Below are 123,149 nucleotides of genomic sequence, written 5' to 3'. Positions count from 1 at the left end.
GCTCACAAGATTAGTCGGTTAGATTACAATATCTAACCCTCGATACCCAAACGCGTAATATAACGCGTAATATAGGATCCATTCTCTTTTCTCTCACTGTGTTGTGTGACAACAAACACTACCTATGCAAAAACAGTGTGTTGGAGTTAATCCCTCCGCCATCTTGGATTCTTTTTTTCCCTTTGTGTAAAACGCCATATTGAAAACCGTTATTTTTGAATCAGATGCAAAATACACATACATGAATCTACGAGATATCTAACCCTAACCCCAAAACCCTAACCCCCGCTAACCCTTACCCCTCGCGCACCTACGCCATATGAATAACTAATTAATCAGAGTGACTCGGACCCAAGCCTCTACGGAATGGCCATACAGACGAACTAAACTACTATTTACAACACGATTGAGTACATATAATAAATGTCCTTGATTTAGTACCGCTATGTAACGCAATACAATGGAGCCTTTTCGCTCCATGAAAGGGTCCGAAACACTAATCATATAAAATGCGCATAGGATTTGTACCGTTGGAGCGCGTTTAGTCAGAGCTGTTAAACAAGGATCAAGGTGGCCATACAAATCTTTTAAAGGCTTCAAACTACCACGAACAACGAATTAGACCTTCTTGAAAACCGGTCTCAAACGACATGCTAAGAAACAGTGCTCGTGTTTGTCCTTAAGAACGATAGAATACGTGACAAATACGTACGAAAAATACTCCTACTTATTCAAGACATATCAAATTCTATCTACCCTTATTTTTTATGAAAGACAAAAAGAAATGGCCCAACCTTTGCGGAATGTTAAGTCAAAATCAGCCGATTTCTGCCGCTTTAACCGCGATATTGAAAATAATTCTACCACAATGCGATGTAATCGGAGTGCGCACACGGCCTGCTCTAATTGTATAAAACCTCTACTTTAATATTTTTGGAAAATTAAGAATACAACATCTGCCATTTTATATAACAATAAAATGCATCGTTAAGGAACATTATACCATAACTGTTGTGATACGTTATTTCGTTAAATCTTCTCCGAAGTATTTGAAAGCTATTCTGGTCACTTCCGCGTCGACAATGATGATTGCAGTACTAGTGTATGTCAAAAAAGGTGAACAACCAAGTGTCAATTTATCGATCCCAAATTACCTTGTTTTTAAATAGCTTGATTATTTGAAAGAATTTCTCAAAAGATCGCCTTCTCACCTGCTCTCTTGACCAAGTCTTTCGGTGCGATCTATCAGATCAAACAAATCATGGTCCTTGGACGTTACCAATATCTCAATGGCATAAGTAATGAGAATATTGAACTGCACGATTGGCTTGATATCCTTGGTCGTGCTGATCGATTAAATTACCTTTAGACACCAAGAAGTTAACTTGAAATTAGCACTTTTCCTTAAGTAATCGATGGTGGATCATATATTTCAAAATACCTTTCATCAGTTATCGACACGGTACACTGCCTTACAATGAGTGATAGTAAAGGTCAATCGGTGCGGAGACAACTGTCGGTAATTATCGTCACGTAATCTTGGTTTTGTCACGGAAGAGGAAATTATTTTCACTAGAAGACTTGTGATGTAAATACAAGTACTCATCTAGCTTTTAGCCATCCCGCGAGCTATAATAGCTGAGATGGAGTTAGTCATATTTACGTATTACATCTCATTTCTTTGTGTTATTCAAAATTCAGGTGAGTGACTGTCATAAAAGGATTTTATCTCACGTTTATATGATTATGGTAAGCACACGTAAAAATTGCAGCAGATGAGCAAACGAGTCATTCGTCGATCGAACATAGTTGTTAGAGCTCCAAAAAAAGCGAAAAAAGTCGCTCTTCGCGTGTGATGCGATCGCATATTCATTGCTATACGATTTTATTTACTAATCTAAATAAGCAAATCATCGCAATACTTAACGAACGGTCAGCAACTAGCTGAACACGAAAACTAATAGTATCGAGTGGCATTTTAATCCAAACTAAATGGAGTTCGTAAGGGTTATGCTTCATAAGTGACCTTGAACCGTTTTAAGGAATTGACTTTAATAGAACCTTAAACCTGGTTCATCGTCGTTTCGCCCGGATTATCCAAAATTTTACGAATGATCAGACACCAAAAATTAATGTATCAGCGCCGTAAATGGTCTTGGTTTGTCGGTTCTACGGTATCCAGTGCAACAAAAGGTATCTAAGAAGATGTTTTTCATCATGCCTATTTCTGAATGCTACAAGTTTGTAAAATAAAGAGTTCCTTCTGAAACGGTGGGTAAAAAATCCTGCGGATTTCATAAACAGTACTTTCTTGTTTCAGCAAATGTTTTCATCTACATCCATTGTTCTTGTTATGCTTCTTGAATCACAACGATTGTCAGCAGTAAAAAAGAGCGAGAAAACGGGTACCCCAGCTTGTTAAATATGCTATTCTAAACAAATTGACGAAGCTCTGATAATTTAATCGCGTAAAGACATAAGAAGCTGCAATTTTCTTTTTTATACTTTGGTTCAAATGTGGAACATCTAGACAACATTCACTTTCATATTAACTAAGCGCCTGGAGGTCAATTAACATAAACATTTCGTGGTTATCACTCAAGCATCTTTCATTCTTGTAGATGTTATGCAAAGCTGCATTGTAGCTAAACGATGATCGTGAACGTTGCTGTTGTCACATGACGTTAAGAAGGATTGCTACTAATACAGAAAAACATTTATTCACCCCAAAACAAGATCCCTATAAAGAAATCTTGAAGTCCAATGAGCGTCGCCGAACGGGAATCGAAAAAAAAGGACTGGACGTTTGGACTTGAACTATTGGACCATTTTATGGATTATCTTTCAGACCATTTATTTTCATTAGTTATTATTAGGGATGGGTGGGTTGGTATATTTCTGTATTTTTTCATGCGAATGCAAAACAGTTATCGTTAGTTAGAATGTAAGTATAAGATGTGAAACATCGTTAGTGAACATATCGCCGGAACGAAAAGGAAATCTGTTATTTGCGAAACGAGAATCGTTTACTTAATCACTTATGTGGATTAAATGAATGCGTCGACTATGTGAAATTTGAAAAATTATTTGGCGCTGTGGCTGTGTTGTTTTAAGGTTTTCACCAATGTACGCAGTCGATGAATAATTCAAATGCGACACAGGACACTTTCCCTGAAGCGTCGTGCATTCTCCATCAGCAGGAGATATAAACACAGGAATATCCAATATCAAAAAGCTCTGATGATGCGATGAAGTTGCACAAAACAATTTTGATTAGTAATGGACAATTATTTCGCGTCTGTCAGTGTTGAGGGAGACTGAGCAGAGATAATTACGATTTCTGGGTGGCTTCATTTCTTACGCACTGATAAATTTTCTATGTAGTTATCAATCTCAACAAAAAGTCATTTGCCTAAGAATATATATTTTACCGAACTTCAGAATCGTTGAGTTGGACTTTGCAACCAGCTAATCCAAAATTGGCAACAAAAGGAGAAGACGAGTCACTCAAGTGGAGGTTCAATCTAACTGCTGATGAACAGACCAAGAGTCAGACATTCTATTTTATCAAGTGGAAAAAATTTAATCAAACAAGTTCAGATTATGATCAGATTGCTACCATGATCTATGTAAGTTTTTTGGGGGCACCTACTTTCGATGAACCCAGAGCCCCAAATATCATGATTGATAGAAAATATCAAGCCACATTACTCATCAACAATGTCCAGACAGAAGATGAAGGAACATACAAGATTGAGTACAGTCTACAATTCGATGGGACTCTTCTTGCTGATCACGAAGTAAATGTTACAGTTTTAGGTAAGCTACAAGCTAGCAAATATCTTCTTAGACACTACTTTTCAGGTAAATATTAAGGGTGATTTAGTTTTATTCACTGAATTGATAATGTAAATTGGCCGCCTGAAAAACTGTATAGAATAGTCAACCTTCCATATGTTTAAAAGCGTGCCAGGAAAGCTGGTTCGGGTTATATGAGGTAGAGACCTAGGCAACAGTAAACTTCTCAGGTCTATTAAACACAAAGCGCACATAGTCTTTTTTTTATGGTCTGACTTGTCTCACTTGGCATTCGAGTTCTTCTTTTTTGAAACGCTCTTGTGAGACAAATTTCCTCTTTTTTAGATGGGGCTCCAATAAGTTAAAAAAAAGACGAGAAATGCTGTTTCAAAGCACATTTATGGAAAGAATAAAAGAGGTAAGTTTCTAAATAAACTGTGGTGCTGCGTCGGTGGGGAGTAATGGGTAATTTGGTTTTATCAATTATGTTCATAATGTAAATTGGCCACCCTAAAGAGTTTAAAAGTCGAATTTTCGAGCGTCAGCCCTCCGTCATTCGCTCTGACGAAAAGCTAACGCTCGAAACGTCAGCTTTAAACACTTTCGGTGGCCAATTTACTTTATTACCTTAGTAGATAACCCAATTTTATTTATGGAAAGGTTTACAATAGGGTTTGACTTCGTTTATCAGACCTATTTTTCTTTACAAGCGTCTAAACATGTCTGAACATGACAGAGATTCGAGAATGAAATTTCTTTTGAATACATTCTAGTGATTATGATCGAAATCGGGTGGAACGAAAACGCTGTGTTGCTTAGCGTATTATAAGGTAGTAAATATGACTTTCTTTGGTGACACAGGAAATTGGCTGTAATTGAGAAATAAACTGAATTACTTAATTTAATTACTTAATTTAAACCGTATTACTTTGAAGAACCTCCTCAGATTGTAACTGCTAGCAAGAAACATGATGTTTGCGAGGGTTCTATGGTTACTTTGAGTTGCAACGCAACTGGTAAACCACCACCCAATATTACTTGGACAAGAGTATGGGAAAATGGTGCTGACAGTAAAGAATCACTGTCCGTGGATGGTTATCTTGTCATACACAACATCACAAGAACCTCCAGTGGGACATACCGCTGTACAGCTTTCAATGGAGTTGGGGATCCTGTTAATCAGACAATGGAGGTGATTGTAGGAAGTAAGTTCATATTCTTATATGTTCTCATTTGTGAAAATCTCTTTAAGGAAGAGATTCTTCATTTATTCGCATCGTTATTCAATCGTGTGATTTCCCTTTTAAAATCAATATTATGATTAAGGTAAAGCTTTTTTCTGGGAAACCACTTTTGATTAATATCTACTACTCTGTTGTCAACACACATCTTATCAAGGATTCTTCATACGATTACAAAATAAAGCAGTTGCCATCAATGATGCTCCTTTACGTGAATCTATCACTCCACAAAATCTAAATTTGCGTTCAATATAATTCTGTGAACTTGTAAAAAATGAATACACGTCTATTCTTGCATGAACATCTATTTGAAAATGAGCTACTCATTAATTTCTAAATAGCTTTGGTATCTGAGCAACACCAGTACTTTACGCGAAGTGGATCCATAGGTGTACTTTTTCTTACAGCCACCTATTCTTAGTATATACCTGTAGAAGGCAATTAAATTTTAGAAGCAGTCTTCTTACCAGCTGAAATCTGTTAGCAAACCCCACAACGGGTAATCATTTAACAAAAGCATGAAATGCAATGGAGGATAATTTAGCTGGCACTATTCAAGTTCTCCTCATTGATTACTCGTGCCTTTTTTTTTCTATCAGATTGTAAGTCTATAGTTTTTCTAATTTCACTGTTTTCTACTAATTTTTTGTTTGCTTTCCTAACGATCTCAATGAACTCTTATGGCCAAGAAATATGAAGGGCAAATGAAATCTGTACAGCTCCATTGTATGAAAGACCTTAGGTAATCAGTTTTATACATGTAGAGTATTGTTTGAATATAACATGGCGGTAAATGCAAGTGCCTTGTACTTTAAACAACTTCCCATTCTTCAACCTTTGCGGGAGCCTTGTTTGCAACAAATTTCTAGTTTATTGCTTTTAGTACTGTTTTGGGCCACCAAGATCAACAGAGAACAACAGCTTTTACATGTATTATACCAGACATGTACAAGTGGAGCATGTCAAGCAGTAAGGAATGTTAATTTGCTTTTAATCAATTGGAAACAGAGAGTTCTTTTACAATTATTTGGAAAAGTTGTGAAAATTTGGATCATCCTCGGTGTAAAAACCTGACGAGGTTCTCTTTGTTTCATGAGGTATCGTTTTGCTGTACGCTATTGTTTGTAAAGTTTTGTTGTCTTTGTTTTACGTCACTCGTGAGCTTCACAGGTTTTTACACCGAGGGTGAGCCGAAAATTTACCGGAGTATTGTTTACAATAAGAATTACGAATTATGTATCTCATAAAATAGTCTCTCACAATTTACCCGTTGTGCATGTGATCGTTTCATGAATATGACAGATTTTCATCACATTAACTATTTTTATCTTTGAAAGCATAGGTACCTTTCAATCATAACAATATAGATAAATTGGCCTTTTTAAGACATGGTGAAATTTATGAGAAAGGAAAAATTATCTGTTGTAGTATGTTCCAGTCAAGGTGTCCTGTGTAGAATAAAGTTTTAAATACATTGAAAATATGACTTCATGAATAAGGTTTTAAATGAATACATGTGTGAAACCTCTTTACAAGGATAAAAAGGAGATGCCATTTATGAATTTTCAAGCATTAAGAGGAACGGACAAAAAAATTAAACCTACTGCATATCTCCCTGCTGAGATTTTAATCATTGGCTGGTACGCACACACACATACGCACGCACACACACTCACACACACACACACACACACACACACACACACATAGACAGATAAAAATAGGTCCGCAAAGCTTACATGCGTCTGGCCCGGGAATATGTCCTACGTACTTACACTAATGTGAATGGTTGATATATGTATTTCAATTTGTATACTTGAGGAGAGTTCTTTAGAGAGTAGGTTCGATAGTATTAATTCAAGCGCGCCGGGTCCCGATAAAAGTTCTCTGTAAGGGAAGTTCACAGTGAGTTAAGCAGGTTTTTTTTTTTCAGAAATAACAGTATTCTTTGCCAAATTCAACTGTTTGCCAGTCATACCTTAACGTAAACATAACGTGTTAATACGTTATGGTGAACTAACTGTAAACTAACTATCAAGAAACATTACTTTGAATTCCTCGCTGATTCAGTTAACAGCAGTAATTTTGAAAATGAACTAGGTACCAGGACTCATAACAGCTTGATAGTTGCTTGCAGTATGATCCAAAGGATTTCGGTCAAAATTTAACATGAAGATAATGTGCTAACCTCAAATAACATGCAATGAAATTTAAAACTTGGAGTGTACCTAATAGGTAAAGCAGTGCTGCCCAAATGTTATGTATCTTATTAGAACATAAACAATTACAATCCAGCAATGAAACTACAAGTTTATTTGGCTATTCAACAATTACAGATATAGTTCTCCTTAACCCTTTTTGTTTGGTTGGAAACAATTTATTGGTTCATTTATCACTAAAGGTTTTCCTTTGAGGCTTTCTCAATATGGTTATTGAGCTGTAACAAGAGACTCTGAGGGTGAGAGAACACATCCTCCATACATGGGCCTCTTCCCATGATAATCTTTTTCAACCTACTTTTAGCTCGTAGTCAAGCTGCGAGGCTATTTTAGGAAAGACACCTGATTGGTCAATTGTAATGACGCAATGACCGTTTTGCTGTTCTGTTTTGAGAAAATGGTGTCTGTAGTAGACATCAAGTTTGTCGATGAATCTGAAAACTATGATTATGAAGAGAGTGGGAAAAAATTGCCGTCCACTTAGAGAAAACTGGTCCATGCTGTACATAGCTCAAACCGATGAAAGCGATATCGAATCAAAAGGAAGTAGGGATGCGAGCTCTTTTGGGGAAGATGTTGAAATTTCGAGCTTCGAAAATGAGAGCGAGGATAGCGCGAGTGCGAGCGCGAGCTCAGGTGAAAGCTTTGCCTCTGTTGACGAAGACGACGAAAGCGACGAAGAGTAAAAGCCATCAAAGACGGAAAAGAAAAGTAAAATTGCATCGAACAGTTCAACACCAGAAACGCAGTTATGCGCTGAGAACGATGTTATCCTACACAGATTCGGTTGAGCTGCAATTTACCGAATGGAAAAGGTGCGAAGAAATACTGTTAATCACAAAAAGGGAACCATGAAAGTAACAGATGCACACAGAGAAAATTTAAAGAAGGTGCTTGAAATTATTCAGAAAATGAGACGAGACACAACGAAAAGCTTGCCACGAGAAGTCAGCGTCCATTTAAATGAAGGTGGACTCCATTTTATGAAGGAAGAAATGATCGAATTTGTTCGCAAGGCAAATAATCACACTCGAAAGTTTAGTGTTAGCCGGTTTTTCAGACAAAATCTATCTTCCTTTTTGAACGCCGTTTTCGCCAGTGTTTATGGTAGCGAGGAACTGTTTGACAGTTTTGTAAGCTCGCTGAAATCCATTGGGGTTTCTGGTTACGATCAGGCCATCGTTGGAGCAGTGTCTCAAGAACTTTTAAAAGAGCTGTGTCGAACACGTGTGAAATCCTTTATGCAAGGCTTGAGAGAACAGGACCTGGAAATTGACAAGAAGGTGTGTGAAGCTGACAGTCGTCTACGAGATAAGTTGAGAGGATATGTCATAACAAGTAAAAGAAAATAGAGTGCGTTGTAAACAGTATTTCAAATACATGTAACATAGTCTGTTGATTCGTAAAATCATGACATCAGCAGCCTGAGTTTAATTAACACTGTCCATGTCTTTATTTAGTGTCACAAGATATCGTCACTGCCGCATCCTCTCTTGCACAGTTTCATTAATACCAGGAAAAATATTTTCATTATAATGATCAGATTGCATTAAATGTCTGACTTATACATTGACGTGGTAGTGAATACCATAGCTCTATTTTTAATTAACCTATCAAAACACTTGCAGTTGATTAAATACAAGGCAACATAAACTCATCTTGTGCAACTATTCAATTGACAGACACATTAAATGATTTAATGATCTATTTGGAAGTGAATATCATAGCCCTACTTTCAAAACAACCTTTCAAAAACTGCGTGAAAATTATCTTGAAAGGGTTCATAATATTTGTAGGTTTTCATTAAATTGCTATAAAGGCTCCATGCCTTATCTTGGAAACTGCCGATTTAGTGTAATGGAGATGTTTGGCGCAGTTCGAGTTTTTTTTGTGTGTTTTTTTTTCTTTTGGAGTGTTTTATGATTTTTAGATAATCTGGCAAAGTCTCAGCGTTATGCAAAGGTTTAAAGCATGATGTCAGGAGGTTAAGATCTTTTCTCTCCTTATTTGGACGCCATTTAAAAATAAAAAAAAAAGGAAAAATAAACGCCATTCTAGACGACGCATCGAACGAAACTTTCCTAAATGAAGAGGTTGCTGGGGTACTAGGACTGCAAGAGCCTTTCGAAAAAGTTCAAGTTCATGTTCTCAACGACACCATCGAAACTTTTCAGTCCATGCCATTACAAATTGAAATCGAAAGTGTAGTTGGCAGGTTGTGAAAGGAAGTCGGGGTAAAAACATATCCTCAGAAAGTCACAGGTAGTTACCGAGCTGTGAACTGGAACAAACATCAAGATAAATGGCCTCACCTGACCCAGTGCAGTTTTCCCAAGCTCCGAAAATGATGGACTTGTCGATCTTTTGATTGGCATTGATAACGCTGAACTCCATTATTCACATGTTGATCTCCGAGGAAAACTTGGTGGACCTATCTCGCGCCTCGGACCCCTTGGGTGGAGTTGTATAGGTGCGCCTGACGAAAGCGACACCGCGAGGACACGATCCCACGTTATTCGTTCCTTGTTCACTAGAGAGCCAATTTGGAGCGAGAGAAAAGAGTCCTGTTGTGATGTCGACAACAGCTTAAAGAGATTCTGGGAAATTGAGAAGTCTGGCACAGACTGCGATGACAGACTCGTACTCACCGAAGAAGAAAGACTAGCTTTAAGCAAAGTGAAAGATTCCCTAAAGTACAAAAATGGAAAGTATCGTGTAGTCATTCCTTGGAAAGAAAACAAACCCGCTCTCCCTGACACTAAACCTAGGGCACTGTCTCGTCTACGAAGCACCGAAAGAAATTTGAAGAACAGCCGTGTCGCCGAAGAATATCAAGCAACCATCCAGGCCTATGTTGGTAAAGGATATTTACGAAAGGTTCCCTCAAACGAACAGCTGACAGCTAACGTATGGTATATGCCACATTTTCCGGTCGTGAGAATGAATAAATCGACAACAAAAGTACGAATCGTATTTGACTGTGCTGCCAAATGTAGTTGTACTTCTTTAAATGACATGATTCATCCTGGGCAGAAATTACTGCAAGATATTTTTAAAGTCCTCGTCTCTTTCCGTCGGAACCCTGTTGGCATCGCCTGTGACATCAAAGAAATGTACCTTCAGAGAGAGATTGAGGAGCAGGACACATCCCACTTCCGACTGTTGTGGAGAGATCTTGACCCTAACCGAGAGCCAGATGTATTCGAGTTTAACCGTACAGTTTTTGGGAAGAATTCAGCCCCTATGGAGTCGCAGTTCGTCGCGCAGGGAAACGCTCGAAGAAACCAAGACCGTTATCCCCTTTCCGCTGAGACCGTCCTTAAGTCAACTTATATGGACGATTCTATTGACAGCGTTGAAAACGATGGTAAAGGAGTGGAGCTATACCGTCAATTGAAGGCATTATGCGGAGTCGCCGGCATGCAAGCCAGGAAATGGATCTCTAATTCACCGAAAGTTATTGGGGCGATTCCATCAGAAGAACGCACCACAGAGATTATGATTAACAGCGGTCAAGACCCGATAGCGAAGACACTGGGAATTTCGTGGAACAGTACTTAAGACGTGTTTACCGTTACCGCTTCTCCGGTTTCCCCGGAATTTCAGACAACAAAGCGAAACGTCCTGCGTAAAGTAGCAACGATTTTTAACCCATTGGGATTCGTATGCCCGTAAGTCATTGTGGCAAAGATTCTACTTCAGGAATTGTGAATGCGAGGTTACGACTGGGACGACGAAGTTCAAGATGAACTAGCCGACAAAATCGGGACTTGGTTCGAGCAATTGAAAAGTCTGCACGAGGTGACGATTCCTCGGTGTCTGCGAAGTCCAGAGCCTGTTAAGTGGAAGCACATTGTGACTTTTGTCTATGCTTCTCAACAAGCTTATGGTGCAGTAGTCTATATCCACTGCGGATACGATAACGATAATGTAACCAGTCGCCTGATGGCAGCAAAGAGTAAAGTAGCGCCACTGAGCTCGATGACAGTACCCAGACTGGAACTCATGGGTGCGGTTTTGGGTTTGCGCTTAGCACAGTTGTTGCTGACAGCCTTAGAAGTACCAATGCAAAGCGTGACGTTTTACTCTGACAGTACAGATGTTCTATGGTGGATTCGAGGACGCGGCAAGGACTTCCGATCGTTCGTAGCCAACCGAATTGGTGAAATACAGATGTTTACTGAGCCGTCGCAGTGGCAGTATGTCTCTACCAAAGAGAATCCAGCCGATTTATGTACAAGAGGGGTCACGCCTTCAGAATTAGCCAAATGTTCCTTGTGGTGGAATGGTCCTGACTGGCTGACATATGATTTCAGTAAGTGGTCGAAGATGAAAGTCCCGGACAGACCTAGTGAAATGCCAGAGATGAGAAACTCGAAAAGGAAAGAAGACATGAATGCCTATGCAACCCTCATGACGTATAATTTTCAGAAAGGAACCGCAGCGAAACAGAGAAACACGCTAAAAGAGTGGAGACTAGATCCGAAACGGTTTTCCAGTTGGACACGTTTTGTTCGAGTACACGCGAGAGTGAGAAGAGTGCTACAAAACATGTGCAACAGAGACAATAGGAATGAAAGTGTGGAACTGTTGACCGAAGAATTAAAGGATGCTGAAGGAGAAATAGTGCGCTTGGCACAACGCAACGCTTTCTGTGACGAGTACAGAGCTTTGAGCTCAGGAAAGCCGATACCAAAGAAAAGCCAGTTGATAAAGCTTAACCCGTGTATCGACGACGATGGAGTTAACCACAGTGATGGCCGATTAAAGTTCGTAGGTTTTCTTCCATATGATACCAGATTTCCAATCATTGTACCTCGTGGACACTGGGTGACGAAACTTATTGTGAAGCACTATCATGAGAGAGGAAATCATGCTGCTGGAGTAAACTTCACTCTGCCAGTTGAGTGAGAGATTTTGAATTATCGCCGCACGCGAGGAGATTCGCGAGTGGGATCGTGAATGTAACGAATGTAAAAGAAGACGAAACAAGCCAGTTTGTCAGATTATGACCCCCACTTCCGCAAATGAGGCTCCGTTTCAGCCTCAGACCCTTCGCCCAAACAGCCGTCGATTTTGCAGGTCCTTTCTATGCTGTTCAAGGACTCTGAGGCCGTTGAAACCACTACTTTGCATCCGCGTCAACGATTGCGAAAGGTTCAAGACATTATTTCACGAGTGTGGAGGAGATGGCTGAAGGAAGTTGTTCCAGCCCTTAAAAGTCGACCAAAGTGGACTTCAGAGTGTTGAGACCTAAAAGTTGAGGATGTAGTCCTTGTAATCCAGCCCGATACCCCAAGAGGACTTTGGCCATTAGGACGGATTGTTGAAGTGTATCCTGGACGAGATACCCACACCCGTGTAGCTGAAGTTGCGTGTGGTGTCAAGACTGTCATGAGACCGATTAACAAACTGGTTCCGCTTGGAATTAACTGTTAATTGCTTAGTTGGAAACACACTAGGACTACCTCCCATTTTGGGGAGGGGGAATGTTAAGAAGACGTTAACGAACTTGTGCGCGTGCGACTCGCATGCGCGTGCTTTGGGACTACGTAGGCTAATAATATCGTAAGCAAATCACGCAGACCTTTTAATTTTGACGTGCGCGATTTTTTTAGAGGGAGTTGAAAAGTTTTTAGTTTATCGAGTAGCAGTTTTTGTTTAATGGTCGTTGTCGTTTACCGTGAGTCTGCAGTTTACCGTGTGGGAATTAAAGTGTTTGTTTAGTATTCCCGTTTCGCTTCCGAACATCCGCTGTGAAAAATGTTAAGTTCAAAAATGCTCTCAACGACAACAATGACCCGTAGTTAGCCCTGCTGGACCAAAGAAACACACCAAAAGAGTTTATGGAAAGTATACCGTTGCAAGGGTTGGTGTCTAGAGGCACGAGAACCTTACTTCTTACAGACTCTAAAAAGCTTTACCCAGAAATTCCAGAAATGTGAATGCAAAGATAAAATTGAAAAGGCTAGAGGCCAAGTGGTACTACGCAAGCACAACCCACACCCTACCAGAATAAGATAATTATTTTCCCATGTTTATTTCCTATAAAAGGAGAGCGCCTCGCTGGCAGCACACGACCTTTCACGCTCCATGTTTTCCCTCTATGTTTTAGAGAGATTTATTAATATTTTAAGTTTTAAATCTAGTCTAAACCCAAAAACATGGCTTTGACGTATTCAAGATCAGTACTTCAACAATTATCGTCATTTTCCCCGGCTTTATTGAGTCCACTCCTGTGGCGTCGCTTCACTGAGCACGGTATCACTCGCATAAAATCCACACGTCGGGGTTGCCGTAGCGGTCGCAGAAAGCGAGGCAACAGTGTATCGTGCCTAGGAAGTGCAAGACAATTCCGTGCCAACGTCTCTCCAACTCCAAATGAAGATGATTCGATGGGTTCTGACCAAATTGCTGCACTGGACCACGAATCTAGTAATTTGCATAACCGCTCCTCGAGCTTATTAAATATTTAATGTAACACCTTTCAAACCAACAAAACAAACAACCCTTCCGTTCCGCCGGTGTTGCCCGAGAACGGAACGAACACTTCAAACTCTCGGACTGACGACAATACGTTTCCAGTCATCACGGATCGTCCCATTGAATCGCGTAGCGTGTTTGGTATGAGCTTGATGCTTGCAAACACAATGTCTCTGGCGCCCAAGATCGACGAAGTTCGTTCTACCATCTTGGACTACAAACCAAGTTTAGGATTTATTACCGAAACGTGGCTGAGGGACACCATCAGTGGAAACCACCTCCCCATTCCCGGTTACTCGTTTATTTCTAGAAACCGCACCACGGACATTCACGGAGGGATTGTGCTCTATATAGTGGACACGGTCAGGTATAGATCTCTTGATCACTTACAAGACCCTAAGTACGAAGTTCTTTGGGCGTGGTTAAGACCAAAAAGACTCCCGCGCGGGACACCCTGCGTTATCACGGCCACGATATACCATCCGTTCTTCAACGACAGCGCCAGAGACACTGCTTTGTTGGACTATCTATCAGCATCCTTAACTACTGTTTAGGGAGAATTCCCAGGTTGCGGGATTCTACTCTGCGGCGATTTCAATCGGCTAAAGTTTAATCGTTTAGCTGCACAATTCGGACTGCGGCAATTGGTCAACAAGCCCACTAGGGGTGATCAGATCCTGGACTTGGTTTTCACCAACCAACGAGAATTGTACGACATAAATTCCGTTCAGATTTTACCGCAGTTTGGTTTATCGGATCACAATGTTGTCTTCGTGCACCAAACAACTCGTGCTCCAAGGAAGGCCCAAGTAGAAGAACCCTTTCTAAGCGGGACACTCGGGCCAGTCGCACGTCCGAGCCTGGGCGTTTCCTCGTGTCTATCGACTGGTCAGTGGTTAACGAAGCATCTAACTGCGAGGCTAAAATGGCGCTGTTTACGGATTTCATCAAAATTGGTCTCGACCACTTAATGCCGGTTAGACATGTCAGACTTCACCTGAAGGATCCCCCGTGAGTTACTGAGCGGTTCAAGAACCTCATTAAGCTCCGTCAACACGCCTTCCACAATGGAGACATGGATCAATACCGGCGATATCGAAATGGCATCAACCGCACGCGTAAGTCACTTCGCAGTAAATACTATGCAAGCAAAGTGAATAATTTAAAGAACATCAAGCCCTCGCAGTGGTGGAGCGCAATTAAACGAATCGCCGGTATGAATCCTGCGTCATCTTCTGAAAGTCTCCTTTCCAACCTTCAGCTCGGGGACAGTTTCGATCGCCTAAGTGACGTTGAACTAGCTAACGCCATCAACGCTGTGTTCTTAGAACCCATGAAGCATTACCAGCCCCTATACGCTGTCCCTAGTGTAGTGGAGGACTCCGATATGCCTTTAATTACGGAAATTGATGTCCTACACGCTCTAATCAATCTAAACCCGAGGAAGCAGCTGGACCTGACGACATCGGTAACTGGCTATTGAGGGAATGTGCAGTGATTCTCGCACAGCCTATTACATCTATACTGACCGCGAGCTTTAGAGAACAAAGGCTTCCCGCCTCTTGGAAGCTTGCGGACGTGGTGCCTCTCCCTAAACAAAAACCCGTAGTTGGTGCCACTAAGCACCTGCGTCCTATCTCCTTGACGCCCGCTATCTCTAAGGTTGCGGAAGATTTTGTGGTACTCAGATACGTCAGTCCAGCGGTGTTGCAGATCATAGACCCGAACCAATATGGCGGTATTCCAAGATCCTCCACCTTGTACGCTCTGATTTCCATGGTACATAACTGGTCACAAGCCACTGATGCCACAGGTGCAGCTGTTAGAGTGGTATTTTTCGACTATCGTAAGGCTTTTGATCTTATTGATCACAATTTGCTGGCCAGAAAGATCAAAGCCTTGGACATGCCACGGTAGGTTCGCGTGTGGGTGCTGGATTTTCTGTCAGACAGGAAACAACGTGTCAGGTTGTCATCAGACTGCAGGTCAGAGTGGGGCTCAGTCCCCGCCGGGGTGCCACAGGGGACCAAGCTTGGTCCCTGGTTGTTCTTATTAATGATCAACGATCTTGAAGTCGACGCGCTCACTTGGAAGTATGTAGACGACACAACTATCGCCCAAACGATACCGCGAGGTTTGACCAGTGATGTACAAAGCGCAGTTTCCGCTGTTGAGGCGTGGTCGATCGAAAATAGGATGGAACTGAACGCGGATAAATGCAAGGAGATGCGCATTGACTTTAAAAGGAACACTCACAATTTTCCACCAATTATGATTAATGGCGAGGAACTATCAGTATCAAACAGTGTAAAAATCCTAGGAGTCACTATTAGCTCAGATTTAAAATGGAACGAACATATCTCAGAGTGCATTAAGAAAGCGAACAAGCGCCTTTACTTTATTGTTCTTCTAAAGCGCGCAAACGTTCCTCTGAGCGACATTATAAATTTTTATTGCACCGTGATAAGATCTGTTTTAGAGTACTGTGCGCCAGTTTTCCATCACGCGCTCCCACAGTATCTTAGTGACGACATTGAACGAGTGCAAAAGAGAGCGCTCTCCATCATTTGTCCTTATGCGTCATATTTCGAATGTTTGGCCAGGTTCGACTTAGTAACCTTGCACGCGAGACGCGTGGCTCTGTGTAGCAAGCTTTTCGAGTCTATCACGTCGTGCCCGGATCACAAACTCGTGCCTGTCTTACCTCCTAAGAGAGAACACAGATATAATCTAAGACAGTCCAGGGCTTATGCCATGCCCCGTACACATGCAAATCGTTTTAAGAACACTTTTATTCCAAGTATGTGTACATAAATTCTTTTTTTTAGACTAATTTGTACATATTCATATATAGAAAGTTTTTCGCATTTCTGGTTTTATTATAATTTCAATTGTATTTATTCCTAGTTCTAAGTAATTGTAACGCAATTCAGTCTACGGACTGCCATGTTCGATATTCTAATAAACTCTCTATCTATCTATCTATCTATCTATCTCCGATAAAAGTCTTAATTTAAGGTGTATAAAAAATCAGAGTAGCAGGATTTGCCATCTGTGGATATTTGGTGTCTAATAACAAAATTTCCAAATTAAAATCATTTCTCAATTTAATTACAGATTCTCCATCTGTGGACAGTGTAGTTATCTCTCCAAATACTGCAATTGAAGGTTTCCCATATAACCTGAGTTGTGAGGCATCTGGGGTTCCTCTGCCAATTGTTTCTTGGATCAAAGTTATTAATGATGAGCACTATGCTGGGATCCTATTAAATTTCACCAGCATTTGCAGAAATGATGCTGGAAAGTACACATGTGAAGCAAGTAATAGATGTGGAAAAAACTCTAAGACCGAGGCTATCAATGTGTTGTGTAAGTACTGTGTTTGTATGCTTGGTAAATTTCCCCCTTTTTTTTTTTTTGGCTGACTACCCGTAACAACATTAAAGGACAGCTAGTAAATCAGGTTACATCAACTGTAAACTGTATCTTCTAGATCACCGATCAAGACAATTCAACAGAGTGAAAATATTACAAAAGGACCGGATAACCAATCTCTACCTGTCATTGGATTTTGCTCCAATGTTTGATTTTGTGGACTTAACCATTAATTTTTACCATTCCACAAACTGAGGAGTAGTAATCTGGGCGATTGATTGTGAACCTCAGTTAAGTAGTGATTCTTCCTTTTATCCAGAACAAGTTTACCGGGTATTCTAGGCTGAGGTTAGCGATTGAATTTTCAATGACGGATAAGTGACCATTTAGTTATTGTAAGAGCGAATGCTTGAATTGACCGAGTGACAATCGAAAAATGTCGCACATGATCGAAAAATTGAAAACTTTTATATTTTACCCAGAGATACCTATTAGTGAACTTAGAAACGTGGAAAGATTTTTTTCCCAGACTTGCTTCTTTCTCCTAGAAAATTCACCAAAACTGAAACGAGCGTCGGTAGCCGTAAAACAGCGGAAATCAATGCCCCAAGTAGAGGCAAATGAACTTTGCTCATGAAAAGGGCAAAAGAAAGCAGGCTCGTATCATTCTGAAAAATTTGTATAGGAGGGATTGAGATTTGGGTTAACGGGACAATTTCACTTCATTTTAAGTTCAGCGGGAACGCTTTTAAATCACCAATATTTCAAAATCAAAATATCGCATTTCGTAGCAAATTTGCAACTATCATTTCCTCCATGAGGTATAACTCAGAATCGTTTCAGATTAAGTCCATATTAAGTAAAGTGTTGTTTTCGAATGTATAACAATTAGTTTGGGGCTTCTCATTTCCGCGCGGAAAAACCAGGCCGAACTTTGTGAAAATCGCAACATCGTCATTTACGTCACGACACAATTCAATTAGGCTCCTCGCAGTTAAATCCGGAACTCCAAGCACATTTTAAAAGTTAGCATCGTGTTCGATCAGGAAATCAGTGCAGTAAGCTAGCCTTGCGTAGCTAACCACGGCAGATTGGTTTTTATCTCTTCTCTCGTTTTAAAAATCCTCCTCCATTTCCCATGGCGGAATTGTTTACAATAACACGTTCCGTAAGCTAGCGGAGGGCGTCTGTTTTTGTTTCCGTATTCAAGCACCTCTGAAACGCAGAGATACGACTGTAGGAGAACTCACCCCCACCCCTTTGAAAACCCCTATGGTAATTATTTTTAAGGGAAAATCATTCGATTTAGTTGCGAGTGGGAAAAGACACTGTGGCACGGTTTTTCTCGGCGATTATCCAAGAGATGACATCGTTAGGTGGAGGGATACTGAAAGTATTACGCTCGAAGAAAAAATGGTGCATGGAACAATTCAAAGCTTCAACATCGCCTCCCCTCCGGAATTTTTAAAAGTTTTGAAGGTTGGTTCCAGCTCCCCTGGGCCAAAATCATGTTCAAATGTCCTGCCCAGGTGCTAGATCTTAGTGGTTCGCAATGGGGTTAACTGCTAGACGTAAAACGGCGAAAATTAGCCGTTAGGCGTAAAAACTGATAAATTTTCACCGTGAGTCCTAAATACTGTAACCATAAAAAAATTAGCATTAGCCGTATAAAATGGCCAAAAAGTGTAACCGTTGGCCGTGAAAGCCATCTTTTCATTGAAACCCTCATTTCAATGTCACATCTTTTGTAAAAGGTACGATCAGCGATTGATTTGACTATTCAAGCTCCAAAACCTAGACCTTATAGACTCTATTTTCTGAGCTATTCGCTTTAAGTACCTCCATATTGAAACTTGAAACCACAAATATTACCCTGGAAATACTTGATACTTCCAATTCAAATTCCCTACCCCACCCAGGTAAGGATCAAAGGACGACAGTCAAAAGCCTGTGGGTTGCCCCGGATGTTGAAGCTGCGATTTGTCAGTATACAACGTCACTGATACCGACAACCTCGTTCCCAGGGCCTTTTCACTTAGTTAGGGGTGGAGCTGGGGGTGGGGCCACCCCCAACTGAGCGAAAAGGCCCTGGGAAAGAGGTTGTGATACCGATTGAGCATTTTTTGAACGTCAAAATCTAAAAAAGGAATGTCAATTAGTAAGCTAAGCAAAAACTAATTCGATTGAGTCAACAACCACACCTAAAAAAAAGCAAACACACAAACTAAAGATTATGTGTGACTCTTTCTCTACAATGAACTTTTAGCAGAAAAACTCGAACACGAGGTAAAAAGTTGCAAGGACATATATTTCTCAAACTAAATAGCTCCGTGAGAAAATATGCCATTGACGGAAATACCTCGAGCTTGAAGGCTCTAACAACTTACTACATGGCTCGAAAGTCTTGAGGTTAATGCAAGCTTTCTGATTAGTTCTTACTCGGTCTGGACCTTGCCATACGGACTACTTCCACGGAAGTGATCTTAAGCCGTATATTTTTCTTCGTGAAAGCCGAAAAAATAAAATTAATGAGGTTTTCCCGAATGCCATGATAAAACCCTTAGTAACATTGCTTGCTTGAGCTGTACTGTGAAATATTGGCCCCCGATCGTTTTTCTACGGGCCTCGCTACGCTCGCTTCGTACTTCCAGGATTTTGGGCCAATAATGCTCTGAACGGCCCTCGCACTTGGTTAAAAAGAAATTATTCTCTGCAGCAACTGCTTATTTGTCTTCCTTTGCACAGCCTCTGTAATTAAGAAGGCTGACACATTATATCTCTGCAAGCAAACCAGAAATTAAAAAAAATCCGGAACAATGTGCCGCGCCACTTTGGCAGTTTGATTAGACCAGCGCTTTGCGACATTTGGAAATCTTCCTCGAAATGATAATTTTTTAACAACAAAAACCTGTAGCAAGGGTCAGCAAGAAAATTTTTGTCAAAAATGCATTATTAATTCTGTGATAAGGCCTGCGCATTTTTCCTTCAGCGCGGCTGGATAACTTTTCTAGAATGCGCGGCATTTTTGTGACCCTCTCCTTCATCTAACGCCTAAAAAACAGTGAAGCCCGGAACAGGTGATCTAGTCTGATCGTTGGAAGGTGTGTTAAGAATTTGCGCTCGATCTAAAATTAAATCTATTTCGGCCTCAACATCGGTTATGCTGACAGTCCTGAGGTATTCAGAAATGACTTACGGCACGACATTAACTGGAATAGTATTAGCTATAGTGTCAAAAGAAATACCTTTTTCTTGACTTAGTTGTTTTAATTTGCGAACAGTCTCCAACCCAACCAATTTTCGTGAGTTTTGTAACTAAAAATTTTAATTTTCGTGCTTAACTCAGCTAAGATTCTTTGTTTGCAGTAGTGATTTCAAATGGCGCGTTGTTAGTTATACATTCATCCTCAGGTGTAGCCCACCCTATCTATTTTATTCTGTTTCCAGCCATACTTGGTATTCTTCTCATATTTCAATTATTTTGTATTTTGTCTCTGTTTCGCCTTTACTCTGACTTCTGATCCTTTCCCTAATTTTTTTTCTATAGCCACTTGTTGTTTTGTCTTCTGCCTATTGGCTCTTCTAGGCAATGTCATTATTACATTCAACTCTACGTATGATGCACGATCCTCGCAGTAGACAGTGCTATTTATGCAATAGCGAAAATCATACCTGAAAAAAGTATCTCAGAGGTCAGTGGTTCGAATCCCGTACAAGCCTGTTTTTTTTTTTTTTTTTTTTTTTTTTTCAGGTCTGAACTTGGCTATTGCATAATTAGCGCTCTCTACTGCGAGGATCGTGCATCATACTTATCTAATACCGCAGTTCAAAATATATGAACTTCATATATTCATTGTATCACATTCAACTCTGCATGAGATCCCAGCTGCGAAGTCAACAAGTTTCACAGCAATGACTACCTGATAGGAAAAATTATCGCACAAAAAGGTTGGTTAATTAACAACTATTCACGGAAGTGGAGGTGGTTAGTGATGGGTATTTACCGAGCCGCGAAGCGCCTCGGTAAATATCCACCGCTAACCACCGACACTGAGGTGAATAGTTGTTTTAGTGTATACTAAAACAGTGAGATAATACACACCACCAGAAATTGATTTTAATTCATACATTCCATTCAACTTTGATTTTCAAGCGAACAACTGAGGTTACGCTAGATTAATTTGCATTTGTAAACAAAACCTTTCTCATTGATTTTTATCGATAAACTCCGGGTTAAAAACTTAAACCACTACCTTTAGACACGGCCAAACCAAATTCCGTCGCTTTCTTTGTGTTTTCAGGGAGTGCCTTGTCGTTAATTTGACTGATTTCTTCGCTTGTCACGAGTGCAAACCGGACGCCATTTTTTCCCGAGTTGATCGGAGGTAAATAGCAAACGATATTCGGAGTTTGACTAGCCAATCAGAGCACACCTTCGACGCTATCCACTGTTTTAGTATATACTAAAAAGCGTTATTCATGGATATTCGTGGCCGTAAAATTACAAGATGGAAACACGATTGAAATAATTTCAGCCATGCGTGACAAATGCTTGAGTGTGTCACATCTTTACATAGATTGCTTTCCAGCGTCAACGTCTTCAACAAAGAATATTTGACCTGCCGTTATAGATGATTGAATTGTCCTCTTTGAAGTCGACAATGAAGCTCAAGTTTACCCTAGAACTTTGTTAAAAACTTACAGGTGTTCGAATACTCAAAGAAAAGCGGACGCCCTCCGCTAGCTAACGAAATATGTTCCAATTTTCACAAAGTTCAGCCTGGTTTTTCCGCGCGGAAAAGAAAAACCCCAAACTAATTTTTATATCCTCGAAAACAACACTATTTCCACTTACCATGAGCTTAACCTGAACCGATTCTGAGTTATACCGCATGGGGAAAAGGATAATTGAAAATTTGTTGGGAAATGCGATATTTGGATTTTGAAATATTGGTGATTTTTACAAGCGTTCCCTGAGCTAAAAATTCAGTGAAATGGTCCCGTTTTAGACTTAAGCCATACCTCAATCTCTCCGAAACAAATTTGTAAAATTGATACGAGCTTGCTTTCTTTCGCGCTTCTCGCAAGCAAAGTTGATTTGCCTCTACTAGGGGCACTGATTTCCGCAGTTTTACGGCTACTGGCGCTGGTTTCAGTTTTCGTGATTTTTCTAGGATATAGAAGCAAGTCTGGGGATAAAAACCTTACTAAGTTTTTAAGTTCACAATAAGGCATCTCTAACTGAAATATGCGGATAATCAATTTTCGATCGATGTGCCACCAATCACGCGGTCTTGCAAAACAATCGCTCTTAAGTGCCACAGCCTAGATTTAAAGAATCGATTCAGAATTTAAAATTATGTGCTTTGCCACACTGTTAGCGATTGAATTAAAGCACACAGGAAAAAATAGGCTCCTTAAGGAATTTACAGATCCCCAAATTGAAGTGGGTCTTAGTTTTTTTCATAATCACAAAAAAAAAACGCTTTATCACCAAAAATAATTCCTCATTGGAGTTATAGATAAAATTATCCAATATACAGGGAGTGATAAAAGTTGTTGCAAATTCATTTATGAAAATCTTTTTTGAAAAGATTTACAGAGCCCTCAAGGGTTAAAAACATTCGTAAGTTGAAGGCCTTGTACAGAATGTAGTTGTTACAGAATGTGTTTACGATCAGTGACATTCAAACAATGTAATTCTTTTCCAGAAACGAGTTTTAAAGACTTTTCCATACAACCAGATAACCACTAAAACACTTAGGAAAAAGCAATGTCTGGAAAAATGAAATGTTTGTGGAATATCAATAGTACAATTTTGTTCTGGATGTTAGATCACAGACATTAACTGATCTCTCTAAACTTGAGTGCAATGTTACACTAACCATGAACTTAGATCACCTAGCTAACAAACATTTTAACACATACAACAGTCTTGTAGCCATTAAAAATATATATCTTACTAACTAAGCGCGAGGGCTGTACTGGGAGAATATCGGCCCGAGGTCTTGACAGTACGGACCGAGCGCAGCAAGGTCCGTAAAAAAAAGAGCGAGGGCCGATATTCTTCAAGTACGGTCCCGAGCAAACTTGGTTAATAAGAGATTTATTATACGACTGAAGTTCAAAGGGACACAAATGTCGTATCATTCGGGACCATTCGGGACAGTGCCCGGTCCAATACTGAGAGAATATTGACCGCAATAGAGCATTTTGATTGGTTGATTTTAGTTATTGGCCCTCTGACTGCCCGAGTCATGGAATAAATATTGTTATATCTCTTATAGCAAGTTCACTGGCCTTCACGTTTCCTGATGACTTTGAAGAGTTTTTGGAATTTAAAATGTCCCCAAAGTGAGGAACAGTTTTGTGACCTTGAGATACTGGGAAGAAGTTTGAACTTTATAAGGGGCTATCAATGTGGTCATGGACATACAGACAACTTTGAATTGTTTCAGAATCCTTATTTCCAATCAATGTATAGATGCATGATAAAAAGCTTTCGTATATTCAACATCTGCTCTTTAAGGCCAAAACATGTTTCACTGCAGGTAACTATAGAAAGTCAAGTTTGCAAGTACATATGCCATGGCAACATAAAGATATCCTTTGATTAATTGTATAAGCTAGGAAAGAGACATGAAGTTGACATTTGGCTATTGATGGTTAGTGGTGTAAAATCTTTTTTATGTCCCCATACCTTCTAAACTAACCAGTACGTTTCACTTTCATAATAACAAAATATTAGTAGTCTTTCAATTTTTGTTGTTAACTTACAACAGGCTTCAAAATATAAAAAGTTAAGTTTCCTCCAGGTCTATACATGACAAACATTCTAAGAGCGTAACAACATCCATTGTATTGACTCATGATGTTAAAATATAGTCGGAAGTAGCTCTCAATATGTGAATGTCAATTTGAAATAATCCAGAGACAACGACGGCTTTTAGGCCCATACAGCCACTAAACTTTGGAAACTTGGAGCAATTCAAACCAAAGGCCAGCATACTGCATACTCGAAAAGAAATTTTTAAGCAACTTCATTCCACAGGATGTGGTTGATGTTTATTTTTTATTTTCAATCTAACGTTTGCGATTCTGTTCTTTTGTACCATTTATTTCACAAAGATCAGTCAATGGAAAATATCAATTGTAATCCACGGAACATGCTAGTGGACAATACTATGAGATGCAATGAATATATGAGGTTCATATATTTTATCTACTGCGAGGATCGCACATCATACGTGGACAATACTATGTTGATCAATGAAAAATTAAAGTCCTGTACAATACCCAGATCAGTCGTCAGATTGGAGTTTTAAAATTGAGTCTGAAAGTAATGTCTGCGATTATGGAAGTGCCTATAGGAAGGTTAAGTGAAAACTATAAATGCCAACCCATTTGTGGTGATTACTCACAATAACAAATTAGTGTCAACACAATTGTAATGTGATTATCTTTATCGTACCTGATGTAATACTTACAATCACATCGGAGATGGAAGAAAGGTCAAGAAAAACTGGCCTTGCTATCAACACCGCAAAGACCAAAGTCATGAAGATTAACTCAGGTTCAAGGAGGAAGATCAGAGTGAATCACGCCGATATCGAAGAGGTAGAATCGTTTACATACCTTGGGAGCGTAGTAGACACATGTGGGGGAACTGAAGCAGACGTTGCAAACAGGATTAATAAAGCAAGAGGAGCCTTCCACTCCCTTAAGAAGATCTGGAGCTCTGGCAGCATATCTACATCAACTAAGCTGAAAATCTTCAACTCTAATGTAAACGCTGTGCTTTTATACGAGGCAGAGACGTGGAGGATGACAGTCAAAACGGCAAGAAAGTTACAATCATATGTCAATCATTGTTTGCGTCGAATCCTGAAGATACATTGGACAGACAAGATCACAAACGAGGAGCTCTGGGAGTGGACAGGTCAAATACCGATGGTCAAGCATGTGAGGAAGAGAAAATGGATGTGGGTAGGCCACACGCTGAGAAGACCCTCAAACAGCATTACGAGGCAAGCCCTGAGTTGGAATCCACAGGGAAAACGAAAGAGGGGCCGCCCCAAGAATACCCGGAGGAGAGATACGGAAAAAGAGATGAAGGTCCTCGGGAAGAACTGGAAGGAGCTGCAACAGGTGGCAGAAAAGAGGCGTCAGTGGCGGCAGTCTGTCGATGGCCCATGCTCCAACCTGGAGCCAGGGGCTTAACTAACTAACTAACTAACCAACAATACCCAGATCAGTCGCCAGATTAGAGTTTTAAAATTGAATCTGAAAGTAATGTCTGCGATTATGGAAGTGCCTATAGGAAGGCTAAGTGAAAACTATAAATGCCAACCCATTTGTGGTGATTACTCACAGTAACAAATTAGTGTTACTTTTTTAGGGGAAAAACTAGAAAATTTGAGGAACACAATTGAAATGTGATTATCTACATCGTACCTGATGTAATACTTACAATCACATCGAAAAAAAATTATGAGAAAAAAGACTTCTTGGATCATTTCTAATTATATATGGGAAAACTAACTTTAAACTTCTTACTGAGTTATATCAGATTATTCTGTCAAAACCAAGCATGAAGTTTAAAATCACCCGACAGAAATTCTTCTTCAAGTCTAAATAAGCTGTTTGACTAAGTCACTGTTTTTTTTCTTTTTTAACCTTGGAGGAACGTGTATTTATCATCCTCAAAAGTCTTTGGAAAGGTTCTTGAAAATCTGGTTTTGAGCTATAAACTGAACTTAACCATAATTATAACATTTATTTACTTTAAATCCTATGAGAGGCACAACAGATATGAGTTTTTCCTGATCATTTTCAAAAGAAAAGAGGACCAATATCACAATGGAGCATCATACATCATGAGTGACACATAACCAGTTGACATTATTGCCTAATAAAGTTTATGAAATTGGAAAACATGCACACTTAACTTGGTGATTGAGCTACATCAGAAATAGCCACTTTGCAAGATAAAATATGCAGAATTTAAATAAATAAACAGTTTAACTTTGTAAGAATACATTTTCATTATGCTCTTAAAATAGTTTAAACGAACTTAGAATTATAGTAGATTTGGAGTTAGACGGAAATATATTTTTTTTGCTGTTGCTGTTAAGTAACAGGATATAAGGCGATGAATTATTTTCTCATGAATGTTATAGTGACCTTTTCATATTCCTCTCCCAGACAAACCAGAGATTACCCAGTTCAAAACATCTGCTGCCCACTACACAGCATGTCAGAATGGTGTTACAAGCCTTAACTGTGCAGCTGATGCTAATCCACCTGTGACGTCATACCAGCTGTTTGAGAATGGCATTGCTATATTGGACAAAAGCACTTCAGGAATGTGGAGCAGGAACATGTCAGCTAAGGGAGTGTTCATTTACAAATGTGTGGCCAACAACAAGTATGGAACAGGAAGTAGTGGAACGATTCCTGTTCATGTGTACGGTGAGTGACTATTCCATGTTCTGAGGTGTGTAGGATAACATAATCTGTTTATGTTATCAAAATAACTTAGCAAATGAGCACCGTGGTAGCTAATTTATAAAATCTATTTCAAATGGAGCCTTATTTTAGGGTTTGTTTACTTAATGGAGAGGAAAACTTGTTTGCAAGAGCTACTAAGAAAGTGTTAAGTGAAAGATGTAAATGATAACCTCTCAGAATCACTATCGAAGTTTATTACAGTTTGGGGATCAGCCCAAATGCGAAATCAGGCTATAACTGAGTCATTTGTAAAAACTGCCCGTATTTAAATCTAATGGTTCCCTGTTTTTGGAAACCAATTGTAATTCGCGACTCTTTGGCTTTTTAATACTTGCAAAGGTACTGCGAGCACTTTTCCTTTGCGTTTTTTATTTTTTTAATAACAAGTGACAGGAAGGGAGTTCTTCATTTTTAGTGGTATAACCGTAGAGGCTATGAAATCAATGTATTTTCGAGAAGTTCAATTGACTCGTGAGGCATTATTGGACTATTTTGGATCAACAAATGTGATGCTTCTTAGTTGCCATCAGTTGTTGTAATTGTCATTGTTATTTTTTTTATGGATGTACACAACGTAATTGCCTACTGTTTCAGTAACGTTTCATATTGCTAGAACGCATGTACTCTACCCGCAAGAATAAACTACTTTTGCCTTGTCAAGGCAGGATATAACATTTCCCCAAAAATGCATGTGTCCTTTGAAATCTTTACTTAACTGAATCTGGCTTCACGTGAATCTACCATAATTAATTAGTGATGGAATTTACCAGCCTTAGAGCGAACATTTTAAACTGCATTTTTAGTCGGGCGACCGACTATAGGTTTACCATCGGGTTTTTCCACAAAACTCCGCCACGTGCAATGGAGAATACCGCAGACACGTAACAATAAAGGCCCAACCTTTTTTCCACGCTTTCAAAGATGGGTGACGCTATATCGAAGGCGTTCGTCGAGGGTCGAACACACAAGTTCATAGTACAGTGTTTAAACTTGAAATACGTCGTGTAAGCTGTAGCTCTTGTTCCCCACGAAAAGTTCAAACCCGAAGTGTGTAAAATCGTACTGAACAAAGGATGAAGATATACAAAAACGAATGAAAATGTTTTCAGTATGTTTGAGCTATTTACAAGGTTATCAATGCGCCAATAAACCTAACAGTAACGTTTGAATTTTGGACTGTAACTTCAACTCTTAAGAGTAAATTTTGAGGGAGATTCTCCTTGCAGCGTTGAGTCAATTTTTCACTTACGTAACGCGAAAAACTTGTCAACACTTAAGCGTCAAATAATTCGTGAAATAACGGGAATTTCAGGAATTGTACACAGCCTAGCTTAGTCTTAACCCAGCCCCACACTGGGAAGAATATTCTCCACCATCAATTTACGTCACTAATCCGCAACGATGTTGTGAAATTAATAAGGGCAGACAAAGTAGCTGGAGAGAGTCTGAGAAATCTACTTTGATGCAACTTGCGTGGAAGTACAGGCCACAACTGTCGCATCCCAGCCAATCTTCTCCACCGTCGTCATGGCACACTATGCAGACGTTGATATTTCTCCTACAGCGGACGAAACAAGTATTTCATTATCATTCACTTAAGTAAGTCTTCTTTCTTATTGGGTCAGGTCTCAAACTTTGACTCTTAACTCTATATCAGGATCAAACCCAATGCTTGGCAAGATTAAATGATATGCAGTTTGGAAACAAGCTGTGACTTAGGTTACTTACTCGTGGATGTCATCGTAACAACAGACGTTATTAGTGCACGTTGGGTTGCTATGTCGAGCATCTACGGAGGACTCTTCGCAAAAACATCTAGCAAACTTAAAGAAACGATCGAAAACAACAATCAATCATTAGGAAAAATGATTGAAGAATATGCAATATTCTGTTAAATTCCTTTTAAGGCAGAAATAATTCAGAGGTTACTGAGGTATATTTAATCGAATGCACTTTCTTCCTAGTTACCTTGCGAGGGTAAATATTTCGTACCTTAACACCTCATGATTTAATGAGAATAGTGACTTCTGTATTAAACTTAAAAACTAAATGTCGCGTGTGGGTGCAGAGCGTGAGACAAATGAGAACTCCGCACTTGTACCCATACTTCTGTTTTAAGTGCACCAGCTCGATGCAAGGCCAAGATAGAGAAAGCCAGCCCGTTTTGGCGTCAGCGACCTCACTACAAATATAATGACAGGCAACTAAAGGGTTACTTTATTCTCAAAGTGACTGCCGTTTCAAATTGAAGGAACAGCTTTTTTCACTTACGACTTTGTAATTTTACACTTGTTACTGAAAGTAGACATTGCATGCCTAATATGTTCGCTCTTCTGTTGGCAGAACAGGGAAGGTCAATAAGTCATGTCTACGGTACTTAGTCGCTACTACATAAATAGGGTTTACTGACTGCGAGGAACGCTTTCGTATATTTTATGAAACCGCAGTACACATGTAAGATTTTCATTTATTCAAATTTATTGGCGGGTTTAATACGAACCAACATAATGACCTGCTCCTAGTTGGCTTGTTAGCTCAGTCTGTAGAGCAATGCACCAGTATCGCAGAGGTCATAGGTTCAAATCCCGTACGAACCTAAGATTTTTTCAGGCCCTATTTCCACCTACTAGATAAGTAGGGTTTATTACTGCGAAGAACGCTTCTATACATTTTATGAAAGCGCAGTAAACATATATTATTTTCATATATTTACTGAGTCGTCGCCATCATAACGCATTCTAGTGGCTTAGTCAAAAATTGTCTTCGGTTTTTAAATGTCATCCTTTCGCGGGATTTCGCAATACTCGTACTCGCGGGTTTCATAATTTGCCCGCTGACCAAAATTACTGTTTACTCTTACCCTCGACGAACGCCTTCGATATAGCGTCACCCTTCAAAGATGGCGGATATGTCGAATGTGTTAACAATTTGTGTCATCTTTTCTACGCTCAAACATACAGACCCACACACCGTTCGCGGTAGACTCACTCTAAAAGATGGCGTGTGTAATGAGCGTATATTTAGAACCGGTCGTTTCGTGAACTTAAAATAGCAAGAGAATCAAACGATTTAGTGAAGTTCTCTTTAGATCAAACCAGAAATCAAATGAGTTATCACTGAACAGAAAATGTGGACTGAGTGACAGGAGAACATTTGTTGATAAATACAAGGTGCCTTGGGATCAAACTCTGGGAAACGACAACAAAGATGCAGTGTCGGACTTTCGTCAGGTTGAGGATAAACGTAATTGCTATATTTATGTGACCTTTATCGTGATTATTAAGCTTACATTTGTTATGTTTTTGCTCAAACAGAGTATATTATCCGCTGTTATTTTTCTGTTCGTTCCATTAGTTATGTCGCTTTTGTGCGAATATTAAATTCACTTTTTTGTTATGCAGGAATGTTTGTTTGGTACCAAACAACGCTGTGTCAGATGAATGTGATGATGTATAATTTGGACAGAGTAGCGCCATGCATAGAACAAAAGTGTGACGAATCAGCGTTGTGTGCAAAACAAAATGATGTTGCAAAAGAAATAAATATGCAAAAGAATTCAGATCTCATCATGCGGTGTTTGTTAATCGTTGTCAGGGGGATATCAACAGTGGTGAGTACCATGTGCGAACACGATTCGATCGTGAGCATAGCAGAATGCCAGTAAAAAAAACTACAAAAGCTTTCGCGTAAAAAAAAAATAAATACAGAAACTTATGTGCGGGGGAATTCTTAAAAACATTCCTATCTCATCAAAAATGTGTTGGTACGTCAAAATTAATGCAGACTCAGAAAAAGGAGCAGTAATGACAGTATCCACTTTGTACAAAAGATGAGAAAGAAATGGCATTCTAAACAGTCAACTCTGAATTGAAAATTGCTGAGTTGTAGAGACTCTTTGAGCAAATATCTATCTTTGTATAGCTGTAATACCTTAACAAGTGTGTACAAGAATGGGAGCCGCAGAGGTCATGTGCCATTTCAACTTTGTTGATATATCCAAAATAAAAAAACCTACTTGACCGCCTGGAGTCGATTATTTGATGTGGCCTTTCACTTGAGAAGAGAAGCACAATATATTGCGCTTAGTAAGCAAATGTAATGAATTTGCGACTGAGAACTTGTTATTTTAGTGGTTCCAATTTCTTGATCTCAGGATTTCCAGGAAAACAGCATTGTAACGAAGAGGCACAGCGGGTTTCATGAATTTTGTTTCCCCAAGAAAAATGTTTACAACGTAATATTCTATTGTTTTGTTCGTCTAGTATTTACGCGCATGTCAGTATTTGTCCACTGTTCATCAGTTCCTTGGTTCTTATTTCTTTATTTCACTGATTAAAATTCATTGATTACCAAACACCCGAGATTGTCGTGCGCATTTTTCCGACAACCTTTCTGCAAACAGCTGTATTTGTAGTGCATGCTATGATTTATAGGGGGATTCTCAAAAAGTGTTTCATCTGGCAAATTCATGCAAGAAGAGCACTTTGAGATATGAGTTATATCTTGCAAATGATTCAATGATCAATAACATTCCATTTGAATTACTTTTATAAAAACATCCAAAATGTTTTGGTGAAAGGTTCACACTTGGCATCTGATCAAATTGGGAAATTGGCTGGGCATATTCAAAATGTGGTCGTACTGTGTCCAATGACCAACAATTATCAAGAGTATTATTACGGTAGTATGAAATGAACAGGTATGAAAACGATCTGCTATCCTTCACATCGATGAGACAGCTTTTATTTCCAGTATGGTATTTGTTAGTCTCTTACCGTGCAAGATAGCAGTTATCTAAACTAGGCACATTTGTTTTGTACCAGATGTGTTTTATATATATAAAGAAAATCTCATTAATGAATAGTTTACGCGTTATTGACCAAGTGTAGGGTCAAGATGGCTGGATATTGGCAAGTTCTCTTTTTGGCGTTTTTATGGACCGAGACAAAGTTGAGGTCGATGAAAACGCAAAAAAGTGAACGAGGTAATTGAAGGATTTATAAATGAGCAAAAAGGTTTCGCTTTAATAAGAATCAAGAATGCCTTGTTTATTCCCAGAGCCGGGAAACAAAGCCAACTGTGTTAACAGCAGAATAAATCCATGAGGGTCGTTTAGTGTGTTTTCTATATTTTGACCGTCTTCTGCCCCCTTTTGCGACTTTATCACCGACATTCTTCAAAAGTTACGAACTTTTTGAGTCCGCTCCATATAACTTTTTTTTTTTGTGTGGGATCAAAGCGAGCAATCCTGAGCCGGCATGATGCGACTATCTTGCCCGCTCGGGATTCCCTTGAGAACACAGGATCTCCTTCATATTGTCCACGGTGCTGCCAGCTACTACATAATAAATGATAATTTTTGGTTCTGGATCCTTAGTTCCTCCATCCATACAAGAAATAGACAATCAGACAATAATCGAGGGGAACGATGTGACTCTAACATGTCAGGCATCTGGAGACCGTCCACTAGATGTGTTTTGGATCAAACCTGATGGTCAACGCATTACCACAAATGTCTTGACGATTACAAACATTACAAGAGGTCAAGCCGGGGAATACAGATGTGAGGCCACTAATAATTGTAAAAATGTTTCAAGGACAGCAAGTGTTGACGTGCAATGTGAGTATTTATACTGTACATTAAAGTCAACATATACTAAAACTCACCCATCTTCTTACAAGTTTGTCTCCCTTGAGTCATAAAAAGAAATATGATTTCAAAGAAGCAGTTATGTCTTGTTTCAAAATGGCTTCAAGGATTTTTTTCGTATATTAAAAGGGAAAACTCTGCATAGCTCTATCATTCTTACTCGTGAATACAAATGAAAATATGTCTTTAGAACTTTACGCCTCATTAAGAAAGGAAATCTCTTAAAAATGGTATTCAAGGAATATCGTGCCTTTTGAAACACTCTTACGCTTGCTTAAAACTGATTAATCTATACATTTTAATTGGGAGATTGCTTTCTACTTAAAGACAAAAGTTATGATGTTGGGTAACAAGGATTGACTGTTGTACCTGGATTTACCTCTCGTTAATATGTTAAGAGTGCAGATGCTTATTTCGGTCAGGTTGTCTTATGAAGCAAGCATTTGTTGTGCAATGGAGTTAAGCCCGCACATGTGGCGGTATTTTTGAAAATAGGCATAGCCACGAAAATAAGGAGCAGGAATCCATGTGTATAACGGCAAATCCCAGACTTTAAAAAGTTTAAAAGAAATGCGAGGCTTCAAATTGAAAATGAATGCTCTTTGTAATTGAATTTTCCTTATTGTATTCATGATTTCCTCGACATAAACGCAATAGAAAGAAAATTAAGTTGTGAAGAGCGCTAAAAATGCTTCTGAGTTTGGCAGAACACTTAATAAAAGTAAGATGCTGATTGATTTAAGTAAGCTAGTGCAAGCTGCCTGTTAATCTTGATAATCAACATAATCGTAACAAAATTTGCGCGATACTTTCTTTATTTGTAGAATTTGCAACAGCACTCGAGAGCACCTATAGTGTAGCTGAAACGTTATTGGGATAATAGAATCATATTTAACAACAACAAACATATGAAACATATGTGTGAACTGCGGTTATGAGACGTATATGAGAACGATCCTTCGCAGTAAAGCACTATTTGAGCAATAGTGAAAATCAGACCTGAAAAAAATTTCAGGCCTGTACGGGATTCGAACCACTGACCTCTGCGATACTAGTGCAGCGCTCTACCAATTGAGCTAACAAGCCAACTGGGAGCAGGCCATCAAATTAATTCGATATAAACCCGTAGATGATAAATCAAACAACAACAAACATATGAAACATATGTGTGAACTGCGGTTATGAGACGTATATGAGAACGATCCTTCGCAGTAAAGCACTATTTTTTTTCAGGTCTGATTTTCACTATTGCTCAAATAGTGCTTTACTGCGAAGGATCGTTCTCATATAAGAATCATATTTCTTTGTTACGGTAACAATGCGAACTGCCTTATATTCTAAACACACCCTAATTAGCAAATTAGATATTTAGGAAAGCAATACAATAGCGAGTTTTCAAAGACAACTCTTAAGTTGGGTAAAGACGAGGTAGGGGCAATGTACTCATCACCGATCTGAACCTGATCAAGATTTGGTTGATGTCAAAGTTCAAAACTAATAACAACCAGTTCAGCTTTATCAGTACCGCGGATTAATACGTGAACATATACACCTTATTCGATGCTTTGATATAAATTATGAGCAATAAGCAAAATGTCCGCTTGTTAATGGTTGAAACAACGAATATGTCATTATTATTCCCTCTTAAGTTTTTCATTTTGGTTTGCGAAAGACATCCTGGGGCCTTATCTGTGCATCGTATCGATCGTATAGGGAGAGAGCGAAGAACGAAAACAACACGAACGAAACCATTTAAGAGTTCGGCTCTGTGTCTGTCGCGCTTTAAAGTTCGTTTCTTTAGAAGGAGCAAAGTTGGATTGTTCGGTTCGACCATTCTGTTGCTCCGTATTTTTACTCCGTATTTTTACAAACTTTTGGTTAAAGAATTCTAAAACGCAAGTAAACAAACGAATTTGTAACGAAGTTTTGACCATTTCATGAGAAACAACGAAACTTAATTCAACTTACTTACGGACAGACAGTTCACCGCAAAAATGAGAGGAGCTCTCTCCTCAAAACTGTTTGCAAAGTTATTTCTATTCCCAATTACCTTTCATCTTACACGAAACATATAAGATCATGCAAAGTATGCAGGGTGTCATGTTCCGACTCAAAAGATCTTTATGAGCAAAAGGCTCTCTACCCTCTACAATGGAAGGAGTGACAAAACAAAGAGACAAAACGAAAACATAAAGAAAAAGTATCCCCTCTATTTCTCTAAGGACTCCTTCCGGATTTGATGAGATTTGAGGCATAAAATGCTTGCTATCTTCAAATACAAATTACGTGATTAATGTGGCTTTGCGAAACTATTTTTCAAGGAGGGGGGATGAGTTTCTCAAGGTGAATTATTGTTAGATCGAACCGCTTTTCTGTACTTTTTGTGCATCAAGGCTCTTCATGCTCTCCTTTAGCTTCAGAAAGCACAGACGTTTACCTTACAGCGACAATAGAGGAGAGCTGTAGCAGACGTGAAGAAGTTGCTGCGAAATTTCCAGAAATGGTAAGATATATAATTGATCCGTTAATGGAGTTTATCGAATACTGCAAAGAGATTTATCATAAAAGTGAAAATTAATCACTCTTTATCTTGAATGAAATCATAATATTTCTGCTGAGATATGACATTTTTAATAACGTCCCTCAGTAATGTAACAATCATTGAAATATATATGTTTTCTTCACGTGTCTTTCTAGGCTTGTCAAATTGCCTTTCGGTTTGGCTGCTCATCTGCCAACACTGTGAACACCAGGTAAGGAACACTTTTTTTTCTACACTGAACCAACAGCAGATGCAAATCTGTGTTCTTGGAGGGGGAAGCTTAATTTAGCAAATTCCATCGTTTAAACTGGTTTATTCCTCTAACAAGTCTTAATGAATGCAAATAATCGACATTTGAAGAAAATTTTGCTTAACGTACAGCAATAGATTAACACAGTATTACATGAAATCACTTATGTTTAGCTTGGTTTATAATATCAAAAATATTTCAAAATATTTCAACACCTTAGAGTCACCAAAGGACGAGATGTTCAAATAAGTATTATAACATAACTATAGCAAAGCGCGCTCACTGATCGGTTAATTCAGCATCTACTATTTGCCCATGGGCGTATGCTGCTGACGTGAGCAAATGCTAAGACTATTTTTCCGCGCGCGCGCTTGTTTTTTTCTGATCACGTAGGATTTGTTAAATAAAAGGGAATTCTTGTTACAATGTGTTAATGTTATGTTATAAAACAAATGGTAAACACCACCGCGTACAATATTGAGTTATAGATATGTAACGCCTTCCCAGTCGTTTTGTGTTACGTGACGCATCCCGTCATTCCTAGTTTTTCATACGGGACCTTAAGATAAGCTCCCTCGTGGAGAAAAACAGAAAAAACCTTTATGCTAGGACGGGTATTTTGTGGTTTCGTTAAGGAGCTAGTCAAGCTTCACTTGAAATCCCTTCATAGGCATGTTCCATGACAGTCTTGGACAGTCATCCGGATAGTTTAGTGAGTATCATCTCAAACTAACGTTGTAATTGACCGTGGTTAAAAATAAACACCGGACTTGATTGTTAGACGTATTGGCGCATACCCTTGGTTTTCACGCGGCCCGTTGCACAAGCAAAGCGGCCGCTATAGGATGCACTTGTGAGGTTTGCTAAGCACTCAAGAAGCTAGAGTCGCCGACTATCGCTTCGCACGACTCTTACGCTTCTTTCGTGCTTAGCTACCTCCCGCGTGCATCCACAACTAAATAATGGACGCTGTGTTGTTTACCATTTGTTAAACGGTACTCATCGCTTCCCCTTTATCTAGGTGTGGCAGTGTTGTTCTCGACTTCATGATGAGGTTCAATCAAAGTGTAACCGTCAGTCATCTTTTGACCCTGCTATCAGATACTGCAAGGCAAGACAATTTCGGAGTTTTTAAAGTCGATCCGGACTCAATTAAACAAATTTTCATACCCACAGACGGCTTGGAAAGCACAGCGAAGGGTAAATATTACAAAGAAATTGTGTACAAGCACTCTTCGGAAAACGGACATTTTGTAATTGTATTTCGTGGATCATTTTAAGCAAACAACTCATTTCCGTGAGTGATATATTTCTAGGTTGTTATTGTCGTTGTTTTTTTTTTGTTTAATTAACCAAAACATTGTTTTAAAAAATTTCTGTAGTAAAGTAGCGCCTTAGTTTTCCCCAATACCCAGCCAAATCAGAATTGACGTTTTCTCGGTCACAACTTTAACCCATGTAATGAGAGCAATATGTCAACCAGGATCAATTTAAATATTTTATGAATGTACCTTCATTAAGCTTTATAAAACGAATCATTTTAGGTCCTGAAGAATGTAAATGCCGATCTAACAACGTCTTGTTTGCCATAATTGGAGTTCTAGCTTTCATAATCCTTCTTCTAGTGATTTACATAATCCGGCTACACAGGAAAGGTAAGTAACAACTCATTCATTACCTATGTTAGGAGTTATTATTAAACAAGAGACAAAATAAAATTTTTGACCCAGATCCACATCAATTGTCTTTTTCCCTTTTGTTCTTTTTCAGGCGCTGTTGGGAAACAGAGGTAAGAATTTGCTGCCGCTTGCGTACTGCGTCAGAGTAATGCACCAGATATCGTATTATGTTAACACAAAATTTCACTTAAAACTGACGAAATGCTTTGCTGTTTGTAAATATTTTTATCCCTTATCAATTGTAGGACTTATGAAGATGAGAGAGGCGTTTACGACGTAAGTTACAGCTAAGGGATTTAGGCCATGTGTTCTATTACTTTTTTGACATAACTATCAAATTTTATGACATAGCGATGAAATGCGGGCTCTATATATGTAACCTAATAAAGCATCCGATCAGACGATGCGTTCTATAATCATTTATGTTCTAGGATGAAATAGAGGAGGAAGCTAAACCCGATAGTGTCTTTGTCCTGGGATCATGTCCTTTACCAAACTACTCGATGAGTTTGTCCCACGTGGGTTCGTTCTATAGATCACTAGAGGGCCTGCACCCGGTTGACTTTCTAAATAATTGTTTTTGCGCCCTTTACGCCGTCTTATTTTTTCGATACAATTTCGGTCACTACAGCGACGTGCGGTAAGAGGTTGGCGAAAAAACAGAATTTGTTTGTCCTCTAACATTTTCGGCAGTAGCTCGACGCACTAACCATTTCTCACGGTACGACCTCCTCACTTCGGCCTAACAAGTTAATGTAGTGTTGAGTTCAAGGCAAAGACGTGAATTAATTGCTATCAAGGTATCATTGCTAGGAGGACGTAAAAGTTGTTGTTTTAATGTTTTAGATCTATATGGAACGGCTAGGAAACGTTTGAAGTTTTTTAACTCACCTGTTTCGCTATAGCTTTGTAACAAGAACGCGACTCCGGCTTGGCGAGTTACCCATACCTTGAGACGTTTACATGCTCATCTCACCCATCATGTAAACATGATCAACATTTTATCATATGACCCATCCGGCCCCGCTTGCGCAGTCCAATAGAAAAACATGAAAGCTGACGTGTGCAGGGCCAAACGGGTTGACGTAAGCCAGTTCGAAGAAAGCCGCCGCTTTATTGTAAAAGCTTAAAATAAAAGAGAAATATGAAAAAAAGTCGCGTTTTCAAAGAACGGGGAGTTTGTTTTTCTGACTTAAAAGAAATTAAGGAAAAGCTTTCAGTATAAAACTATTTTTTGTGCTCGAGTGGCTGCGTGTGCCCGCCTTTTGCATTCTACTTAGACTGGAATTTTCAACACTTCATGGTCATATGATAAAATACTTTTTGACCGAGTTTGGCTCAAGGTCATGAGATATCAAAGTTTCAATTGAAGGCAACGGCTTATCCACTAGTGTGTATTACAAACCCACAGGCTCGCATAGTTACTTGTTGTATTCATCTTCGCATCCATCTCATGTTAAGAATTCCATTCCTTTTCTCAGTTTCTAAGACTTCGTCATCTTTGTAGTGATGACTCTGATTTTTCCCGCAAATCAGAGTCAATGTGCCAGTTTTTCAAAAAAAGTGGTCACCCTGTTTCTGTCGTTCAAGTGGGTCACCACCGCACCCAACTTATAGATCGACAGTCAGCACTACAATCGTCACAGAAGGAAGATTCCGACCGCATTCCATTCACTCTCACATTTCACCCTCACAACCACACAGTTAAATCCATTTTTCTTAAAAACTTGAAATTACTTCAAAACGATCCAGAGACCGACACTATCTTTTCGCAACCTCCACTTATTTCATTCAAACGCGACAAAAACATAGGCAGTTTTTTGGTCATAAGTTCATGACAAACTAATGACCAACCCGGCACTTTTAAATGTGCTCGCTCACGATACAAAATTTGTCCCTTCATTCACAACGCTGAGAAAATATCGGGACTCAAGCGATCCATTAACATCACCGATCACTTCACGTGCACCTCCGCCAACGTAATCTATTGTATAACTTGTACTTATTGCAAAAAGTTACAAATCGGCGAAACAGGAAGACGACTAGGTGACCGATTCCGAGAACACCTTCGCGACGTAGAAAAGAATGACAAGGATGCATCCAAACCAGTCGCTACTGAAACACTTTAATTTGCCTAATCATTCTAAACAACATATGGCAATCTGCGGTCCTTCCTTACGTTTAGGCAACACGGAAAGCCGCAAAACACTTGAACAAAAGTTAAGAGTAAATGCCAGTAAAAATCAGAGAAATCGCGGGTTTTAGTCCCATACATATGACAGCAATGTCCGTTTGTTAAAATTCTCGCTTGTATAGGAGAAATCTACTTAAAACGGTTTACAATAGTTTCTTGAACAAAACCTTTGAGATTGTCATAATTCGTGGCGCTGTCGAGTCAGTTCATCGTAAGTTTTGAATTAGTTTCACACTAATCCTATTCGTCTGATGCTTCTGCAATTGATTGGCAGCACAACCAACTCATAACCTTTCCTTAAAAATAAAATATGATTTTTTTTTCAAGTGCACCTACAGCTACCCTGAAATAGATTCGTTGGTACTTCAAAGAAACGTGCCAAAAATACCCGCGGTACGCAATGAAATCGACCAGGAAATCTCCTGAGCCATGTTCAAGGATAGCTTCAACTTTCTACCGTTTTATTTTCCGGGGATCTTTTCTATCTGTACAACAAGACATTCCTGAAGTAAGCCAATTTTCAATATCCGCCATTTTGAAGTAATTAACACTTCACATGGTTGCAGTTAAAAGTTTCCAATGTGAAGCTCCTCTAAATTGTTAAGCGAAGCAAAATCACTGGAATAAGTTAAATATGCATCAGAGCAAAAGGTAGAGGTACACGTAACAGAAATGCGTCGAGAAACGTTTACAAAATCTGCTGTGACTCACCTCTTGACCTAGTCGTGTTTGGCTCGTCATGACATGTTAGTTTGTTTCGTGCTAAATTCTGCTTTCTCCTTTTCACAAGCGACCTTTGCTAAGTAAGTCGGCTTCATGTTGGTGACGTTTCCTATCAGAACACTTTTCGGTGTTGCGCTGGTGGACATCAAAACACCTGATACATTGCAACAATCGAGGACCGTTGAACTCGGCTCGATCACCTGTCTGATCTGTCACGCAATTGAATAACAGGCATCATCAAAGCCGTGACTGCACTCTTTTTAATGTTGGGAGAAGTAATTTTTAAAAGACCCACATATTAATTGCGTGCAAAGAATGAACACAATTATTTTAAACATAGTGACATTCTAAACTTGAATGTGATAGTCCCAAAGATTTGCTTTTTGCTTGACCTGCTCAGGTAGGGCTACCTATCTCTCCACAAGCAACAAGAATATCACGTAATGAGCAACATATTGCCAATTATTTATAGACGTGGACACGTAGTTAGGATTTTTGGCAGTTTGAATTTGAACAAAAATAAATCACCATAAAGCAACTTCCTTTCCATCTAAACCCATTTATTTTCTTACTTTTGCAGTGTACCATAAAAGCCCACACTTAACGTCAATTTTACTACCGTGTCTTTTCCATTTTTCGAACATTCTTGGAGGCGTGGCTCTTGATCTGACAATAGTGAGGTCATGTAATATTATAAACTGGAAATGAATTATAGCTCGCCTAGGGAGAATTAATTGCTTGATACTATTAGCGTTTGAATAATATTCAACTGCTTGACATGCTTAAACTAATAACGTTTGAATAGCTTATATAAACCAGCCAAATTCGTTTTGATTCTATATAAGAAAAGCAAATCGAATAAAAAAGGAAAATTGACTGCCAAGCATTGTATTTTGCACGGATGACAATTTTCCGTGTTCTCGCCAGTGAAATACACTTCATCCGTGTTCCAACTTCCCATCTACAAGATCCGAACACGGGTGAAAGTGGACGCGGCCGGGTACAAAACTCTGTCCAAACCGTTCAACCATTCCGCGTAGGGGTAATGGCCCCTTTGGGGTACAAAATTCTATCAAAATAAACAGAAATGCGAATAAATAGACTCTTCTGATCAAGCGCCATGGCTTGCACTGGTTTCCAGCACTTTCCAGTACCTAACGTTTGAACGCTGTTTGAATAAGTTTCAATACTGCTGTCCTTTTATCAGTTGATATTAACGTAGATTATGGTGTAAACGATATTCACTCCTTGGTGGTCGTTTACTGACAGTAAATTACCATGCAATACGATAACCTAAAAACACCCTTAGTGTAAAATAGATTAGATTCTCACGGAGACTTTTTCATCGAAACAATTAAAGCTTCTCTTCATCAGAAAATAAGGAAGAGATATTATGGAAGTATTGTTTAGCAGATCGCCTTAATTCTTTTTTGGCACGCGCGCAAATAATTTTTTCAGAACCTCACTTATTTGTTCCTTTGGAATTTCATAAAAGATTGCTATAATAACCCTTGCCATGACAAGAGCATGGCCATCGTTTGTTCTATAGTGTCTGGGAATTTTTTTAACACTATTGACGCTTGAACAGGCAAAGTGTGGTACTACGAAAACATCAGAGAGTACTCCTTGCTAAGATAAGCTCAATTGCCATGTCACATCCAATAATCTTCAACTGTTTTTTTATGGCCTGTAATATTCCTGTTGCAAGATACGAGGGGGAGTCCCTGACAAGATTGATTTTCCCATCTTGGATCAGGTCCACATTCTCTCGACCATCAATGAAAACGTACAAGCCATGCTTATAGTTTATAGTTTTAATGACGCAATCTTATAAGACAATTTTCTGAAAAGTTCTCAGAGAAAATTGGAATTGACAGCTCCAAAATTCATACTTCACAGTGTCACGCTAGCAGACGAAAAGAACTGTTACTGGAGTAGGATACGTACGATTACGTTCAGATAAACCTTGCAGACATAACTAAATGAATAAAACTTGGACACATCCTGCTTTTTAAAATATTAATAAGGTTTAAATCAGCGAACTTCTTCATGCCAGTGATACTGATCTTTAGACAAGCGTAAGTAAGTAAGTAAGTAAGTTTATTTATTGACGTTGAACACAGAAGAGCTTACGACAAAGCTCATAAGAACGTGCACGTGCTAAATACCAAAAAATATGTTATAACATGTAATAAAATGAATAAAAATCGTAATCTTTACAATTTATGATTTATGACCCATCCCTTCCAACCCGAAAATGCGCAGTAAGAAATCCCCAACAACTATAACTACTATGATGTATAATTCATCATTAATTAACAGTCCCTTCAAACCCAATTTATATATAAAATATGTAATACTGAAGAGATCCCCAACTACTATAACTATTATAATGTTCAATTAAATATCGGTAGCTGTCATCAAACATGCGTGCCGACAGTCTGCCGACGGATACATTATAGACACAGGTTGCTTCACACGCTACATAGTTTAAATTATTTATTATTTGATCAGTGTTTGTCATGGAAAAGCCGGAGTTTTCGTAGATTGTACATTCTGAGAAGTAAAACTAATAACTGAAATGCCCATAAAGTAGATTTGCAACCGAAACCGAAGGTATCAACAAAACGCAACTTTTTGGTACAGTAGTCACCAAATATCTTGTGTAAACAAACTGACAACAAGCAAAACTCTGCCAGAGTCTACCACCAATTTAATTTTATTGATAAGAAAAAAAAAACCAAGTCTTATCTTAAGTTAGCCAGTTTATCATGTTTTAACTTCAAATGTACTTTTCAACATGCGATAAATTGTTTCTTGATGGTCAAGTTAGTTATGGCGGCTGCAGCAAATCTCGAAAATAAGCAAACTTGAAACAAGGGTTACTGCAAAACCAAAAATTATCCCAAAACATAATTGAAAGTATATCTGAGAACGTCTATTCTTAAACTGTATCTGTAATATAGTTATTGGGTTCTTCTTTGCGTACCAACAAGCGTTTTTGGCAGTTGTTTTAGGGTACCATAGAGCTATTGAAAAATAGCCGCAGGGTGTTATCGAGAAAAAAAATTATAAAATATTTATAACGAGAACATATCTGTTTTTCATGTCATCAATGAATTTTTCAAGGCCCTAACTATAATGCCATTGCAAAGAAGAATTCAAAGATAATTTTGGACTTACTCTGGCAAGCCATGAATATGACAGAATTTCGATATTTTCAATATCAAAATTTGGCTCGATCCGCACTCGACCGTTTTTATTTAATTACTCTCAAAAAAAAAAAAAAAAAAAAAAGGTTTAGAAAAAAGCTAACCCTGTTTTGGTTATTTTGGTACAAGGGTCTATCAGTATAGAAAGTATGAGCGAAATCGATTTTTTTGGCTGTGTCCGCGATTTTGATGATCATATCTGATTTTCACTGACAGTGCCTCTTAATCTTTCAAATCGGCACCCCTTACTCCCACAGGTATCAACGAACGCTTTTCATTCCACTAATTTATTCGTGTTTTTCTCGTTGCCATGTTCCCACCAATGGCGTACCTCCGCTTCTATATTTAAACCCACATACAACCCACAATTCCTCCACTCGCTCTGACGAAGGGCGAACGCTCGAAACGTCAGCTTTTTTATTCGTTATGGTGGCCAATTTACAATTTCAACTGACTTGATATAACCAAATTACCTTGTTACCCCCACCGACGCAGCACCACAGTTTCTTTGGAAACTTTTAGCCGTTATTCATTTGTCATCAGGCACAGACCGAGCGCGGCGAGTACGCCATGACCTCGAGCCAAATATTTTTTCGACCGGTCCTCCCAATCAGTCAATAAGTAGATATTATTACATCACTCCCAGCGCACGTGGGCAAGATGAAGCGAATCCTGTGTTCTGATTGGCTACCCGAGCGGGCAAGATGGGCCCTTCTTGCCCGCTCGGGATTGCCCCTATTGATCCCGCGCTTGGAAAAGCTTGAATTAGAACTACGTTCGCAATTCCTGGACAATGTCGGCGATAGAAACGCAAAAAGCGGCAGAAGATAGTCAAAACAACGAAAACAGAAACGATTCTTGCAAGTTTGTTGTACTACAAATACAGTTGGCTTTCTTTCCCGGCCCTCGAACTTAGTTCTTGATATAGCGAAATCTTTTTGCAAAATAATAAATACATACATACATACATACATACATACTTACATACTTTATTGCATAGCTCCCCCCTGGGGGCTCTTCCGCCATACATGAATATAAGATATTAAGTCGTAAAAACGTCATAATAAGATAACATGATATTAAAAAAAAAAAAAAAAAAAAAAAAAATTAGCTTATATTTCAATACTAAAGTCACATGTTACGAATTAAGAATATTCTTAAAAATTTTCTTTTTAAAACCACTTAGGCTATCTGTGTCTCTGATAAATTTGGGTAAAAAATTATAACTTTTAGCCCCACGGAAGGCAAAAGCCCTTTGCCCAGCCGCGATCCTGCACTTGGGCAACGTAAGCTCGCTCTTCTGTCTGGTATCTCTTTGGTGAATTTCGGAACGTTGTTTAAATCGTTCACAGAGATAGTTAGGAGTCAAGTTGTTGATGCATTTATAAACCATGACTAAGTCATTAAAAAGTAGTTTTTTCTTTACGTTGAGCCATTTAAGAGACTTCAGTGCCTCTGTGATGTGATCGTACTTTTTCAAGCCAGTCACGATCCTGCAAGCGTAGTTCTGGACTAACTGAAGTTTTTTGATATTCTTATTACTTGTGTTGCTCCAAACTGTCGAACAATAAAAAAGTTTGCAAAAGACGAAAGCGTTTATGAGGTATATCAGAGTGCTTCGATCCAGTAAATGTTTTATCCTATTGACTCTCGTTAATTTAAACATACAGTCAGATACCGTTTTTGTGATGTGCTCATTAAAATTAAGATGGCAATCAATGTGCACTCCCAGGTCCTTAACTACGGTCACAGGCTTGATTTCAGTTCCCAATATTGTGGCACTTGGAAGAGTGGCAGGTAAAGTTCTCATTAGTTGGGGGACGCCCACATAGAGAAGTTTTGTTTTATCAGGGTTTACGAGCAGCGAATTTCTACAACACCAACTCAATATTTCTTCTAAATCTTCGTTTACAGCAGAGATAACGTCTTGAAGTTTGTTTGAGGGGAACCCGAGGAAAATTTTTGTGTCATCCACATAGCCCAGGGGTTTGCAGTGTTTTGGAACTCGAAAGAGATCGTTTACATATAATGTAAACAATACTGGGCCCAGGATGGATCCTTGCGGTACTCCGACTGTTAAGGGTAGAGGGCTGGACAAGGTATCCTGAATCTTTACAACTTGTTGACGTTGTGTCAAATAACTCTCGAACCAGGTACAAGCTATTTCCGATAAACCAACGTTGCGAAGTTTTCGCAACATCAAGTCATGTCGAATGCTATCAAAAGCTTTGGACATATCCAAGAGAACTATAACCGACATCTTTCTGTGATCCATGTTATTTAGTAGTTCGTCTGTGAAATTAAGTAATGAGGTCTCGGCTGAGTGAAATTTTTTGTTTCCGCTTTGCATTTGATATATTATATTGTTTGAGTCAAGGAAGTTGACTAGTTGCGAGTGAGCTGCTCTTTCGTATACTTTAGATAAAATGGGTAGTAGTGAAATTGGTCTTGTGTTGGCAGGTTCCTCACTGTCGCCTGATTTAATGATTGGAACGATTTCTGCTTTCTTCCATTGTAGTGGAAAACTGCCCAGAGAAAAGGAGTCATTTATAAGACTAGTTATGATGGGAGCAATAACTGGTGAACTATCTTTCAGAATTTTTGCATTTACTTTGTCGTAACCGGGAGCTTTGTTAGACGGTATACTCATAATAATCTTCTGCACATCGCCCGTAGTGATGGAACGGAACATAAACAAGGTATTTTGACCAGAGCTGCGAATGGATTCACACGGATGAATTCCCTCAGTGTCTTGGGAGTTGAGATTATGTTCTTCAGCAAGGTCCGTGGCTTTCAAAGCTGTCACTTTTCCCACGTTAGCATAAAATTCATTGAATTTATTTGCCAGAAGGAGTGGATTTTCAACAGCGGCTAATGGAGCATTTTTCTTGGGAAGACAACGGTTAAGAATTTTCCAAATCGAGTTGGAGTTTCCATTCGATTTTGAGATTTCAGAACGAACATGTTCTTTTTCGGCAAGCTTGATTTCATGTTTGACCTCCTGACGGAAAAAGCGATAAGCATTCCAGTGCAATTTGTCGTTGGTTTTCATCGCCTTTTTATGCCACATATCACGCGTGTTCATTAGTCCTTTGATCTCTGGTGTAATGAATGGATTAGGCCTTGAATTTATCCTGATACGTTTAATTGGGGCGTGCTCGTCTAAGACCTGAAGAAAAAGGCAGTTAAAGGCGTTAACTTGATCATCAGGATCTTCAAAAAGCTTAACGATATGAAAGGGAACATTTGCCAAATCGTCAATAAAGCCATTACGATCGTAATTTTTATATGTTCTCGTGGTTACATATATTTTCCGTGGCCTTGGTGTCTTAAACTTGAGTGTTAAGCTAACCAAACTATGATCACTAATTGCAGACTGTATCACTTCGCAAGCGTAGATAATATTTTCGTTTGTAGTCAGAGCAACATCGATGAGTGATTCAGAATTTTCGGTTACTCTTGTTGCGGTTTTGACGAGTTGAGTTAGGCCAAAAGTCGAGCAAAAGTTGATCAGTGCGCGGCCCCCAGTGTAGTACACAGCGGTTAAAATGAAATCGGTTTTATTCACGTACCTAAGAGAACTCACTAAATAATTAAACACATGCTGTATATATGCAGGTCTCGAGGGTATTACATCACATCATCACGCCTCGCATTACATCGCGCATATTTCATGCTCGTTGGCATCCTATACACTACATTCCCTCCTTTCCTAAATGTTCAACATACAAATCGAAGTCTTTAAATTAAACCAGTCGCTCGATAAAAGGACAAGAAGTTGAAGATATTCAGTTCATATCATATTCAGTTCATATGGCTTTATAACGATCGGGCGGTCTTACAGTCCGGGTCGACCTCCGAACAGGCCTTCCCACTCCGGTATTTTCATTGTCTGGGAAATGCCTAGGTTGTTCTTGAGAATCTTCAGACGTTCCAGGAATCTCTTTTGGCACCGGTACGACTGTCGTCTCTGAAATTTTGCTTGCCCCTGGGTCATCCACTCGTACTGCAGAACCTGCCTGTACCACTTGGTCTTCGTTGCCATTGGATACATCTCCGTGCTCGTTATACTTCTTTACAAACACAGTGTTTCTTTTCAGTTCAATGCCAGTCTCGTTCCTGAGCGTTACCTCTGACCCCGTCTTATAAACAACCTTAAAGGGATCAGGGTTAAAGTTGGTAGACAGCTTGTTGGTTTTCTCTGCTTTCACAAGAACCGTGTCGCCAACACTTATGCTTTTGGGCGTGGCACCCCTCTTAAGGTCAGCGTAAGCTTTTCCCTTTAATTTACATGACCAATCTCGCTCTTGCACTTCCTCGCCTGGCACACCAACTGTCTCTCTCTTTAGCTCCGGCAGCTTGGATCTCATTTCGCGACCAAACATCATATAACAGGGTGTAGTCCCTGTCGTCGTTTGCGGAGTGGATCTGTACGCCGTCAACCATACCAGCAACTCAGTTCTCCAGTTCCTTCCTTCCAAATGTGCGATCTGTATGCATTTCAGTAACGAGCGATTCTGGCGTTCCACCTCTCCATTGGCTTGTGGCCACAATGGAGTCGTTTTCCGGTGTTCGATACCATTCGTACGTAAAAAGGCTTCAAACTCTTCAGACACGAATTGGGGGCCATTATCTGTCCTTAGCGAGAATGGAAAACCGAATCTTGCAAACATGGGTGCAAGTGCTTCGATGACCTTGGAACTTGTCGTAGACTTCATGATAGCAACCTCTAGGAATCGACTATAGTAATCGACCACCACCAAAATACTCTCTCCTGTGGGTAGGGGTCCTAGTAGATCTGCTCCACAGTCCTGCCAAGGGGCACTTGGAGGAAAAACGCGAGACATCGGCTCTGGGGGGTCAAATCCAGAGGTGACCTGGCAGCCATGACAAATTCTACAAAACTTCTCAACGTCTTTGTCCATTCTTGGCCACCAAACTTTACTGCGGAGACGATACTTCGTTTTGACTATACCCTGGTGCCCTTCGTGTGCTAACCGCACCATCCTGTCGCGCAAGAGCCTGGGAACCACAATCCTTGTGCCTCGAAGCAAGAGTTCACCATACAGACATAATTCGTCCTTGACCTGTGCATACGAGGGAAGTATACACTGGTCCCAGTTCCCTGTCTTAACACATTTCTTCACCTGGGTCAATTCCTCGTCATCATAGGAAGCTTCCTCAATCTCTCTAGGTGATAGAGCAACGGGTACACAGTCCTCAACAATTGCTCTAACATAGTCATACTCCTCTCCATGGTCCACGTGATCCGAATTCAAGCGAGACAACGCGTCTGCTATATTAGTCTTTCCTGAGCGGTACACTACTTTAAAATCGTACCCTTGTAGCCTTAAGACCCATCTCTCTATCCTGGCGCAAGGTCTCGAAGTACTGGAGTAGATACGCTCCAGAGGCTTGTGGTCGGTCTCCAACTCGAAGTCCTGTCCAGAAACATACATGTTAAACCGTTCACATGCCCAAACCAAGGCCAGCGCTTCCTTCTCCGTTTGGCTGTAGCGCCGTTCGACGTCAGTTAAGCTCCTTGATGCGTATGAGACAACTCTCCACATGCCTCTCTGCTGCTGGGTGAGAACTGCCCCTAAGCCAACTGGGGATGCATCAGCAATGATTCGCGTTCTGCAGCCAACCTTAAAATAAGCCAGTGTCTCCGCCTGGGTGATTAGACGCTTTAGTTCCTCAAAAGCTGCTTGTTGCTCATTTCCCCAGTGAAACACTACGCCCTTCCTGGTCAACTCTTGAATAGGTTTCGCTACGGACGCTACGTCTGGCATGAACTTCGAAGAATACTGGACAATACCCATAAACGATCGTACTTCGCTTGCGTCTTTGGGAGGTCTTGCATCTCTAATAGCGGCTATTTTCTCTTCGCATGGATTTATACCGTCACTAGTCAACTCATGGCCAAAGAACGTAAGCTTCGACAACCTAAACTGGCACTTGTCTCCGTTCACCGTCAACCCCACTTCACTCAGCCTATCCAACACAGCAAAAAGACGCTTGTCGTGTTCCTCCACGTCACCTCCATGAACAATAAGATCGTCCGCAATGTTGGCAACCCCAGCACAACCCCTTAACACGTCTCTGATGATTTGCTGATACTTTTCTGGTGCCGATGTCACCCCAAACATCAACCGCTTGTACCGATACAGCCCTCGGTGCGTGACGAAAGTAGTAATGTGACGACTTTCCTCGCTGAGCAGGATCTGGTGAAAACCCCACTTGAGATCAATCTTGCTAAACATAGTACTTCCATTCAAGTCATGTAACAGCTCCTCGACGGTTGGAATTGGATGCCGCTCCCTGACGATTGCTTCATTCGCTCGGCGCATGTCAACACAGACCCTCACGTCACCGTCACCTTTGGGAACAACCACCAATGGCGATATCCATCCTGACGGCCCTTCCGGCACTTCCTCTATGATATCCAGCCTCAAAAGTTCATCAAGCTTTGCATCAACCTTCTCTCGCAACCCAAAAGGAATCCTACGTACATGCTGCGCTACAGGCTTCACTGACTCATCAACATGCAGTTTTAATTCGTAACCCTTCAAAAGACCAACACCACTAAATAACTCCTTGTATTTTCCTCTAATGCTGTCGTCTGGTCGTCCTCCGTCAACACTGTTTGCCTGAAAAGGACCAACACGTAGCAGGTTTAGCACCTCGGCAGTTTCGCGCCCCAACAGCGTACGACCATCGCCTTCAACCACTATAAATTCAGCATTACTTCCGTCTTTAAACTCACACCCAGCGTGCGTGACATCTGCTGTAAAAGTTCCTAGGGTCGATAACGGTTCTACGCCACCATAAGCAAAAATTTCTTTCGCAGACTTCCGAGATTCACACTTGATCCCCTTCTGCTTTAGTAATTCCCAGGTCCGCTGTCCCATAACATTACATGAAGCTCCCGAATCAATAAGAACATCTGGTACGTACACACCACCGATGATCAGCGTTACCAACGCACTTCTTTCGTCCCTGTGGTCATCCAACTGTTCCACTGAAAAGGCATAATCGGGTCTTGACTGACGAGCTGGTGTTGCAAAATCTTTTTTGTCCTCTTCTCGGGAGGCGGGTCCGCGAGTCACTAGATTTGCCTCTTGCCCCAGTCTTCCGCGTCCACGTCCACCCCGACCAAATCCACCTCTGCTATTCCTCGTTCCTTTGGATCCCGACTGGGCGCCGCCTCGCTGATGGAATTGGGGGCATTTGACTTTGAAATGGCCTATCGTACCGCACTTCCCGCAAGTCTGACCTCGTGCCGGGCACCTCCAATCCTGACTAAAGTGTCCTTCCCGTCCGCAACTAAAGCACGTCTTCAATTTTCTGGGATTCTTGTTTCCATCCACTTTTCCTCTCACTGCATTGACCCGGTCTACCTGGTCCGTGTTGAATTGTTTCAGTTGTCTATCAACTGCTTCTTGGGATCTCGCAACCCGCAACAAATCAACCAAAGTAACAGTCCCTTCCTTTTCCAGGAACTTCCGGCGCAAGTGGCTGGAGTAACACTTGTCTATGAGTTGATCCCGAATGTAGTCGTCCTCGTTGACGCCAAACTCACAAGTCGCTGCTCGCTGACGCAATCTGCACACAAACTGGTCCACAGTTTCTCCACTCTCCTGCGAAATTTGTCTAAACAAATGTCTCTCAAAAGGAACGTTTGACTTGGGAACAAAATAATTGTCAAGTACATGAAGTGTTGCCTGAAAACTCACATCCTCGCCATCACCGGCTAATGTGAAATAAATTTCTTGAACGTCCATACCAGCAACGTGCAACAGAAGAGCTCGCTTTTGAGCGTCGTTCGAAACACCTTTTCCTGTCACGTACAAATCGAACGCTCGCTTCCATCTCTTCCACCGCTGACTTAAATTGTGTGCCTCTCCCTTCGGATTAAATGGTTCCAATCCACTGACATCTAAAGCAACTGTAGCCATTCCAGAACCATTAACAGAACTGCCAACAGCACCTCTTGTCGTTTCGTCTGATCCACCGTGTCCCGGCATCTCTGAAATAAATCCCTGGCGAAATCACTTACGAATTCTCGGACGAAACTCCTGAAACCTTGGACAAAACCTCGAAATCCTTGAAGTCCTCTAAATCTTCACAATTCTCGAAATCCTCGTCGCCAATGTAGTACACAGCGGTTAAAATGAAATCGGTTTTATTCACGTACCTAAGAGAACTCACTAAATAATTAAACACATGCTGTATATATGCAGGTCTCGAGGGTATTACATCACATCATCACGCCTCGCATTACATCGCGCATATTTCATGCTCGTTGGCATCCTATACACTACACCCAGGATCAGTTGTTCCAAGAACATTACAATTAAGATCTCCAAGGATTAGCACATTTAAGCCATGTAGCAGAGAGTCAACAAAAGTCTTACTTAAGTCTTCTAAGAAATCTATTGAGGCATCCGGTGGTCTGTAAACTGTGCAGAGAAGAAAAGATTTAAATTTCTTATACTGTACATTCATCCAAAGCTGTTGAAAATTCGATTCAGACGTTGAGGACCATTTTTCAATCACCGAGGCCTTATAAATATTTTTAATGTAAACAAGTAATCCGCCACCTCTCGTGCGTAGCCCTCGATCTTGCCTGAACGTCGTATATCCTGGAATAAGAATATCCGCGTCATGTATTGTAGAGTCCAACCACGACTCAGAAATAGTAAAAAGGTCATACTTGTTATTGATAATCATGTCTTTAAGAAGGTGAAAATTTTCGCGAGACGCCACAGAGCGTACATTAAGATGGGCGACGGACATGAGATGTTTTCGATTCTTCGTTGCTTGATTTCTGGTCGATTTGTTGCCTTGGTTTGTAGTTTCATTGCTGCCTGCTTTTCCTCGTATGGAGGGCCCAGGTTGCGGGTGAATCTCGCCAGACAAGAGGATGAGATTTAACCGCCTCCTGGTTAGCTCAATTGGTTAGAGCGCCGGATTGTGTTGTGCGGGAGGTCGAGGGTTCGAGCCCCGGCCGGACCAATACTCATGGTCTTAAAATAACTGAGGAGAATTTGCTACCTTTCTATAACATCAATGAAATGGTTAGGTATTCTAGTCTTCTCGGATAAGGACGAATAAATGGAGGTCCCGTCTCCTGCAGGGTTAGGGGTAGGAGACGTTAATTTCCCACACACGAGATTACTGTGTGATGGATGTCCTCCCCTGGGGTGGGATGTGTGGGGGAAAAGGTGAGGTCGTTACATGGACTAAAGCGGCTGCCAGAGGCGCCTGATAATGCTGACGTCCGATCTCAACCTTAGTAACACTGTAGACCTCAGCAATTCAGCCTATGCTGCTATTAAGGTATCGAATCATTCACTTTCACTTTCACTTTTCACTTTCACGCAAAGACGCCTCGAGCGTCAGGCATCGCCATGGTCGTTTGGCCATGTTTAGACCATTTGCAAATGGGAGACCTTCGCTGTTTACACCGCGACGAAGTTCGACGAAAGATAGTACAACGATTTGAATCAAAGGTGATATCTTTGCTGGTGCTGTCGAGGAGACGCGAGAAAAGAAATAGGATAATGAAGATAATGACAAAAGTCGAGGGACGGACGCAAACTTGACCGACCACCATCATGGCTACGATAATAAATCCGTTATTAACCAAGCTTGTTTGGTCAAGATGGCTGGATATCTGCCTCGTTCTTTTCTCGCATTTTTATGGCCCTCGACTTCGTCTCGGTTCATAAAAATGCGAATAAAGAACTCGGCCAGTATCCAGCCATCTTGACCTCACGCTTTGTTAATGACGCATATATATATGGATAGGCGAGATACCCCACCTGGGCGGGTTACCATTACTGGGGTCCTCCACCTCCATTGAAAATGGGTAAACTATTTTTTTATGGCCAGGTACGACTTTTTATTGAGATTGATAACAAATTTATATGCGAATACCTTAACGAGTACATGCATGGTTTAATAGAATGAAACAGGATTACAAGATATTGCACTAGGACAGCTCAATTCAGGAAAACTCACACAGCCTCCTGCAGAATACATAGATCTCAGAGAAGCTAGCAGAGATAACAGAAAATCACACAGTGCCGCTCCAGGTGCCGGTTACGCACCTTTTTATCCCTCAACACGCTCCTGGGAAGTTCCAAGACATCACGTGACCATAGAAAAGGTCATTGGTAAAGGTGCTTTTGGACAGGTTGCCAGGGGAACAGTATTAGGACTTCGAGGGAGGCCTGAGACGACCACAGTGGCTATTAAGATGCTTAAATGTGAGTTCTTGTATTGTAAATTGAATTACAGTCTTGCCTTACAGTCATCCAGGAAATGTTGCCATGTTACCGTAATTTTTTGGCTATTTGCCATTTTATAACTAGTGTTTTCATTTAGGTTTCTCGTATACTGTATAATTCCCATTAACCAAAACTCTATTCTTTTTTTTTAAACTCTAGCTAACGCTGCTGAATCAGAAAAGAGAGATCTGATGAAAGAACTTGAAACAATGAAGCAGCTGAAACCACATCCTTACGTCATTAAACTTCTGGGTTGTGTTACGGAATCTGGTATGCTTTGGTTATGTGGGTCGGACTTCACAATTTCCTTTTGATTTACGTTGTAAGACTGCCTCTACTTTTTTCAAATTTATATTGACGCTCCAGGACTTATCGGTAGACTAAGACCGAATATTTGCCTCTGAACTGACCATTCTGTTATAGAAGCGAAAATGCTTTTTTTAAGGGAATATATGGTCTGTTCCCTCTTATGAGGCAGTCCAGCTTTTCTTTTTAAAACTATATCTTTTTTTTTGCGATTCCTTCAAAAGTATTTAACCATGATTGGACTATGCATCTATTTCATTTGTTATTCAGGTTTTCTAAAGAGTAATTTGTCATATTGTTTGTTTAATTTCTTCAGAGCCACCGTTGGTTTTGATTGAATATGTGCCTTTTGGGGATCTGCTGGGTTACCTGAGAAAGAGCCGTGGATTAAATGACACATACTTCAAAGACCCAAATATCAAACCACAAACAAATCTGACGTCACAGCAGCTAATGAAGTTTGCCTGGCAAATTGCAGATGGAATGAGCTATTTGTCCTCAAAATCTGTATGTTAATTAAAACACGAAGGAAGAAACTTAATTCTAAAACATTTTTGTAAGGTGTATCGCGATGTGAAGCTGTGTCCTTTATAGAATTTTATGTCTTTACAAGATCACGCCCGTAATATGCAAACATTTTCTTACCGTTTCGTAAAGGTTTTAATTTGCTTTGGGAGAACCCTACCTATCTTAATGCCATCATCTAAGTTTTATCCCAATGTTCAAATAGCGATATTTGTGCATCGTTCCTAGGCACCCCATCAAATGGAAATTTCTAGGTTTCTTTAGTGTAGGCAAAGGAAGAGACGGGAATGGAAAGGATTCCTTAAGATATTCATAACAAATATCCATTTTAATGTCAAGGAATAAAAGGAATTAATACGACATTTCAAAAGTTTGTTGTCGGTCGCAAAAACTGCTTTACTACAGAATTCTATTTCCATTAAAATCTTAGTATATATTTGATAGAAATTTCTTTTTTTCCTATCTGCTATTTCATTTCAGTTCTTTTCATCCGCATTCACTAGTTTTCGTTGACGCATCAACTCTTTCTTAGATCATCCATCGAGACCTTGCAGCCCGTAATGTGTTGGTTGGACAAAAGGAGACGTGCAAAGTGACAGACTTTGGAATGGCCAGAGATGTGCAGGAGGAAAATATTTATGAACGAAAGACTAAGGTAATCAAGAACGAGGGGAGATGGGGGCCGTACTACATATCATATCGTACTACATATCGTTCCATCTAATGACCTTTCATAATCATTGTTGCGGTATAGCTGATATATTCCTGGTTTCGATCATGGAATCCTTGGGTGGGACTCTAACGAAAACGTAAACAAGTATAGCTTGAAATAAAAATACCTTTGGCTGGTCGCTTTCTATACTTTTTGAGCTATTCACAAAGTGGGGTTATGGGGCTCCCACGCTCGGGAAGCGCGCGTGGGGCAGAGCCGCATACCCATGGATTATAGTCAACCTCTTTTTTATGGTCAACCTTTTTTTGTACGTACGTAATTGCCCTCTGTCATGTATCCTATCACGAAAGTACAATATGATCAAATTTGAAAATATGGCGTCAGCGCGGTCGACCCTCAAATTTTTCAGGTCAGATTTTTCGTTCATTTGCGATCGAGTTAGACCTTGTGGAGCTCAAAATGTAAAGTAACATTGCTATAGAATACTCTGCTTGGAAAATAATGGATAATAAGGTCTTAAAGGTGACAGAATAAGCTCTTGAGTCAACGACACTACGATTCTCAAGGCGATGCCATTTATGGACGTAAAGTGAAAACGGAACTTTCGGACTTCAAGCAGGGCCTAGCGATAATTTGACGATTCGATGGCCCAGTAAATATTATGTTCGAGTAACAACGTGTTCAAAAAGTATTGTTTAATAAAAGATTTTGCGTCAAATCGAAGTTTTTTCAGAATTTTCAACACAACGCTGCTCAATTTCTGGCCTTGAAGGCAAGCAAACAACGATCTAAGCATGATGAATTTTACCGCGTGGGATTTGTACACGTAAGAAATTCGTACGTTTTTCGCTTATAACAGCAAATCAAAAACTGTTTTGAATAAATCTGTCGTCCCGAAATATTTCTTGATAGATTCCATGGAACTTGAGATCTCTTCACTCACGGACAAATTCGCAAAATGTAATATGCACCTATCGCTTTTTTCGTCGGAAATAAGTTCTTTAATTAGTCTTCTTTCACTGGAGCTTGTTTTTCAGAAAAGATGATTTTTAAAAATTTACTGCGGATTGTGTTTGCTTTCTTGGTTTCTCCAAAATTTTGACTTATCACAGGCACGTGTTACACGTAAGTGTCAATGGGTTTAATCTAGACAGAATGAATTTTTGGCTAAAAATTTTTAATATATGTAAAGAAATTTTATTGCAAGATTTTCACCTATTGGGAGCTCCGCTTTTAGGCTTTGCTAAATCTATTTATTATTTGAAATATTTAGGGCCGTCTTCCCGTGAAATGGACTGCTTATGAGGCCTTGTTGTACGGAAAATATACCACCAAAAGTGACGTGTAAGTATATCTGATAATTACCAATGGCGATTTTCCAACAAGATTTATCAATTTTAATCAGGACATGAATTTTATGCTTTGTGAAAGAATATATCTTAATTGTCTTACATATATACTATTAATGTTTTCAGTCTCTTGATATATATTCGTTTGATTTGTCTTTCCGCAGATGGAGTTATGGAGTTGTGCTTTACGAGATTTTCACCATAGGTATTCTCGAATGGGATCATTATCAAGCTGGAAACAGACCCTTATATAAAACTGCCATGACATTTCATTCAAAACCCCCTTATGTAAATTGTCATCGTTACATAGCGACAATATAGAGGTACAAATATAAAACCCCTAGATGTCAGGTACGGTTCTAACCTTGCCTAGATGTCAGGTACGGTTCTAACCGTGTCCAGATGTTGATATTGTTCGTTGTTTCTTACATCCATGGGTTTTAATCAATGTGTCTTACATGACTGGCTGTAGCCAGATGTTGCTACTTATCTTAGTATCTTACGGTCAGGGGTCTGTGTTGATCGTAACTCTTTACATACAGTGTGTATTCTGTGCCCAGATGTTGATATTGAACTTAAAATGTCCCATCCCTGTTAAACCTGTGCCCAGTTGTTTATTGCGATGGTAAAATGTTACATCTGGGGGTCTGCGCGCAGATGTTGATATCGATCGTCGATCGTGAAGGTTAGAACCTTACCTGGCATCCAGGGGTTTTATATTTTATGATAATGTAGAGCTGACTGATAGTCTGAAGATTCTTAGTGTCATTTTAGGTGAACGAATAACATTTAAGCCCTATATACAAGTACAAATTAAGAAGGCATGTGATAAGGCAGCTGCCATACGTAAGCTGCGTAAGTTTATACCACAAGATGTTATGATTCGCCTTTACAAAGCATATGTACTACCCCACTTAAAGTGTTGTAGCCCACTCATGCTAGGAATAAGTAATGGACTCAAAAACAAGTTAGAGGACACTTATTGCTAAATCCTAAGGACTATCCTAGGGTATTCAAGCTCACTGTTTTATGATTTTCTTCTTAATTTAGCTGAATTACAAAACTTAGAGACACGGAGGCAATTCCAGTCATTAGTTATTTTATATAAATGTTTAACAGGACAGGGACCGGAATATCTTAGTAACTTTTTTAACGTTTTAAATGTAAATTACAACCTAAAGGGGGTCTGGCACACGCCTTAAGCTACCATCGTTCAACTTAGAATACATGCACAAGTCATGGTCATATTTAACTACTAAACTTTGGAATGGTTTGCCTACTAGAGTTAGGGAGTGTCCGGACTTGGTTGCCTTTAGGCGCGCGTTGCATTCGTTTATGGCGAGGCTTTAACTCGATTTTTAACAACTTTCGCTTATTAATTACATAGTACTTACAAATTAGATAATATATAGCTTTTCAATATTTTTATCTTTTGATATTAGTTCTTATTAGCTCATTATTTGTAATTAGTTTTTACGTTCATGTTTTAAACGAGCTATTAGCTCTTAGGTGATACGTGGGTAAATAAAGTATCATTATTATTATTATTATTATTATCATTGTTATTATTATTATATTTGTACCTCTATATTGTCGCTATGTAACGATGCCGATTTACATAAGGGGGTTTTGAATAAAGTGTCATGATAGTTTTATATAAGGGTCTGTTCCCAGCTATTGATAATGATCCCTAGAATGGAAGTTTATGAGGCTCTGTGGATGTTTATCCCTGTTTACTATATATATGTTATTGACCAGCATAGGTCGGTCCGTATTGGGAATAACTGTGCACGAGGTCTTGGATACCGCCCGAAGCCATAGACCTCGGGCGGTACTCAAGACAGAGGGCACAGTTTTTCCCAATACGGACCGACCTGTGCTGGTCAATAACATTTTTATTTTTTTCTAACACATAAAAAAGTGCTTTCTAAAAGAACCCGAATGATTTAGGTTACAATTACGAGTTTAATCACGGGAAAATCCTCCATAAATTTAACATTTTGTTAGTGAGTGGATGATAAAGAAAACTGACGTTATTCAAATTAAAGAGAAAGCTTTCACCGAAACATTTTTATTTGTAAAGGTAACTTAAAAGGCTTCCGAGTAAACTTTGTAACATTATTTGATGAGTAACTGTCACGATGTGACACCTGTCAATTGAAGAGGAAAAAAGCGTCGACTTTTGAAGAAACAACAGTACTGGTATGACAAACACACACGGGTTAAATGACCGTGCGACGATTTTCTTGTACAAAAAAAGCACACTAATATCTTACGGAAAGTACAGTTCATTTCCAACGACAATTAATCTTCGAAGATTTACCTCTGTTCCGTTTTAAAATGTCACGGAAAAATCAAATTGTGAATGAATACAAAATTGTGATTTGGAATTGTAATTCTGCATATTTGTTTTCTGCAATGGTGTGTGTAAATCGGTTTTTCTTCCAGCGAAAAGCTGAAGTCAGTGAGACTCTTTCCAGCTAGACACAAGGGGAATAATGCGACTTTTATTCATCGAATTCCTTCGGTTACTGCTGTGTAATTTACGCTAGAAATGTCCAAATTCAAGAGACTTGTAAAGAATAGGCGGAAGTGTATTTATAGGTGGTTTGCACGTTACGTCATGGCCGCCATGTTGGTGGACGTAAACAATGGATATCTCACTAGCTTCTTTTGTTCGTCCACCAGCATTTGTTCCTCAGATATTAACGAATGAGAGTCACGCTAATTAACGTAATTGTTAACGGCAACTACGTCTCGTTTTAACTTTTTGAGTTACTTTTTGTGAAGGATTATTGAATAACAAATTGTTTTAAAGCCGCGTTTCAATCGTTTTAAAAACAAATGTAGTACCACAAAATTTATTTCGAAATCAACTTTTGCTGAAAAACCAAAGTGATTTGATAGCGAGAGAAAACAAAGAATTAATATTATTTATCGCCAAAAGGTCGTGACCAAGGTCTTTTCCTCAAATATTCTGCCCAGCCAGCAAAATGAGATGTACTAATTTTGTGAAAAATTGCAGGTCGTTGTTTTGTTACAATTATATTTCGACGGTCTTGTCATAGTTATGGTTTTGTGGTTCTTCTAGGTGGCTCACCTTACCCAAGCTGGAAGAAAAATTGCAAACTTACTTCAGGAGGGATACAGGATGCCCAAACCACAACACGTCGATGAAAAGTTGTAAGTTTCTTTTTTAACTCGTTCTCTCTCAGCGCAGAAGAAAACGTTTATTAAATCTTAAACAGATCATTTGAAAATACCAGGTATCAGATCATGATGAAATGCTGGAAAAATGACCCGGATGTAAGACCAACATTCGCTGATTTAAAAAATCAGCTTAAGGACATGGAAACCCAACATAAGGTGAGAATTGTGATCAACACAAAAGTTTGTTTTTACGCAAGAGTGACTGGCTTGGGTTTTCAACCTACACAGCATTTACCCGGATGGCTTAGTAATATGTACTCATCTCTTTACTTTTTAGAAAGTGTTCCACAAAAAAAATAAATAAATAAATAAATAAAAACAAAAGCAAAAAAAAAAAAGAAAACAGCAAAGGAGCAAACTAAAATGTTCCAATCACAAACGATACTTTATGGTTATTATTTTAGAGGTCATAAGATATGTATGAAGGCGATCTTTGCAATAATGAACACTACTTATGTACTGTGAAAATAATGTCTGAAAAAAAATTCGGGCCGTACGGGATTTGAACCCATGACCTCTGTTCAATACTGCCAGGATCACTTTCATACATTTCTTAAAACCGCAGCATACACACATGAATTTCATATATTCAAACTCATTGATTCATCACTTGAGGAACCCTATTTTTAAATGACGCTGGTTATTATAATTTTAATTTTTTTTCTTTGCAGAGGCTGATCAACATGAATATGCACGATAAGCAGTTGTATGCAAATGTCGAGGATTTTTTCGTGTAGTTGGATCACGTCCAAGGTGTGATCGGCCAACGACTTGATCACTTTACCGCAACAAGTTTCAGGGACTAATCATCTTTGCCATAAACTATTGCGTTGTGCTTTTTATATTCTTAAACGGTGAACCACTATTATATGCTTTCAGTCGCTTAACCGATAGAGTATACTCTCGTATAAGCATTTGTGAACGGTTTATTGCAAGCAAAATTCTGAAAGGAAGGACAGCGTATTATGACATCCGACGACGCGCTTTGATATATTTGTATTGTAACCGTACCTTCCAAGAAAGAATCTTATTTACCAGATAGATTGGATCTCGCTCTGAAGGCCATTGTTGTGTAAATGCTTTAGTTAATTTTTAAGGAACAGTTTATCGCGAAGCCATCCTGTCAGGAGGAAAGCTATCGTGCTTATATTATTGCTTTCCCTAAGCTTGTATTTGCTTGCTATACTGAGCTACTCGAAATATTTTTACACTGAAAGTATAAGTGAAATGAGTAGATTTCTTTATAAAACCGCGACTATATTTGGCACGTTACTTGTGCATAGCAGTATGTTATTTGGCCAAAAAGCCCAATATTTTTCGCATACCAGATACTACTTCTCTTCTGGTCCTAGGTAAGAGTTTAAGCCTTATTTTCTAAGAAACGATGTTAATTTCATATTTTAGCAATATTTTTATTATAAGAAAGTGTTGAAAAGTTGGGAGTTGACCCTGTCTGCATGATGATACTATACAGAAGTTTACCCCTGGAAGTTTCGGTTGAAATGCGCAATAGAGCGGAAAGTTTGATGATTAAAGTGAGGAGCCATATTTCATTTTGTACTGAGAAGGCACTCGTATTGTGCGATTTTAGAAACAATTGTGTTCAGGTACTGAGATATATGCAAAGTAGCAATATTATGACTCATACCGTAGCATGCGTATAAGGCACAGGGATCATCGTAGAGCCAAAAATCTAAAAGTGGCGATTTCATCCTTACTTGGTAAACCCCTTGACCGTAACAAGTAGTTCGTTTTACATCCTGAGCAAGAATTGAAAACCTGTTGCTGCATTTTTTTTTTATTCTGGTTCTTTATCATTCGTTGAGTGGTGGAGAACCCGGCGATGGAGGGGCTATTGATAAAATTCGTTGCTGCTGAGCAGTCTTTTGTAAAGTTACTTATGATCAGTTCTGCCAAAAAAGTACACTTTCGCTGACAAAAAATTAGAAATTCATAATTTTAAAGCAGAGAGAAACTCTAGAGGCATGAAAAAAAAAAAGGACTATAATGAAGAATTATATTTTTCCTGGGTTAATTGAATTGAAGAAGGATATCCATAATGGAGTATGATTATTGACTTTGAAGATCAGTATTAACAGATTAAAAGACGATTAACAGGATTCATTCGAAATCTTTCTTCCTTTCTGTTGATAAGAAACAAAAAAAAATTATAAAAATGACATCATTTTCATGTGGCTCACCGTATCCACGAATGAATGGTAGTGATAATGAGAATTTACTTCAGGCGGAATACAAAATCTTAGAGTCTTTAACTCAGCTGCTCAACAGACGTCAAAGCCGCCGTCGACTTGTAGAATCATGATTTAAAATCGTAATTTCCTGAGCCTTTTTCCATAGACATTTGAGAATGAGGAGAGAGTCATTCGACAACTTTCTAGCGCTACGTTCAATTACGAAATATGATGAGGGGAAGGGTATCTGGTGTTCGTGGACAATAAATCTTGGAAAGATAGTTTAAATTCCTCTTCGATTATTTATCGAGTTAGCCAGCAACTGCAGAGTCCGTATAGATTCCGTAATAACGTGTAAAATAACGAAATCCTTTTACGTGCGTTTGATATCGCCAATCAGCCGCTGACACGTCGCTCGCCTTTCGCGCCACTCTATCAGGTCGATGAAGGAAAGACAAAGCCTTCACTGTTCTCAACGTTGTTTTTCAAAACATTCGGAAACTCGTATGGCTCACGACAGAAAAACTAGTACGAAAGAACAGTCGAAGGATACTTACCTGGCTTTGGTAAAGGCATTTCTAGCGGCTGAGAACAAAAATCGACATCTGGAAGATTTGCCACAGGCCGATTTTTGCCGCGTAACAGAAAAGACTTCTTCTGTCGGAGGAAAACGTCAATAACTGAGAAATTTTCAATTCATTTTGTATAATGATTCAACGCATTCTTTCATCATGAGCCTAGTCGTGGACACACTCTAGGGCTTTTTTGCAGATTGTGGATCCTACTTTTTTTCAGTCATCAATAAAGTCGACTTTTCTTATTGGTAAAGGTTTACCTTGTTCATATTATGAACAAAATAATAAATGGTTGCTTGAAGATGTGGAATTTCTCTTCTGTTGTTCAACTCTCACTCGTTCGCTGCGCTCAAATTCGAGGTCGGAGTTGAACGAGCGAAGAGAAATTCCATATCTACGCGCGCTACACATTATTCCCTCTATCGTTTGTTGTTTAAGATTCATGAGTTCCGTGATGTGATACGAAGAGATACACATTATTTATTTAAATGTGAATAAATAAAAAAAAAGGGTGTCATCAATTTTAATGAATTACAGAATCATTTAACTGGACGGTACAACCAGCCAATTCAACATTGGTAACAAAAGGAGTGGACATGTCACTTACATGGAAGTTAACTCGGAAGTTACTTGTAATGAACAGACTAAGAGTCAGACATTTTATTTCATTAGATGGACAAAGTCTAAAGGGACAAGCTCAAATTATGATCTGATTAGCGGAATAGCCTTCGTAAAAGTTACTGGGTCTAGTGGTTAGCTGAACCCGGAGCCCCACATATTAAACACGAAGGCGCGCTATGAAAGGAGAGGTCCCGTAGGTTCCTGGTAGACGAACAAAAGGAGCTAATGAGATGTTTACTTCCACGAGCATGGTGGCAATGATGCAACGTGCGAACCACCTTCTTCGATTTCAGTTATACCGCCACAAATAAAGACAGTTTCCATTCGAGAAAGGAAATACAAAACTCAAAAATTCTTGTATCGTGATGAAAACATAAAACAATTTTGAGGAATGCGCCCGCTTTTCATAGGCTTTGGACTAGCTTTAGCTCAAGCTGACTTGACTCTTAGAGTTCTACATCACACGACGGTTGATTGACAAATGGTCCAGAGGTACCTGAGGCAACTCTCCTTTTATAGCGCGCCTTCGTGTTTAAGATTGACCGTAATGATCAAGCCACGTTACTCATCAATAACGTCAGGACAGAGATGAAGGAACATACAAGATTGAGTACATTGTACAACTTAATGGGACTATTCTTGCTAGTCATGAAGTAAATGTCGCAGTTTTAGGTACAAGTTTAGGATGTTTATTCTTATAGAGGACTTAATAGTTTTTGGGGATAGATATCATATGGCATGAAAAATAATCAGAACCAGTTCGAATAGTTTCATAGCCATGACGGGAGGTCGTGGCTCATAATTGACATGATGCACCCCATATCGTGTATTTGAATCAGTTCTGTACGGCATTCAGTCATCTTCCTGTCACATTGGGCAAAAGTTGGACTAACAATGAACCACTGTTACAGTGAATTTTGCAGAATAGTCTTGTTCGAAATGTTTGAAAGCGAGCCATGAAAGTCTGGCTAGTGCATATTAGGTAGAGGCCTCCTTGGAAACCTCTCGGAGAATCAGTTGAAAAAAAAGGGCTCATACTTTCATTCCCTGCGGAAGGTTCCTATTGCAAATGTTTCCATTGAATTTTTGAGATGTGGCTGCATAAAAATACAGTTTTAAGAAGCACTTTTTGGGGAAGTTTAACAATAGGTCTCGACATCGTTAACCAGACCTATTTTTCTTTGTTTCAAAATTTCTGAACATGACGTATTGAATTTGGTATATTTAAAGACAGAACGCAGTGAAGGATTTAGGATAAAATTCTTTTGAACACATTCCAATGATTGTGTAATCAGGTGAAAAATATTCTTTGTTGCTCAGTCGTATTAACAGAAAGTTTATGACTTTCTTTGAGGACACAGCTACTTAATTCAAAACCATATTATCTTAACGGAACACTCTGAGATTGTGAATGCGAGCAACGATCAGGATGTTTGCGAGGGCTCTTTGGTTACTTTGGGTTGTCATACACCATATGCAATACCCAAAATGTCCGTGAGGTAAAGGGTTCTAATTTATTCAAAAAAGATAAAAACGAGGACGGTCGGGCCTCGAAACAAAATGGCGTCGTTATCATCTCTGCCAGTAGTTTACGACCCTTGCTTTCAAAGCGAAGAAGATGTGCCAGGATCCTCTTTAAACGGACGGAAACCACTTCAGTTGAAGAATTCTGAATTGAAATTGTGGTTGAAATGCCGCGGGGACTCGTGCAAAGGTTTACACACGAAAGCTTTGCTTGTGAAACGGTAAGTTTTTGTAACGCGACTCCGCGAATTTTCCTTCGCACAGCACCACGCAAACACAAAACCTTGGGCCTGTATTATATCTTAGTATTGTATGAAATATCAGTTTTGAAGAACACCTGTCTATCAAGACCATTAATCATTGCTTTATTGTAGTTTATTCAACCGTAAGTTTTTTTATAATTTAAGACTAATGCGATTCCGCGAAGTTTTCCCAATCGTTCAGTTAAACATATAAGTAAAACTCCCAACTTAGTAATGTGAATGTGATGACTAGCTTTTAAAAACCGTAGTTTATCAATTAACTAGTTGTTATATAGATCGCGTAAATTTATTTGTTCACATTTACTCTTCAGAGTTGACGAATACATCAGTAGAGGCCTCGAAGGTCTTATCTATGATCCTGATGAAAACAATGCTTACACAAAGAGGAAAATGCACAGTCTTTCTTCGCAGAGTAGTTATCCGAAGGCTTCTTCTTCAGACTCTACATTGCCTGAACCAAGAAAGATAGCTTTTCCAAACACGGGATGGAACACGTCTTTAGAGTAAGCTCCCTTTTTTACACGAGCCGAAGTTGATCGCCACATTAAAAAGTCTGGTAAAAGGGTTGCGTCACTGAACCACTCAGTTCCTACGGGAATGCAGAGAGCAATAACATATCTGGTAGACGAGTATCTGCACAATATTGAAACAAACAGTGATCAGAGATACTTTTTCTTTAAAGCAAAATGTCATCATAGCTTTAAAGTAAATGAGGCGCCCCATGAGCTCAAACTTGTATTGTGTATTGTGTCTGGGGAAGTAGTATATACATATTGTGGCCCAACCTGTGCCATTGGAAAATCTGGTTTGTGTAACCACATGCTGGCTTTAATGTTAAAAGTCTGCAAGTATTCACTGTATGGGTGCTCAGATGTTAAATCTTTTAGATATGAAGATGATGAAAAACCCACGCCCATCTGCACTTCCACACTACAGCAATGGAACAGGCCTAGGGATCAAGGGGTACAATCCCTACCTGTCATGGATGTGACAGTATCTAAAATGCACTTTGACGATGGAAATAGAACGTCCAGGAATTTCTTCACGGCTATATGAAGCAAGGAAAAATGATAGAAATTTTGATACAGATTTGATACTTTTATTGCATCCCTTAAGAAAATTGATCCAAAACTTGGCCTTGTGCAAGTAGGAAGTACACCAGTACCTGATGTTGAGACTCAATATGGAATGTGCCCTAGAGGTTCTTATGGGTCGTACCAGCTTGGATACACAGAATCCAACTTTAAAGTTTGGGTGAACATCGATTCAATTGATAGAAGAGATATTGATATGAAAAGAGATTTTGTTATGTACCCTTCATTCCCTGTGAAGGATTTTAATTAACACTATGATTTGCCAATACTATCTGATTTGACTGACATAGAATTGACCAAGCTTAACAGTCTAAAGGTAATTTATTTTTACTGGTGCTAACATGTATGAAATTATTTTCAAAATCAAATGATGATTACTGTCATCAGACCTTTCAGAAACTCACAAGGGTATTAAATTTTTACAACAGGTAGATGATACGAAGACACAAAGAATTGAAGAACAAACAAGAACACAGAGTGAATCTCAGACATGGAAAGATGAAAGAAAATTCAGGATCACAGCGTCAGATTTCCATAGAGTAAAAATTAGGAAAAGAAATCATGGAAAGCTATCACAGGATATGCTATCTCTAAAATCATTTAGCACTGAAAGCACAAAACATGGTTTGAAATATGAAAGCACTACTTTAAGAGAGTATGGTAGGTACATGGAAAGATCTGGAAAGCCATTAAAAGTTCTATGTAGTGGTCTATGTGTATCCAAAAAGCACTTCATATTGGGAGGTACACCTGATGCCAGAATAGTTGATCCAGGTTGTAGAGAACAGTTTGGAATAGCTGAAGTTAAGTGTCCACATTCAAAATTTTCTGTGAACCCTTTAGAGGCTTCCTCAGATCCTAGCTTCTGTTTAGAAGATGTAGGGGGTATCTTGACATTAAAAACAAACCATGCATATTACGACCAAGTGCAGGGTCAAATGGGTTTGACTGGAGCATCCTGGTGCAACTTCATAGTTTATACCAGAAAGGGGTTAGCTATTACAAGAATTGCATTTGATGAGCAACACTGGAGTACATTAAGGGAAAAATTATGTCAATATTACTTTAAATATTTTCTCCCATTAGTAGCAAAGTCATAGATATGGGTATGTGTGGTTTCATATTGGCCTGATCAAACCAAGTATAGCTACAATCAGTCCAAAGTGAAATATTGTGATTGAAAATCATTCTTTAAATCCTTTGTGTAAGAACAGTTTTCAAATAGTAGAAAAACACCATTACCATGAAATGGTTTGACAACTTGTCAAGTTTTGCATATGACAGTGTTAACTCACATTTCCCCTAAAAATCATATTATTTTGATCCTAATAAATGTTTGCTATTCCAGAAAAATATGCTTCAGTGTTGGACTGATAATTAATATGATTATTATGTCTGCATCTCTAAATAATTCAAAACAGAATATCACCCTTTTTCACTGTTATGAATCTTGTCTGTCATATTCACAACTTTTGACCTAAGTGTACAACCATACATTAAATTCTACAGATGTTAATAAAATATGAACACCATAATAGTTCCATAATCTTGTATGTACTAATAAATGGATTTTGAAGATTGCATAAAAATGCACAAACTGACCACATCTGATTGACTTTGCCAAATAAATTAATAGGAGTTACCCTATCCCAAGTGTGGAAATTCTTATTTTGTTTATGGCTCTTTCCACATGCACTCTTAAAGATGCAATTGTGTGTCAACAGTGTCATTTGCACTAAACTGCACCTGGTCTCCTAAAAATGGTGTCATGTTCAATGAAACCCCTGGTTGAAGGAGTTCTTGAATAAGGAATCCCTTATATGCCATCACAGAGTCGCCAACATCAAACATTTGCTCTAAGAATCCACTTCGCTCAACAATTTCTCTATCCGAAATTCTTCCTGTATAAAGTGAACTGATAAAACTTATGCTCCCACCAGGTGTAATGCCCATAAGACCTTTCAGGGTTGTGTGGTTTTTATAGGAGCTATAAAGCTGACTGTTAAGTAAAAGACTCGAGGGCATTTGACATTTAATCTCCGTACAGTCTATGATGACTCTTGTATTTGGATATTTATTTTTAAAATCTTCTGGCATATGTTGATCAACTTGTTCTCTTGAAGGCCAAATACAGATCTTACTAGACGAGGTATATGAAAGAAATCCGAGAAACTATTATTCGTGATACAGTAGACTGGTGGATTCCATACAAATGGGATAGATGGTCTTCTGGGAATCCCTGCCTAAGTCTACAGAGGGTTAGAAAGAATTCTTCTTTGGGATCAAGTGATCTTGGCTTACCAGGCTTAGCCCCACTGTAATTATTGTCTACATGCGATGCATTCTTGTACTTTATGTTTTCACCATTTTTACCAGGCTGTAAAAATTCCAAATAGCTCTCAAAGATTTCAGCATTTGGGAAGCCTGTATAGAATAACATTGCAGCGTTATCGTTCAAAAACTTGTTTACACTAAAAACTCTTTCATTTTTTCTTTCGCTTTTTTGGCATTTCTCAATCATACTTTTGAGTTCATCGTTCAGGGCATAACATTCCTCTGCTTTCTTCTTTAGCTGATCATTAAGAGCAGCTACGTTTTCTTTATGCTTATTAATCATAATTTCATTGCATCTGATCTGATCTTGTAATTCAGTTACAGTTTCGTTTAATGATTTCGTGTTGTCCAACAGTTTTATTATTAAATTCAGCGAGAGTTTAATATTCGTTTGACAGGCAAACTCTTTTGTTTTGGGTTCAATACAAGTCGGTTCCGTGTTACTATTTGAGAGTGATGGACGTGGTCTCTTTGGACTCAATACGCGCCGTTCTTTGGGAGCCTTTCGCTTTCGTGGTGAATCCTGTTTCCACTGAAAAATCGAAGGACAGCATCTTGCTTCAGCTTTCTCAGACCGGCAAGGGTTTTCGTGAAGTCACTCGCTTTGAAATGTCTTCTACACACCTTGGTATGACGGTCGTCGATCACAAAATTATTGGAAATTGAAAATGAGATATCTTCTCACCATTAATCACGTATGTCTTCGTAGTACACAAAGGGGCACAACAATTTAAAACCATGTTACGAGTAGTTAGCAAGGGGACAGCGTAAAAAGATCAAATAACAACAAAGATGGCTGGCCCGACCGTCCTCGTTTTGATGTTTTTAAATAAATTAGAACCCATTACCTCACGGACATTTTGTGTCATTAGTTACGTCAGCAAAAGTTTCAATTGCACGCACAGGTGTAAAAGCTTTTAATGGAGTTGGGGATACTGCTAATCAGACAGTGGAGGTGATTGTCAAATGTAAGTCAATTTTCTTTAAGTGTACCTATATTGCTCAATAATATTCACACAAGATTTTTTTGAAACGTTCTGCAGGTAGAGATCCTCAATTCAATGGCGCTGTTATCCTCCTAACAAAGTCGTGAAATTTTGCCTTGTTTCTCAGTTATTTGATAGAACGAGAGGTTTTTGAACGATGAGGTAAAGCACCCAAAGAAACAATGACGGAAACTGAGAGCACTGTTCTAGATGGAATACACTTTTCCAGCAAAATAATTTAACGTAACTGTATGGAAAAGAACATTTCATATTTGTTATAAACAGTAGGATGCAACTTATGTCTGTGTGACGCGTGAGTAACGATAAAGAGATAAAAAGATGACCTGTAGCTTGGGTATCGGAAATTAAATTCAGGTGTGTTGAAAAGAGTACATTAGGGAGAGGGGCGAATTAATACTCTCCAATAGAAATTAAGTACCTGAGTTGACTTGAAGCTAACTCGGCCAGAAAGGAAATGGGAACAAACAAACTCTTTACTTCTTGACTTACTGTGGGTTTGAATTTATTCTTAGATTGTCTATCTGTAAGCAAAGCTTTCTGGTCTTCAGACACTGTAATTGAAGGTGACGCACATAACATGAGTTGTGAGGCAACTGGGGATCCAACGCCAAATGTTACTTCGATCACAGTTAGAAATAATCAGCGCAGTGATGGGAACTTACTGAACTTCACTAACATTGACAGAAGTGATGCTGGAGATTACAAAATATGTAGCAAACAATAGATGTGGAGTCAAAACTAAGACAGCACCTATCAGTGTATTCTGTGAGTATTAAACCAAAGTTGCTTTGGCAAACTGAAATGTAACGCCTCTTTACCAGACAATAAGAAACATAGTTCTTATTCAGCGATTGAGATGCCTTCATCGAAGAATCTTGACCGAGGTCGCCAGTACAGACCTACGAAGCTCTGATAATAACGTGGTTATTATATGGCCAAACGAGAGAGCTACAGTTTCCTTGCGTGGGCTCGGCTTTATACTTCTGTCACAGGTCTCCTGTTTACACAGTATAAAAATCACTTCGCAAATTTCATCTTTGTATATAATACGCAAAGCCGCTCTTTTCAAAGTTCAATGATTAGTTCGGCAATCAATTCTTATTCAGAGCTTTGCGATCTTGGACTGATCACAACAAAGGTTACAACTACTTTGGGCCTTTTTGCTCGAGGGCTCCTCTTCCGTATTTAAAATTGCCAACATTATTACACTCTCGTTGCCTGCTGCCTAGTCCGGTGCCAGTTACTGTTTTGAGTCCATTCAGGATTATTAAGGGGAACCACACAGATTTCACAATTGCTCTAAATAGATTAAGATGGGAGAATCTAGATAACGGTCAAGACCGATTTTAGTTGATCGATTTCTTTAATTTGACTGTTTCTTGTCCTCTTGAGAAACGGCCATATAACGAATAACTGTGAGTAAATATAAAAGGTCATGATAAAAGTTTACTTTATCGTTACTTCCTTGGAACGTAGAACTTGAGAAATTTGTGGTCAGTGATTTTGGAATCGACCACAAATTTTTACTTTGTAAACTAAATCAAAAGGGGTCCTCTTATAGAGGTTTCTATAATCTATTTGAATTTAGACACTGGGAAATTATTGAAGTGACGATACATAAGCAAGCCTGCATCCTAATGCCGCGGTACCTATACAAACCTGTTCACATAATCATTTTACGAATGAAATACCCTGTCATGCTGTACGCTGAACCTCCTCAGCTCGCTAACTGTTCGTTAGGATCTCTTTACATAGTTGAAGAGTTTTAAACGTGATTGGCATCTAAAATCGGAAGTTTTTCTTATCTTGAACACAATTACATGAAATATGCGTCGATCTATCGATCGATCAAAGTTCCCACAAAGTCTGAGTGGACATATAAGTGGCGTGGTATGACGTAGCTTTTATACTTGACACCGTTGTTGATAATTGTTCTTATTGGTACCAGTAGGGGTAATACTCCGCATATGTACATTCCGCCCTGAAGCGAATGATTTTCGAGCATAGTGTCTGATCTTGTGTTATTAAGTAAGGCATGGCAGTGATAATCTGTGATGGATAAAATTAACGCAATCGCCATTTTCTGACAGGTGACGCCTTCGAAAAAATGTGCTGAACAGCCGCAAAATAGTTATCTATTTAATTTCAGATCAACCCTCAAATGTCAGCTTGAAGACAAATGTAAAAAACAAAGTTTGTGCAGGAACTGCTGTGAGCTTTGAATGCAGTGCTGTTGCCAAGCCACTAGTCCACACTTATTTGTTGTACGAGAATAATGTCATTAGATACAATGAAATATATGAAGTTCATATATTTCATTGGCCTGCTCCCAGTTGGCTTGTTAGCTCAATTGGTAGAGCGCTGCACTAGTATCGCAGAGGTCAGTGGTTCGAATCCCGTACAGGCCTGATTTTTTTCAGGTCTGATTTTCGCTATTGCTTAGATAGCGCAATCTACTGCGAGGATCGTGCATCATACGTAATAATGTCATTGTTTCAAATATGGGAAATTTAGGAACCGTGGTTAGGGAAATGGAAAATGCTGGCGAGTATGCCTTCAGGTGTGAGGCTAATAATTCTATTCAAGGACTTTCAAGAAGTAGGAATATTATGTTCACTTTTACTGGTAAGTAGTAGATGCCAAACAATTTTGTCTATCGCACTACAAATATAGTGCAAGAGTTGGCGCTTATTCGACTATGCTGCCGTGAGTCATGAATTGAGAGCTTCTCTAAAGGAAGTCTTTGGTATGTTGTTTAATCTCCTCTTCTTTTTAAATCATCCCTTTTTTTGTCACCTCAACCTTCCCTTTTCCGTCGTTATTTCTCCCATTTTGCTGTAATGAGGGTAGAATCTCCAAAATCGAACTGACCAAATTGAAAATTATCAGAAAAACTTTATATTCTACAGTTAAAAGATAGACCTTTGTGTGACACAGATCACTGCACAGCTTTTTAAAATAGTTGGTCTCGTTTGGTGCTTTTACATACATTTCAGGATCCCTTACTTGTCTTTTGCTGAACATAAAACTTCTTATTATTTTTCTTTTTACCTCACGCTCTGACTGAGGTCATACCATAAGGTCTAGATATGGAAGAAAATTCAATTACTCTATTTTGATCTTTTGGAAAATAAATTTATGCATTCAATCACATGTTTTTTAGTTTGGGGCGAGTGAAATTTGTAGTCTTTAAAAGTTATTAGTAATAATTTGTCACAAATTACATAAGAAAAAATTATGTGACAATTTGTAAACAATATACATAGAAAAAATTGACTCTGATTTCCTCTTAGTCGCGTTTATTCTCTTCTTCATGTGTATTATTACACGTACTTACATAATACAGTCTATTTTCCACACGTGACTAACGTTTTGGATCTTACACGCTTGCAAAAGCATGGCGACCCTCTCACAGCATTTCCTCTACTTGAATGCAAAGTTGCCATCCAAAGTCGGGAAAGAATTTAAAGAAAGCTTATTGACTGACTACGATAAAAATATTGAAGGTTTGTTATTTACTATCGCTGACTCGCAGACTAACAACCCATACCAAAAGCTGCCGTAAAACGGCAGACTCCTATAATTACGTTTGAACGAATGGCATCGACTCAGTCCTCGCTCTGGAAAGAGTCCACAAACCGGTAATGACGACAGCAACTACGGAAGCAGCCAAATACCAGTAAAAATTTGACAACAACAACAGCAAGGAGAAAAATCAATTTCAAATAGCTTAAAATACTTTTTCCTTTTCTTCATAGAGGAGTCAGTGGAAAGTACACCCACCACGCCATCAGCAACAACGTGTACAGGTAGATTAGCTCTCCTTCATTTGCGTTTTTTTTCTTCCAGATGATGTAACTATATCATATCGTTGATCTGAGAAGGTTTGAGGAGCTTTTCCTTGATGCTAGGCAAAGGTACACTTCGTAGTGAATTAGGCAGCGATCAAGAAAAGAAAAGCCAAATTCAACTCAGTGCAGATCTCACTGCAGATCTCATTTGAAATAGAAGAAGCGTTTCAAAAATCTTAGCTGAAGATCTGAAGCCGGAATCCTGAACACAGAAATGCAAGAGAAGTCGGGCGCTACTTTAGGTGACTTTGTACATGAAATGTGTCTCACGTGGTCGTGGCTAATGTGAGATGCATGGAACACGCAGTCCTTCGAGTGCTCTCTTTGGATCATTCAGTACAGCACATTGAATTTTGATAGGTCATTGAGAGATGGCACAGTATACCATAGATCAAAAAAGAAAATGACTGATTGAGGGAATGTTACGATTGTCCGTTTCCTTTTCTTTAAGTTCTCTTCCTTCGTTTATTTTCTCTCATTCGCTTATGCTCGCTAAGGCCCATGGTATCGTGTGAGCCTTTATGATTACGCCATCGCGGTCAAAGTGCAGTTGGCCTTCAGTCGTTTAAGAAGTAATAAGTCGTAAGTCTAGGTCAATAAGTCAATTTCGCATTTCCCGATCAAGGAGCCTCACTGTGTGGGTCAGATATGTAAGTGATTTCGTTTCTTTGTTATATAAATGTATTTCTCATCGATTTAGTACGTTGCGCGTTTCTATTTTAGCTGAAATTAATTGTTATCGTTTTCCCTCGTGCAGGTGTAGATTAGTAGCCTGTTTCTTAGCGCCTAATATGACTATCCGATACAATGAAATATATGAAGTTTATATATTTTGAACTGCGGTGTTAGATACATACGGTGAACGATCCTCGCAGTAGATAGCGCTATTTAAGCAATAGCGAAAATCAGACCTGAAAAAAATCAGGCCTGTACGGGATTCGAACCACTGACCTCTGCGATACTAGTGCAGCGCTCTAACCAATTGAGCTAACAAGCCAACTGGGAGCAGGCCGTTAAGTTGATTCGTAATAAACCCGTGAAAGTGATAAATTTGAATCTTTGACTCCGTAAAATACATCCCTCTCGACCCGCGACACCTCTTGTCAAACTCGATAGTCGCTACCGTAACAGAAACTGTCTCTATTTTCTCCTAGTTCCCAACAAGGGCCAGTGTCCACGTGATGACGCCATTCTAAAAGCCATAATCGGGTCACTTGTTTTCATAATCATTGTTTTAACTGTTTGTATCGTTTGGCTATATAGAAAAGGTATAGTAAGTTGTTTATTTGGTTTTTTTCTGTGCGTGTTTGCGGATTAAATATCATTACGTATTCTTAAATATTAATCCTTGTATCTCATTGTTTATAGGCACCACAACAAACCAAAGGTAGGAGTATTCCCGATGCATCTAAGGTTACATTACTAACAAAAGATCTTATGATTACTTTTTTGAGAAATTTAAGTGTACGTTGTTTAATATAGTCTAAAAACTAAAAATTGACGGCAAGGTCTATCTTTCTTTACCCTTACAGAAGACTTGAACATAAAAGCAGTGTCTACGACGTAAGTTTGCAGAGAAGCAAGTCTATTTTCCTTATGAAATTGCAGCGAGCACTAAATAACTTTAACCCTACAACCTCTAACCCCAACTTCAACTTGTGTTACAATTTTAGCTTACATCTATATTTACACCTACCTTGTATGCTAGCACCCATCATTGTGCCGTTGAAACTCTAACTTTAAGTAAACCTGAACAAAGGCTAGTTGTCACATACTAACTAGGGAATAAAAGAGACAGTGTGGATTGTAAATGGCTTCATTGCAAAGGTAATTCTGATCTTTTGTACATCAATCGAAGCTAGCCCTGTAAACACGTTCTTCAAATTTTGGTTCACCTTTCGGTTTTGGCGATTTCAAAGTTTAACTTATCCTTTGGCATGTACATTATTATCTGTACTTATCCCATGCTTATTGCTCAATGGTTCAACTGTCATTAAAATTCAACTGTCATTAAAATTTTATTTCTATTCTTAAAACGAGGATGAAAGTAATCCTGGGATGGACTGTTTCGGTCGTAACGGCTGACTTTTTTCCACCTTAACAGAAGTCATCATTAGATTCAAGAGACCAAGTTTGACTGCTGTAATTACCTTTGCTAAGGTTGACGACAGGTCTATTAATAATACATTAAAAAGAGTCCTTCTTACGACAGCCCTTACCTTGACAATCAGACAACACGAACTGACAACTGTTACTCCCAAGATCAAAGAATTTTTTGCTTAACATTTTTTTGTTTTGTTAGAATGAAATGGCAATGAAAAATATCGAGCAAAGTCTCGCTAATTCAAGCACATTCAATCAGCCCGGGGCAGAATACATGGATCTGAAAGAAACAAGCGCTGACAAAATAAAATCACATAGTGCCGATCAAGGTGCAGATTACACGGCTCTCGATCCGTCAACACGTTCCTGGGAAGTAAAAAGGGATCACGTGGCTATAGAAAAAATAGTAGGCAAAGGCGCTTTTGGTCAAGTTGCAAAGGGAACGGTCACGGAACTTCGAGGGAGGCCTGGGACTACTATAGTAGCTATAAAAATGCTCAAAGGTAAATTCTAATTCTTGGATCCAGAGTTTAAAGAGAGCTTGGAGTAACCTTTTTGCATTGTTGTGTAACGTATTTCGCTACAAGGAGTTTGATTTACCTCACAATCCTGTCACTCAGTCATGACTCATCACCTCGCGGGTTTTTTTAGAACCAACATAATTATCAGCTCCCACTTGGCTCTTTAGCTCAGTTGGCAGAGTACTGCACCGGTATCGCAGAGGTCACGAGTTCGAATCCCGTATTGGCCTAAATTTTTTTCAGGATCATCACTGCGAATATCGCCGTCATTCTAATTTCTTTAGCCGAAGTTCAAACATATGATATCATATATTCAAAAACGTTGAATCCTGCCATTATAGCTATCATAATGTTTACGTTTTATATTGTGGACTAGTTTAAAATTCAACCAAAATTTTTCTATCGGTTTGTTGAGCATAAGTGCCCTAAAATAGCTAGTTGGTGATCCTCTGCAAACACCATTCAGGGGAAGGTATATATGCGACACATGATAAAGCCTCTCGCTGTTATAAATTTTTAGCTCAAATTTTTTTCATTTCCAGCTAACGCTGCTGAATCAGATAAGAGGGATTTGGTTAATGAACTCGAGACAATGAAGCATCTGAGGCCGCATCCTCACGTTATTAAACTTGTGGGATGTGTTACAGTATCCGGTGAGCTACTTTAGCTGTTGTTATATGCTGTTGAGGAATGGGTCTGTTCTCTTGTTTGTCGCGTGGGAAAGAATATTCAAGAATGCAAGGGAAAGCCCCTCCTAACCCCCTCCACAAATTTTTTTAACAAATTACAATATACAAGGGTTGATTTGTAATCATTCTCAACCCTTGTAATTTAAATAGGTTGACTGGTTTTTCTATTTTTTTTTCTTACAAAAATTAAACAGAGGGTCAAATTAAACATGATGATGATGATGATGACGACTTTATTTAAACTCGGATGAAAATGAGGCTTGTTAGACCTCTAGCAATAGAGATGCTAATATACCGAGGAAAAATATAGACTATAAATTACAGAGTTTAAAAATAATATAAGCCTAAATATAAATGATGATATAAAATTACAAATTACTTAGTTTTCTTATCTCATTCCTGAAAGGACCAAATTCGGCCATTAATCTAAGCTTATCAGGTAATGCATTCCAAGCCTTAGCAGCAATGTAAGAAGTCAATTTAAGGCCGTAAGTTGTGGTCCTAGCTGCAGGGAAAACAAGTTTGTTTTTGCCCCTAAGATGCCGAAGGTGACGTCTCTCGAAAATAACCTCTCAGCCGCAACTCAAAGCTCTCTGTTGTCAATTGGAAGCACTCAGTTTAACTGCCTCATGATTTTCTCTTTAAGATGAGGTGAGCGTGGTGGACACGCTCGAGATGGCTTTTTTATATAATATAGCGCGCAAACTCATTATTTTAATTTCCTTTTGAGATATAACGGTCAAAATCTCTATGGACGCACGGCTATGCTACAATGAGACAATCTGTGCATATTAATCTTGTTTCAAAATTCCTTTCCAGTTTAGTAACGTGTTTCCATCCTTTCAAAATGGTTTACGTTTTGGAGCTTAAATTATAAGTGAAATGACTATGAAATGCCCTCTCTTTGGAGACCATTTAATTTTAGTGCTTCATCATCTCTTTAGAGCCACTGCTGGTGCTTATCGAATACGTACCCTATGGGGATCTACTGGGTTACCTAAGAAAGAGCCGTGGATTAAATGACACTTACTACAAAGACCCAGATATCAAACCACATACAACTCTGACGTCACAGCAGCTGATGAAGTTTTCCTGGCAAATAGCTGATGGCATGAGTTACTTGTCCTCAAAATCTGTAAGCTAAATCACTTTCCGAAGTGTTGAGGTACGCATAGCTATTTCAAAATGGAAAAAAAAACAGAGGAAAGGAATATTTATTCCAAGAAAAGCAGAGCCTTACTTTTATTGCCCATCCGATGCGACACACGCTAAGCTTACTCGTTACTTCCTGACGTGATATCTCGGAAAAGATATTTTTAATCTTTCTTAATTAAACCTTGCCAGTTTTGTTATTATTCAAGTTAGGTTTTCATTTTAGTTCTGTGTTGATTTTAATCCTCAGATAATTCACCGAGACCTTGCGGCCCGTAATGTTTTAGTTGGAGCGAGAGAGACGTGTAAAGTGACAGACTTTGGAATGGCCAGAGATGTCCAGGAGGAAAATATTTACGAAAAAAAGAGCAAGGTTATCAAGAATTCTACATAATTTCTGCATCGTTGTGGTGTAGCTGACACATCCGTCGTTCCGTTGGTGCTACCCTTAGATTGAACCTTAATTAAATGTTATGTATAGGAGTATTACATCAACAATCACTGTCTTTGATTTGTTGCTTTTTATAATTTCTGAGCTGTATCACAAAGCGACGTTTGATAAATTTAGGGTCGTCTTCCAGTGAAGTGGACAGCTTATGAGGCCTTGTTGTATGGAAAGTATACCACCAAAAGTGATGTGTACGTATTCCTGATCGTTACCCATATTTATAGTTATTACCTAATATATTATACTAAATTTGATATGAACATGAATTCTAGCCATTGCATTAAGTTTGTCTTTTGTCACCTTCGCTTCTTACGTTTGATTTTTTTGCATGCAGATGGAGTTATGGAGTTGTCCTTTATGAGATCTTTACCATAGGTAACATCCGATGGACTTATACTAGACTCTTTGAAATTTATTTGAATTTAACTATGTATCCTGTTCAGTGAGACAAATGTAATGAGATCTGCAATGCAATATTATACATTATCCAGTGACTCAGGTCGGTGTTACAGTGAAGGTCGTTGTTTCGTCACATTTATATCTTATGGTTCCTCCAGGGGGTTCACCTTATCCAAGAATGGACGGAAGAAAAATTGCAAACTTGCTTCAAGAAGGATATAAGATGCCTAAACCACAACACGTCGATGAAGAATTGTAAGTTTCCCGTTTTTCAAATTGTTCTCTTTCATTGCATAAGGAAACGTTCTTTCAATCTCAAACAGATCCTTTAAAAAATACCAGGTACCAGGTCATGATGAAATGCTGGAAAAATGACCCGGACGCAAGACCAACATTCATTGAATTGACAATTCAGCTTAAGGACATGGAAGCCCTGCACAAGGTAAGAATTACAATCAACACGAAAGTTTCTTTACCTGTATGTGTGCTTGGCTTAGGCTCAGCTACATCTGGTTTCAACTTAACAGCATTTCATCTAGATGGCTTAATAATATGCACTCATAGTAGTACACGGCGCCTCGCTCGGCCGAGACACTCGGATCCAGACCTCTACGGAATGACCAGAAAGGCCCCCTATAATATGCACTCATCTCTTTAATTTTAACGAAGTTTTGCATTGGATCTTCTTCTGTCATGTCACCGAAGCCAAAGTTCCACCAAAAACTGCGGAGAAGCGAAATAGGATGTTCCAACGACAAAGAAGTTTTTTTTTTATTATTTAAAAGATGATAAGATGATTGCAAAACACACAAAGACTCACAAAGAATAGCTAACAACGACACCAAAAAAATTTATCTCCTTAAATTTGCCTCGGTGTGAAGAGCTGCCAGCCTTTTAGGATAACTGCAGGTAAAGGAACAATATGCAATGCTGATTAATATATTTTTTTCTCCGCAGAAGCTGATCAATATGAATATGTACGACAAGCAGTTGTATGAAAACATCGAGGATTTAATAGTTTAGTTAGATATGCAAACAGTTAGTTAGATCGGCAAACAGTTTGAACGCTTTGCCCCAACAAGTTTCAGAGATTAGTCATATTCGGCTTACAAGCTTACTTGATAGAAAGAGCCATATTGTTTTAGGCTGGAACGTTGTAATTCAATTAATTTTATATTCGTTAAAGCTAAAAAGCTATTCTAAGTCTCGCTGTACCGATAAAGTATGCACTCATGTATCTCCTTAACATGTTTTAACATGTTTTAACATGTTAACAAACGCTTAACTATATGTGTAAGTGCTTAAAAGTACCTACGTGTATGCTTATGCGTTTGTGTTCGATTTATTTTCTGGCTAAATTCTGAAAGGTAGGTCAACATAACGACATTAGATGGGGCGTTTCAATATAGTTATATTTTCACCGTACCTTCCAAGACAGAATCCCATTTACCAGATTGAAGGCATCTCGCTCTGTATGCCATTATCATAGCTGTGTAAAATTTTAGGCTTTTGCGTCTGTTTTGTAATGAAAAATATCGAACTTTGTCAACTACAAGATATAGTAAAAGCTGCAACAACATATTAAGATTTAAAGTTTTTATCTTTCTTTCTCTAAGTAGGAACAAACTTTGGACATACCAACGCCAACAGTATATAGGCTGTTTGTCACATTAGAACCCATTATGTGGCCTGTATCTTCAAATCATTTTCTACACTTCAAGTTGGTCTAGTATTTCCAATGAAATAGGAAGGTGCGACGATTTAAAAAACCTCATTTCTTTTGAAATGCGAAACAGGAACCGACCTTTCAGCCCGACGTATGAAAGGACCTTCGTCGGACCTTTCAGCTCCGACGAAGGGCTAACGCTCGAAACGTCAGCTTTTGTAATCGTAACGGTGGCCAATTTACCATTTCAACTTTGTTGATATATTCAAATTATTACGTTACCCCCACCGACGCAGCCCCAACCAGTTTTTTTAGAAGCTATCAACCTTTATTCAAGTATGAGGGAAAAGCGCACCTTTACTACTCGCCCTATGTGTTTTGAACAATTCTAACAGAAACCATATCCAGTATAACAACAGATAGTAAGAATGACGTACGGTGGTACAGGAATGCCCTCCTATCTTGCCTTCCATACAAATTTGATTGATTGTTTTCTTTCTGTACCTTTGGAAGCGGCTTTGTGACCCCTCAGATTACTTACAATTCAATCAAATTTGGTGCTACTGAATTGTTCGTATATGACATCTAACTCTTTTCTTTCCATCCCGGGTTTCCTCTCAAGTACGACGAATCGGAACGGTGAAAATCCTGTTTAGAATCGACTACAGCACATCAGCATGGTGATGTAACACATTTAACGAGTGATTCAATCACATTCCCCATGAGAAAATGAATTAAAAATTGAACAGCGGTGGAGAAAGCAAGCCTATTGATATTTTCAAACTATTATACCCTACCGTCAAGGTAATGTTAAAAATGTCAAGTAGTTCAATTTTGCTGTTTCCTAGGAAATTTTCAGGGATGGCATTTTAGCTTGTTTGCGTATTTCTTCACTAATTTCTTTATGTTCGTGATAACCCTGTTACTTAAATCGGAGCGCGTACGATTTTGTGTTTATTTCTCTATCCGAAGTTGAATTCGTAAAGTTTCGAAACAACTGACCATGATTTCTAGCTTCCATGCTGGCAAGACCATGAATTAAGCAGTATTTCTTTGGGCTTTTTCAAAGAGCTAATATCAACAGAAACAGATAGTTATTAGTTTGAATATTTACACGATTATGTTAAATGGCTTAAAATCAACATTTAATTTCTTTCCTTTCGTAATGCAACACAATGAATGATAAACCGTTGGATATTTCTCAAGTTATGTCTTCTGTTGGATCGCTTCCAGGGCACACCCATTCGGATATCCAAGTTGAACTGCTACTGAACGCTATAAAGAAAATTGATTTATCCAAAAAAGGGGTTTAATATTCCTTGGAGTGACTGCTAACCTTAAATAATTAATTTAACCTAATAGAAAGTAAGTTATTGCGTCTCGCTTACTTTGAAAGTATGAACTCACAATTTCTTAACAGCGAAACTGTACTTTTCCAAAAGAACTGATCATATGTAATTTTACAAAAGACTATTCCTCGGCAACGAGTCGTATCAATGTTCTCCTCCATAGGTTCTCCATCATCTCGATGATGATTAAAAACCAGAATAAAAGACACGCAGCCACGGGTGTCCAGTTATTCCTTAGAACGTAAAACAAGCTACAGTGTATTTGATACGGTCGAGGGGTTTGCCACGGCAGGGATAAATCCGCGACTCTTAGATTACATTTTCTGTTCTTCGTTTACTGCTTCTATGTGTGACCTTGTAACCACACCTCTCTTCTTCTCCCCTAAAGAAAATTAGAGAAAAGTTTTCTTCCGAGCTAACGCTAGATGGTGGAATAAGATACCATTGAGAAAACTTTCACCTTTAAAACAAAATAATTACATTTTCTTTTAAAAAACCTTTCCAGGGAAGTTTTGAATTCATTTGGGTGTTTATTATTCATTCTGATAGACTATCGGATCTTGTTAGTTTCTCATAAAGCGTCCATTGAACCCTACTTCACAGAAGCAGTTAAGTTACAGGAAAAGAGCAGCCAATTCAAAATAAATCCAGTAAAAGTGCACACAGAATATCTAGTCTGAGGTATCAACGGCCTCTAAACTATAATTCTATTAGAGGGCTAGTCTGTTCTCCGCTGACCTTAAAGAAGAAAACTTGTAACTCATTTTTTATAATGCTGACATTAACATCCACTCTAATTGATGTTCAGATCTCTTCACAAGAAAATCTTGTGTTCATCCCTGCTTTTGCTGTTTTATCGCTGTTTTCTTTTGACTTTTTTCGTTTTCTATTCATTTGTCTGCTTATGTTTGAAAGACATACAGCCATCAATATTTCTTTGGTGCGGTGAGACAATATCAGACTGCAGAATAACTACGGCTAAAAAAGTACGATGCAGTACAAAAGAATTCAAATAATCAAGCTAAATCACTTTTGTTATAACTCAACGTCGATAAAACATATTATTATTTTCCTTTCCGTACGATGATTTTACATGGAATGAGATTATTTTTTTCCTTTAAGTCAGGTAGAAAGTAATTTAGTCGATTGAGTCGGACTGCATAATTAATTTTGTACAAGTGATTGCATAGCGCCAGCAACGACCTTTTAATAGGGAGTGACACGCCAGTTGTAGAGGTAATCTAACTACGGCATAACCAATGAGAGCACAATATTTTGACAGGTAAACAACAGACATCATTTCTCAGCCAATCACAACGCCTTAATCAAGTCACATGGTACAAAATTTAGAACAAGAGAAGAAAAACAATAGGTGCGCTAAAAATAACATCAGGCAATCAGACTCGAAGTAGGGCGCGTGACTGATGTCTGTAGTGATAAATATGTGACTGTCCCAAAACAATAGTCATCAAACAAAATCCTATTCTTTTTTTTTTTTCTATAAGATATCGTGCATCAGAAAGTGATTTCATTCGCTCATTTCACAGTGAACCGAGCAAGCAAGCAAGCATGATGGAAAATGGTGAAAGGTCCCTTAGCTATGCAAAGAAAGGAGGAAAGAAGAATGCAAAGAGCAAACTGAAAGGCACTATTTTGATTGAACCGTTACCTAAGAAAGAGAAGGTCGAAAATTACTATATTTGTAGTCTGGCATAATAATAAATAATTTTTTTTTGTTGTCACTGACTAAAAAACTTTATGTGAGGACGTTTCGCTTAAAATACTATAACCCTCTTCAGTAATAAAATGGCTACGAAAGCAAAATGAGGGCTTTAATAAGAGCCGCAGAAACGTAACTTGGGATTGCCAAGGGCCTTGTAAATGTCAAGAATGTAACTGTGTTCATTAATGGTATTCGGTTCACAAATTGAATGCCACGTTTCTAAAAATAATCTTTTCGACCATTGGGAAAAGCGGTCAATGATCTTGACGTCGTTAAGGTCAAAAATCATGATTGTTTTTTATACAATGTTGGGTTAATGAAGAATTTCTATATCCCGTAAAATCGCTCTCTTGTGCTCTCTAATCCTGGATCTTGAGGCACGTGATTTTTGACCGATATAAACTTTTTCACAATCTTTACAACTGATTTTATAGATCACTCCTGTCGATAAGTCTTTACTAAATTCGTCTTTAGGTTTTTTTAGAATGGAGCCAACGGTCGTTTGTGGTCGGTCGGTTTGTGAGCAGCATTAATATTGAATTGATTTAAAGTTCTTGCAGTTTGTTCTGAAATTCCTTGAAGATGTGGCAGAGTGACAAAACCTCTGTTGGTTTGAGACTGATTTGTAGACCCAATGGTGCTTTGGCAGCTTCTAATAAATTGTTCTGTGTAACCATTGATCTTCAGGGCTTCGACCACGTGTTGTATTTCGGATAATCTGTCTGCGTCGGTAGAAGGGATGTTCTAAATTTGCTATGTCGAGAAGGGTTCTAGCTACTGAGCGTTTGTGTTGAGAAGGGTGGCGAGAGTTTAATTGAAGGTATTTGTCAGTATAGAGTCCTAAAGTGCTTACGTCACGTTTCCATAGCACCGGAATTCTGTGGTCTAAACAAACCAATATGGCGTCCCTAGCGTGACACATTGTCGTTGACCTCGAACACTTCAAGAGCTATAATAGCGCATTTTATCCTCCAATAATAGAAATAAGATAAAGAGAATCAAGATAACCTTTGGCCTTACTATTGAAGAGTATAATAAGCGGACAAAAGCACCTGGTGAGCAATAATTCGAGTCAAAACGCCACGGAGACGAAGTTTGCGATGGGCCAGTGTTTTCATCCAGATTGCAATCACACATCTGAAAGCCACTGCTGCCGATTCTTTTCGTTTCCAGACCAGAAAAAACATAAAACACTCTATGATAAGTGGATATCATTTGTAAGGTGAGTATTTTTCGAAAAATATATATTTCGATGGTGTACCATCGATTAGAAATAGCTGTTTTTTTTTATCTCAAACTGATTCACGATTAGCTGTTTCTCTTTCTTGTCTTATTTGTTTTCTCGCGGCTTTGCCTTTCCTTGTCTTCAGTCTTGATCTAAGATTATTTAGTTACTAAAAAACTATATGATAGTTGTGAGTATCAAAGCTTTTACACTAACTAGTATTAAGTAACAAGCTCAGAGAAATACTCGCTTCGCATTCACGTCTTAGACTACAAGGTTAAGCATGTGACCAACTAAACTTTGGGTTTTTTAAGCGCAAGTATAGTAACTGCTTCTGTCTTTTTCTGTTATAGGAGAGGAGATAGAAAGCCCAGCAAACATTCGCGACTTTGCAGTTGTCACTTTAAAGATGGGCGAAAAGAAAATATGCCAACCATCAGTGACAGAAACAGGCACAAGCTGTTTGATAGTTTGGACTTGCTGCCAGGTACAGGACCAACACCTCCCAGTACACCTACCCCCAAGAAAAAACGGAAAGTGTCTGCCGAGCCCACGAAATTACCAACTGTAGCATCTGTGCTTGAAGAGATTAAAGAGAACTCTGAACCATGTTCCACTGAATGCTCACAAGAGGAAAAGACAAGTTCCAAAGAAGCTCTGCTGTCAATAGAGCTTGATATGACTTCAACAGAACTTGCTAAACACAAGGAAGTGTCAAGTTACTATAGTGCACACTACTCTGCTAAGAGCTTGAGCCCTGAGGTGATACGGATGGAGACAGGTCTACCCACTAAGGATGTTTTTGATATTGTTGTGGGATATGTTTCAAGATTCAAGGGTGAAATAAACTATTATGCTGGATGGAAGGTTGAGGCGATCACACTTGAGGACCAGATATTTATCACTCTGATGAAACTGAAACAAAATTATACCAATCTACATTTAGCCCAGTTGTTTTCATGCAGTGTTGCAACTGTTGCTAACATAGTACTAACTTTTGTCCATGTTCTGCATTCTCTCCTGTTCAAAGACATCATGACAACTGTGCCATCTAGAGAAAAGAACAAGATGTGTTTGCCATCTTCTTTCACTGAGTACAGCAGTTGCCGCATTGTGATTGATTGTACAGACATTGAAATTGCTGCACCTAAGCTCATGTCCCAGCAGAATGCTACATATTCCAGCTACAGGGGAATGAACTCTTTCAAAGTCATTATAGGGGTTGCCCCAAATGGAGTTATAACCTATGTTAGTGATCTTTTTCCTGGCTCAGTCAGTGACAAGGTCATGGTTAAAGAGTCTGGGTTTTGTAAACATTTGAGTGCTGGTGATCTTGTTCTGGCAGACAAAGGTTTTCTCATCAGCGATGTAGTTCCAAGAGGTGTTTCAGTGAACATACCACCATTTCTCAACAATGGAAAGTTTACAGAGAGTGAGGCAAGGGCGACAAAATCAATAGCTCGATGTCGCATCCACGTAGAGCGTGCAAATGCAAGACTTAAGAGTTTTCGCATCCTTGGCTTCATCCCAGCATTTTTGAGGTGCCATGCTGACAAGCTATGCCAACTGTGCTCAGCTCTTGTTAATTTGCAGTATCCATTGATCAAGGATGGCTGCGAAGACTTTGAATTTGACTGAATAGAACTTTTTTTCAACTAAATTATAGTACAATGAGTTTTTAATATTATTTTTGTATTACTAGAAGCCCTACTGTAACAGATCAAATGGTATTGACATAGCTTTGGTCAAAAATATGATGTGGTCAGTTTTACATTTTTCTGATATTCATCTCCTTTATGTTCATTAATACAAACTACTATGTGTTCTGTGAAAATAGATTATAATGAAAACCAGTGACATTCTTAAATTGTCATTTCAACTAAATCCAGGTCAGGGGCATGTGACCAGTATGGAATTCTTTCGTCCAGTAGTTCCAAGTGTGAAAGTCGTGCTGGCTTAAAGGTTTTACTTTTGTGTCTGTGAAGCTGGGAGCCTGAGTCCAGGTGTATAAAACTAAAGCCACACTTCAATTAGCTTAAGGGATGGTGAGAGGTAGTCAGAAAAAATAACCTGTGCTGCATGGATTTTGTTTTGGCTCTCTCCCCTTCCCTTTGCATTGCTATGCAAGCCTACTTAAGTGTGGCATAAGTTTTATGTACCTGGGCCCTGTTGAGTAACCAGGATAAGTGTTACCAGCTACCAGTAGCCATTGGTTGCAAAAAAAAAATTGTTTAAGCTTGCTTTCAGGAAGAATGTAATTTATTATTAAGTTACTATGCTAGATGGAAAAATGTGGGTTCTTTATCTTGTGTCTCTATCTGAGTGTAGAATATGTAATGTTATATTAAGAAATTAATGTATGAAATTTAAAAAAATACCTTTTAACATTAGCTACTGCCTATTTACATTAGCTCCCACTTCCCCCCCCCCCCCCCACTCTGATTATGTCCAGCATCTGTGCACCACTTTTCAAAGTTCTCCCTCGGTAATCTTTGGGAATAGTTGATGAAAGTAAAAATCACTCAAGATAGTAATATTGTGCTCCCAAGATTCATCTCGTTCAATCTTGATAACTACACTATCCTTTGTGGTCCATACAACAAAGTAGCAGAATTTGCGCTTTGTCAGGAACATCTGGCCTTGACACTGATGCCAGTAAACATGTGTGGTAGACAGCGTATAATTCCCTTCCTTTTCCTCCAAGTAAAAGTCTTTGTGCCCACAAGCTTCCTTGATTGTCGCATTTCGATGTGTGTAGGGGCACTTACACTCAATCACCGAGTCGTCTCCCACAAGTCCATCAGGGGAAGCACCCAGAACTCCCGACTCGTGTAGCCAAAGGCCGGTCTGTACAGGTGTAAAGTTTGTGATGTTGGTGAAGGATTTCAGGGCCTCAGTCTCATTGTCCTGTCCCCATGTAAGTAATAAGTAAGTAAGTAAGTAATTTTATTTTAACCACATATCGCATATGAGCTATAGCTCGTTTAAATGCAAATGTGGAAACCCACCCATCCCACCCCAGGGGAGGACATCCATCACACAGTAATCTCGTGCGTGGGAAATTAACGTCTCCTGCCCCTAACCCTGCAGGAGACGGGACCTCCATTTATTCGTCCCTATCCGAGAAGACTAGAATATCTTACCATTTCTAGATGTTAAAGAAAGGAAGCATATTCTTCTCAGTTAATTTTAAGACCCTGAGTGTTGGTCCGGCCGGTATTGAACTCTCGACCTCCCGCACGGCAGTCCGGCGCTCTCCCAATTGAGCTAACCAGGCGGCGGTTGTGCAATTGCTTTAACTCCACTCAAGTTGTATTCCCCAAGTAGTCGCTTGATAAGAGACGGTGTAACTCTTTTTGCCTGGAGGACGGAGCCAAAATTACTGGCAGTCAGGCGGCCTCTACGAGCTTGGTGCCATGCAGGGCTGTTTCGCTGGCCAGCCGTGAGGGTGCTCACAACATTTATGGTTCTCTCCTCTACTTTGGCATTCTCAATCAAGTACTCTAATTGTTTTTCCTTCGTAGATGCCATAAGGAAACCTTCTGAGTAAATGATATCCTCAATCGTCTTGATCGGGAGAGGGGTAGCAGGTTGTGGTTCGGGACTCAAGATCCAGCAGGTCCCTGTAAATTTGCCATAGCGCTTTAGTTCGCTGTACAGCCACATCCGATCTTCTCGGCTAGGATCGCGCGCCAAAGGGCTGTAATCCTTCTTCTTCGGTGGCGCTGGAAACATCTGGCTTGCAGACTGTACGCTTTCTGCCTTTCGCTTTCGTTTCCATTGGCATTCCAGGTCCGTCCTGCTAAGGTTATGGATGCCATAAATAAATATGGCTGCCGCGTGACTGCACTTGAACTCGCCGCGAGGACACTCGCATTCTGTGTTTTTTATTTCAAGGTTTTCATCGAGATAAATCTGATAAAAAGATAATTCGAAACAGACACGTAAGTTGCAATATATATTCCGCAATATAAACATTAAATTGGAGGTGAAATCGGGGTTGGGAGTTCTTCGAATTGAACATACGTGTTGTGATCCCAAATTGGCAACTTACTGTGACTTTGTAGTCCTTATTTTTCATGCTTGCTTGGACTTCACCTTTGATGACTCCCCTGGAATAAATAAAGCTTTGGACATGGTCGGATTTGAAGTGGTTTTCTCCGCGATCAAGCGATTTCCGCTCTCCAGAAAAGAAAGAAACGAGTGAGCATATCGATAAAGACGCCATGTTTGAAGTATGAGTTTAAACTGTTTAGACCAGAAAAAAATGCTGTCATGGCAACGTGACGTCACACTTTAGGACTCTGTGTGTGGTTTTCCTGTAGACGCTAGTTTTTATAATTCCATCGGGATTCCTGGTTGTCATGGTGTCCAGAAATGCGATGGATCCGTCTTTTTCTTCTTCCACTGTAAATTTCATGAGTTGATTTATTGAGTTAAGGTGGGAGGGGAACTCTATAAGATGTTCACGAGCGATGCAGACATGGCTATCGTCAACATATCTATACCGCCACTTAGGAGGGTGGAGTGCGGTGACTAAAGCTCTCTCTTCGACGTGTTCCATAACCAAATTTTCCAAAATTGTGCTCACAGGTGAGCCCATTGGGTAGCCAAATATTTGTTTGTAGAAAGTGCCATCAACGATAGAGTAGTTACCAAGTACTAATTCGAGCAAATTCATGATGCTGTCAACAGACATGCTTGTTCTTTCCGAGGTGGTCGGATCAGCTTCAAGTCTGTTCTTAGTCACCTCGAGCGCCAAAGTTGGTGGTATAGATGTGAAGAGGGATGCCACATCGACAGATACCATAATTTCCTGCAGGGTGATGTTACAAACCGAGACGTTTTTCACAAAGTCGCCGCTGCTCGTAGCAGTGTACTTGTTGTTTTGTAGAGGGTTCAGGATAGAAGCTAGATGTTTAGACACCTGGTAAGAAGGACAGTTGATAGAGCTGGTGATGGGTCGTAACGGAACCTCCAGTTTGTGTATTTTTGGTAGTCCATGGAGGGTAGCTGGTGTGGCATCACTGCTTCGGAGTGTGTAATAAAGTTTGTCATCGAGTTGCTGCACGCCAGGGTCATGGGTTGATGTTAGACCTTTAACTTGTTTGAGAAAGGTGTTTAAGGATTTCTCTGCGCCAGGAGCGGGGTTCCTGCGTCGATCTGAAATCTTCGTGTAAGTGTTCTGATCTTGTAACAAGCCAGTGATTTTTTGTTGGTAGTCGCTGCTGTCCACCACGACGACAACAGCACGACCTTTATCCGCTGGTAAGATGGTAACTGATGTATCCTTTGATAACCGTTTTGAGGTTTCGAGTTCATCTTTTGTCATGTTGCGATGGCGCGAGGGTTTGCTGTTTTTCAGGATCGAAGTAGTCGGGGCTTAAATGAAATTTGCTGACTCGGGTGGTAGATGTCTATACCTGACTCGACCGATGATATGACTTTTGCAACAGGAACAGACTTCGGTGTAATCGCAAACTTGAAACCATGGCTCAACGCTTTTTTCATCTAAGTCACTCAAAGGTTTGCTAGATATGTTGACAACCCATCTATCTGTTTGATCTTCGAGGCGGTTGTCTGAGCGGTTGTAAAGAGGTCTCTGTAGTTTGTCTTGTCGGATCCATCGCATTTCTGGACATCAAGACAACCAGCAATCTCGATGGAACTATAAAAGCTAGCGTCTACAGGTAAATCACGCCCTGAAGATCAATGGTTACACCGGAAAATTTATTAGAAGCTGGCATAGCACCACTGGGTCTACACATCAGTCTCAAACCAATAGAGGTTTTGTTACCCTGCAATATCTTCCAAGAATTACATAAAAATAATTCCAAGGACTTTAAATCAATTCAATATCAAAGTTGCCCACAAATCCGCAACGACCGTTGGCTCAATTTCAAAAAAACCTAAAGAGAAATTTAGTAAAGACTTATTGGGGCATGATTGCAGCCAAAAAATGTGCACGAAATTCTCGGAACGTCCATCTAGCGTCGGAAGACGAGGCTTCTTCTCCTTTGATCTCACCTGATTAATGCTGTCTACCGGTTCAATTCCGATGGTGACCTCATTTGCAACGCCCTAACTTCTTCGCTGCGGCATACATCAATAGAGCGATTCTACGTCATATCTCTTATCCTTAAAACTATCTTCAAAGTCTGCTCGTTTTTAATTCCGAGAACAGGACGGTCACGGGTCAAACTGTCAAGTAAACAGTCACAGAATGTTACAAGTATTAGCTAACGTTTTTTATTCAGCAAAATAAAATATTTATCGACTCATGTAGAGAGTTTATCCCTCCTATTAAATCATCATCGCTCATAAATTTTGTTGACCTCGCCAATACAATGCTTCTCCATTTTATCCATTACCACGCGCCAATCATTCGAGTCCCCGGTTTCAGTGTAACTAAATGTTTTGATAACTTTCAAAGCATCATTTCCGATCGTGTGGTTAACATTGTCAAATGGTATTTCGGGTTCTCTCGATTTAGCATAGAAATAACGAAATAGCTGTTGTATTTTCTCCAAAGCTTCGAATTCTTGGCGTCTTCTCTAATGAGTTTGAAAGCAAGAGGTTGAGGCGGCGGGATCTGATGAAACATTGACGATTGAGGCCAAAGACATGAGCTACCACCTGAACTTTCGTTACCACTCATGCCGTAAACAGTTTAACTTGTATAACTCGTTTAAGTCGACGACTTAAACGAATTACGGCGAAAAAAAAACTACCGCTACCGCCATGTAATAACACGAGAGACAATCAGAATCAATGTGCCAGTTTTTCGGAAAACGTGGTTATCCTGTTTCTGTCGTTCACCACCGAACCCAACCTATTGATCGACAGTCAGCACTACAAACGCCACGTACATATGTGGTATTCATTAAAGCATTAAGAAAGCATTATGCTGAAAAAACTGGATAAAATGAAACCAGACAGTGTGGCAGCCAGCTTTACGTATACCCAGCAGAACAGCCAAGTAGTTTTTGTAATGAAACCAAAACGAAGCACTACGGAAGGTTTTTCTTCCTAAAGATGTCTTAGATTGTGGTACGTCGAGGGTGCCATGGTTCCTTAGATTTCTGTTTTGGAGCTCAGCCCTGTTGGTTAGGTAACCCTCTAGTTGCTTAGGGAAGTTTTGGTTGTTCACAATCTTAAAAATGAAAACAAACCTGAGGAATCATCGTCTCCTATTATACAGTGTTACCAGCCCTAGAGTGTTCCTCATATATTGTATGTAGGTGGTTCTGTTGGCCCTCATAATAACCCTCCTGGTTTGGTTTTGAAGTCGTTCGAGTTTATCTGAGAGGGACTTGTTACTTTCATGCCATACGATGCATCCATAATAGATCATTGGGAGGATTGTTTGTTTGTAGATACTCAGAGGTATTTTCGTGCGCAGGAAGCCAGCAGGTCCATTTAAGAGTGCTATTTTTAGTGAAAGTCTATCAGGCAATATATCAAAACTGACTGCGAGTGTTTCATCACGAGTTTTAAACACCGCGAAACACATTTTCTCGAGGTATTTGGAACTCCTAATGAAACACGAAGCACGAGTTTTTTAGATGACTTCTCAAATGAAACAATGAAAAAATATGCAATGATACATTTTTTTCCATTGTCCTCCCCAATTGAAAGAACAAGAATTTATGCAGCGATACAATTTTGCCATTTTCCGTAACACTACGTTAACATGCATGCAAGATTAATTGTTTTGGTGTGGTTGATGTGCGACCACGAGTGAAGACGGAGCGACAAGATTTAGGGAGCCAAAAACGATTCACGAGGAACGCGTGTCAGTCGAAAAGCTATTCTCTCGCTTACCATATGTAAGGAAAATTGGGCGGTAAAAATTTTTGGCGAATGGCAAATTTCTCAGTCGGTTATAGCTCCCGTTTTCGATTCAGAAGCACCCCTTAAAGACTATGATTTACTAAAGATCGTACAGCTTTCTACCAGCTTTGAAGAAATAGATGCAGTAAGCTAGAATTACCAGGTTAGCAAGTTTGTGATGGAGGTGGCCAGGAAGTTGGGGGAGCGAAATCCACCGAAGACCGTTCATGAAATAATATTTAGGTCAATTTGGAATTGTTGTTAACGATATATCAGTTATTAAAAATGCTCATCAAAATTCAAGTGTTTGATCTGAGATCAAAACCATGCTTCATCTCAGATCAAGATCCTTAAGATTTTCATCTGCGTGTACAGTACTTGCATTGAGCGTCTAAATATCTCTTAGAAAACAACCTTTGCAAAGGTATTCAGTTCAAAACAATTCTTCTTTTTTTTATTATTGCTGTTGGATTTCAATGGACCGTGCGTATAAATCTTTCTCCAGACACTGTCCTAGTTCTAAACTAAAGTCTAGTCTTTTCTAATGCGCGCATAGAGGAAATATATTGCCTTCTGTAAGACAAACTCATATGGCTTTGTCAAACCTCATGAAGATGGGGAAATGGCATCTCAAAAGTTACCCTTATTGCGGGGCTTACACGGAGTGTAAACCGCACTATGTCATGATCCAAGATATCTGTTCTTGGTGGGATAGAATTCTGACTACACTCAGGCGAGATATTCAATGTGAAAGTTTATTTAGGATGAGGTAGCCAGCCTTGTAGTATAAGCATTCTACTAGAGCCAAAGAAAGGGAATAGGAAGTCAAAAGTAAACGCTACAGAACTAAATACCTAACTTTTTTAACACTGACAAACGTGAACTCAAACTATCATTAATATAGCCATTTTTAGCGGAAACAGATGTCCAGCACCCGTGCCTCTGAAAGAGTCTGTCGGGAACACCAGCATTAGCTGCAGCAGAAGCACCACTGGCTCTTACGGAAGGTGTGCTGAATAGAGAAATATCTGGAACAATATCCCTAAAGCAAGATTTGAAGTAATCTCTTATACATGAGTAACTTAGCCGCTTGTTAACAGATACTAGTCAGTGACCTAATTTAAACTTGTACAAGGCCCTAAAGACATAACGGCCTGCCCCAACTGGACGCTTTTCAACCTCTGATAAATGACGCCTGAAAATGTTGACAGGGCAGGTAGCGATAGTGGAGCTCTCTGAAATTACAACTTGGCGCCCTTTCTTACCTTTCTGTCTTACCTCTATCAACGCTAATAGTTAGGTGGTCATGTGAAGATGAAACCGTGAAACAACAATTTGATAGGAAAAAAATCCGAGTCTCAGATGGTTAAAAGCTGCAATGCATTCTGATAAAAAGTGATGAGTTTGAGAATTCGCATTCCCTATATTCTTTTCCAATCCCGATTGTGATGCTGCTCGCTCGCTACGCTCGCTGCCCAGCAATTATACTCTTTCCTATGTACAAGGTGACTTAATTTAAATGGTGTAATTTTGTATTTTGGTTTTTTCTTTCCTTGAAAATTTTATATCTTTTACTTTATTTTTCACCTTGTATCTAATTTTGCTAAGGTTTGGTGAAAAAAAAAATAATAACAATTCTCCTTCGAGATAACTGAAGGTTTAAAGCAATACTGCAAAGGAAGAACAAAAGCGCCGCTGCATTCCTTTCAATGTATGTCGTGAAAGTGTTTAGATATTTTAACTTTGATGTTAAAAACTTCAGCTTTAAGAGTTACACAATGACGTGTATAAGATTTCAGCGATTAATGAGCGCTACAGCTGGGTACATATCTTGATATGGTAAAAAGTTTCAATAAGTAACCAAAAGAAAAAATGAAAGCGTGGTACAAACGGCATGTAGACATTGAAAGCACCAATCTGCATCAAACTGAGCATTGTATACCTGTAGATATTTAAGTATTCCATGACAATGTGCAGGTGTGTTCATATTAACACTTCCGATGGATTAACTCTCCTGGTTATCGCCGTTTGAAAACCTTAAAGGTTTAAGCACAGTAACTGTTCATTACCAAAACAGTGTTACGGACGGTGTCTGTCCTTAAGGCACATACCACACATTTAAGCTCTCTTGGCTTCTCCAAAAAGAGTGATTTAAGTATAAAAAACACCACTCATTAACTAGACCACACAGTTAATTCACAATTATTCTTCGAGCGCGCGTTGGATATGAGATGATAGATAGCCAACGAGGCGCGTGCGCCGAGCTGGCTATAATCACCTCATATCCAACAAGCGCGAGTGGAATAATTGTTTTATTAAAAACGTAAAATTAAATTATTAAATTTTATTAAATTTTTTAGCTCCCTTTTGATTTTTGTGCTGACGCTTACGCATACCATATTTGTAGATTATGGTATATTGGCTAATATACCATAATGGCTAAGCCAATAAAAAAGTCTTAAAATTGCATTATCCAATGATCCAGTTTTTAATAATATGTGATATGTGGTAGTCATTAAGAATCAATAAGTATTGTATCATTCAGACCAAGAAAAAGCATTATGCTGAAAAAGAAAAGAATGGAATAAAACTGAACACTGTGGCAGCCAGCTTTAACCAGCAGAACAACCCAAGAGTTCTAGTAATGAAACCAAAACGAAGTTTTTGTGAATTTTCATGGGAGGCTTGTGGTAATTGTCCAAAGTAGACTGAACCTATGTTTTGATTGGTTGACTGCGTCATCAGTGGTTTGATTAGCGAGTGATTACTCGACACCTGTATTTGCACAATGGCAATGTAAAAAGTGACTTTTCAGTCCTCAATTAGGAGAAGGTCTTTCATACGTGTCTGCTACACATGTCCACTTACCGTCAATGGTTATTAATAGATTACATGTTAAATATGATATAAGGTTAAAAAACCACACACTATATTACAGAGCAGAAAAACCAGTAACTTAAACCTTTCTGACTAATTATCAATGTGTGAAATGAAAACCATGCAAAGGGCATTTGTCAGTCTTTTAATCCCGAAAGAACAACGAAGGTTATGTCATGTTAGAACTAATTAATCAGCTATTTTACCCAGGAAACAAACTAACTCTCTAAACAGAAATCAGCTATAGTTATCACTGATTGACGTTTCACGTCTGCTAATTGTTTGCAATTAACACAACACACATGCACGGAAATGAAATGTTTGAAGCTAGTGTGTATGTGATCCTTTAATCTGATCGCATTTCAGCCCAACGAAGTAGATGCCACAGTATGCAGACTGCTTAACAGTCACATGGCGAATAGTGAAAATTGGAATTTCAAAAAATCTCTTCACGAGCATGCTAGAAAAATAGTCACCTTACATCTATTACCAAAATTACCAAAAGGAGCTAAAAAAGAAAAAGAAAAACCTGACAAACAAACAAACTGAGAGCTGAAGCAGATTGACATAAACAAAAAAAAATGCTGACCATTTTAAAAAAATAAGTAAGAAAGAAGAAGTGGGGAGGCAACTGAAGTTTGAAGCGCATTAAAGAAAAACATTCCACCTTCACAAGAACAATGAATTGTGCTTTTAGAGTTCTTGGCGTTTACTTATTTCTGTAAAAATTTTATTGAAAATTGCCAAACTGCACTAAGTGCAGTAGTGATAGATCTTGTGGCAAGCGAATATGGAAATAGCTTTGTTTTCGGTATACATCATTTGAAAAGTAATTTGTAGAATTACCCGGTGTATATAATCTATTTTACGAGCACTTAATACGTTCGTCCCATTCTTGATTTCCCCTTCCTCAAACATAACTGCCGACGTGTCTTTACAGTTTTCCACCTCACAGCTATACAACGTGATCCTTTTGGCCGCGAAGCCAAACGTGAACCCTTTTGGGCCGCCAAATCGTACTTTCAATGCGCAGAAAAATGGTCAAGGAGAACTCGCAAGGTGCTAGGTCGATTATTTCAAATTTTAAATACAGCTACCAACTGGAAAACGGAAAAAAAAAAAGATCGTGTCAAAGGCCCTTTACGTATGTTTAATTTGGTTGTTGTCAACACTCTACTCGCTGCCTAGTTAGCTCAAGTTGTAGAGCACCTGACGGCTCTGCTGGTGGTCGAGGATCTAAGCCTCAGACCTGAAGAACACTCTTAAAGGGCCACGCTCAACAAGGATGCATTGCGAGAGTGGTGGCCTTTCTCAGTATTTTCTGTATTGCAGAAAAAGAAAACCTACCGTGTGTGTAACACTATTCGAATGAATCTTAATCGAGAGCCGGCTTTTTTATACCTTCATATGGTTTCTTCATGTGACTAACATCTATTAACTACTTATTTTTGACGTTTCATTACGCGTTCGCTGTAAGGAAGCCATCGAATAAAGATCGTCCTACGCGACGAAAAGCCGCCGTATTACATGGCCGACCAGATCAATTCAAAATCATGGAATAGGCAAAGTACGTGCTTGGAATTTGGCAAGTAAACGAGCATAGAGTTTGCAGAAGCCCTGCTACACAGTATTTCGGTGGAAAGTCAAATAGAGAGCTCCTCACAGTCTTGGGTGACCGACGGACGGGGGAACGTTTACAATCGATCTCTAGGCTAATCCCATGTATGGTTTTTGAGTAACCTTTCATTTGCTGCGAGACAAATTCAGAGATACGTTTCTCTTAAATGTCATCTTGAAGTCCCACATTCTTTATGAATATTTTGAAACATCATGAGTTTTTATCGAACGAATTTATTCAGAGAAGGCGTAGCGATTCTCCTCTTACGAATCCTTTCTTCGCGCCTGATGAATGACCCCAATAAAAATTCAAGTATTCGAAGGTCTTCGTCTCTTTGTAATGCGTTTGGACGTGAAGGATCGATTTCCTGTTAAGCCTCTCGCTTTCGTACATTTTTATGTGATATTTCAGCCGTGAATAGTGATTGTATCGTGGTACATTTACAGAATCAGTGTAAAATAGTCTCTTGACAGAATGTAGCTGTTTGGTCGTCTGACAACTTCTTCTGTCTGTCTTTGGTCCTGCTCCACAGACAGAAAACGTCGTCAATATGCCAAAGTAGTGATTTAGTTGTGCTCTGAGTGATGATACCCTTTTTCTATTTTTGTCATGAAAATATTGTCAAAAGCGATTATGACTTAAACATCACACGAGTGCATACGGGTAACATACGAGTAAGATACGGAACATACGGATACATACGAATACATACGACTAACATACGACCAGCATACAAGTAACATACGGGTACATACGAATACATACGAATACATACGGGTAAAAAAATACGATTAAAATTCATGCAAGTAAATTTTTGTGAAAAGTAATGACAGCTTAAGTAAAATATAACATGAGAGAGCAAAAGATATTTGATATTTTCTCGTCACGCATTACTTACCCGACTAAGAAAAGATGGCGTTACAAGAGCACAGATCTTTGATATTAAACCGGTGGCCTGGTGTCATGCCAGGTAATCCGATGTGCGCAAACTGATTGGCCTATCGCGCAGTGGATGGTCTTCACGCGTTCAGTCTTTGCTGTGCACTGAACAGATTGAAGAGCGTAATACTGATTTACAAATGACACAGTTAAGAAAGGAATCGTTATGTAGGTGTAACTACCAGTGGCATGACCCCAGGCCACCAGTTTAATATCAGGGATCTTTGCTCTTGTAACGAAATCTTTCCTTAGTCGGGGAAGTAATGCATGACGAGTAAATATCAATTATCTCTTGCTCTCTCATGTTACATTTTACTTAAGTTGTCGTCACTTTGCATACAAATTTACTCGTATGAATTTTAATCGTATTCGTATTTTTTTACTGGTATGTATTCGTATGTATCCGTATGTTACCCGTATGTTACTCGTATGTTAGTCGTATGTATTCGTATGTATCCGTTTGTTCCGTATGTTACTCGTATGTTAGTCGTATGTTACCCGTATGTACTCGTGTGGTGTTTTAGTCATGATCGTCAAAAGTCACTGTCACTGCGGTATTCTTTGCCGTTTAATTCCGTTCGGTTTGTGATAAAAAGTATCGAGTTCTTGGTTTATTCGTCTATTTTGTGTTTGGTTCTGTTCCACCATGGCGATTTAGTTTTTCTCTGAGTGATAGTAAGCTAGTCATATTTTTGCATATTGGCAAATGCTACTGCTGCTGTGGCCTTCTTTTCCGTTACCACTCGGTGTGTGAGAAAACGCATCGAGTTCCCGGATAATAACAATGACATTTGCGCGCAAAGCACACTGGTTGAGCTTGGTCCTTTAAAATAACTGAGGTGCCCCTGGTGCCTACGGTGATTGACGTTACCGAAACGGTTTTTTTTTTTTTTTCTTAGAAAAAATTCTACGTTTATTGGCTTGTGTCATATAATAACCACATCTTCCCCTTGCAATTTTTGACTACGTGTGTTTGTAAATGTCAAGATCCTAAGGGTTGCGTCTTATTCAGAAACTTAACAAGAACAGGGGTAGCGATGTGCGAGGCGATAGACCATTCGAACTCAGCTTGTAAAAATAATTGACACACGTTTAATTACAGTTCAAAGTTCGTAGTCGCGACAGTGAGTAGAACGAAGTAGCGTAGTCTAACGTAGTACAGCCTATCATCGTGCAGACCATCGTTGTGCTGGTTCGAACTGAAAACGATGATTGCATACATTTCAGCTAAGATAGCAATGCCTACATAGTCACATTACAGACAATTAATTGGTGCTTAACAACGCAAAAGAGACGAGTCAGAGAAAGCTTATAGACAAATTTGGTTTCGTAGCGTGACAACACCTAGACCTTAAAAGACGAGTCATTTGGCGATAAAGACAATTAAAGTACTTAAACTTACTTTGGTGACGACTTGCACAGATGATAGCAGAAAATATCGCTAATAGTAGTCGAAAGGTAGCCTTTAGCATGCAACTGATTGATCCTACGATCGTAGCGGTTGCGAAATAACTGACTGTACGGTTATCACGAGTTGCCTTTTAAGACACGCGCATACGTGATTATATCTTGGGGCGTTACTTGAAAGGTATAATCCTACATTTTTGAAGTGTTAATTAATTTCATAAAAACACGAATTTAGCTTCGAGAAGCACGAATCTGCAAGTTCCTAATTAATGCGTGGTACATTTGAGCACGTTTAACTGAGACTAGAGCTATCGATTGTTACTGAAAAATGTCGTAAAAGCAGGGGGCGTTTTAAAACTAACAGTGTTAAAAAGTTTTTCCTACCAAAATTGAAAAATTTACGTCGTTAAACGTTTGTGGTCGTTACGAAGTAAATTACTTATACTTGCAAGAATTTAAGGAAAGTACCTACAACCGAGCTGCAAGTTGTATGAGCTAGTTTTGTAAAAAGGCTACCATTCCGGTATATTGGTATACCTAATCTATCTATGTGTAAACTATGTTACGAAACAGATTATATGCAAAAAATATTGACGTTCTCATCTTAAATTACAAAAATATATAAGCAATGATTAGCAAAGCCAAAAACCGTACGGTAAGACTTTAAAATAAAAAAAAAAAACACGAAATACTTGTTTTAACGAAGCAGTACTAAACTCTAACAGTGTTATAAAAATATATCAAGCAAATCTATCCTACATTACAACAAAATCTTCAAGCTTACGAGAAAATAACTTGGAAGCGTGAGAATTAACCGCTGAGGTTACAATTACTATTGTCTTCTGAAACAAACTACAGCTGCTTTTATGTTTTACAACCTCGGTTAAGACTAAACTCCTGTCTCGATAGTTGCCTCTGCACTATCACCTGTGTTTCCAGCTGAGGATTCCACCTTGCTGCCAGTAGCAGTATTAGTGACAGCTGGAGTGATACTGTCTTTGAGAAGCTCAGCGCCTAGGTCTTCAGGGTTCCCCTTCAGGTATTGGGTAATTTCAGCATACTGTGTTTTAGCAAAAGCCTCCGGCCGTTTAATTGGCGGCAGGGTTTCGGGGGAGGTGGATACTTCATGCATTTTCTTCATCTGATGAAATTCACCCAAATCAGCGTAAAGAATTTCACCGGGCTTTGGCTTCTGTGGAATAAAAAAAAATTGCTAATGTCAAACCCCTCGAAAAGATTTGCTATCTCTACCTCCCACAAGATGAGTGGAGGTCTATTTAAAATCACAGGAAATTGTGGGAATTGGAGGAAAACAAAAATTGAACTTGAAACTTCAGAGGGAGATGAAAGAAAGTAGAAAATTATGCACACTGTAGGGCTACCCGTCATCTAGCAAAACAAAACAAATGTAAACAAAGCACTTAGTAGACCTGATTAGCAAATCAACAACTAAAGCAAGACCGGTGGTCGGCAAACCTTTGTTGATTTCTTTGACATATCGATTTCAGCGCAGGTGTTACCCGCTTCGTTTTTATTTTTCTTCTTTGACTCGTCCACTACAGCATCCTGATCGGCAACAGGCCTCTGCTCAGTAGCTTTATTGGTTTTCTTCTTGACTTTCTTCCCGGATTTGTCTACCACAGCATATGTAGATATTGCTTCACTACCCACTGCTCCCTGCTGCTGTTCAACGTGATGGTTCTTTGGAGGCTGCGGTCCTGACGTATCGTAATCACATTGTACACCGTCTGACAACGAGCTGTAATTACTGGAACTGAAAGAGGAGTGCGCATTAGTACAGATGAGTACCTTTAATAAAGCGGGGTATTTCAATTGTGTTATTTTCACGATTCACGCTAACCAAGAAAATCATCATGTCTATTTGGAGTTAGACGCTCTAAACGTTAAACAGAAGGAACCGAAATGCAATTCATGACCACGGAAGCTAAAATTCATCATGATGACAACATCTAACACTGAAAAACAAATTATAGAGGTCCTTACAGTAGTCCAACGTCTCCAGGAGAAACAGCTTCTTGTAGTAAAAAAGAAAAGAAAAGAACCGTCAAACATGAATTCAATACCGACAAAGAACTATAAGGTCAAAGGGACGAAAAAGGTTAGCAGTATGAATTGGGCTAACTCGCATTGGAGATAACAAGTTAACTTTACACATGATTTGTTTAATGTGGACAACCTGTCAACAATCTATATATAATTATGACTTTTTTTTATGCTTAAAAGGATTCCAAATGTAGTTCAGAATTGAAAGGTTTATTTACTTTAGATAATAACGGTCTACTCACAGAGGGGGGGACCAACTAAGCGGGTCGTTAATCGTAAGCAAAAAACTTTAAGTTATCCTAGAACGTATCGTCACACAACAAAAGCAACAACAAAAAGCTTCACCGAAAAGGAAGAGAAACACCTGAGACAGATAATGAACCACAACTAACTTAAGATAATGACTTAATCATCACATCTTACACCTTGCCACATTCAGTTTTTTTTTTTTCTATGGGGCTGCTCCAAACTGAGATTACAGACCAGTGCAACTCTAAATGAGAAATGTATGCATCATAGTTGCAGTTTGCAGTAAAATAAACGGAAGCACTTGTTTACAGACACAAATTCCACCCACCTTTGTTGTCTTTTTTACAATTCCTTTTCTTATGCACCCACCATATAAATAGAAAACAACCGCAAAGCACCCCAGCGGCTAAACCAATGACAAGGCCAATTGCAAGCATATTTTCTGATAAACCAAAGGAACCACAGAAAATCAACTTGTATCATAGTTTTGAGAATTGTGAATGGCAAAATAAAAAGGAGATTCATCAGATGCGCTCTTGTGATTAAAATGTAATCACTTCATTTCAAACTCTTCAAATTGCCTGTGACACGAACTTTTTCTTTTTTTAACTGCGTTTTCTGGTTAATAATTGTATTCTAACCGCCTCCCGGTTAGCTCAATTGGTAGTGCGCCGGACTGTTGTGCGGGAGGTCGTGAGTTCAAATCCGGCCGGATCAACACTCAGGGTCTTTAATTAACTGAGAAAAAAGTGCTGCCTTTGTAATAATATCTGCAAATGGTTAGGCTTTCTAGTCTTCTCGGATAGGGACGATAAATGGAGGTCCCGTCTCCTGCAGGGTTGGGGTAGGAGACGTTAATTTCCCACACACGAGATTACTGTGTGATGGATGTCCTCCCCGGGATGGGATGGGTGGGTAAAAAAGGGGTTAGGTGTCAATTGGAACGAAAGTTCTGTTCCTTTCTCCTGCCATTCCTGTGGCGAATGAATTAAACTTAAACTTAAACTAAGTCTGAGATGATAGACTTAAGCGCCTATCGATTTCTCCTTGACCATCTTTTACGCATTGAAAGTACGATTTGGCAACCAAAAAGGTGTCTAAATTATCGCGTGGCCAAAACAATCATGTTACAAAGCTGTGACGTAGAAATAACTTGGATATATCAACAAAGTTGAAATGGTAAATTGGCCACCGTAACGATTACAAAAGCTGACGTTTCGAGCGTTAGCCCTTCGCTCCGACGAAGTTTTCACATTTTCCTACGTCACCACCCGCTTATTCGTCACCAGTTTATTGGACACTTTTAAGACAAAATAAGAGCACTCAGGGGCCCAAAAACTACAAAACACTGCACCATAAAACATCTTCAACTACTAGCCATGCTAATTATCAAGAGAATGTAAAGTTACTTAGAACCTTACTTTCACAGTTTTCCTTTATCCAAAATGACTTATGGCATCGTTCTAAAGGACAAGAGAAGTACATTTACTAATCAACGTAAGCGACATACCTAAACACATATGATCACACAAGCTGTTTTAAGTCTAAAACAACTGACAAGTATAAGGTAAAGAGATAGGTATGAGAAACGTTTTTTTTTTTTTGGTTGTCGATTCCATGGTTTGAGCTGCTCTTTTCTCTTTACATTTCAAAGTTATTTCCCATCTTGAGATGTGCAAGAGGTTAAGAAAAGAGTCTATCAGGGAATTGTGTTTGATAAATCTAAATGGCAGACACATACGTCAATCAAGGGCTTCAATGTTGTTCATTCAAACGCCTTTCATAATCTGAAGAAAACGCTCTTTGACGTCACTTAGTAAATCTTTTATTTTACCTTCTAAATATGGCCTCACTGTATTGACTGATAACGTGGTTGTGGAAGAAATTTGACTTATGGAATCAGGATAGACTTTCAATCCATTAAACCGGTCTTGCTCAGCTGCCTCTTTCAGTATAGTTACTACACGGGCAGCGTCTACGGCTTTCCTGAACTTCAAAATGAAATCTACTACCACACTGCCACAACTGCGGAAACGAATGTCAGTGGTAAGTAAACTGTGGGGGCCAGGTCTAATACGCAGGCTCTCAAATAGTTCAGTCGTTTATTTGCCAAATTAACCAGGATTGTTGAAAAATGACGCAGAATTGGCTTTGTTGAACACCACAAGCAGTATGGAGGGGAGCGTGCTCCTCAGGAAATTTTGTAGTATCAGATATTTGATTGGCGAGTTGCCAGAAAAGCTGAACCATGATCCAAATAACTAATCTCTGGCAGGGAACTTTGAAATTTATGAAATCAATAGATAAACACTCTACAATGACTTTAAAGTGCCTATGACACCAACGATATTTTAACTTAAATAAAAACTACAAGTCTTAAAAAGCAATAAGAAAAAATTTCATCCGCAAATCATAAAAATTGAAGAGTTTATAGCTCTCTGAATTTTACAATTTTCTTAGTAAAAAGTGGTATCAAATCGCGCGGCCAAAACAGGCCTCGTGACGTCATCTTGTGTACCACAGCTTGCTGGAATTCAAACCATCATGGCGGAAAACACAACACAGAGTTAGAGAACGAAGGTAAAAGGTGGAAAATATTGTGAGCTGTTTTCTCTGGTCGTCACTATGCTGCAACGAATGGCTTCAAAACTCTTGGGTACACAAGATGACGTCATATCGACAAAGAAACTCGATCCCAGTCTCCGACCACTATTTGATCGAAAAAGGCCAACTTTGAGCTAAAATTTTAGGGGTAAAAATATTTTAGACAGACTTTGTTTTCGGTAGATGTATAATAGAGATACTATATTTTTAGTTGGAGTGAAAATCGTGTTGATGTCATAGGCACTTTAAACACTTCCATTTGCGACAACTGGACACACGCTTGCCTTGTAGGTCATCGACTACTTAAGATTGGATGAGTACTTTTAGTAGCCCGCTCAGATGACCAAGCAATAGCATACATGTAGAATGCGCAGTATACAAAGCACGTCACTGAGCTTTCTACGAAATAATCTCTTCGTAAAACATCTGTAGATTTACGAGCCCATTGGCTTCAGAGTGTACCATTTTAACTCTCTCTCGAAAACCGTGCGCCGGACTCCTTGTTCGTTCAGTCTGTACAAGGGTTTGTCACTTAAAGTAACTAACAAATAATTTTATAAAAACCCATCACCTGGTACCACAGCTTTTGCCAAGTTCAGAATCTTCATTCTTGAGTAGTTCAACAAACTAGAAGAATAAAAAAAAAAATTCAAATTCACCAAGTTATGACCCAACAACTTACATGGTTCTATTTCTATTTCTGTATCTTTCGCTTGGTTGTCCTCTTAATCGAACGAATGCAGTCGGTCCGTTGAAGGGGTACATAGTCCGAAAAGTTTTGTTTGGTAATTTACCCTTGCAGGGGGGTAGGGGGACATGGCTGTAACTAGGAATTAATAAGCTTTTGAATCGTACAAGCCACAATACGCCCACTGCATTTTCATTAGCTATTCATTTGGATTTAAATGCCTCTGACAGTAAAACATCACCCGTCGAGATGACTCTACTTGTAAGGTCTTTGCTGAGAGCGAAATCTCGACTCCCTTGTGACAGTGAAGACTGTCGCAGATTGTTTAACATCCGAATTTTAGAAGTGATTGGCGAAAACTGAAGAGACTTCTTCGCGGTGACCATAAGTCGAAATTGGTGGGAAAGCGTTAATTTTGTATCACTCAGTGTCGTAACATTAACACTACTCTCATCACTTTCTAGATAAAATTTCTACCGGAAAAGGAAAAAATTATACAAAATATGCCGCACCCTTCTAGCACTCCCATCAGCAGGCAGGCTGGCACTAATACCCAACACCGTAAATGTTGTCAGTCACTTTCATGTGCTTTTTTCATGAGCTAGGCTATTTTATGAATTGAACTTTTATTCCATTAAGATGACTTACTTGATGAACCAACTTTGCGGCAACTTGTGATCTGTTCTTACAATCTGCTTCTACGGTAGCACTTCCGCGAAACTTGTTTGCTATGACCAACAAAATGTTAGAAAAAAAATAAAGTGACTTCTCCTTGAAAAAATCTACACAGCTTCAATGAAAATTTCCCAAAAAGGAAAGAAGATATATCAAAGTCTTGAAGAGGCAATCATTTCAGCAGATAATGTACAGGTTAAAGTTATCAAAATCTTCTCAGTTTTGCATGTCACGTGTGGCTTGGTAGTAAGTACAAATGCATACGCGATTAGTGAGGGGTGTCAGGAACTTTTTAAAGCCCAAAGACGAAAATCATAATCCATTTCACATCATTCAAAAAGCATGAATGAACCACCGACACATCTATCTCCAAAACTTGATCCCCAAAAGAAGCGCCTTTCTAGAACCACTGAGAGTAAAAAAACTTCATGTGCTGAACTGAAATCCCGGGCCCATTGCCTGACGGGAGTAACTGAATGGTTTATAGAGCATGTATTGAGATACAATGAATATATGAAGTTCATATATTTTTGAACTGCGGTATTATATACGTATGATGGACGATCCTCGCAGTAGATAGCGCTATTTAGGCAACAGCGAAAATCAGACCTGAAAAAAATTCATGCCTGTCCGGGATTCGAACCACTGACCTCTGCGATACTAGTGCAGTGCTCTACCAATTGAGCTAACAACCCAACTGAGAGCAGGCCGTTAAGTTGATTCGTAATAAACCCGTGAAAGTGATAAATGAGATACAATGAATATATGAAGTTCATATATATATATATATTTTTTCTAAATAGCGCTATCTACTGCGAGGATCGTCCATCATACGTATCTAATACCGCAGTTCAAAAATATATGAACTTCATATATTCATTGTATCTCATTTATCACTTTCACGGGTTTATTACGAATCAACTTAACGGCCTGCTCCCAGTTGGCTTGTTAGCTCAATTGGTAGAGCGCTGCATTAGTATCGCAGAGGTCAGTGGTTCGAGTCCCGTACAGGCCTGATTTTTTTCAGGTCTGATTTTCGCTATTGCCTAAATAGCGCTATCTACTGCGAGGATCGTCCATCATACGTAGAGCATGTTTACCTGAGGGCGCTTCTGAGCATAAATTGGAGGCTGTACTTGGCTCTGTTGTTGGTGCTGGGGATGTTTTTTGTACTGTGGTATGAAGAGAAATACATTGTCACCATTTCAGCTTAATTCCTTAAACCGACACAGTATACAAACCACTTCAAGCATTAGATGCACGTACGATCCTTGCGTCTACTTTCATTTGATATGGTCAAGCTATATTCTTGTAAAATCAACAAGCACTGCATTTCCGTTTTAGCGGAAAAACTACTATTAATGTATTTTTCTTAGTGAAACTTGAGTATGAAGACAATGAGGTGTTTATCACTTTAATCATAAAACTATAATAGTAATTGTAAAAACCCTCCTCTCCTGTTCGTGGACAATGCTTTTTCTCTGAATGGAAGTTAATTTATTCATACCGGTATCGTTTTCACTCTCGGTAAGTCCTTGAATTGTGTTTAACTCCTGAAGCTAAGTTTTTGTTATTATTTTCCTACAAGAACAAATACATCTCATCTGTGAATATCCCCCTGTAAAATTAAACCCTTCTAGTTTAAAAATCTGCACCTTCCCCTCATAAATAGTCATTTCTCTACCCTATGAAAAAATCATACACTTTTGTGGTTTAAATAATGTGACAAAGGTTGTTAGCAATGGACTAGTGATGCAATGGCGCGATGGTGTGGGATGCCTGAATCAGCGTCATAATTCATATTGCTGGTTCATTTACCCATAAAGCTTACCGACACTTAAGAAAAATGTTGCAGATACATTCTCTATGCCGTTTGTAGCAAAACAGGTATACCATCCTTCGTCACTTGAGGCAGCATTTTGGAACTCCAGCGTTGTGCTGTTGGTCGTTTTATCGCCGCTGGTGTCATTTCCTTTGTACCACGTGATAGCAGCCGAGGGGTTTCCACTGTCTTGAAGGCAAGAAATCTTTACGTGTTCTCCTTCTGAAACAGTTCTTCTCTTTAAGGAGTTGGCCAATGGTTTATCTAAACACAAAAAGGTTACATAGAGAATTACACATGCCGTGAGGGAGTGCGCTGAGTGTAGTGAACCTTGATGTCAGTAACAAGCGGGATGGTTTGTTTTTGGTAACCACACACGCGCGAACTCAGCATTTCTGTGTTATTACTACATCCATGGCTACTATTCAAGGATCGGTTTACAATCGAATTAAAAGAAAATCGAAACTCGGCTAGTCTTGCACACTGCGTCATTTCTCTCACCCTTCACACTAAAACATTCCTCCCTTGTTCTTGTCCCTTTTCTTTTTACATAAGAAAGAGTGGCAACTACAGTCGAACCTGTATTAAGCGACATTACATTAAGTGGTCAGTTGTGATAAAAGTCCCGCATTTGCCTTCCCTCGATCACTGCAATTTGCACCTCTATTTAGCAATCATCATGACCAGGCGGTCGCAGTTAACATTTACTTAGTTCTAACTCCCTGTTTTTATTGTCCTCCAGTGAAAGCAGAACTACTCAAATAATACTAACAAATATATATGAAATACATATATATGAACTGCGGTTATGAAACGTAGTAGTCCCAGTTGGCTTGTTAGCTCACTTGGTAGAGCGCTGCACTAGTATCGCAGAGGTCAGTGGTTCGAATCCCGTACAGGCCTGAATTTTTTTCAGGTCTGATTTTCACTATTGCTTAAATAGTGCTTTACTGCGAAGGATCGTGCACATATACGTCAAATAATACTGAGAATAATCCATGTTTCTTTCCCAAAATCAAAGTAAGTAGTATTTTCAAGCGAGAGTCTGTACATTAAATGGTCAATTATGGCGTAAAGTGGCTTCGTTTATCATTTTTTGCAATGCCCTTTATCAGCGGAACTGTATTCAACCTGTATTTGGCGGTCACCATTTCTATATTCATTGTTACCACCATGTGCAAGATTATGACGATTGAGATATTTTTGAAGTTCTTTTAGTTAAGAATTGTTTCATGCTTAGCGTGCGTATATCGAGTTATGGATTCTCGTGGGAAGTTTGGAGAGCACGAGAGAATCGTAAGAGTTGCTCGAGGCGCAGCCGAGAGCAACTCTAGCTTCTTGAGTGCTCTCCAAACTTCCCAAGGTGCATCATATACGCACAGCTAAAAGCATGAAACAATTCTTTTATAACATACCAAAAACAATTTGGGCGCTGAACAACGTTTTTGAAATGTTTTTTGAAATGAAAGTTGACCGAAAATGTTGGCGTCTCCGATTATTTTGTTGATTTTGTAGTTAAATGGTTTTCGATGGAGTTAACAAATGTAACCAAAAAACCTCATAAACTGAGACGTTTACCTTTAAAGGTCGCCACAGACCAATTTGTATTCTTCTTAGTTCTTGCTGAATGTCTTTCAGCTAAAATTTTCTCCAGCTCATGTTCCGATAAATTCGGGAAACGGGCCTGTTGGGTTTCGTTTTCGTTGTGCTTGTTGGCTTGACTCCTTGCGGGAAGGTCAAAAGCCAAAGAAAAGTTTGGTTGGTCTTCCATTTACTGATATCGCTCTCCGAAACTTTAACTTAAGGAAATCACACGACGGAAATTTTTGTAGCTATTTTGAAACTGCACACGTCATTTTATTGAGCACGGCCGTGCGTACATAAAGATTTTGTTCATGTCGACGCAATAGGAATTAGATAGGACTAGCGCGCGCGCTATGTTATAATTGACTGTTGGGTTGAATAAGGCAAATTTATCATAAGCATTGAATTTATCTAAATATCATTTAACTCTCTATGAAGTTTCTCAATATTCCTGAAAACAATTTGACCAGCAGTGCCTCTTTGAGTTGATGTGCATTTGATTTCATTGGAACAGAATGGTACACAAGTTATTTTGGAATTGAAATATTAACTAATAAAGTCATTTCACTCAATGTTTCTAACATCAGAGAATGCATTGTCAGTCCTGTGAAACTTAGACCTCTCAGAAGGAGTAGACCATCGAGAATTGATCATTGAGAATTGACTTGACGAGACAAATTTACCCTATCCACTCCAAAGCAGATGGATCAGCGGTAAATTTTCCCCTGGGGTACTCCGGTGACAGTTTAACTGTCGAGTGCAAATATAAGCTACCCTGACTCCCCCAATGTATCTAAATTATCATGCCAAAGTTTTTTTTTCGATTGGTCGCGTACTTTTTCGCATCGCTTCAGCCAACGTCTCTCAAGGATACACAGAACAAAAGGACTATTGTTTAATACTTAATGTGAGAAGTTGAGCCAGAACAATAGACCATTTCTTGATACGGTCAAGCATTCTGTACTTCCTTATTAGTACAATATTCATACAAAATCTGAAATTAGGGGCCAGCTTTATAGATAAGTCTAACTACCATAATTCAAAGAAGCTCATGCTAATCCCTAAAAAAATTGTATTAAAACTGTATGGGCATAATACTTTACTTGTGCATACAACAAGTTTACATTAATAAGGCAAGATGAAAAGGATTAAAAATAGCTGGAGGTACAAGGTGTACTCACAAACTACATTGACAGAGATTGTACGATTGACTGGACTTCCAATCCCATTGTCAGCTGTACAGCGGTATGTTCCAGTATAATTTCTTGTGATGTTTGCAATATTCCAGGGATTTCCAACAAACAACACTTTCAAGTTGTTTTTAGTACCATTCTCTAACACTGTGGTCTAGGTGATGCTTGGGGCTGGTTTACCAGTTGTATTGCAGTACAAATCTAATTTAGAACCCTCGTCTACAGTCTTGTTATGAGTATATGAAGTAATCTTTGGTGGAACTGAAAATAAAAAAAATGTAACCATGACACATATTTGAACTTGGTGCTGTTTTTTTCAACACAGTTGAAAATGTTTTTCTTCATGGAAGCTGCCTGCCAAAACTCATAGTAGCGATTAGTATTCACAAGACTTACTATGAAACATCTGATTGGTTGAGAGCATTCAATCGAACTATAGTAGCACGTGAAGTTGACATTATAACCCAACATCTGTATCATATTGAGTTCAAAGTCTGCCTAGTTTCCAAGCCCCTGGTCTGTGAAGTGTCGTCAAACTTTCAGAAAAATGGCTAAACGCTTCCCCTCTGTTTCCAAGTGGGAATCAGAAGTTTTTATTAAGAAAAAAGATTCCAAAAACACCAAGAAGACAACAAAAACGAGTGAACAAATTCTGAATGAGTAATTATTTGAGGGAGAAGAACCTGAAGGAGCAACAAGATAAAACAGCTTTTCTCAGTGTTCCGAAGAAGTTTATGCTGGCCTTAAAAAAAAGTGATAGGAGCCTGTACTCGAAAAGTTCAATGACTTTTTTACCATTTGGACTCAAAAGGCATTTCAAGGAAAGAGTAACTGACATTATCAAAGACCCAGAATTTGCCGAGGCAAACGAAGTATTTCTAGCAAGGTGTGTTGAATTAAAATGGTAAAATAAGGCTTTTCATCCACAACTGATGACAAAAGGCATGTACAAATCAGATAAGTATCTTCTTCATCAACGTTTTAGTAAAATGCATCATAAAACAGTTATTTACTCCGGTTTTTGCATGATACCATGAATTATCAAAATCTTGTGTTTGTGATGTCTGCCTCAGCCTTTGGCTTTGGCAGATAACTCAGACCTTTTGATGACTCACAATAGTATGCTCAACCTCATCCAATAATTGCTTAATGTTTGAATCCTAAGGAAAATTCAGTTTTCAGTTTTCTGCCTCAGATTTTCATTCTGTTGAATCTGGTTTCACTAAACATATTTTGCTGGTGACTGAATGGAGTATATATTTCCCTCAACTACTTGCACATGTACTTCGCTGGCAAAATATTAGATTGATATGAGAAGATGTGTTTTCCTCAATCATCCTACTACACTACACTGTCAAATCTCAGTGTCTACAAAATCTGTGAGCCAGCGAGCCATGCGAGCCACAGTGCGAGCCATGCGAGTCATGCGAGCCATTTTTGCGAGTATTTTTCTTTCTTTGATTGGTCCAAGGTCTGGGAGGTCGTCGATCATTTCGCGCCCGACTATCACTAAACTGCTATCGTTATGAACCGTCCGCTCGCCATCTTGAAAGCGGAGATGATCCTGGGGACGAGTATAAACGGTACAACCTCCCTCCCAGGGTACCCTCTCTTTATCTGGGAAATTAATTTGAAATTTAGCTGCAAAAGTGCTTAAAATTGAAATATTCCCAGAAAAAATCCTAATCTCGCTTCGGTTGCCAGAACTATTGCTGGTGCGTCAAATATGAAAAATGTTCTGAACATCTGTACGTCCTGCCAAGTCTTGCGTCATAGTAATGGCCGTCCTGAATTGGACGAATTTTTTTCTTGGTTTCATATTTTTGTTATTTAGAGAAAATTTTATCTATTCAAATCGCTCAGGATCCGCACAAAATAAAAACAATGCGACATAAATTAATTAAGGTTCAAGGCTTAAGTAAAAACGTTTTCTGACGAAAACGTACGGCTCCACCCCCTTCCGCTACTAGAATGGGTTGTTGAGTGGTAGGTAATCCATTGACTCTTGTCATTCATTAATATCCACATGGAAAATCATTCAAGAGCAAAGAGAACAGTGCTTCCAGGGCAACTCCGTGTATTGGCGTTAAGAATGGTGAGTAAATCGCGTAATTTTAACAGCCTCGTTCGTTAGTGAATCAGACTTATCTTGTTCCGTTGTTCTTGTTCTTGTTTTCATGCGAATATAAATGTAGCAAATAAAAATTCTTAACAGTTTGACTATGACTCGCATGGCTCGCATGACTCGCATGGCTCGCATGGCTCGCATGGCTCGCCCCTTGGCTCGCATGGCTCGCCCCTTGGCTCGCATGGCTCGCCCCTTGGCTCGCATGGCTCGCCCCTTGGCTCGCATGGCTCGCCCCTTGGCTCGCAGACTTATAACACTCAAATTTCAAGTATCCAAACCTTGATTTTCTGTAATTTCTCAATTATCAGGACTTGCCTCTGTGGTCCCAACTTTATTAAGAACACTGTTAGTCACCTTTGCTACCCGTAACACCTTTTTTTCATCCTTCAAGATATGCGTGTAAGGAAATTACCAGTGTTGGAGCTGAATTTGTTCAATTTTTCAAGCTATTGAACGTCTTAACTAGTGTTAAATGTGGAATTAGAAAAAAACAATGTTGTTGCCATTCAACTAAAGCAGCTTCAAAGAATAATGGAACTTGCAATTCACTAGAATTAAGTTGGATGCAACCATGTGACCAAGCTAAAGCTGCGTAATAGACAACAACTTCACGCCTTTCATTACCATAACTTCCACTCAAAATTTAGGTTTGTGATTACATCATAATCACAACACATACTACACATGTATTGTATGAGTTCAGATGCATTACAATTCCTCCAGCCATAGAGGAATAGTTAAGAAACTCAGCTTATCTAGATTTTTGTGGGATTTGCCCGGAATATACTGTACACTGTGGTTGTTGGCTAGTATATAGAACGTACTTGTCAAGGATGAACCTTTCGTAGCTATCTCAGACCAGCGAAAAAGATGTTTTTCATACCCACATGATAAATAATAACAATAAAAGCTGTCGCTCACCCGTGATTTCCAATTGTATATTGTAAGCCCAGATTTCCTCGTTTGTATGAGCTTTACACTGAATTGTGATATCTTCGATGTCACTAACGTTCTTAATAATCAAAGTGGCCACTTCACTTTTATCGACAGCAAAACGATCGTCCTTGATTGTTAAAAGGGAAGCAGCGGATAGAGAAGCAGTTTGTTTTCCGTCTACGGTCCAAGCGGTTGCAAACAGTACTTCCCCATTTCCCAATGTGTAGTTCCACCTTAGAGCCACGTTAGTACTTCCATTCAACACTGGAAAATGAACTGTTCGTATGTCACTTCCGTCCCTCGGAATCCAGGATGGTGGAGGAGCAGTCCATGTAAAGGATCCAGCTTTGAAACAAAATCGAAACAGGATAGAAATTCGCACGTAAGAAGAAGCTTCCACATGTACATATCCTTTCACATCACACCAAAACGGGAGAGTTAAAAAGACTGACCCCCGCTCCGCGAACTACCCTACGGACTACTCTACGGACTACCCCACGGATTACTCCGCGAACTACCCTGCGGACTACCCCCATGGACTACCCCAAATAATCAACCAAATTTACTTTTAATTAACCAAATTTACTTTTAATCAACCAAATTACTTTTAATCAACCATATTTACTTTTAATCAACCAAATTTACTTTTAATCAACCAAATTTACTTTTAATCGACCAAATTTATTTTTAATCAACCAAATTTACTTTCAATCAACCAAATTTACTTTTAATCAACCAAATTTACTTTTAATCAAACAAATTTACTTTTAATCAACCAAATTTACTTTTATCAACCAAATTTACTTTAACCGGGAAAGAGACACAAGCCTACCTGCTCAACCTGCACGATCAAAACAGCTGCCACTTTCTTTTTACCGAATTCCTCGACCCAGTCTTTTTTTTTTTCATATTGGCCCCATTCCTCATCGGCCATCAGTCTAAACACTGTGTCCACAATGGACGATCAGTAAGGGCTGTGGAATATTAATCTTTTTAATCCGCTTCAAGTGTTTGCCATCGACATTAACATTTGCTAAAAAGTAGCTCTTTTGAACCTTTCTTACAATTGACGCCCCGCAAGAGGAAAGGACTACAAATCTGAATCTTAACGCAGTAATCGATTATTTATCTCGGTACAGTTTCGGTCATGTCTTGTGTAAGGTAAAACAGGGAAAACTTTTATCTGAATTTCTCCAAAAGTACACCGCTTCTGGAACTGAAAATATACACTCTGTTGGCTATATTGCAGTTTTTAAATATGTAAAAATCATATGCGAGCCGACTTCAATTTTCCAAGGGGCAATTTGCGAACGAAGTTCAGAAATAAGACTTTGCATATTTTAGTGAGGTTCACATTTAATGTTCTCAACAACAGAAGTTTCCGACATAAACAATGTGTTAAAGGAAAAAATTGAAATTTAGCAAGAATCTTCATTACGTGTGCTTTTAGACTTATTCAAGCGTGAAGAAAATGAATGGAAATAACATATATTAGCAAAGGCCATTCAGTTAACAAAAATAATCAGTCGCTAGTTTTCTATTTAAATGGCGGTTTTACTTTGGTAGTAAAGTAATTGTTATCTTTTCTTTCTGAAAGAAAATAGTTCATCGTTCTTAAATTTTGATTTGACACCTTCAACACATCTTTCTTTAAGGTAACCTTAAGGGTAAACAATTTGTTCTTTTTCATCTTCCGCAGTGAATTTTAAATTAGATTACTTGTTGTTAGTAGCTTTTCTAGGGGCGTTACTTGTGTATGCCCTTTCTTCTCCGAATTTTCTGTTTATACTGTCGTTATGTATTAGCCCTCTAAAGCTATTCTGTCCTATCATATCTTTCCAAGTATGATTCTTATTCTGCCAATAAGTTAATTATAATTTTCATATTGCCAATCTTTTTTCTGTTCTATCAGAGTTAAAATGGAAATGTATAAAATGATTTTGAAAAGCGTAAACAACTCGAAGGCGCATACTTAGTATGCAGGAACTGTTGCCCATGACTTAACCTGATTTGCGAGATAGAAACGATGACGATACAAGAAGATTGACAGCCTAGTTGTGTCACCTTTAGTATTGCCTTTATAAGCTGGTGACCAACATTTTCAATCAGAATAGAACTGAATTGAGTAGAGTTGAAAGTTGAGATTTGAGCCAGTCCCGTTAGTAGTAAGTTGTAACAAGAGAACAAAGCAAGAAATACAAAAATATTAGTTGAGTGTTAGAAAAAGCTTCTAACAAATGTGCATGGCTATAAAAGAATGTTATCTTATGAACAATATCTCGAAACTGAAATTCGTTTGTGGATGTCGTCTTTTAATAGAAATTGATCAGCTTTCATGGAGGACTACTCGACTTTATTAGACTTTACTATGTCGTTCAACACTTGGTGACGACTTCTTCGAATTGCTTCGAATGTTACTGGGGATTCAGCACGTGATCATATGAGAGGTCTTCGATTTCGGTGTTCCCCACTCGTTTGATGCCTTTGATTGTGGAAGCTTTGAAGAAAAATTTCACTCCCTCGAAGAGAGAGCATTTTGCCATTTTAGTCAGCGACCAATGCCCAAAATAACCGCTTAACTTGCGTGGCGAGCAAGGTCGGAATGTTAACAGGGTGACCCTATTCGACGTATGATGGAACGGCGGAATGGTAGAATGGTGAAAAATCCTACACCGCGGAATGCCTAGTTGTATGAAACAAAAGTCTCACAAAAGTGGAATTGCAACAAAATAAAAAATACATAATAATTAACAGGAAAAATTAAAAGAAGCATAGTTTGATCATTATTGTGGAGCACACAGGATAGGCCTCTAGAAGTGCAGTGAGGTTCTTGACAAAGACCCTATAAATTATCATTGCTAGTACTTTTGTTATCATTATCATTATCATTATTGTTTTTATCTTCATTATGATTTGTTACCATTTAATTATTAGTGAGTGTCAATTAATCACTTCATTCTAGAATCATCTTTCTCCTACTCGTAGGTTTTTCTGTTTTGCATGTGAGACCAATGTTCTGTAACACTACCTTCTGGAATCATTATACATACAAACTCTCGTTCCTTTCAGTGCTACAAAAATTTAGTTTTATCAGTAGCGATGTGCAGTCTTAAACTGCCCATTTTTCTTATCTCGGTACAATTTCAGTCATCAGTTACTGTAAGGTAAAACAAGGAAAACGCTTATGTAGATTTCTCCAAAAGTAAACCCAGTTAGTTACAATATTTTAGTTTTTAGATCTTTAAAAAAACTCTACGGGCCTGCCCCTACTTTTCGTAGGGGCAGTTTACGAACGAAGCCCGAAAATCAGATATTACATATTTTGGCGATTTCTACATCTATCGTTCTCAAAAACAAAAGTTTCAGACAAATGGAATGTGCATGGCTTTGAAAAAAAGTTATTTTATGAGCAATATCCTGAAGATAGTCATCACTTCTGACAGTCATCTTTGAAACGAAAATAATTAGAGGATGTGAATAGAGTTAACCGACTAGCGACAAAGGGCGAAAAATACTACTGACTACCGACAAAACGAGAAAAAAAGTACCGACTACCGACAGAAAAAAAATTAACCGACTACCGACGTGGGCCGACATTATCGATATTTGTTCTCAGAAAGATGAGATCAGAAGAACATTTCGTATTTTTTCTAGTTTACGAAGCAACCGCATTAAAGGTAACTTTAAAATTTCCTCTTATTTTCTTATTTTTTGGCCGGAAGAGCGGGGAATCATTTTGCAGAACCTTTTCTAGTACTCGAGTCCACGAAATCTCCCGTTGTAATGTTTCAACCACGTTGTTTGTTCATATGGTTCAGACATGTCAGCCGTGAGTGGAATCATAAAAGTGATAGTGAGTTTTTTCCGAAAAGGCGAAGAAGTTGCAATCGAACGCCACCGTAATTAATTAAGAATATTTAAATATTTTTTACTAAACATTTCTGAGTATATGAAATTTTCAAAAGTTTAATTCAGACGTTGTGCCTCCAGTCATGTAATGCTAACTCTTACCTGCTCTTCCTGAAACTCCGCGTAAAATAGCGACTAGGGCTAGCCAAAGAACGAAAGTTGTTTGAAATAAATTCATTATCAAAGGATTTAACCGATAGCTTGCTTCATGAGACATATATATCGCTATCCACAATACTTCCCTTTTGTTTTTCAGCTTCTTAAATACATATATAACGTCCAAAGATGACAACGGCGCAATTAAGGCCGGAAGACCAATATGCTCTGAATCTGCTCACGGTCAGATCATTGGCACACACGAGCGCAAAGAAGGAAAAAAAGGTATAGATCTATGGATTGCAGGTATTTTTTTCCTTCTTACGGATGATCTAAAACTGGGTAGGGTCAAGCGGCACGTGCTCTCTAAAGGAGTTGCATCATGGTCTCAAAAGAAAAGTAAGTCCTTTGCATCCTGTCGCAGTAGAGTGAATATGTTTTGTGGCGGCGAGAATAGCGTGACTATGTGGAAATTTACCGTCCATTCTCGTTTCTTCGAAAGCTAAAAATAGTATTGACGTCCTTTCCTCCGTCAGCGAATTAGTTTTTAGGAGACAACTGACAAGATTCAGAAAGTAACACTCGCAGTCGAAGGCTGTATGAATATCAGGGTCAGAAAAAAAAAACTGAAAAAGAAAAGAAAAAATGAATATTCCTACACGCAAGATTCTTTCTTGGAAATCGACCAATTTTACGTGCACACGCATAACCAAGAGACAGTGAACCTCCTGTACATGAATTTTTATTCCATATGTTTCATTCACCAGGCGTAGATAAAGGATTCGTAAGAAGAGATGTTAAAGGACAAAATTGGCATCTAGCAAGAATTTTTGTTAAGTGCGTTTTTAAACGTATTTAAGTGTTAAGAACATGAATGAAAATGAAATATATTAAAAAAAACCATTTAAAAGTATTGTAAGAAGCTGATAGTTTACTGTTTCAATTAAATGGCGGTCTTACTTTGCAAGTAGAGTAATGGTAATCTTTTCCTTCTGAGAGAAAGTACTTCATCTAACAGTACAAAAGTTTAGTTCATCTAACCTTACAAAAGTTTGTATTGAGCTGTTAGGGATTATGGATCCTTATCCTATCGGGAGTTTGACAGGAAAGCCGATCGTGTTCAGTTCTACTGAAGGCGATTAAAACTCTAGCGTCTTGAGTGCTCTCCAAACTTCCCACGTGCTCCATAACCCGATAGTGCACAGCTAAAAATTTTTTTTTTACGTACTCTTGAGGATGTTAGGAAAGACTTAGCTTTAACAAAAATCCCTTTTAGGAAGAGCTTTTCGGTTGATATTTCAACCTTTCTCAATATAAAATCCGGAAATTGTTTAATCGTGATAATTTTGAGGCTTATTACGTCGAGGAATCGACGAGAACGACTTATTTTAAGCCAGCATTAATTTTTTCTTATTCTTATAAATCATATGTCTGGATACAGATCACATAATTATAGCCTCTTACGTCTTTCGCTTCAAAACAAACGAAGCACAGGATTTCCGCTAAGTGATAAATGTCAAATACAATATATTCCGTCACATATACTTCAAACAGAGAACTGTGATGTGGATATAAGTCGCACATAAGGAAGCATATACGCGTCTGTCTCATAGGCATGTATTAGCGAGCTTATTTTTCTTCTGTTGTTGACGAGTAACTGCTCAAAAGCATAGACTATTCAGCTGACAACACTAAAATACTATACCACTACAAACTCTATTTCAATCACCGCTCCAGCTGACCCGCTGTTATGTAATTTTGTATAGGACTTCGTACGTAGAGTATATAAACGGGTTTTTATTTTCGAACGGAGTTCTGCTATTGAAATCGCTGTTTCTTATCACTTCGCAAAAGACTTCATGCGTCGCATCGCCTTGTGAATGTTTTCCTCTTTCGGAAGAGATCAGAAAGGCTTCTGTTCGTAGATATTTGTCGCGTTCTGGATACGAAACCACTCACAGATGTTTCTTTTATGGCTTGTATCATCACCATAAACTTGCTGTCCTCCAAAAGAATAGGGTCGTTGCATGACTTGATCGCGTTCATCTCCATTCATCTCGCATTTTATAAATGTGCTGATGCGAAGTTCTTCCCGGCTTTTTATATGGCGTTGCGTTACCTTTTACGACTACGTCATGTTCTGACCCGTATTACCATTTTGACTGGTCGTGCTTCGATAAACCCTTTTAGTTTCGCATTTTTCAAAGCTTAGCTCTGTAGTAAAACTAAAAAAAAAGTGACCCTAGTAAACTCTAACGTGACCTGTCATCCTAAGTTTAAGAATAGGTCAATTACTAGATTACTGAAAAGCAGAAACATGATCCTTGTGACATGCAAAATATGCAGAGTGTAATCTTAACAGAGCAGAATTTCCGTTGCTAAATAGGGTAGAACAAACATTATGCTCACGTTCGAATTAAGGTGTTTACTAGAAAGGAAACCACGCGCCTTCCCTTGCATATTTAATCACGTAAAAACTAGCCACCAATACATATATAAGCACTTTGATTTAACAATAAAGGTAGATGTAATCAGGACTAGAGTGTGTGCGAGTCTCCTCTTCGTTGAGGACCCGAAAACCGGCCAAGTCTAGAGTGAAACAAACAGTCGGCACTTATCTGTTGGCCACGAAACCTTCGCTATTGTAACAGCTCTAAACAGGATGTCTTTCAATGGGCGTTACGGAAACAAAGACCCTCGAAAACAGATTATCTGAAACTGTAAAAATAGAACTAGGTGGGGCCAGGTGGCGTGCGCTCTCTGAAGATGTTTTATTATGGTCGTAAAAGGAATGTAGGTCACTTGCATCCTGTCGCATGATCGCAGTTAAGCTAATACGCTTTTTGACGACGAGCGTGAATATGTGGAATGTAATTAAGATTTACTGTCTATTTCTGTTTCTTCTATTAAGTTAAAAAAAAAAGGGTTGAGAAGCCTGCGCGACTCCTGCCATTCATCCGTGGCGAGTTTATTATTAAGAGGCAACTGACGAGATTCAGAGAGTCACACTCGCAGTCGATGGCTTTATGAATATCAAAGTCAGAAGGCTCATACTATATGTTGCCTTCACTACTCAACTGGACGCACAAAGAGTTGATATCTGGGTGGGTTGGCCAGACAAGTCACCGTTTATTCAACGCCGAATCGATATGCTAACAAGTCTTTTACAATTGAAGTAAACTAAATGCACCACAAAAGTCGGACACGAAAACCCCTAAATACCAGCGGGTGGAAAAAACGGGGAACGTGTACCCCCGACCAAGGCAGCGGTGTCACCCTTAATGTTTTAGGGTATCCTATGACGGACATTTTTACATAGTTACTTAAGGTACTATGCAAGTACCGCTCTTAATTTATGCAAAAGACGAAAACGAAAACGAAGAGCTGCACACGGTGATGGCTGACCGTAGAATGCCTTGTCCCACTAACGACCTCTGTTTACAAACCACGATCCCATAGCTCCCCGCGTACCTCGCAGCCACCCCTAGTCCTCCGAAACGTGTCGGCAAAATATTAATTTGTGCTAAGAAGGATTACCGCAAATTGCATATTTTACCTTTCCTACTCAACCGGAACTACAAAGAGTAGATATCTGGGCGTGTTGGCCAGCTAAGCCATCGTAGAGATGAAAAGAAACGCCTCGAGCTAAAGTGACAGTGATTTGGAAACGTCTAATCTACTGGCTAAAGAGTCGTTAGCATAAGAGTTCTTGGCAGAGACTGAAGCTCAGCTACAGTGATTTGTCTCACATGAAAACAGAAAATCTGCCCCACCCCAAATATTTGTGAGTACCCTATTCCACAAGTTCCACAAGAGAAAGATGATTTAAGAGTATATGTAGTGACTAATTGACACTGAACCAGTAATTGAATGGTAACAAATGATCATTTTAACAATAATGATAATAATAATAATAATAATAATAATAACAATGATGACAATAGTAATGACAATTTATTTGGGCTAAAAAGAACCTCACTGATCCTTGATCGGTCTTTCCACTAAGTTCCAATGATGACTAACCTATGCTTCTTTTAATTTTGCCTGTTAATCATAGATCATTTTCTTATTTCATTACAAACAATGCAATTTTTGGGATACTTTTGTTTCATACAACAAGGCATTCCACGTTGTAAAATATTCCGCCATTCCACCATTCTACCTTTGCATCATTCCGTTAAATAGAGTTACGCTGCTAAACTTCGGACCTTACTCGCTTCGCAAATTTAGCGGCTTTTTTGAGGGGCATTAGTCGCTTATTAAAATTGTGAAATGTTCTCTCTTCAAATAATTAAAATTTTCTTCAAAGTTTTCAAGACGTGCTAATAAAACCTACTTAGATATTTTTGAAAAGAAAAGTGTTGTTAATTCAATTACGTGCCGGAGATACCACTGTGAAATTCAATATTTTGAGATGTTCATCAACTTTAAAATAACCGAACTAAAAACTATACCTACTGGGCATATTTCGCCATTTTAAACGGTAAATTTTTCTCTAAGTTTTCATGATACGTGGATCACACCTTTTTAGGATACTTCTGCAAGGAAAAGCCTTGTTTTTTCACGCTCCATCTGAAAGGATTATAAGATACTATACATCTTCCGTAGCGCTCCCAAACAAACATTAACTAGCATCGTTAAACATCGGGTAAAAATTGGGCTGAGGTCGAAATTCTGTTGTTACCATCACTAATTCACTTATTTGTACGATTTCTGTGGCCTCACCTCCTGTGGGAGGCAGTCGCCACACAAATTGTAAAACGTCTTGGAATACTGAGGTAATACGTGGTTTCAGCGATACAATATACAATTAGAATACCTTATCTTACCGTAACTGCGTGTTTAAGTTATTATGCTATTATTTCAAGTGTGACTTTTGAAGCTGTTCTGGAAGTCCAAGATACCATTTTGAGACAAAACAACTTGTATACTGGATCAATTACAATTCAGTGCTTCTTGGGTCTTTGTGTTTCTATTTTTGCACGACTTCTCTTTCGTACTTCTATTCACCTTTATCCAATTGTTTTTTTACTCTGAAACGCTTTGTTGTTGGCCCATTACAGATTTGAAAAAGAAATTATTCAATGGTTGAATGAGTTGTAAAATATGAGACTGACGCTGCGGATCACTTTGCCTCACTTTACTGGTTCATTTTTGCAGAACCACCAGTTGCAAAGATAAGTCTGTCTTCAGTGCAAGGAAGTTACCGAGGGGGATCCTTTGTTAATATCAGCTGTACAGCATCCGGGATTCCAGAGCCAGATGTCACATGGACCAGAGAAGGAACAGTGATTAGTTCAAGAAAGGGAACTGCATTTCTGATCTTCAACAGTATAAGAAGAAAGCCGTCTTTTATCACAAAATAAGAAAAAAAAAGGCGCTGAGTGCATTGTCGAGTTCTAGAAGAACACGGGATCTTTTCAGGAAACGAGAGAAGTGCTAGAGAAGTACAAGCCGTAGGCGAACACTTCTCGTACTTCTCGAGTGTTTTTAAAAGATACCAAGTGCTTCTGTAACTCAGCAGTGCACGAAGAACAAGTTTTTCACCTTCTCATGAAATAGTGACTTATAAACTCGTTTGTGAACAGAACTTGATAAATGAACATAGATTCTTTTTTATCATGATATCTTTTGTGCTTGGAGGCATGTTCACGTTTATCTGTACCGAAAGCGAGTGCATATCACAGCTGCTGAACATGCCCCCGAGCATTTCGTTGCGACTGTCACCAATATTCTAAAAACTTCAAACCAACAAAAAGATCATACTGAGGGTAGAACTTTCCTTTAGGCTATTGCTTCAGAACAATTTTATCACTTTTAATTTCAACGTCTTCGGTCAGTTCGCTGACTTCTCATAGGTTGGTTCGCCAACATATTAAAAATGAATTTTTGAATATATGAAAATCATATATGTGTATTACGGTTTCATGAAATGTATGAAAGCGATTCACGCAGTAATAAACCATACTTATGTAGTAGTGAAAATAAGGCGTGAAAAAATTCAGGCCGGTACGGGATTTGAACCCATGACCTCTGCGATACCGGTGCGCGATTTGTTTTAGCCATCTGGTTCGTTACTATATGAGGATCGGGTTTTCTGGACTACTCACCGAGCGAAATAAAGCAAACTTAATGCAATTTATTGATTGATAAAGTACGATTGTAACTAAAAGGATTTAAAACAAGAGTCACTTGTCGCAACAAATGGCTCATAGCGGTGAAAACAACCAATGAGTGTAGTAAAACGAAAGGCGCAATCAAAAGCTTGATAATCAGGAAAACGTTGTATATCTTCTCAGGCTCGGCCATATAATCCCACTAGGTCTGAAAAACTGTTCATAGTGATACTGTACGTTATCTATTCATCATTTTATGATTTTTCAATAGGATTTGAAAATGATACGACAGTCTCGCGTTTTCATTTACTCTCGGTTAAGAAGCCGACTCCACCATCCATTATTTCATCAGAAAAAGGCACTCAAACCAGTTCATTAATAGTAATGAATATAGGCTGATAGTCTCTAGAGAAACTGTTTGGGGCTGCGTCGGTGGGGGTA

The 123,149-nt window shown here is 39.0% G+C and overlaps 7 protein-coding genes and 1 pseudogene across 8 annotated transcripts; 5 read left to right on the top strand and 3 right to left on the bottom strand.

Moving 5' to 3' along the window:
* The first annotated feature begins 1,558 nt into the window (after nt 1–1,558).
* On the top strand, nt 1,559–60,782 carry LOC111332253 (fibroblast growth factor receptor 4-like). Its single transcript, XM_088727735.1, has 22 exons — nt 1,559–1,701; nt 3,442–3,819; nt 4,144–4,216; nt 4,734–5,003; nt 16,859–17,110; nt 26,321–26,587; nt 32,004–32,246; nt 34,691–34,779; nt 34,974–35,029; nt 36,090–36,268; nt 36,613–36,723; nt 36,839–36,857; nt 36,993–37,023; nt 52,847–53,150; nt 53,331–53,441; nt 53,794–53,984; nt 54,535–54,657; nt 55,949–56,019; nt 56,189–56,229; nt 59,116–59,207; nt 59,291–59,390; nt 59,906–60,782. The coding sequence occupies exons 4-20, from the start codon at nt 4,787–4,789 to the stop codon at nt 59,199–59,201; spliced, it is 2,391 nt and encodes a 796-aa protein (XP_088583861.1). The 5' UTR covers nt 1,559–1,701; nt 3,442–3,819; nt 4,144–4,216; nt 4,734–4,786; the 3' UTR covers nt 59,202–59,207; nt 59,291–59,390; nt 59,906–60,782.
* On the top strand, nt 10,199–10,760 carry LOC148726846 (uncharacterized; annotated as a pseudogene).
* Nucleotides 60,783–64,256: 3,474 nt separating the features above from the next.
* Nucleotides 64,257–67,019, top strand: LOC111332254 (uncharacterized). Its single transcript, XM_022937548.2, has 2 exons — nt 64,257–64,367; nt 65,932–67,019. Exons 1-2 carry the CDS (start codon nt 64,314–64,316, stop codon nt 66,601–66,603), a joined length of 726 nt encoding a protein of 241 aa, XP_022793283.2. The 5' UTR covers nt 64,257–64,313; the 3' UTR covers nt 66,604–67,019.
* Nucleotides 67,020–72,808: 5,789 nt separating this feature from the next.
* LOC111332238 (proto-oncogene tyrosine-protein kinase receptor Ret) lies at nt 72,809–79,588 on the top strand. 2 transcript variants are annotated; one of them, XR_015989614.1, is made up of 11 exons: nt 72,809–74,082; nt 74,228–74,258; nt 74,998–75,301; nt 75,862–75,972; nt 76,953–77,143; nt 77,411–77,533; nt 77,729–77,799; nt 77,943–77,983; nt 78,166–78,262; nt 78,331–78,449; nt 78,965–79,588. XR_015989614.1 is itself a non-coding variant. In XM_088727855.1 (11 exons), the coding sequence occupies exons 3-11, from the start codon at nt 75,004–75,006 to the stop codon at nt 79,028–79,030; spliced, it is 1,098 nt and encodes a 365-aa protein (XP_088583981.1). In that variant the 5' UTR covers nt 72,817–74,082; nt 74,228–74,258; nt 74,998–75,003; the 3' UTR covers nt 79,031–79,588. The 2 variants fall into 2 exon arrangements, 1 of the variants encoding a protein (XP_088583981.1); XM_088727855.1 differs by having other exon boundaries at nt 72,817–74,082; nt 78,350–78,449.
* Nucleotides 79,589–83,573: 3,985 nt separating this feature from the next.
* LOC148726845 (uncharacterized) lies at nt 83,574–86,360 on the top strand. The gene is made up of 2 exons (XM_088727830.1): nt 83,574–83,967; nt 84,324–86,360. The coding sequence occupies exons 1-2, from the start codon at nt 83,846–83,848 to the stop codon at nt 85,606–85,608; spliced, it is 1,407 nt and encodes a 468-aa protein (XP_088583956.1). The 5' UTR covers nt 83,574–83,845; the 3' UTR covers nt 85,609–86,360.
* Nucleotides 86,361–87,237: 877 nt separating this feature from the next.
* On the bottom strand, nt 87,238–88,251 carry LOC148726844 (uncharacterized). Its single transcript, XM_088726386.1, has 2 exons — nt 88,025–88,251; nt 87,238–87,885 (listed from the first exon to the last, which is right to left on the bottom strand). Exons 1-2 carry the CDS (start codon nt 88,196–88,198, stop codon nt 87,238–87,240), a joined length of 822 nt encoding a protein of 273 aa, XP_088582512.1. The 5' UTR covers nt 88,199–88,251.
* Nucleotides 88,252–88,332: 81 nt separating this feature from the next.
* LOC148726843 (uncharacterized) lies at nt 88,333–89,302 on the bottom strand. Its single transcript, XM_088726384.1, has 2 exons — nt 88,562–89,302; nt 88,333–88,377 (listed from the first exon to the last, which is right to left on the bottom strand). Exons 1-2 carry the CDS (start codon nt 89,300–89,302, stop codon nt 88,333–88,335), a joined length of 786 nt encoding a protein of 261 aa, XP_088582510.1.
* A 9,031-nt stretch (nt 89,303–98,333) lies between these two features.
* On the bottom strand, nt 98,334–113,521 carry LOC111332255 (uncharacterized). The gene is given in 13 exon segments (XM_088726383.1): nt 98,334–99,836; nt 100,121–100,418; nt 100,649–100,679; nt 101,286–101,399; nt 102,379–102,420; nt 102,792–102,982; nt 104,133–104,188; nt 104,898–104,977; nt 106,025–106,096; nt 106,756–107,010; nt 109,512–109,784; nt 112,573–113,053; nt 113,420–113,521. Coding segments are annotated over 13 exon segments (2,298 nt in total). The 3' UTR covers nt 98,334–99,533.
* Between the last annotated feature and the right edge of the window lie 9,628 nt (nt 113,522–123,149).

The sequence above is a fragment of the Stylophora pistillata genome, chromosome 7 (assembly GCF_964205215.1).
Source record: "Stylophora pistillata chromosome 7, jaStyPist1.2, whole genome shotgun sequence".
In the NCBI taxonomy this organism is placed as follows: Eukaryota; Metazoa; Cnidaria; class Anthozoa; order Scleractinia; family Pocilloporidae; genus Stylophora; species Stylophora pistillata.
This window is presented reverse-complemented; position numbering and strand designations above follow the sequence as displayed.

What these genes read in the sequence shown, in the direction of transcription:
- LOC148726843 (XM_088726384.1), bottom strand. Translation starts at nt 89,302, where the DNA reads ATGACAAAAGATGAACTCGAAACCTCAAAACGGTTATCAAAGGATACA. An exon ending in GCTACCCAATGGGCTCACCT is followed by an intron (nt 88,378 to 88,561) that starts GTGAGCACAATT and finishes TGAAATTTACAG; the next exon opens with TGGAAGAAGAAAAAGACGGA.
- LOC111332254 (XM_022937548.2), top strand. Translation starts at nt 64,314, where the DNA reads ATGCCGCGGGGACTCGTGCAAAGGTTTACACACGAAAGCTTTGCTTGT. An exon ending in AAAGCTTTGCTTGTGAAACG is followed by an intron (nt 64,368 to 65,931) that starts GTAAGTTTTTGT and finishes TTTTTACAACAG; the next exon opens with GTAGATGATACGAAGACACA.
- LOC111332238 (XM_088727855.1), top strand. Translation starts at nt 75,004, where the DNA reads ATGGCAATGAAAAATATCGAGCAAAGTCTCGCTAATTCAAGCACATTC. An exon ending in TTTACGAAAAAAAGAGCAAG is followed by an intron (nt 77,534 to 77,728) that starts GTTATCAAGAAT and finishes TGATAAATTTAG; the next exon opens with GGTCGTCTTCCAGTGAAGTG. An exon ending in ACATGGAAGCCCTGCACAAG is followed by an intron (nt 78,450 to 78,964) that starts GTAAGAATTACA and finishes TTTTCTCCGCAG; the next exon opens with AAGCTGATCAATATGAATAT.
- LOC111332253 (XM_088727735.1), top strand. Translation starts at nt 4,787, where the DNA reads ATGGTTACTTTGAGTTGCAACGCAACTGGTAAACCACCACCCAATATT. An exon ending in GCCAACACTGTGAACACCAG is followed by an intron (nt 35,030 to 36,089) that starts GTAAGGAACACT and finishes CCCTTTATCTAG; the next exon opens with GTGTGGCAGTGTTGTTCTCG. An exon ending in TTTATGAACGAAAGACTAAG is followed by an intron (nt 54,658 to 55,948) that starts GTAATCAAGAAC and finishes TGAAATATTTAG; the next exon opens with GGCCGTCTTCCCGTGAAATG.
- LOC148726845 (XM_088727830.1), top strand. Translation starts at nt 83,846, where the DNA reads ATGGGCCAGTGTTTTCATCCAGATTGCAATCACACATCTGAAAGCCAC. An exon ending in AAGTGGATATCATTTGTAAG is followed by an intron (nt 83,968 to 84,323) that starts GTGAGTATTTTT and finishes TTTCTGTTATAG; the next exon opens with GAGAGGAGATAGAAAGCCCA.
- LOC148726844 (XM_088726386.1), bottom strand. Translation starts at nt 88,198, where the DNA reads ATGGCGTCTTTATCGATATGCTCACTCGTTTCTTTCTTTTCTGGAGAG. An exon ending in ATAAGGACTACAAAGTCACA is followed by an intron (nt 87,886 to 88,024) that starts GTAAGTTGCCAA and finishes TCTTTTTATCAG; the next exon opens with ATTTATCTCGATGAAAACCT.